The sequence below is a fragment of the Ochotona princeps genome, chromosome 7, assembly GCF_030435755.1.
Source record: "Ochotona princeps isolate mOchPri1 chromosome 7, mOchPri1.hap1, whole genome shotgun sequence".
NCBI classification, from domain to species: domain Eukaryota; kingdom Metazoa; phylum Chordata; class Mammalia; order Lagomorpha; family Ochotonidae; genus Ochotona; species Ochotona princeps.
The window spans coordinates 23,639,846-23,784,024 of NC_080838.1; positions in this window are offsets into that span (position 1 = coordinate 23,639,846).

The window sequence follows — 144,179 nt, forward strand, 5'->3', positions numbered from 1 at the left end:
GTAAGAATATGATTTAAGTGGTTTTGATATATCTGAAAAATTATTGATTTCATTGCTCCAGAGTTGAGAAAAATCTTTCGAAGAATACGGATTGACACAGTACACCTTAGTGTATCCACAGACTTAGCGCATCTGCACCAGCAGCAGGCGATGACCACCTGGTCGGAGGTTGGGAAATAGAACTGGTTGGACAATTCAAGCCAAGCTGTGCAGCACGTTCCTGGGTCTGAGGATGAGCAAAGATTCTGACTTTATATATTCATCTCTAAATGTTTTACTTTTCAAAGCATTGACTTAATCTCTTTCTCATTTTGCTTTTGGGTCAGTTAGAGTTTTTAATATATTTATTTCATCTCTTTTTCAAGCCTATTGGCAAAAGTATTAGATAATACTTTATTTAAAAATTCTATGTAAGTATTTTGATCTTATGTGAACTTAAGAGAGCAAGAATGGGAAACGGACAGATGGGTTCATCAGCTGATTAATTCCCCAAATGCTTGAAGAGACAGGGCCAGGCCTGCCCATAACCACAACGTGGGAACTCAGCCTTGGTTACGGGGTGGTAGAGCCCCCCAAACTAGTCCCTACTACCATCTAACCCCTGGTTGAGCATTAGCTGAAAGTTGAAGCAAAGCTGATGGGTGCTGCAACATACTGTCAGATGTTCCAAGTGGGGCCTCAAACACTGCATTGAATGTCTGCCTCATAATATTCCTATATGTTTATTTTAATGTATCTAAAGCTATCTCTTATTTGTTTGCTAGTAATGTTTCTCACTGTGCTCGTACTGCTTAGTCTTGTGCTTTTATTTTCATCAACTTCCTAATTTATATTTTAATTTTTTTTTTTACTTTCCAACCTACTTTTAAGTAAAATTTCTTACTTTCTTATGTGTAAAAGATAGAGTTAGTGGGCTGATTTTAACTTTTTTTTTAAGAGGAGGAGAGACAGAGAGTAGATCTTCTGTTAGATAGTTCACTCCTCAAGTGATCACAACAGTCGGTGCTACAACAATCCGAAGCCAGGAGCCTGAAACTTCCTGCAGGTCTCCCATGCAAGTGCAGGGTCCCAAGGCATTGGGCTGTCCTTGACTGCTTTCCCAGGCCACAAACAGGGGGCTGCATGGAAAGCAGGGATCCCGGGATTAGACCGGTGCTCACATGGAATCCCAGAACATTCAAGGCAAGGACTTTAGTCACTAGGCCACTGAGCCAGGCCCTAACATTTTTCTAATGTAAGTAGTAACCTGTACATTTTCTCCTAAGTATTATGTTAGCTGCATTTTGTTTAAATTTGGGGATATTTGATTAGCATTATACTTTGATAGTAAAGTTATAATTTCTGTTTTACTTATATTGTATTATTTAATTTCTTATAAGCTCATTGTTTAATTTGCAGATGCTAAATATTTCTGACTTATCCTTCTGTTTTAGACAATACTATTCAAAAGTGTTTTGTAAGTTTTCTGTGTTACAACTTAATGTAAATAATTTATGGGCAAGATTTCTGGACTTTTTTGGTGATTATTTTATATTTATTACAAATTTTACCATACAACCAGTTAATATAGCTTTGTGTGTAAAGATACTGACAAATTTCAAAGGTAATTGTCAACGATCATGATTGATGTACTTTACAAGTCTGTGCTCAAGCATGGAAGACACTGCCGAATTACTTTCCCAGTGGCTGCACCCCTCAGCATTCCTCAGAGAGCTGGCTAGCTAAGTGAAGGGTGTGTACAGGGTAGGGAGTTCCTTTTGCTTCATGCCTTGCTGGCACCCAGCCTTGTCAGTTCTTTTCAGCTGAGCAGCTAAGTGGTAGTATTTTTGGTTTGCTCTATAAATGTCTAATGACAAAGTGTGTTGATCATATTATCATGCTCTTATTACTACTTGTGTAGTCATTGTGCTAAGATGGTAACAATATTTTGTTTACTTTGTTGAATTGCTTTCTTATTGGATTATAAGAGTCCTTTTAATATTTCAAATATGATTGTTTCATAATGATGCTTTTATAAACAGTTTTGCCCACTCTTTTAGCTGTCATTCTCTTTTCAGGAAAGTTGTTCGTTTTGAAGAATTCTAACACATTATTTCACAGATTGTATTTTTGATATAGTGACTAAGACTTCAGAGAAACTCAAATCGTTGTGATTTGTTGTTACATATATTCAAGAAGTTTTAAAATTGTGTAGCCTACTTCTTTAGCTGGGATTTAAATTAGATGTAATGCAGTCATCTTTATTACTTCCTTTGAGAATAGTATTTTATGAATTTCATATTGCCACAGCAGTAACTTTTGAAAAGGCTATATATTTGTTCCATTGAAGCAATTTAAATTTGAGTGGTTATTCTTATTCATATCACTTTATAGTTCCAAGGTTATAACCTTCATTTCTGGTAGAAGGGAAAAAAGTTGACTTAGACATGTTAGTTCTTCTGTGTCTTTGTTATACACTATCTTGTTATTTCATAAAGAATTTCTTATGTTCTTTGAGATTCTCTGCAATGTCACATATCAGTAAAGACTTTATTTATTCTAGCTTGCTTATATCTTGTTCCATTTTGTTATTTTAAAGTGTAAACTAACATTTCTGGTGCACTACTGTTTATGTGGAACAAATATTTTTTGCTTTTATATTTTGCTCCTGATCTTAGGAATGAATTATCAATCTCACCATTAAGTATAATCTTTTGTTTATTTATATTATATTATATATTATATAATATATCATATATCTCATATATAATATTTAATTTTAGTTTATATATATTTTGTTAATATATATAAATATATTTAAAGATTTACTTTTTTTTTTTTAAGATTTTATTCATTTTTATTACAGCCAGATATACACAGAGGAGGAGAGACAGAGAGGAAAAATCTTTCATCCGATGCTTTACTCCCCAAGTGACCACAGTGGCCTGCGCTGCGACAATCCAAAGCCAGGAACCAGGAACCTCCCCCAGGTCTCCCACACAGGTGCAGGGTCCCAAGGCTTGGGGCCGTCCTCGAACGCCCTCCCAGGCCACAAGCAGGGAGCTTGATGGGAAGTGGAGCTGCCAGGACTAGAACCAGTGCCCGTATGGGTTCCTGGTGCATTCAAGGCAAGGATTTCAGCCACTAGGCTACCATGCCAGGCCCAATATATGTTATTAATCAAATTGGAAACTTTTTCCCAGAAGCTTTTTAAAATCTTTCTTCAAGAGTGGATGCTGCCATTTTTTCTATGGCGATTACTTTGAATTTTTTTCCTTGTTTGTATCCTTATATGTAATCACATGGGTTACATTGGTTAATAGAAATGTGCCTTCTATTTCTATCTTTGTAAGCCTTTTGAGGTATCTTATTATTTCTTCCTTATATATTCAGTGAAATTCACTGGTAATGTTAAATTTCTGTGGTGTTTCTTTTCTCAGAAAGTTAACTGATGCAATTATTTATCTAGTCCGTATAAGTGAGGTAATGCTTCTCTTTTTGTATGATTTTGGTGATCTGTGATTTTAATGGAAATGGTCCATTTGTTGCAATAAATTTCTGAACATATATTTGGCCATGATATTCCTTTTCCTCCCATATTAACTTGTATCCATTAAGTCCTACAAATGCTGAATTCTAAATGTTGCTTCCATGCTCCTACGAACATCTTCCTAATGTATGTTACCAATGGGCGTTTACAGAAGGCTCTGAACCATTGTGTTTCCTTGCATGAAAGAAGACTCAGATAAATTAGGGATTCCAATCCTCTCTTCTGTATTCTCCACTACACTCTCTAGTTTTCCAATTAATTTGGATCTCAGAGAGGATGATAAATAGAATTAAAACAAACAAGAACAAAACAAAAACAAACACACAAAACCAACTCTCCAACAACCTGGCTCAGCTCCATGCCACTACCATGGCCTTGACTTGACTCATGCTAAACAAACCCACTCAGTGACTACATTCTTGCTGTATTTGTGTATACCACAGCAAGTAACCACCTCTGCATACTGATTCCCCTTGAATAAATTCACTTTTGGTTGTGGAAAAAAAATAATTTGATTCTATGTATTTTATCAGCATCTGTGCAAGAATTTGAATTTCATTTTGTTACAGAGCTTCTGGATAGTGTGGAGCCATATTCCAAGGTTCTGAAATAGCAGCTCTCAGTGAATTTTGGTTGATGAATAATTGTGGACTACTCATGTTCTTGATTCTACCAGGAAAATAATTAACATTTCTAAAAGAAATATCTTTTTCTTTATGCATAGCAATGAATTTAGCTTTTAAGACTGTAAAAGTATATAAAAATGAATGCTTTCTACCTTAAATATCTAAACAATTGATTTTTAGCCATTATCATCAATATAATTATCTCTTTTTAAATAATTTTAAAAACACAATTTAATAAAACAACTGTAATGTCTTAAATTAGCAATTTTAACGTTATTGCTAATGAAAAATCGTAAGTACTGAATTTATCATTTAATTATATCTTACGATTTCATGAATAGGAAATGTTGCATATGTGATCCTATGAATAGAAACTGCCTACTTTTAATTATATTTAAACCATAAAGCCAAAAATAGCTTGAAGGGGAAAATCATATTATCACCCTTGTAAACAAAATATTGAATCAGATTGACACAATTCTATTTTGCTTCAGAAGCCCAAACATGCTAATGTTTGCCTGTGAAAATATTGTAAAAGATATTGCTAATGAAAATATTTAAAATGCGTACTATCTATTGATATGAGACAAATTTGATTAATAGTGGAAATCTTTTCATAAAAGCAGCATTTCTCCATCATCCTCAATCTAAACCATGGTTGCTGTGCATTAGTATGAATTGCAAACAAACTGAGAAGGCTTAAGGAACCACAAAAGCTGCCAAATTTAAGTAGCAAAAGCTTTCTTGCTTTTTTATTTGTTTCTGTTCTCTCAGCTTCCCTATCGTATATCTTTGACTGCTAAGCTCCCTGAGTTCATAACTACAAAATTAATATACAATTCATGTGACCCTTAGGCGTGATTGAGGTAATCTACTTGAATTCTGAACCTAACGATTGACTTTCAATAGACAAGGTTAACCTTTTGTGACTGATGCCATGGTGTAATTTGTAATGCTTCCACCTGTGATGTAACCACCCTGTTACAGCACAGTTTCAAGCTGTAGGGTCTCCACTTCTGATCCAGGTCTGCTGGAACTCCGGAAGCAGTGCTTGGTCCCCTGCACCCAAATGGGAAACCCAAAAGAAGCTTCTCATTGTAGGCTGTTGCTGCCCCCAACCCTAGCTATTGCAAGCGATTTTGGGTGTGAAACAGAGGATGGAATATTTCTCTCTTTCTTTTTCCTCTCTATCTCCTGCAACTCTAAATTTCAGGTAAATAAATAAATCCTACAAAAACACATCTTCCTCTGGACTAAATTGAAGCTCTCATTTCCTAAATATTCTCAGTCAATTTTCAGGCAGCTAAACCTATAAATTGTTATCCTAGAATATGTAACCTATGCCTGCATAAAACAAACAAGAAACAAAGACAAGATCAGATCTAATCAAGTAAGCACTCATCAAATATATGTGTGTGTGTGTGTGTATATATACATATATATATATGTATATATATATATATTTCTGATTCAAATGTATGAAGTCAGGTATCTTTGTAAGATTAACAATTGTGTGTGTGTGCAAGCATTGAGGTGCAGCAGGTGGACACTTCATTTGGGATGCTATCATCTTATGTTGTGGTTCCGGTTCCAACTTAGACTACTCCTAGAACGTTCTTGCCCAAAGTTGAGGAGAAATTCATATTCTGTATTTACTGCTATGACAGAAGATGTATGAATTGAAGTATTTTCTAAGATGTCTTTGAAATGATATATGTATCTCTTAATCATCTATCTAATTCTGTTTTATTTTACTGGAAATTTAGAGATTTGAAGGGAGAGAGAGAGAGAGAGAGAGACATCATGATATCTTCATCAGCAGGTACAATTCCCAAATGCTCTAAACAACAGCAGGGATTCAGGACAGACACTTTCTTTCATTTTTTTTTTTTAAGATTTGTTTATTTTTATTGGAAAGTCAGATATACAGAGGAGGAGAGACAGTGAGAAAGATCTTCCATCTGATGATTCACTCCCCAAGTAAGCGCAACGGCCGATGCTATGCCGATCCGAAGCCAGGATTCAGGAACTTCTTCCTCCAGGTCTCCCACAGGGATGCAGAGTCCCAAGGCTTTGGGCTGTCCTCGATTGCTTTCCCAGGCCACAAGTAGGGAACTGGATGGGAAGTAAAGCTACCAAGATTAGAACTGGGACCCATATGGGATCCCAGTGCATTCAAGGTGAGGACTTTAGCCGCTAGGCCACGCCACCGGGCCCAGACACTTTCTTAAGGGATGTAGCATTCCACGTAGTCTTTCACTGCTTTGTAAAATGACCAGCACATAACATCAATTTTTGTCATGTTTTTCTCAGAACGTTTTGGTGAGATGCACTAATACATACTTTATCATGTCAGAATGTTCTGAAAGATTTGCTTTCCTTACTATTCCTCAAACTTTGGAATTTAAATTATCTTCTAAATCTCACAGATGCCAACTTTCCTCAATTCTGGATACTAGCATATGTTCAATAATTCAAAAAAATTAAATGGTAGTAGTGATGAGCCTCAGAAAACACACACACATACACATACACACACACACGTCAAAGTACTCACAAATGCGCAGCCATAATGGCTCAAGGAAGTTATGCCACACACCAGGAAGACCTGAACTTTCTGGCTTCCAAACTTGGCCTTGCTCATCTTTTGTTGCAACACGACTTTGCTGAGACAATCCAAAGATGTAATATTCTCACTTTGTCTCTCTCCTCCCTTCTCTGTATCCCTATTTCTGCTATAAAATAAAAATACATAAAATGTTAATGACTCTATATTATCTATACCTCTCAATTGTGTGTCACATAGGAGGAAGTTATTCACATATCCTCTTTATACAATTTCAAAATATTTTGTACTTCAATAAAGTTATGTATGATTTGTTGAGCTGTTTACACATTTTTCATCTGTAATGATCAGTTGATCAATAACAATGTATTCAGGTTTTTTAATAAAACAGTCAAAAATTATGTGGTGAATGATCATTCTACATACTAAAGAATTATTTTTAGAAAATGTAATCAGGCTTTTTATATTATGATATAAAAATAATCTATTGTTCTTTTCTAAGAATTATGAAATCAAATTGTGCCACTGTATCAAGTCATAACATTAGGGTCAATGGATCAAATTCCATTGATAATTGTACACTGATATTATACAATTTGTTAAAATAGCATATAAAAAGGGTATTCATGAACTTTTCTAAAGCATAGTAAGAAGAAACCTTTAAATATCTTATGTTTCTTAAAGCATGATATTAGCAATTTTCTTCCATTCATACATAAATATGAGTTGTGTCCTGCTATCATAATAGTGTTTAAGTAAAATTGGAAAACTACATATTATTATTGAAACTAATGAGATGTTAAATATAACATAAAATGAAGCAAGAAAGATTGTTTTATTATATACATTACATTTCAGTATTTTAGTAAATATATTATTTTTCACATATCGAAAATTAAATAAAATAAAAAGTAAAAATAAAATAAAAACAATATGTAGTCTGAGAGCAATCATTTTATGAACATTAATAAAAATGTAGCGCTAAACTATATTGCACATATCTTATGTCCTTTAGACAATGAGGAAAACTAAAGGTAAAAACTAATTGTCAAATCTCTTGTAAACCTTTGAAAAATACTTTCCAGTTAAACTAAGAAGTGTGTTATGCTTTGATTCTGTACATTCATAAAGTGTATTTTATAATCCTAATAACTTTGAACTTGAGTCACTAGAAAACAATTATAATAATGAATAGCAACGAGCAGATCAAACACATCAAAGTAAAAGCTTTCTCTTTGAGGTGAAAATGAGTGTTCTTTTGGATATACAAAACTGAAAGAAATAGTAGGAAAACATTATTAGAGACTGACTGAAGAACCAGGAAGCATGTAAAAATGGTATTTTTTCAATTAGCAAAAGCATTTGGCAGGCCAACAATCATATGTAACGTGCTACAGATGCATCATTTTAAAATTGGACTTCATTGTATCCAGCTAAGAATAGGTTGGATAAAATAAGTTTTTAGAAAACATTTGAGTGATAGCGAAAGAACAAATGGGAGATAGATCTCACCCTTTGGTTCAGGCTCCAAATGCCTGTGACACCAAGGGCTGGATCTTGCAGAAAGCTGAACCACAAACTCTATCCATGCATCCCACATGGAACAGAGATGCAGCTATTTGAATCATCATCTGTTGTCTTCCAGGATGTGTATTAGCAAGGAGTTGAAATCAGATATTTTTATCAAGTGCCTCCAATATGGAATGTTGTTATCATTATCATCTCCTTAGCTACTATGACAAATAGTAGAATACATTAGGAATATATTTAAATATGCAGAAACAAGATTTATTTTCGACCTAGTTATTAATGAAATACCTCAAGGTTGAAAGTAAAACAGCTGACCCAGTCTAATCCAGCTATTAATCATATAACCTGATCCATAGAATAATGATATTTGCCAGACAGAAAATCTTTATGTATGAAAATCTCATAAAAAGGCATTTAAGGATTAACACAATTACCATAAAAGAAACTTCAAACTGTAGATTTATGACATGATTTTTTGTAACATGCAAAATTTGTTTTGTAATATTCTTTCCTATAAAATGGGAATACTTGGTAACCTGAAAGATTTGCAACTACCACGTAACTTACATGGAATCCATAATTATTATATTCTTAAGAGAGAACAGATGTAATGTGAGAAGGACAAACAAAATACATCAGATAAGACTGTAGATTCTGTTTTCACCATGCTATTCAGTTGCTTGTATACTAGGAATTTTCAGTAAAGCTTGACACTGGCAAAAATCTGTAATCAAATGAGTTGATCTGTTAGTCTAATTCATGACAATATATCAGATTCCCACAGCAAGCAGGAGTTTAAGCTCAGATGTAACTGTCTCTCTGGATTTGGGATGAAGAATCCAAAATATTGAAGCAACTTGTAAGGAGTAAATCACATCAGTGCATTTAGAGTAACCACAAGTATATCCAAATGAACTGCATAAGCAGAAAAGACAGATAAACAAATTAAAATAAACACTCACAAATATATCATGTCCTGCATACTTATAGCAACATCTTGTAAAAAAAATTACATAAAGCAAAGATATTCTCTTCAACAAATAATGTTTGGAAAATTGAACCTACACATACGAATACATAGACCATTATCCCTGTTTCACAATTTATGCAAATATCAACATAGTAAATCAATAACCTATGCGTATGACTTGAACCTTTCAGATTGCTAGAGGGCAATATTAGGGAAACTGTGTAAAACATTGATATAGGCAGATTTATTGGATTAGACCCAAAAATCACAGACAATAAAGGCAAAAATAAGCAATTGAGATAATATGAAGCTAGAAAGCTTCTATAGAGCAAAGAAAATCCTCAAGAAAGTGAAGATGGAATCAATAGAAAGAAGAAAAATATTTGCAATGTATCTACCTGGTGTAGGATTAATATCTTCCATCTGTGAACATTTAAAAAATGGGAAATGGGAAAAGGATGAAACTGGCCACGAAAGAGGAACTGGACTCAGCATCACCAGGTGTAAAATAAGCGAAAATACAAATCACAATGGGTTTTCACCTCACTTAAATTAACTTGTGTATCACCCAAAAATCCAAAAATAATAAAGCCTGGTGATGACATACAGAGAAAATCATTATAATCTATAATTGGTGGGAATGTGACCTAGCATTATCATTACGGAAGACAGTATGAATACTACTCATAAACCTGGTATTACATGTATCATATGACCTCACCATCCCACTCCTGAGAATTTATACAAAAAAAATGAAATCAATATACAAAGAGTTATTTGTACTACAATGTCAACAAGCACCTTAATTCCAAGCATGTAAGACATATCCATCAATTGATACATGAATAAAGGAAATATGATAAGCATGACATAACGCTACTTAACCATAAAAAATAATAAAATCCTTCACACTTCAAATTTTTTAAGTTTTTGTCTCTGTATGTAAATAAAATACTCCATACCATTTTTAGTAGATTTTTGTTTATTTAACTTTAAGAAAGATACGTTAATCTTTTTAAGATAAAAATTTAAGCCTTTATTTTATTTTTTTCTTATTTTTGGAATATATGAGTAAATAATATGATTAATAGAAAAAAGAATTCAAAATAAGCTTATTTGAAAAAATGTTATCCATCAGTTAATTTTGTTGCCAGTCTTTACATGTTAGAAGGAAGGTCACAGAATAAGATTCCACAAATTTTTACAATATAAAAACTTATATGTAGAGGGATGTGAAATATTCTGATTTAGAGAGTACAAATTTAATGAACAAATGAGGAATATGTACTTTTAAATAAAGTCATTTTGAATTTTTTAAATTGAGCAATAATATGTGAAAGAAATCAATCTAAGTTTTATGAAAATTAGAATATTGAGAAAAATCACAAAACCTACAGAATAAGTTTAAAAGCTTTCAATTCCTCATTTTCAATTTGAATTCTTTTAACTTTTAATTTTTAAATTCTTTTGTTGCATAGGCTCTGAGATTTCCCTTACGCCCTCCATAAATCCCATACTTCAGTGAACCTCCCACAACCAGTATTGCAATAGTATAGTCCTTCACAAGCAGCCCTTAAGTCAGTTATTCTTCTGTTTAAGTGTATCCTAACACTGCAGGTATGGACACTGACAGAGAGTCCAGCATCCTATCGCAAAGAATGTTTTAACAGTTTCATGGGTATTCCATCCTTGACTTGGAAGTAAAGGTACAGACTGCATTGTGTCTGCACAACCAATCTTTTTTTGTCATCTAATAAATTAATGAGGATTTGCAATACTGTGGTGAATGATATTACCAAGAGTGGACATCCTCATTTAGTTCTAGATTTTAATGGAGATGTTTTTAATCTTGTCCTGATCAGTAAAATGTTGGCATTGAGGTTTTCATTTATTGCCTTGATTCTGTTGTAATAAAAAATAAATAAATCTTATTATAAAGTCAGATATACAGAGAGGAGGAGAGACAGAAAGGAAACTTTTCTGTCCAATGATTCACTCCCCAAGTGAGCGCAATGGCTGGTACTGCGCCAATCCGAAGCCGGGAACCAGGAACCTCCTCTGGGTCTCCCATGCAGGTGCAGGGTCCCAAAGCTTTGGGCCGTCCTCGACTGCTTTCCCAGGCCACAAGCAGGGAATTGGATGGGACGTGGAGCTGCTGGGATTAGAACTGGCACCCATATGGTATCCCAGCGCGTTCAAGGTGAGGACTTTAGCCTCTAGGCCATGTCGCAGGGCCCAGAATCACTAACAATTTAAACAGAATGAGTAGGATGTGTTTTTTCTATAATAGGGATGACCGGATCATTAATGTGGAACTTGCCATGCAATGATGTGCATTATAAATGTACTTTTTCATGAATTTGATTTAACTAACTAATGACAGCAGTTAGGAAATAACAATACTTTTTAAAAATATATTTTTTCAATATTTAAAATATTACACTGGTACGAAGACAGATCTTTGTCACCCGTTTAGTTTACAAATGACCACAAAAGCAATTCAGCAAATGAGCAGCCCAGTGGACTAGCATCTGTGAAATTGGTTATGGCATTTATAGAAGCATCACCATATGTTGACACAAACAAACACAAAAAGAGTAGCTAAACTGAACTTGAAAACAAATAATAAAACGTCTTGAAAGATCTACCCTCCGAAAGCCAACCATCAGTAGTCCAAAAAGCTTGCTGTCAGCTCTGTCTCTCAGACATCACTATTAGCTTGAATCCCCATTCTTACTCCACAACCATTAGCATTAATGCAGTAGAGCTTAAACAGTTGCTCAACTCTGGGAAGAAAAATTCCACTCGATAAAAAATGGAGAATTATTATTTCACAAAATGATTCTGAAGTGATTTTCATCATTCAATTCTAATGAAACATTGAAAACTGATCAATTTCTCAGAATATTTCCACTTATTTTTTATAATAACAAATAAAATGGGCTCAAAATTTGAGTGAAAAAATATACATAAACTTCAATGTAGAGCAGTGATTGCTTAAAGTTTAGTTTGTGACTTAAATATTCTGACATCAAATTCACTCCAATGCTCTCATTCGTTTTGAACAGTTTGCGTCAGCACTTAGACAGTCTTCCTCAATCTGTAGTTGTCCTCGTTCTGTGGTCATAGGTCCTAATTTAAGCTGTTTTAATGATAATCAACTAGTGTTATGCTTGAATAGATATTAATAATATCATTTTAAAATTATTTCAGTGTCCTCATTTTTTTCCATTTTCTCCCAGTTTTAAAATATTATTACTTTATGATACAGTTCCATAGGCTCTGGGACTTCGCTAAACCCTACCCCAAACCTCCCCTCCACTCACTGATTTCCTTTATAATATTACACTAGCATACTTCTTCCTAAACAGCCATAAGTCCATCATGGTAGGCACGAACAAGGGCAGAGTGTGCAGCATCCTATTGTCAGATAAATCTACCAATTTCATCGGGAGTCCCTCTTTGATATGAAAGTAGATACACATAATGCATTGCATCTTTACATCTGGACATGACAGTCTTCATAACACAGTTACTATAAATCCCCACAAATGAAAAGCCACAAAGCTAATCAGCAAAAGCAAGAAAAATAGATTTTTACAATGAAGTTAAATAACATGGTACTAAATGGCGAATGTTTTGCTGGAGAACTGAAAAAGAAAGTCAAGAACTTTCTTAAAGGAAATGATGCTAGGTATGACCTAGGAGTCAGTGAATAATTTAATATGAGGAAAAACTATTTTGAAGAATAAAAATGAATACTGAAACATCGAAATCTATGAGATATAGTTTCTGTTGATCTTTGTTGGTAAGATGTGTCTTCTGTAGGTAACAAATAGAAGTTTTTTTTTTTTAATACAGTCTGCTAATCTATGACATTTGATTTACAGGATTAAGGCATTTACATTTAGAGTTACATTTAGGGATGCAAATATTGTGAGCCATGTTCTACTGCTTTTCCAATGGTTTTAGCAGGAACTAGATAAACTGTATTTCAGGCAGGACACTAACTGCTGTTTCAATGAGATACTGGCCTTTTAGGTACTTGTTTTACTTGCTAGGCAACAATGTTGGCACTGTTAGATTTTTTTTTTTTACAGAAAAAATTTCATACCCAACATTACATTAAAATGTGATTTTCATTATTTGAAAATCAATGTCATTCTGTAATAGCTCATCTCAAATTATAATTAAATTATATAGGATGACATAACTTAATTGGTTTATGAATTTAGGGAATATATTCCAATGTACAAGTAAAAAGCAGAAGGTTCTAACAGCAATGTAATAACTCTAATAATGTCATATAATTAAATCAAGTGCTTTTTAAGAAATGAGTATTTTTTGTCTTTTTTATAATGAAAATCTTTTTCTTGTAAATTAATGCATTTCCATCTTTCATAAACCATAATGTATCAAACTTACTCTTCTTGCCCTTTTCTGAGTTTTATATTTAATTGAAATATAATTTTTCTGAATAAACATTAAATCATAGAATACATTAACAAAATATCCAGTGAGCAAAATTGATAGCATATCTTTCATATAAAATATTGTTGAGATTAAGAAACACTTGAAAAGAGACTTACTCTGTATAAATTAAACTAAGTTATATAGTACAATAAATATCAAATGACAAAGTGCAGTGAGAATTCAACTACAATTTATTTATTAAATATTGGAGACTATTCTGTTATAATTTGAGTAGCAGATAGTCCCATAATTCTGATTAATGGCCCCAATATGTCACTATAACACTGGTATCAGTTTCTACTACAAGATCAAGGAGGTTTTTTATTTTTATATGTTAAAATACCTTTTTGCCACAGCAATGTATATACTATATATGAAACATTCAATAAGTTAGAGCAATCAAAACTGAGATTTACTGAAGGTACAAAATATAAAAAAAAAACTTGAAATAGTCCATGTCAATTATCCAAATTTTGCTAAATCCCTAACTAAATGAAAATTTCAAAATATCACTAGATTATTAGCGTGTTCACTAAGCTCTAGTGCTGCAGGTCACTTTGCAGGGTGACCATGTCTGTGCTTAGTGTGATTTTTTTTTCCTTTCTACAATGTTTCTTTGCTTTAGAATGCGTTTACAATTTAGCAAACATTACTGTCTTTATTGCACCATCAATGATTGTTTCTTCTTTTTTTTTTTTTTTTATAATCCATTTTATTGTATTGTTGTTGACAATCTTTACATAGTTAACTATAGTTGAAGGAAAATCAAGAAAGAGAAGAAAAAAAAAAAAAAAAAAAGGTTCGGGGGATAGGGAGGTGGGCAATGCTCTTATGTCCATATTGTTTCCATCATGTATCTGAGGTAAAAGGGGATATTGAGGGAGAAGCCCCACCCGGTTTCCCGCCCACCCCAAGTCCCGGACGTGGGGCATGCTCTGAGATATGTGCTCAAGTGGAGTTAATAGTTCTCCAGTTATGAGTCACTGCCAGTTTCGCTCGATGAGGTGGTCCACTGATTGATATGGTCCATCATGAAGTCTCCGATTGTTTCTTCTTAAAAATATACCTATAGCTCCCTTGACTAGTTTTGCTTTCCTGAGGAGATACTCTCACTTTTCTCACAGACTAACACAATTATTCCTTTTCATTACTGGCTTCACCTGGGATTTCTGTCAGCAACTAGAGCTGCTGTTTATATGAGGGAATCTCAAAGTTGTAAAAGTGTGCCATGTTGCTTTTTTATGCATATACTAATTAACTCTCCTTCATGTGATTGCAATGATATCATAATATTTTCCAAATGTCTGTTATATATAAAACAGAAAGATCATCTCTCTCTCTCTCTCTCTTTCTCTATCTCTATCTCACACATACACATACACACACACTCAGAGCTCCTCCCATTATTTGTTCATTCTGAAATAGTCATATTGACCAGGGATAAGTGGGCCAAAACCAGGTGTCCTGAACTTCATCCTAGTCATCCAAGTAGGAGCTAGGTGCTCTCCCACACTTAGGTATACCTTTTACTATACGGTAGTAGGGAGCTGGATCAGATATGGAACAACTGGAACTCAAACCACTGCTCATTTAGAATGTGGGTGTCGCAGTTGGTGACTCATCCTACTGTGTTACAATTCATATATTTGTAAGATACTGGTACATTAAATTTCTTATCTTGATTATAAATACCCCTTTTATGTGATTGCTATTTTGAATCTCTCAACAACTCGCAGCTTAATGCAATCAGCCATGATAAATTGTATTTTTTTTAGTACCATTTTAGCAAATTTATTCAAAGGATGATCTTCTTTGGAACCTATTTAAAATTTCTGTTTGAAAACTTCCCTGGTAATGAGATATTCATTACATGTATATGAAGCCACATTTCATCATTTATTAAGCCATTATTTTCTCACTAGAAATTTTGTTTGAGTTCCAATGTCCTGTGAAGAACTACATAAAGTTACTCTTTTGCTAACTTATTTTAATTAAGGAATCTTTCCTGATGCCATTTTGTTTAAAGAATTCTAGAGATTTTGTGAACAGATGTCTGTAAGTTTCTGCTGTTTGCTAATTCAGTTAGACACATTGTTCTTAGCCTGAGTTTCTCAATATTGGCAGTGCTGAAAACTTAGTCTATATTTTTTATGAAGACTCTCCTGTATATAATAGCCTATTTAGCCATGTCTATGATCTCCAGACAGGAAATGACAGTAGAAAGACCATTGCAACTTCAGATAATCAGAAAGTCTCCCGGAACCGTAGCATGTTTCTGGAGGAACAGTATTATCCTGTCTTGGAAATCACTGCATAGCCAAGTAAATAAAAATCATAGAATCAGATAAAATTTATTATGCAATAATATTGATTTAGGATTTGGAGTTCATGTTCAATGCCAATCACTGTTGCACATTTATAACTTATTACATTATAAAGAATCTTCAGAAATCATTGACAGGCAAAATGGGAAGGACAGAATAACAAAACACCAGGATGGATGCTAACACCAATCAGAGGCAAAAATAACAGCCAAGTAAGAAACTAAAATTGTGTGATAATGACACTCTACACAAGAAAGTGAGGGCACTAAAGGTGTATGCTAATGACATATGCTACAAGAAGCAATCAGGGAAGGGACATTGGAGAAACCTGTTTTGAACAAAATTGTGTAGAACGCATTCTCAGTTTTACTAAGCAATTTGAAGGCTAACCTAAATATGTTTCTTCCATCTCCAGTCTACTCCTGCAGTGCTCTGGAAAGCCACATCCTTTTTTTTTTTCCTTTCCTCTTCAGGAGCCTCTGAAATCCATAGCAAACAAGAGAGGTAATACAAGAAGCAAGGCATACATATTTAAGTCATTTGATTAAGGAAAAAATAAGCGTAAGAAAAATAAAATTAAATCATTAATAAAGTGAGTTGTTTATCCACTTTGTTATAATTCCATTGTTTGAACAAATTATTTAAAAATAGCAGTTTTTACTTGATCACCAGTTGAGGTCCTTAATGTGAAGAAAATGGGAAATCTTGATCTATGCAATTATATTAACAGTTGGGAAACTGGGAAACTAGATAACCTAGACTTTTGAAGCATATTTTCTATTGTGCTGTGAAATTGAAATTGATTAGTTTTCTTGGTGTTATAAAGAAAATAGCATTAGGTAATGTGAACATAAACTGTTACAAACATTTGCTCTTATTAAACTAAGTTTATGTCATCCTTCATTGTGAGAATTTTATTGGTCCCAGGTTGGTATTCTGAAATAGCCAGTTAAGATGCTAATTATGACACCAGTACTTAATGTTGTAATCCTGGTTTGAGTCTTATCTTTAGACTAGAAATGCAGATTCCCAATAATGTGCCTGGGAAGACAGCAGATGATCCCAGTTTGTTCCGGCCAGCAAAGCCAGTAACGTGGAAGCGGCAAGGGTCTGGGGATGAGGCACCGACAAGAGACCAGTGATGGTGGAAGTCTCTCTGAAGTCTGCTTTATTGGCCTTTCACCTCTCCTTGTATACTCTCTCCCCCACACCCTCATTGGCAGAATATTGGGTACAGATGAGTCCAATTAGACCAGGTGCTTTTAGCCCCAAGCCCAATCCTTGTAGTGCTCAGCTTAACAGTGCTAATCAACTCCTTAGCCCACAACAGTTGATGAACCTTGCCATCCACAAAGGAATCAAAGACAGTGTTTCTAGCTCTGGACCCATCACCTAAACTCAACAAATGCAAGATCTGTCTTTCTCGCCTTCCAACACATGTGTGCAACTGCTCATTCTGCTTTTCAGATGCATAACATGCATACATTAATGCTTACATGTATATTTTTACAAATATTGTGGTTCATTGCTGGAAGATTCAAGAAAATTTAGACATTTGGATTATCTACCTAAGGATATAAATAGGGGTGCCCATGGATAGCCAGTTTACATGGGAGATAATAACATGCTGAAGGAAGTAAAGCTTTGAAATTGAAACAAATTAGTGTATTATCCGAAAAAACTGTTAGGTCTGTGTACAGTTCTACACAGTATATCCTGTGTCAGAATGTTTTAAATTGGGATTTGAAGGCAAAACAAAGTAATTCTGAATCAGCTAAACCACATAAAAGATTCAGTGCATGCTCCATCCTGTCCCATAGCCTTCACCTCCATATACAAAATTGCACCTGATTCAGCTCTCGGAGGGCTGTGAAATCTACCCTTTTCTTGCATTGCCTGTCTGGGACATGCTGCTCTGTCTCTGCTCCTGGTCAAATTAAACAGACAATCGAGACTGGCAGTTCTTTGGGTTCACCTTCTTGTGAATGCCTCCTCTCACCTTGTTGCTGGTGGATTTCTTACTGCTGGTGGAGTTCAGATTGCCACTGGATGAATGCCCCTGAAGTATCGGTCCCTGCAACACAAAACTGTTGTGTTTACTGCTTTCCTGTGTCTGTAAGTCTCCAGGTGTCCCTCTGCTATTGTTCGATCCTCTCTTATTTCCAGGAATTTGTCCTCTGTGCTTCACACTGCAAAAGTTTCTCTGTCTATTTAAACATTTCTTTTCTCTTTTTTTAGCATCTGTTTTTAAACATTTCTTTTCTCATTTTTCTCTTACCTTCCTCCACCTTGATTCTTAGGGTTTATATTTTTGAGATAATATATAGCTGAAATCAACATGATTAGTGTACATATATATATATAATACCATAGGATTAATAAATTAAATATATCACCACCTTGCATTTAAAACACAAAATTATGTGATTTAAGATTTGATGTAAATTTTTAAGATTTGATGTAAATTTTAAGATTATACTGTTAAATCATCCTATATATAATAAAACTACTTTTATGACTTGGGATAATAGTTAAACCATAGTGAAAACTAAGGACAACTTTTTAAATTAACTTATAATGCTTATATGTAAATCTTTTGGCTATAATATAATCTCAATGACCCTGATTGATAACTGTCATGTTCTAAAATTTCAACCTTAGTGATGGTGTCATTTTAATTGAAATTGTTTTTCATTACTGTTCGTTATACACTTTTTAAAAATTTTTGATTCAAATGCTTTTGACTTTGTTAAAATGTTTGCAACAGGTGATTTTTGACAAAATTCTGGAAAAAAAAACAAAATCAGAATATATTTTCAAATGATTTCCAGAAAAACTTTCTCAGATAGGAATCAAGTAAATTTAAGGATCTGTTCCATATTAAACTAAACTGCACTTGGAAAAGTGGTTCTTCAAAATTCTGGAATAAACAAAGTCAAAATGCATTTTCATATGACTTCCAGAAAAAGCCACTCCCACTGGAGAGCGTGAGTTGGGATGGGGGCAGATCAGACCAGGCAGGGCTACAACAGCTGTGGGCCTCATGTGAGCTAAATATGGGAAAAGCCAGGCTGGGTTGGTTGTTCCTACTGGTGTAAGCATAAATTAGAGTGACTGAGGGTTGGTTGGGCTTTGCTGCAGCATCAGCTGACGGAGTCTGGCACTGGGAGCTAATTCTGTCATATTAAACTCCAGAACCACCTGGAGAGTGCATAATCCAGGAGTGGGAATGGCCTAGGAAGGAAATAGTGGGTGCCTCCTTCTTGGGTTACCACTCCCACTGGAGAGCTTGAAAACCAGGTTTAGGGTAGGCATAGTTAGACAGAATGACACTCACCAGTATATGTGTGGGATGGATAGTACGGCAGGTTGGGCTGAACTAGGCTTCAATGACCATTGACAAGTACGAGAGCTAAACGGAATTGATTGAACAAGCATGCAGTACATAGTGGCAAGCATGGGAACCAGTGTATGGGGCAGGCTTGGTGGGGGCTATAGGGAGTCGCCCCAACTAGGCTGCAGCTCCCACTGGTCGCAGTTGGAGCAGCGAGATTGGAAGCAATTCAGAACTGTTGAACTATCAAAGCTGCATGAGCAGGATCTTCGGAGCATACCCCATATCGGGGACCTGGGATGGGTGGGAGGCTGGGTGGGGTTTTTCCCTTTATCTCTTCCCTTACCCCGGATACAGGAAAAAGTATATGTATTAATGTGGAAACAATGGTCTTACCCACTTCCCTGTAGCCCTTGACCCTTTGTGCATTATTCAACTATGTAAAGATTACCAAGATAAAATAATTTTAAAAAATGTGTAGTGGTAGTACTGACAATACTTCCTGCTAATTTTCGCTGAAGAAACTACATTTCTTTCTCTCCTCCAAAAGATTGTTTATATATGTGAAAGTTTAGCATTATGTTACATTTGATTATGGAATGCAACATTTTTTTTAATTCTTAGAGAAAAGAACTATAAACCACAGATATTTTATCTAATGAAGGAACTTTCATAAATAAAGGGGGAATAAAGATTTTCCAAAGCAAACAAACTAAGTGAATCAATCATTGGCAGATTGGCCTTAAAAATGATACCAATCGGAATTCTATGCATTTAATGTAAAGAAGGTAATAACCATGCTGAAAACATATGAAAGCGCAAAACTTATAGAAAAAAAGACTGAAAGATGATAAAAATATGCTGAATGTGTTAAATGTAATAATGTTAATTACAATTTTTAATAATAGCCTCAAATATAAAAGGACTTTCTCTGATTAAAAAGAAAACAGAATAGCTAAATGGAGCAAAATGTTGTTGATAAGAATCTCACTTTACCAGTAGACATGCACAAATTGAATGTGAAAGTATGTTCCTGCAAGCAGAAACCAAAGGGTTTCTTATATTATAAAAATATGTTTTAAGAAACTGTGAAAAATAAAAGAAAAAATTTCACAGTATTATGACTATAAGAGCCACAGAAGATATAATTATACACATGTGCATTGTATATACATTTGCATATACATCTATATATATAAACTTCAGTATTTATATATTTATAATTATATATTTTAAAAGGCAGTATCTCCATTAAAATAACAGTGAATAGTTCTATATCTCAATTTCACCACTTCAAGATCTTCCAGACGAAGAGTCATAATTTTGTGTAATTTTCTTTTACTGTTTCTGTCTTAAAATATATTTTTTCTAATATAAGTTTGACTATATTCTTTTTAATGAATATCACCTTATTTTAAACAATGCAAGGTGATGCAAACTACCTTTTTGCATGAATGTGGCTCCTTCATTTCAGCACTTAAGGTTGTGTGCTTTAAAATAAAAGAGTCTGCAGGGACATTGTGTGTAACTGACACCAGTTACCTAATCAGGACTTTCTTTTGCATGTGCAGGATCATTTAGTAGAACAAGGAAGGAAGGACGGCAGGAAGGAAGAAAGGAAGGAAGGAAAAGAAAAAAGAAAGAGCGAAAGGAAAGAGAGAGAGAAAGAAAGAAGGAAAAAGAGAAAGAAAGAAAGAAAAGAAGGAAAGAAGGAAGGAAGGAAGGAAGAAAGGAAGGAAGGAAGGAAGGAAGGCAGGCAGGCAGGCAGAAAGAGAAGAAAGAATGACAGGGCTACGAAGGCTGAGGTCCAAGGCTGACACACCGTGGGTAACAAGACAGCTTGACACTCACCAGTGCTGTGCCATACCTTCAGAACCAAGGGGGAGCCAAAGTCCCACTATTATGAGGCCTGGGCAGAGTGGGAAGTTGAAAAGTCAAGGGGATACCCTGTACCTATTAGCATGAAAGTAACAATAATCTTTACACAGGAAATGACAAAAATCTCTAAATGTTTGCTGCCAAATACACAAGGGAAACATAATGACAGTGAACATTGTATGCCTTTTGTTTATCTGTGCATCTCTACCAATTCAGAAAATACCAGGTTCTTGTTTAACAAAACAGAATGCAGTAGAAGCTGCAAATTAACACTGGAAAGTGGAATTCTAGAAACGTAGAAGGAGGGAAATTTTAAAAATAATTAACTGTGAATCCTCCAGTGAAAATCTATTCCTCAAGAGAATTTCTGTTCTGAAACTGCAGCATTCTCCAGGTTAGCTGTAGGTCGGTTGATGGGATAATGTTGTTCAAACTGGATTTTGGATGTCATTTGAAATGCTCATGAAGACCAGAACATCTCGCTATATGAATTGCGGAACAAAGTCAAAATATTTTAATATAAAAAAACACTATTCCAAGTATTTTACATGTGTACTTAACAAGATTAATACATCATAAAATTTAAGTAATATCATTTTATACTTAATTGCAAATTTTACTGATAGCCTATTATTCTGTGAGTTATTACCTTATGGTTTTAATAATTTATCTCCCATTAAAAGGATAATAAGAAAATGGGCATATTAATAAAGTTTCCCGCATAATCTTTTTCTAAAACTTGAATTTTACTGATGTCAAATTTAGTACTAGTTGATTCATATTACTGATATTCATGTTTTTATTTCAGACTTCTTATCATAACTAACATTTTTATCTTAGTGTACACAGATAACCACATTCAAATGTATCTCGCCGTAAATAGCATCATTTCTTCCACTCTGTAAATGTTAATTTCTTTCTTTTTTTTTTTTTTTTAAGATTTATTTTATTTTCATTACAATGTCAGATATACTGAGAGGAGGAGAGATAGAGAGGAAGTGGAGCTGCCGGGATTAGAACCAGCGGCCATATGGGATCAAGGGGAGGACCTTAGCCACTAGGCCACGCCACCAAGCCCGTATAAATGTTAATTTCTGTGCTTCTGAACACTTCAGAAGAACATGTCATCATGCATTGTTTTTTTGTCTATCTTCTTAAGTCCCCATTATAAATGTTTTGGACTTTCCTACCGTGTCCAATATATTCTATTTTAAACAATTATAATATTACATGTTTTTGCATTTTATTTTGTTTGCAATTCAAAAACGTATTTTCTAAGTTTCTTTTTCTGTAAGAAATATGCTTTGTTTTGTGGTATTAAGTCGTGCTTATCATGATTGATTCACTTTTATCTGTCATTCTATCACGATCTGCACTAGGTCTCACATTTTGTCACTGATTACTGAAGAATTGACATGTTTGGGCTGGTTTTTTTAATCTTTATTTTTGATTAATTATTTTGCATGCTATACATTCTGGTGTGCTATGTGATTCTTATATCTTTTTCTGTTTTTGATTTTTTTTTAAAAATGTACAGGTAGTGATTCATATATTAGCTTCTAAAAGCCACAGCAAATTTATAATTACTACAGAATGGTTCTTATCATATTTCCTTTTTATATTATGTAATATAAGTGCCCCCAAAGAATTATTCCTTCATCATAAATTTTTCAAAGAAGAGATCTTAAAAAAAAAAACAAGGCATAAAATAAAGGAGCAAAACTTAGTCTATGATGGTAAGAAAGGAGACAAAATTTTCTTCTCTCTTTATCTTTTCTTTCCCCAAAGCTGTGTTCTGCTCTGCAGCCATTCCTGGGGGTACCTCTGTGGCCATGATTCCCAGCATTCAGTATGTTCCCCATCAGAAAACTCAGTGAAACCCTGAATGCCCAGTGTTTGTACTTTTGTCTGAGTGGCAATTTACCTTTATTTGTGTTTTTTTCTTCTTCTTCAGCTGGCTATAATTGGTAGCTGCTGTCCTCGTCCTCACGCTGTCACCTGTCCCACCGAGAGCTTGTTTCTTATAAAGAGCTTGTACTGCACATGTTCTCATTGTATTGAGCTGAACTGCTGCCCAAAATGGTCTACAAAAGTGAAAATCTGTGTTATTGACTTACACAAAATTGCACGAGTGCTTAAGACTCTTACAGGCTTAATGCTTTGCTGAGCGTCATGCCTTGACTGGATCCGAATATCATAAATCATTCTTCAATAATGATTCAAGAGTGTCTGGATTCTAATTTGACTTGCAGTTACGTAGTTTGCGTTCAATGCATTTAAAGACATGCACTGGATAGTATGTTATTACGTTCAATGATTTTAAATTGAAAGTTATAAGATTTATTTTATTAAGTTTATTTTTGGCTGAAAGTAGGAGAATTTACCATGGGAAAAGATGTCAAAACATCAAAAGGTATCAAACAGCTCAATATTTGAATATTATAGAATGAGTACTTTACTATTCCATATTTTAAATATACTGCATTGAATATAGTACTTTGCTTTTTGTGTTTCTAAATTTTATTTTATTTTGAATTATAATGAGTTAATGTATTTATGGAGTGCAGCATGGTGTTTTAAATATGCATATTATATAGTAGCTATGTCAGATTAAAAATATCTATTGGTCATGCTTTATGATATAACATTTAAAACAAATTCTAACAATTTTGAAAATGTGTCTGTCATGATAATTAGCAATAGTTGTCATACTGTGATGTAGGTTACTGAAATATATTTTTCCTAGTTGCAACTTTTTATACAGTGAATAATGACTGTCCTAATTTGTTTCCTACCAAAAAGTGTGCAATTTTCTCCCTTTGGTTCCATCTTTGTCTGCACTTTTGTTATTTTTTTTTTAATACTCCACTTTCTGCATCCATTGCTTGATTGACAGATACTTAGACTGATTTCCTATCTTGGAGATTATGAACAGTGCTATAATGAGTGAGATCATACCATTATCTTTTTGATATACTGAGAGGAGGAGACACAGAGAGGAAGATCTTCCATCCGATGATTCACTCCCCAAGTGACCGCAATGGTCGGTGCGTGCCAATCCGAAGCCAGGAACCCGGAACTTCCTCCGGGTCTCCCACGTGGTTGCAGGGTCCCAAAGCATTGGGCCGTCCTCGACTGCTTTCCCAGGCCACAAGCGGGGAGCTGGATGGGAAGTAGAGCTGCCGGGACCAGAACCGCGACCATATGGGATCCTGGCACGTTCAAGGTGAAGACTTTAGCCGCTAGGCCACGCCACAGGGCCCGCATTCTTCTTTCTAATACTAGTTACTGGATTCCTGGCACCTGGCTTTAGATTGACTACGCTCCAATACTTGCAACCATTTGGGGAGTGAAACAGTGGATAGAAGATCTTTTTATTTGTCTCTTCTTCACTCTGTAAATCTGCCTTTCCAATAAAAATAAATGTTATTTTAAAATTATGGTTGTTGAAGAATGTCCTTTTGGGTTCAGACATGTTCTGTCCTGATTAAACATATATCAATGTATCTTCTAGTTCAGTTTGATGATGCTTAGCTTTTCATGTTTTTATTTTTGCTATACATGTGTCCATTTCTCTATTTGGCTCCTTTATAATCAATATTGGTATTTAATGGAGAACTATCACTGAAAGGCCTATTGACATTAAATCTCTTTTACTAGTGGTTTATACAATTTATCTCTCAAGCTTTCCCACATGAGAATATCAATAGTCGGGTCACCTGCCTTGTCCCCAGCCTCACATGTAACCGCTTCTCTTAGATATAGAAAAAAAATTTTTAAGATTTATTTATTTATTACAAAGTCAGATACATAGATAGGAGGAGAGACAGAAAGGAAGATCTTCCGCCCGATGATTCACTTCCCAAGTGAGTGCAACAGCTGGTGCTGCACCGATCCGAAGCCAGGAGCCAGGAACTTCTTCCAGGTCTCCCACCTGGGTGTAGGATCCCAAAGCTTTGGGCCGTCCTTGACTGCTTTCCCAGGCCATAAGCAAGGAGCTGGATGGGAATTGGTTCTGCTGGGATTAGAACCAGTGCCCATATGGGATGCTGGTGCTTTCAAGGCGAGGACTTTAGTCGCTAGGCCATGCCGCTGGGTCCACTGTATAGATACTTTAACAGTTCCTCTTTCTCAGCTTTCTCACTGTTTCTTGAAGCTGTATTAGCAACAAATGTATTAGAATCCTTTATGATGTCCTTGCCAAAGTGATCTCAAACTAATAAATTAATGAATTATTTCTTAAATATGTTTCTACTTTGGTCTCTTTAACTACTCTCAAAATTCAGTGTCGTATGCAGCTTCAGTACTAATGATGGCACTTGGCAGCTAGGTTTTGCATCTGGGCTGTAATGCTTACTTTTCTTATTTCTTACATGTTCCTTACTGCGTAATGTTGTCATTTTATCCTCATTACAGGACAACTGACCAGAAGTAGAGAAAGTCTAAATCCTGTATGGAAACACACATGACCTCACAGAAAAGCAGAAGCCATTCTCTGGCATGCCTTCAAGACATGGGCTTTGGAGCTTCAATAAGGAGAGGCCGGCTACTTAGCTGAGGTAGAGATAAATACAGTTTTAAAGGGAAATACCTCAGACACTTCAACCCAAATTTTTGTCCTTTTATTTTATACCCAGAGCCTGTATGTTGGTAAAGGAGAAGTATCTTTTTTTTTTTTTTTTTTTTTCTTTTTGAGAGCTCTTTGGAACTCAGCTCCTCTGATGATTAAGTCCTGGATCTATTCTTCAGCTTTCCTTGCCCTTCAGCTGTGTGAGATGAAAGCCTCTTTTTAAGTTGTCAAGAGAACTCTTTGGTTCTCACATAGGCTTTCATTTGCTTATTAATCTCTCTCAGCCTTTTGTTATCCTTGCCCAAGTTCAGTAAAGCTTAGCAAGAAATGTTGAATTCCATTTTCCCTGCAATTACTATTCCTCTCTTACTCCTCAAACAACTGAAAAATCCACACCTTCAAGTCTATTCTTTGGCAAAACCTTTCATCACAATCCATAACTACTGAAAATGTTACAATTTACTAACAATGATGTGGTCTTCATTGGCCACTAGCAATGATAACTTCCTCCCAGCTCCTAACATAGCACTTACTTTCTCACATCATTTTGGACACCAACTATCATTAGCTAACTGAAAAAAGAGAGAGAGAGAGAAGAAAGTTCATTATGTGTACATGCTTCAAATTCCACACTCTCAATTACTTAAACCACAGACATGTATCCCATCTAAGTTCTGGTTTGTAAGTGCCTACATGTTTCCAGGGCCAAACATGGACTTTCCTCTGTGCCACAGTTGTTTATGGGACACCCTAACCTCTTCTTACAATGAATATAAGTCATTTTACGGCCTGATTTTAACTCACTGACTGCCATAAACACTGTGTATTTCAATAGAGTCATATTCCTATTGAATTACAACTTCAACATCTGGATTGGGTTTGACACAATTCAGTGGTAGAAAATTTTAAATAATATTCTTGGACTCAACATCTGTATATGTGGGAGGAAAGATGTAGGCTAGGCAGTGGAAATGCATGAGCTGCTGAAACTGAAGCTTCCATAATCTTTGGGTCCCCTCTATTCTCTTCCTGAATGAGTAGTTTTAAATCACTTAATCTCCCTCACCAGGATTTTTCTCTATTGGATACAGGAGTTACAGCCTAAATGAATCAATAACACGTTTCATGAACGTCAGGAAGCAGGTTTCAGCAGGACAGTATTTTGACAGAGCACTGCCTGAAAGGACTAGGCGCTAGAAGTCCTCTGTTGATGCACTCCCAGCAACCGGAACCACATGTCACAATATTGCAATAAAATACGGGTGATGTGCCACATAGCTTATTACAATATTTCTCATCAGATTATATTCACAAGTGTTATTTTTCATGAAAAAATCATATATATGCATTGTGAAACTTCAAAAAAATCTTTCCTAGAATCCTTCATTCTGGGCTGGGCACGATGGCATAGTGGTTAAGGTCCTTGCTTTGCGTGCCCTGGATCCCATATAGGAGCTGGTTCTAATCCTGAAAGCCCCACTTCCCATCCAGCTCCCTGCTTGTGGCCTGGGAAAGCAGTTGAGGACGGCCCAAAGCTTTGGGACCCTGCAACCACGTGGGAGACCCGAAAGAGCTCCTGGCTGCTGGCTTCGGATTGGCTCAGCTCCAGCCGTTGCGGCAACTTGGAGAGTGAATCATCGGAAGGAAGATCTTCCTCTCTGTGTCTCCTTCTCTGTATATCTGCCTTTCCAATAAAATTAAATAATTTTTTTTAAAAAATCCTTCATTCTGTGCTGTGTGTGAAGACCAACAATGAACCTCTCAGACTATTTTATTAGGTAAAGTAATGGAGATATAATTTGCTAGACAACATTCAGTCTAAAACTGAGTTTATATCATTTGTAAAAACATATCATATCAATAATTTAAGTATCAGAGAGAATCAAAATCAAAATTTAATAAAAAGCAGGTGCTTCATCAGCTAGAGATGAAGAATTGCTGTCATTTCATATTACTCACAGATTCTGTAATACAGCTTCAAACAGCATGAAGAGTTTGTTTTCATGTCTCCTTAAATCATTTTGTATTACCTCTTGGCAGTTCTAGCAGGACCAATCAGCACTGAGTTTTTAATTCAGAAAACAGCAAGGACTTTGCTTTGGATTTCCAGCTTACAATTCATGGGTCAGATATGAACACAGAGCTGACTCGGTTTGTGTTATCAAAAGACACTTTAGAATGGCAGGTGTTTTACCACTCTATAGGATTTTTAATCATTCTTGGTTTGACACTTTAGTATCTGAAACTACGTATAATGACAATTTCTGTTGTGAAAATGCCATCAAGTCATTAGAAATCACAGGAATATTTTCAAGGTCAGCGTAAAATTGTGAAAAATACAAGCATGTTTCTAAAAATTCTGCCTAGACTGTGATTTTGCAGTAAGCTGAACAAACAAGGAAGTTAAACATATTGTCTTAAAATTAACCAAGGAAAGAGTTAAATCATTTTTGTCAGAGTGGTAATAATGTACGTTTTGGATTATTCAAGTTTTGAATCATGCTGTTCCATTATATGGATTTGAATATGTCTATTGTTAAGGAATTTTATTCCTGTTCATTAGCAAATATGCTATACACTTGCATGTGCATGTGTTCACACTCTTCAAGCTATTCATGGTTTCTTGTGATTTTTAAAAATTTTCAAATTTAATTTTGACTTACAAATGACCTCTCCAATTTACGGTTTAATCCATTTTGGGTGTTGTGTTGTTGGAAGGCTTATTCTGTTATCCTCTCTTGCCCCAGTTGCAAAACAAACAAAATGCAATAATACAAAACTAAAAAAGATGATAAAAGACTAAAGGCTATAGATAGATAAATGCATGCATACATGTTGTTCTGTATTCAATTAAATATGTTTTTAAGATTGAATTATTTATTTGAAAGAAAGAGACAGAAAGAAGGGGAGAAAAGGAGAGAGAGGAGAGAGAGAGAAAGAGAGAGAAAGGGAGAGAAAGTGAGTAAGTCTTCGGCTCTACTCTCCAGATTGCCACAACGGCCAGTGTAGAGCCAAGCTGAAGCCACGAGCCAGAATCTTCATCTCTGACTGCCATGTGAATAAAAATGGCCCAGGCCACACAGCTAGCTGCCAATACTTTCCCCAGACAATGAACAGTGAGCTGGATTGGACATGGAGCAGCTAGGGAATAAAATGGAATCTGTATGGGATGCCTGAATCACAGTGGGCAGCCTCACACGCTATGCCATGCTTCTGGCTACCATTTGGCAAAAATTAACATTTGTTACTCTAATACTTTAAATGGAGTTTAATTGTTACGTATCAGATAGTTCTCTATTAGAAAGGGAGTTATTTTAAATTAATTTTAATTATTTTTAAGCAGGGAATAATGGTGATTTGAGTCAACTATTCTTTCAAAACCATAATGTAAAATTTAGCGATGGTTGTTACAATAACTGATTAGTTTGTATACACTTTTAGTAGCAATATCATTCAGATAGGCGTGTCATACTGACTTCGCAATGCAAAATATAATAAGCAAAGAAATTCATAAAATAGTAAAGATTACCCCAATGATTTTGTTTATTGTGGGTCAGTAAAACAATAAAAGTCAATCTGAAAATTAAAATACCTCACACTTTTAAGTAGCAGGAAGAAGTTGTTCCAGTTTAAATACCAGACAGTTTAAAAAAATAGAATTTGCTATGAAATAGTTTTTCATGCTAAAAACTGATGTGACCTAGAACTTTGATCCTGATTAAATTATTTTCTACCAACATAAACTGCAGATGAAAACACTAAATCTATATACACATGACATAGTATTCCTTTGCAATGCTATTGTTTACTCCATTATGTCTCTCTGTATGTGGAATTCAAATTTCTTTCATGGTATGTTATCCAGGAGTTAAACAAAAAAAAAGAAAAAAAAAAAAAAAAACTAATCCCCCTCAGTGATCTCCAAGCTTTTAATGATGAGTCTTCTTATTTGTTGAACTTTTTTTGTGAGCACGTTTTAAAGCAACAGTGTTTTGATTTACTGCTCTTCATCTTAACTTAGTAATTTTATTTTGCTAACTGATCAAGCATCCATGACAGAGTGGAAAACGAGACCTTTACTAACTTATAAACAAGTAGTCACAAGTATGGATTTGAGCAGCTGTGAAGAGGTATTGCTTCAGGTATATCTTAGATCCTAAAATTTACTGAAGGAAAAACTCTCATTTGGTTTCTCACTTGTTTGCCTAAGACACTAATTCTCAGCTCTTAAGATTACCTCACACTCCAGTGGCTTTGGTGCCGTCATACAATCATCTGCTGTGAACTTTTTCCACACCTCACAGATACGCTGTAGGGAACAGCACAGCCATAAAGGGTAGAAAGCTATAAAAAGGCTACAGACAGCTTCATCATAATAGCCAATATTTTCTTTTTTGTTGTTGTTGTTGTTGTTTTTTTCTTTTTTTTTTAATCTATTTTATTGTGTTGTTGTTGACAATCTTTACATAGTTAATTACAGTTAAAGAAAGAAAAAGAAAAAAAAAGGTTCAGGGGGATAGGGAAGTGGGTAATACTATTATGTCCATATTGTTTCCATCATGTATCTGAGGTAAAGGGGGATATTGAGGGAGAAGCCCCACCCGGTTTCCCGCCCACCCCGAGTCCCAGATGTGGGGCATGCTCTGAGATATGTGCTCAAGTGGTGTTAATAGTTCTCCAGTTATGAATCGCTGCCAGTTTCGCTCGATGAGGTGGTCCACTGATTGATATGGTCCATCATAAAGTCTCCATTTGCCCCATATTTCGCTGCTAACATATAGCTGAGATGAATGATTGATCTGCTCTGTCTTCTGTCTTTTCTTGATTAGAGTTCTGAGTCCATCAGTTCGATTGGGGAGATCTCCAAAGAAACTTTGAGGTATTCCCAGCCTAGTTTCTTGTATGTTCTAGCAAGCACAGGGCCGGGCACAGTCCATCACCCTGATCAGCTGGTGGTTGCAATTGCTGGGTTGGTTCTGTTTTCAGTCCCTACTTCCACTGGAACCAATGGGTGTTGCAGTCCAGTCTGGTTCTGCCCAGCATGTACTCGGCCCTCACACAAACCAGTGGGAGCTGCAGCCTAGTCGGGGCGACCCACAATAACCCCTACCATGCCCGCCCCCTACCCTGGTTTGCCAGTATGTGTAGCAGAAGACCAGTCTGTCCCCCATCCCATTTGGCTCTGGCACTTGTCATTGGGTATTAAAGCTTAGTTCTATCTAACCAACTCAACCATCCAGCCCTCACGGGTGTTGTTGAGTGCCTCTCTATCTAGCCATCCCAGCCCCCGTCCTAGTTTTCATGCCCTCCCACGGGAATAGTGACCCAAGAAGGGGGAACCCACTTTTTCCCTCTCAGGTCTCTCAGTCCCGGTTTATGTACTCTTTAGGTGGTTCTATGATTTGACTTGACAGAATTAGTCCCCAGTGCCAGCTTCTGCGGCTATGCCCAAACATCCCTCACCCACTCTAATTTATGCTTGCACCAGCAGGAATAATCAGCCCAGCCTGGCTTTTCCCTGATCTAGTCCACATGCAGCGCAAAGGTGTTGTAGCCTTGCATAGTCTAGTCTGTCTCTATCCCAGCCCACGCTCTCCATTAGGATTAGCTGTCCAGCGAGGGAACCAGTCCCTTAATCCCCCCGCCAGTTCTGCCCCTCCCTTCCTTCCTGGATCTCACGTGTGCTGGTTGGATGCTGCATTCATATCTAGTACAGGCAACCATGCCCTGGCATTCCATAATGTGTACTGGTTTTGTCGCAACCAAACCTGGCTCATTCCACACTCTGATCTGGTGATCGGATTTGCCAGTGGGTGACATGAACTGATTCAGCCTGGTCTGCTCCTGACCCATGCTGAATGTGTGCCAGTGGGAAACTTTCCATGGCCTATTCTGGACTGTTTCTTATCATGCTTCTTGCGCTTACCTGCAGGGACTGTGTCCTGCCAGAGGAGTTGCCCAGGCTCCTCCATCAGAACCCCTTCCAATGCCAGATTTTGCGCATGCCAGGGGGTCCTTGAGCCAACCCTACTCAGTTCACCTCCTGTCCTAGCAGGAACAGTGGCTTTTCCTGGCTGGCTTTCACCTCATTCTGGTTCTTGTTGTTGGATGTTTCAGCCCGGCCATGGCTCGTCCATACCCACATACAGCTCACACATGGCTCAGAAGGGGGTTGAGACCCAGCCTAGTCAGTCCCACATCTACCCTCTGGTTCTCCATGACACCAGATGGTGTTGAGGTCTGAACTGGCCTGGTGCATCCAATCCCAGCCCACACTAGTGCCTCGGGTGACTACAACTGTTTCCTAGATAGAACGCAGCCCCAATTCTAGCACATACTCCCCTTGGTGGGAACCTCAACCTAGTTAGGGTGTCCCGTTACCTCCCCGATTGGGCTTGTTCCTAGCTGTAAATCATGCACCTGCCCGTGGTTGCTCTGAGGACCAGTAGGTGCAAGAGCCTAGCTCGGTATGACCTGTGCTCCATGCTGGTTTCTAGTTTTGCTTGTAGACAAAGGTTTGCTCAGCTCTGCCCAGTGCATTGCATTCCATTACCAATTTACACATTTTGGAGCTACTATGCCCTGCTTGTCCGACCCCCAGATCTGGACTATGTGTTCACCAGTGAGAGCTATGACTCGCCAGGGGAGCTTCCCAAGTACCTCCACTTGATCCACTCCCAAACCCAGTTTACATACACGCCATTGGTTTTTAGGCCAGTGCCCGGTGTACTCTGGCCTCCCATTTGGCCTTGTATGAGCTGGTGAATGTTGCAGCCCGGCCCACCCCACAGCCTATTCAGGATGCACATTTGGGTGCTGCTGCCTTGCCCAGTCCAGTCTATGGTGGATCCCTTTACCTGTGATTGATGGCAGGCTCCTTGGTCACACCTAGCTTAGTCCATAACCACCTAAACTTTAGGTTTACAAGTGGGGCTAAACTTTCTACAGGATGTGGCCCACACATCCCGCACAGAGTCCACCCCAGGATAAGGTTCTAGAGTGCTAGTTAAAATTATGGACCTGCCTAATGTGACCAGTCGCCTGAACCAACATAATGTCAGGCAAAAAAATATCCTGCTAGACAAGCCGGGGCTTATCTTTTGCATTATAGGTGTTCAAAGCTCAGCATTATTGAGTGATTAGAAGTTCTCCAAAAGAAGAGTTACTGGCATTGGGAATCTTTAGGATTGACTCAGAACCCAGAAACAGTGGGGTCACCCTAGAGCTATCTAAACAGCGATTCGGACATCCATTACCCCAGAGCTCCCTGGCCGGGCGGCCAGCAGGCACAGCCTGGCACGACATGGTGCACTGGCCGCCCTGGGTGAGACCGAGGACTCATTCACTACCTTGCGGCCGTGTCTTTGGCGTGAGCCCCCACCATTGGGTCTGACCCGGCAGGGGCACCCCCCACAGCCGCCACACTGTGAGGAGCGGCAGTTGCCCCCAAACCCAAGCCCGAACCCCTCCCAAACTCACCTAGCTGCCAGATATTAGCAGCTGGGTGGAGCTAGGAATTTTAAGCCAGGTCCCAAGTTCCCTCATGGCGCACTTACCCTGAGGAAAGAGCTCTCTTGGGTCCTGGGTGAGGCCGAGGACTCGTTCACTGCCTTGCGGCCGTGTCTCTGGCGTGAGCCCCCACCATTGGGTCCGACCCGGCAGGGACACCCCCCACAGCCGCCACACTGTGAGGAGCGGCAGTTGCCCCCAAACCCAAGCCCGAACCCCTCCCAAACTCACCTAGCTGCCAGATCGCCAATATTTTCTATACATTCCAAACAAAGATCTGTATTTTGTTTTAAAAAGAATTTTAAAAGAATGTAGATTTTCTTTCCAACGATTCCTGATTCCGGGTTCTTAGATTTTTATGATGTCAGGGCCCTGCGGTGTGGCCTAGTGGCTAAAGTCTTCTCCTTGAACATGCAGGGATCTCATATGGATGCTGGCTCTAATCCCAGCAGCTCCACTTCCCAGCCAGCTCCCTGCTTGTGGCCTGGGAAAGCAGTTGAGGACAGCCCAAAACCTTGGGAACCTGCACCTATGTGGCCGACCTGGAGGATGCTCCTGGCTCCTGGCTTTTCATCAGCTCAGCTCTGGCCTTGTGGTCACTTAGGGAGAGAATTATTGGATGGAAGATCTTTCTCTTTATCTCTCCTCCTCTCTGTATATCTGACTTTCCAATAAAAATAAAATAAATCTTTGAAAAAAACAAGATTTTTATGCTGTCAAATGTTGTAGGAAAAAAAAATCAAGAAACATCTTGCTTCGATGTTGACAAATAGTTTAATTAAAGTGTTATAATGTTTCTTGAAATTTACATGATAGCATGGTTTAAGAAAATACTTCCACTAAAAATATTCTAAATTAATATGATAAATAAAGACACTAAGTTGCATGCTGGTTTTTTCAAATATCTTTATGTTTAAGTGATATTAGCCAACAAAAAGCCATATAATTGTCATAAGTTTATAAGCTTAATTCATATTTTTGTGAATTAAAAATTTCATGTTTAACTTCATGCTCTTTTGTGCATTTCCATGCTGTAAATTTTATCCTATTTTTACCAACAAGCAGGCTAACAAATTATTTACTGTAGAAAATTCTAAAATTATATCTATAGGAGGTAGAATTAACTGTTAAATCATTAGAACTGATTTAAAACCATATGCATGATAAACATGAAAATGGTTTTAAGAAGTTCATAAGCAGACACTTCAAAAATGTTTTGGACTATAATACACATCTTAAACAATTTTCCAAAATCTTTTTAAAAGTATTCTCACACACATTTTCATGCATACACAGAGAAAATAGCAAAAAAGAAATACATATTTTTTTATTTTTTAGGAATATTCATAAAAATCTCTGAGGAATGTACAAACCTATTTGAAATGCATTTTAAAATTTCACCAAAAGGAATAATAGAAAGCCTGAATGGGTGGAGAGACCCATCGCTTTGCTAGCAGGAAGTACTTAATATTGCAAAATATGTTTCTCTAAAATGTGTCTGATAATCCATACTAAAAAGCACAAATGTTAAAATGAGATTTTAAGGATTGATTTTTAAAAGCCTGTTCAAACATGAATTTTTAATGTCAAAAAATAAGAATGATAAAATAAAAATTGATTTGCTATACAAAATAAAAGCTATTTTGTGAAAACAAAAATACTAAAACACTGTGGGCTGAATGTGTTTATACACAAATATATGTTTGACAATTAAAGCAAATGGCAAAGCTGATTGTTTCTATATGTCTATCAGGTTCCATTCACTAGGGGAATAATGCACCAAACTGCTAGCTATACATAACATTGTATGCTGCTAATACTTAGATAAACAATGATTTCCTGGCGGATTGAAAAAGTGATTCTACAAAAAAATGAAATAAAAAAGGAAAACTTCTAAATTTGAAAGCCTATGGAATTAAAAGGAACTATTGAAACTGTAAAGATTTTAAAATTAAAAAAAATAAAAGAAATTGATAAATGTAGGTAAATATTTATTGATTGTATTATATATATGGAGAAGCAATCCAATTGTAAACTTATTAAAAAATAGAGAACCAAATAACTTAAAATCAAAAGACATATAAATAAGAACCTACAGAAAACTAAATAGAAATTGCTAATAAGGAAATCAACAATACAATCCCTTCAATAGATTTGAGAGTAATATCCATTAAATCCATGAAATATAACTACATTTTCATGAATTGTGTCTAGATTTCTATGGTGTAATTTCTGGAAGGGAGAACATTGCTAATGCATACATACTGCAAGAAACTAAAATCAATTATCACAATCTTTAATATGAATATGGGTAGTGCCTAGGCAATTTTTAAAAGCAATTTTTGCTTTTATTTTGAGGAGGGTTAGATTTACAGAAGAGGTTTTAAGATAGTACCAAGAATTTTCATGTAGTCTCTCATGTTACTTGTGTGGCATTAGGATAACCTGCTTATTTGCAATTAATGGACCACTTTGTCACAATATTATTAGCTAAAGTCAAAGGCTTACTAGCAGTTTTATTATGAAGTTCTCCTATTTTTCTATCATTCAGTATAACTACATTACTTGAATTCAACGCATTTCAGGTTTCTCCAGAGCATGATAGTTACCACATTTAGCTTTTTTGATGTCGTTGACATTTATCACGTAGTTAATAAAATTTTCCTGCATTGGAAATTGCCTGACATGTTTTATGACTCTACTGGGTCTGCAAATGTTTAGGAATACAGAGCCAGGCAGGTGTTCTTACCCTTGATGTCAGCAGTACACACATTACTTAGTGTTGCTAAACTCGATCATCTGGAAGAAGTCCTGTATTTTCAGATTTCTTCAGTGTAGAAATTCCCCTTTTCTCATATACTATAGAGTACAGTTGTAAGTACATTTTAAAAGGAAATTGTTACATATTGTTACATATATTGTTACATATACCCCAAATATAAGGGCCATAATTTATTGCCACTCCTACTGGAGGCAGAGCTCAACAAATAAATGTTTTGGATTTATGCCATGTCTGTGTATTTCATCTTATTTATTTTCTATTAAATAACCCCCCTTTCCCACTGCTACTATCAGTCATTACTTCAGAAACACCTGCTTCATTTCATTGGGAGATCATGTGTGGAAACAAGACTTAGGTTCAAATGCTAGTCGCTTGTATTGTATTCTTGATTCTATAAACCCTAAGCCAACTAAGTAAGAAAACTATTTTGCTCTTTATTTTTTTTTGGTAAGATTTATTTGTTTTTATTGAAAAGGCAGATTTGCAGATAGAAGGAGAAACAGAAAGATCTTCCATTTGCTGCTTCATTCCTCAAAGGGCTGTAATGGTTGAGCTTAGATGATTCAAAATCAGGAGCCAGGGGCCTTCTTAGGTCTCCCACACAGATGAAGGGTTCCAAGGAGTTAGGCCATGTTCCGCTGTTTTACCAGACAACAAGCAAGGAGCTGGATCAGAAGTAGAGTAGCTAACACCTGAACCAGTGCTCATAGTCCCAAATGTACATATTTGTGTACTAAGCATTCATATTCACATAAAGTACATGTACCTATTCTTTTCTACATGTAGACAAAGGTAAACAAAACTTTAATGCCACACAGATAACTGTAATTACCATATCATCACAGTAAATTTGTGCTCAAATAGTGAAAACCAAGCCCCCTCCATTTGCCACATAGTTATTAATTGTTAGGTTTACGTAAAGATGTATAATAATGCTTCCATAACTGTTACCTTGTGAGAACTGAATTTACCATTACAGAACAGTGTTTATTTTTAGCTTTTTTAGCCTTTAAATTTTTTTTAATGATAAGACTTTGTTCAGGACTTTAGTAAAATATGTCACACATGAACACAAACACAACTGCCGAGTTACAGTCAATGCACAAAGTGAGAGAGTCAATGGACAGAAAATTACTGAAACAGAACATTAAGGATAAGAGCGCTGTTGATAAGCTAGCTTGCAGAATTCTTGTGAAATTCAGGTCTTAGACATGAAGAGTGAGAGATTAAGAATAAGCTGCTCAGATAATGAGTGGTCAGATATCAAGAATGGAGGATGAGGGGGCTCACAGGTGATAGTTAAGATGCAGGAGAATTGGGGCATTCAATTTCTAGTTCTGGCTCTTAGCTTTAGCTTCTTTTTTGAAAATTTTCTTTTTATTTCGCTTTATGACATAGTTGTCATAGGCTCTGGGATTCCCCCAACCCCTCCCTATGCCCTCGCCCCATGTTGGATTCCTCCATATTGTTGCAGAATTACATTTCAAATCCAGTCATGATTCCTTCATTGCGAGCATGTACCATGCTAGGAGTCCTGCATCTTACTGTCCAGATAAATTCAACAGCTTCATTGGGAGACCATCTCTGATCTGAAAGCAGAGCTGGCAGAATATCATCCCCTCCAAAGAAAAGCCACAACACAACATTAACAACAATTTACAACATCATGGAGTTAATTGACATGGTATTGAGTGACCAATGTGTTAGAAAATGCAAGTTCTGAACCACATCCTGTGACTACTTCATTGACATCTCCATTTTAGTTTATACACAATCAGCTGCTTTACACCTTAAAATGGCTATAGGGTGCTATTCAGCTGTCTTGTGTCTATTTTCATCTTTATATTTATCAGTTTATAGTATTGAAACATGATATTTACTGTGATTCATGAATTTTACGATAGTCCAAACACACCCATAACTCTAAGAAGCCATATGTTAACGACTGAGAAGCCGAACAGTTTTAGGAGGGGTGTGCAGAGAAATCTTTAATACCTTAGTGAGGAGTAACCAATCTTTTTTTTTATTATTTTTTTTTATTCATTGATTACATTGTATTATGTGATACAGTTTCGTTGGAACTAGGAATCACCCACCCCTCCCCCCCCATGTGGAATGTTCCACCTTGTTGCATATCCACTGATCAAGTACAGTTGAGAGTCCCTCTTTGCAAGCATAAACTAAACATAGAGTCCAACATCTTATAGTCCAATCTAGTTCCTCAGGAGTAACCAATCTTTGTGTCCTACCTAGTAAGTTATATGGTAGTCCAAGCTGACTTTTTCCTGAATGTTCTAAGCTTTGATTATTGATCTCTGATTATCTGATCTAAGCTTCTGGGGGGCTCTGGAGTGACCCTGATGGTCATTGCAAGAGAGGGTGGGGTTCCAAAGTTGGAATGAAGTTAGGACCAGAGAAAGCTCCTCTCCTGAGTCCTGAAGGAAGTTTACTGTTCTTCTATTTCTGAGGACTGCCCAGGGCTCTTGGCTGTTGTTCCGATGACATTAGATTCTGTGAGGAAGGATCTGGGCTTCTTCCATCCTGTGTGGGACATCTAACAGGGAATGGATGACCTCAGAGTTCTTGGCCTACAAGTGCACTACAATTCCTTGTGATCTCCTTTTACCTTTAAATTTTAAATTTCCATTCACATTCCAAATTACTTGATCATTATTTCCTCTAACATCTTGAATGAGATTATTCATATATGACAATTTATGTCATTAAATTATAGGATACCCTGATTCTCTAAAGGGTCTTGCCTTTTTTCCCCTTTGTTTTAAATTATTGCTTTTCATGATACAATTCCATAGGCTCAGGGATTTCCACTTCAACCCTCTCCACCCCGCCACCAATGCTTAACCCAGTATTTTATTTACAATAAAATAGGCCTTTACGAACAGTTGTGAGTACATCATTCTGCCATTTAAGTGCATCACGGCACTGCAGGTATGGTCAATAATAAGAATTCCAGCATCCTATTATCAAGAGATGTTTAACAGTTTCATTTGGATTCCATCTTTTACTCAGAAGTAGAGATGCACTTTGTATATTAATGTATATTCACTTCTCGGTATGTTTGCCTCCACTACTAAGATCCCCCAGCTATGTACATTCATGTATACCTATACAAAAACCCCAACAAAAAGATTCTTTGATCTTGTATTTTACTTAGAATTTGCCATATACAAGAGAGAATATGCAATATGTTTCCTTTTGGGATTGGCTTATTTCACTGAACTAATGGTCTCTAACTGGGAATATTTTCTTGCAAAGGGTTGAATTTTATGCTTTTTTAATGGCTGAGTAGTATTCCATAACATAGATATACCATATACTTATACATTGGTTTGCAACAACCATTAAAGTTGTTTCCATTTCCTGGCAATTGTGGATTGTGCTGCCATAAATACAGGATTGCATGCCACCTTTTTTCTTATGCAACCTTCATCTCCTTCGAGTGTGTTCCTGGATGTGGAATAGGTAAATAATGCAGCAGATCCATTTTCAGGTATCTTAACATTCTTAACACTCTCCCTACTCTCACTATCTTCCATAGTGGCTGCACTAAACTGAAATTGTACCAACACTGAGATAGGGTATCATTCTTCCCACATTCACACCATCAAGGTTACTAAGAGTTCTTAGTATAGGCCAATCTCAAAGGAGTTATATAGGATCTCAATGCAGTTTTTACTTGCATTTTTTCTAATAGCTAGGGAGACTTAGAATGTTTTCTTTCATGTTCAGTTGCTTGTATTCATTTTTTCTGTTGTTGTTTTGTTTTGTTTTTTAATCCCTGCTCATTTACTCTGAATGTTTCTTAACAGGGTTCTTTGTTTTGCTAACACTGAGCTTCCAAAGCTTTTTGTAAATCCTGAATATTAGTCCTCTAATGTTAGTGTACTTTACGAAGGTTTTCTCACATCCTGTGGTTATCTCTTTCATTTGTTGCTTATTTCCTTTGCTAAACAGAAACTTCTCTTTTGATGTAGTCCCATTCGCTTGTACTGACTTTGTCTGTGCTATTGTTGACTATTATATATTAATACCAGAAAGATAAGTGAAAGAGTAGGAAAAGGTTTGGATATTGTTAAGAAAAAGATGTTGATTTTGAAGCTGGAAGCAATGCATTAGTCAGCTGTGCATAACACTTTCCATGTAATTAAATGATCCTGCTCCTATCTCACTAACTTATTTGAAAAAATATAATACTGCATAAATTCTAAAAAGTCACTGTCTTTTTTAACATGAGAGGTCTCTAACATGCATTAACAATAAAAAAGGAAGAGAAGAAGAAATGAATCAGATTTAAAGTGGGAATGTAGCAAAAAATGACAATTTTAATTCCGAAGAATTAGCAGAACCAGAAATGGAAAGCATACTAGCAGTTTTCAGGTGATTGCATGAAAGCACTTACACACAAATGAAGCAGTACAGCTATGACTTATAATTTTCACATCAAAGTTGATCATCCACAAATACGGCATAATTACATGCATCATTTGAAGCAAAAGAAAGCAAAACCTTAGAGACCAAGTATGTCAATAAACATCAACATACCATCAATATGTGTAAATAGTTCTAATTCTTTGAACACAGCATCGTATAATTTCATTTGTATTAATTGTTGTTGCTACTACATGTTCTATAGCTTTAGTTGGACATTTTAATTAAGTATAATTATCATCTCTGCTGTTGTTACCAGTGGATTGTTTACTAAGAATTGTATTGTTATTTAGTTTTGATCTTACAATTATTGATGGTCTTATTTCTTAAATTTTACATGAGTTATGATTTCATAATTAATATGAATTTCTACTAGTTTTACAACTGTCTATTGCTTAGTTTGCAAGTAGCATAAGAGAAATGTAGACAAAAACTATTACGTCATTGCTTTCCTTTACAAGTAACAAAGTGCTTGTCTACCTGATAAAGTAGTTCATAGGCACAAATGATCATTTATCGATGCCCAGTTAATTTTAATTCTGTTTACTTGTAAACTTGGTGTGTGTGTTGGGGGGGACTCTGCTAGAGGCCACCTGGGGTTGAGGACTGGCAGAAACAGCACTGCCTAGGGCTCAAGAAATGTCCTCTTGCCACGACCTGCCCACAATCTGAGCAGTGCCATAGCCTCGTGCCCAAGGTTGGTGCCCCTTCTGCCTACCCTGGGGCTAAGGATCTCTCCCAGCCACAAAAGATGATGCCACTATTCCCATCTGCTGCTGTCTCACCACCTATACTCCCCAGGCCAGTAGGAAAACCTCATCGCTCCGAGGAGGGATTACATAGGGCAGCTGTGCAACAGGGTGTACGGCCAGGCAGGCAGAGTGGGAAGGAGTCTTTGGAGCCTGTCTCATGCAGAGTTTATTGCAGGTGAGTTTTGTTGGGCAGACCCTGGCACCAGCTCTGGAGATGTAGATAGGGGTGTAGGCAGTGGGGAAGGGAGGGCAACGGAACAGGCTTCTGCGAACTCCCTCCCTGGATCCTCCTCCACACTTGTCCTACCCAACACCCATGTTTCCTGGGCACAGCACCTGTGTTCTGTGTTAGAATGGTCTTATACAATTACATATAGATATAAAAATATATGTCATTTGTGGGGCCTTTCTCCTGTACAATTTATAGTTACCTAATTTCCCCATGTGTGTATTAAAGAAAATGCAAATATATGTATAGCAAAAAATGGTTTTTAAAACTTATGTTTCTATTCTTTTCCATTTCATTGGTGTTACATTGGCTTGTAGCACTTAATATAACTAATATGTTGTATTGTATGTATATGTATACTGATTAAAATTTTTATCAGATTTGTACTTTTAAAAATGAAAGTTGCTGGTTCTGCTTGGCCAAGTAGTAAAATCACCATTTTTGAAAAATTGTTATTGATTTTGAGGGATATTCACTAATAAATGTATGATATATACAGAGAAAAAGAGAGAGAAGAACAGGAGAACTCTACAAGCATTCTAACAGTACTATAATAAGTCATCACAAATTTATTGGTTTGAAGCAGTGTAATTTAATTATGATAGAGTCAGGAAATCAAAAGTGCAAGTCTATCATGCTCATATCAGTTCCCCTAGGACCATGATTAGTGTATAGAATTAATCTGCCAACATCTCATGGAATGCCAGTTCCTGTTCCAGCTGCTCCATTTGTAATTCAACTCAAGACTAACACTCTTGGTAAAGCAGCCGAAGATAGTAAAGTGGTTGGTACCTGCCACTCACAGAGGAAATCCAAAAGTAGCTTCTTGCTCTTAACTGTAATGGACATCTGGGGAGTGAGCCTCTGAATGGAAGATGTGCGTGTGTGTGAGTATGTGTGTGTGTGTGTGTCTTTTTTTTCTCTGCAACTCTGCTTTTTAGATAAATGTGTAGATAAATCAGTAGATAGGTGGATAGATGATAGATGGATAATTTTAACAAAATTAATTCATCAACAGACTTGCGCTGCCTCAGGAATCAAGAAGAAAGTTAATTTTATTCCATTTTTTAATTTTAAAGATAACGCCTGCATTCTTTGGCTCTTGGATCCGAATTCTACCTTTGAAGACAGCTGCATAGCACCTCACTAACATTGATGCTTTTCATTTTATTCATGTGTAGATCCTTGAAATGGCACTAGACCCACTCAGATTATCTTAGATAACCTCTCCATCACCATCTACAAATCAATCACATTTGCAAATCCCTTGTGTCTTATGAGGAAACATATCCACTGTGCCTTGAACAGGGATATAGATAGCTTTAGATATAATTTACCCTGCATACTACCAAAAATTAGCTTAGTTAAAATCAATGAAAATGTTTTATTAAACTATCAAATCAATTATTAAAATGCATGCTTATGACAATTATTAAAATTTGCTGTCATTAAAAAACAGGGATGTTGTAACTAAAATAATGCTACATATCTAAATTAAGTATTGAAATATTTTATATAAATAGTATAGTTTATTTGAGAGGAAGAATTACAGAGAAGGAGAGGCATCTTCCATGCACTGCTCACTTCCCAATTAACCACAATGGCCACGCCTGTACCAGCTCTTTCTGGGCAACTGACATGGGCACAAGAGCTTGCATCACTTTGATCTGCCTTTCCCAGGCATGTTAGCATGAAGCTGAATCTCAAGTGGAGCTTCAAGAATCTGAACTTTTGTCCATATGGAATGCTGGTACCATAGGTGGTAACCCACCTTGCTATGGCACATTGTTGACCCTTAAAAATAAATTTTATACTAGGTGAATGTTGCACCACCTAAAATTGTAAAACAGAAGATTTAGTTATTCATGAAATATTGTGTACAAGATGAAACTACTTTTTGTTGTCAATATTATATAGAAGTCAAAAGATCCATACTTAATTTCTATTAAATCAGAAAATCACTATTGCTATTGTTAACACATAAAAACAAATCTCATCAATTCAAATACAATTTGTTGGTCTTGCAGTCCAATTTTAAGTGGTCAATACAAGTTTTAATGGTACTATTCAGTTTTATTATTCAGAATCTAACTACGTATCTAAAAACATAATTCGACATTTTGATTAGTCAACCCTCCTAAGTTCCAGGCGTTTTCATATGATTTTACCAACTTTTCCTTTCCCAGTGACAAAATTAAACTTTAATATGTTTTGGTTGTAAGAATTTTAAGCTAAATATATGACAAGTTCATTTCCTCCGTATATAAGTAAGTACCACTTTAAATAGCACAAGGGCTTAAAATTTTGCTGCAAGGCTCACAGCTTTATAAATATTTGGAAAGTTTGACAGCAACCTGTTTAAGTGCTGGTGTGGTTTGCAAAATTCAAGGAGCTGTGAAAGTCTGAGATTGAAAGCATTTCCTATGAACTGCTGGGGGAAAATTGGGCTGTTTCACACACCTCAAATACAGATAGAAATTGTGAGTTTCTGGTCACAGGCAATATAATTCAGTTGCAAAAGTGCTTTTATTTTTCCACTGAGAGAGCTGTTTTTTCTAGGTGTTTGCTTTTATATTGCTCTCATGAACCATCCAATTCATATATAAAAATTCATACTGCAAGATTAGCAATTGCTAATAAGAACAATAATAACTTTAAAGCTGAATGCTATAGGAAAATATTATTTTCTCTCCTGTTTTTATTTTTTTGGGGGGAAACACTGAGATTCCATTCTGAAATAAGTAATGTGTAATATCACTTATCTCTTCAAATCTGCTCCTGAGCGTGCCTGCACATGCAAAATGTATTTTTCAAGGTGCACTGTGATGCAGGAAGCACATGAAGCTGAATGCTATATAGTAATGCTTACTTTTGTTTTCTGTAAAGAAAGAAATTTATACTATTGTAATTTTAGATGTTTGAAAATGTTTACTATTAAAATGAAAGTCATTAGTAAGTTCCTGTTGAAAATAAAAATACTGACAAATAGTTATTTACAATACCGAATTTTGATGAATATTCTATGTCATCGTCAGAGGCACAAAGCTGCTTGTTTTGTAATCTTAGTGCAAGACTAGATCTATTGCTACTCCGATTATACATAATGAACATGTCTATATTTTTCCTGTAACACCTATCCACCTATAGGAAAAAGTAAAATCTTTTGAACTTAGTGCAAATCATCAAAATTCTCTAACACTGTTTGAATGTGTTGAAAATCTTTTTGTCAATAGGGAACAATAAATAAGATAAATGACAAAAGTAAACAACCAGTAGGTGATGGAGGTAGCTTATATTTTAACAATGATTATTTTACAATTCTGATCTGTTTTATTTTCTTAAGATGTGTATTGCACACTCACACACACAAACACATACGATATTTGAGAGAGGAGGTGAGAGAGAATGAAAGAACTTCCATTCACTTGTTCATTGCTGAAGTGTCCCCAACAGTCAGGGCTGTGTTAGGCTGACGCGGGAACCCTGAGCACTGTCTGAGTGTCACAGGCACTCAAGGAGCTGGCTTCTGACTTTCAATGAGTGAACTAGAAAAAGAGATTTATCCTAAATGGAGTAGCTGGAACTCTAATCGGACACTCAGATGTGTGCGCAGTCTATGTGATCTGGGTATCCCATGCAACAGTATAATGCTCTACAGAAAATGCCTGTCCCTAACCTTTTTAAAACAGATATTGACACACCATGTAACAATGTGAATATTCAAATATTCTAAAGCAAATTATTCATCATTTGTACTTTGGTAGGTCATTTGTCTGAGACATAGCTCTTCATTACAAGCAACAATTTTTAAAGAAAAAATGCTGCAATTATTTGCTTCTCTTCATTTCAAAGAATATAATTTGGGTGAAAGAAGAATTACAAATTCTGAATAAATAGATGCAAACTAGTTTGAATTTGGGGAAACAAAACAAGTAGGCCCAAACAATTTTATCTCTATGTAATTTTCTCATAATATACACTACACACATATTTAAAAATGCAGCAAAATTAGCTCAGGCTTTTACCTTAATCTTTCAAAAAACTTAAATTATCATTATATCAAAATTGACATTTTAGCAAATTGATTAGAATGATAAAATTTGATAAAATTTGGTGATATATATTCAAAATGGAAAAGTTCTTGAACAATAAAACTCTTTTATTTGTTCCCATGCTACATATAGAATGACTTGCATTAAAAGAAAATAAAAAACACAGTCAGGTTTCTATGGCAAACTATGTCTTCAGGTAGAAAATCTGAGAGGAAGAAATGACAGCTGTGGAGACTCAGAGCCCCAGCAAAAAGTCATTCCTAGAGAGGTTGTAACACTGAAGCATGTGTACCATGATACCTATGGCAAACAGATCTACCATGTGAGTGCTGACAGTGCACGCTTCAGTCTGGATGCGTTACATCTCCTACCTATACATGTTTCTCCTTCCACAGTTCCTTCTCAGTTGCTACAAGAGTAGAGAAAAATACCATAGACAGTGATTACAAATCACAAGAATGCATTTCTTACATTTGAAATCTGAAAATTCAATATGAAAGAGTTGCTAGATTCCATGCTTGATGTGAATTCCCCCTCTCCAAGTGGAGCTGACCCCAAAAGTCCATAAACTCTTCAAATCATTGGAAGGGGAGGCAAGTCTTCCAAACTCGTTCTATGAAGCCAACATCACCTTAATAGCCAAACCAGATATAGATGCAACAGAGAAAGAAAACCAAAGACTAATATCTCTGATGAACAAAGATACTAAGATCCTGAACAAAATACAAGCCAACAGAATACAAAAATACATCAGACAGATCAATCATACAGACCAAGTGGGATTCATCCCAGGTATGCAGGGAAGGTTCAGCTTATAAATTTGATACATTACATAAAAAAAAAACCCGAAGAACAAGAATCATATGACAGTTTCAATAGATGCAGAAAAATCATTTTTTTTTTACAAAATCCAACACTAATTGATGCTGAAAACACTAAATAATGTAGGTATAGAAGGAGCAATCCTTAATATAATCAAAGCTATATATGAAAATCCCAATGCCAACATCATCTTGAATGGAGAAAGACTAGAAGCCTTCCTGCTAATATCTGGAATCAGACAATGATGTCCACTATTACCACTGCTATTTAATGTAGTATGAGAAGTACTCACAAACACCATTAGACAAGAAATATAAATCAAAGGAATTCAAATGGGAAAGGAGGAAGTCAAACTATTTATGTTTGCAGATGACATGATTCTATACATAGCAGAACGGAGGCTCAATAAAGAGACTGTTACAAGTAATACGAGAGTTCAGCAAAGTGGCAGGGTTCAAGATAAATGAAAGGAAATCAACACATATAGTGTACATGACCAACCCCAAGGCTGAAAAAGAATTAACCAGAATGGTGTTCTTCAAAATAACAGAACAGAAAATGAAATACCTAGGAATAAGCCTAACAGAGGATGGAGAAGACCTATATAAGATAAACTATAAAACATTAAGACAAGAAATAGAAGAAGACTTCAAAAAGTGGAGAAACATACCATGTTCCTGGATGGGCAGAGTTAACATCTTCAAAATGTCAATTCAAAGCAATCTATGCATTCGACACTGAGCTGGGAGAAATGATGCAAAGTTTCATCTGTAAACACAAAATACCACAAATGACCACGACTATCCTGAAGCATAAGAACCTAGTGGGAGGGAACACAATCCCTAATCTTCGGATATATTATAGGGCATTAGTTATCAAAACAGCCTGGTGTCAGTACAGAAATAGAGAGGTAAGTCAATGAAAATCCGGAAGGGAACCCAAACATGCACAACTATCTATCTTTGAAAAGAAAACAGAAAGCAATATGGGAAAAAAGGCAGGTCTTTTGAAAAGATGCTGTTTGGACAACTGGGTAATAACCTGTAGAAATAAGAAGCAAGAATCACACCTTTCACCATACACAAAGATCAAATCTAAACAAATGAAGGATCTAAACTTACACCCAGAAACCATCAAACTTTTGGAAGAGAAAGTTGGAAATATTCTGCAAGATATAGATGTAATCATAGAATTTCTAGAAAAATCATCAAAAGCAAAGGAAGTCAAGACCCAAATAAGCAATGGGACTACATTAAGCTAAGAAGTTTCTGCACTGCAATGAAACAATAAAGTAAAAAAAGAAACCAACAGAATGTGAGAAAATCTTTGCGCACTACAAAGGAGACAAAGGGGTGATTTCCAGAATATACGAAGAACTCCAGAACAACAATAACATCAAAGCAAACAAATGAGTCAAGAAATGAGCATGGGAGATGGTCAGACACTATACAAAAGAACAAATTCAGGTAGCTAATAGACACATGAAAAAAATGCTCAAGCTCTCTGGCAGTAAGGGAAATTCAAATTAAAAGAACACTGAGGTTCCACTAAATTCCAGAAAGAATTGCCCACATACAGCAAATTACCAATAACACCTGCTGGTGAGGTTGTGGAGAAAAAGTAACCCTAATCCAGTGCTGGTGGGAATGCATGCTGGTGCAACCTCTATGGAATTCAGTATGGAGAATACTTAGGCAATTAAAAACTCACCTACCATATGACCCAGCAATACCACTTCTAGGAATATATCCAAAAGACTTGTTACAAGAGAAAGCAATATGCACCTCAATGTTCATTGCAGCACAATCAACAAACACAAAAACATGGAAACAACCTAAACGCACATTAATAGAGGAATGGATAAAAAAAACTGTTGTTCATCTATACTATGGAATATAACCCAGCGATTTAAAACATGAAATACAATGCTTTGTGGCCAAATGGGCCAAACTAGAGACCACTATGCTAAGGGAAATGAGCCAATCCCAAAAGGTCAGATGTCATATGTTTGCTCTAATATAAGACAATATGATGCCAAATCTAGGGATTTAATATTTGTGAATCTAACTTTATGTCACTTCATACTTATCTGTACCTTCTATAATAAGATCTTATGATGTAATTCATTAATCAACCATCCATAAGAGGCTGATTATTTATCATCATCTGAGATGGTCAATGTCACTTTTGTCACTGTTTTTGGTACTGCCCATAAACAGCAAAGATCCAATCCTCATTTCATCTATATTAGGGCCCTGGGATACAAGAATGAACTCACAACAAAATGATAGCCTCCTATCATTAGAGAGGCATTCCAGCAGCAACATGATGGACTTGGGAAAATTCACGAAAGACACACATTGTGAAACTCGAGGGGAACACACAGGGGCAGGGAGGGAACTTAGAGGAGGAGAAAGGGAGAGTCCAGCACCAACTAAACTATATATAAAAAATAAAACTTAAAAAAATTAGGCTGCAATATATTTATTGAATTTCAAAAAACGTTTCAGGTAATTTGTGTACAATGAAAAATATTTCATTTTTATTACAAAAAATAAAATTAACTTTTAGTTGCATTTTTCAACTATTCCATAGTGCTACACATTGCTAATACAGTTACATAAAAAGCAGCTACAGCAATCCTAATTATGAACTAAGTGACTGCTATCTTTCTAAATTTTCATTTTTCCCTCCACTAAGAGGAGCTGGGCTTAAACAGTGAGATCATAGTGGAGTTAAAACAACATAAACTTGTTTCAGCACAGGCGAAGTTGAGATGTCAGCTGTGCCAGGTTAGGACCTTGCAACACAATTAACTATATACTTTTCTTTCTTTTTCTCCTCCTCCTTCTCCTGCTTCTTCTTCCTCTTCTTCTTGTATCTATTGGAAAGTCAGAATTACGGAAAGAAGGAGAAACAGAAAGATCTTCCAACTGCTGGTTCACATCCCAATGGTCACAAAAATATCACATGAGCCAATCCGGAGCCAGGCATCTCCTCCAGATCTCCCTCAGGGGTGCAGGATCCCAAGGTTTTGGGCTGTTCTCTATTGCTTTCCCAAGTTACAAGCAGGGAGCCAGATGGGAAGCGGGGCTGCAAGGATACCTGGCACCCAGATAGGATCCCAGCACATGCAAGGTGAGGACTTTAAGTGCTAGGCTACCAAGCCAGACACTTAAATACATTTTTAAAACTGGATAATACAACCTGAAAGTCTCAGACTAAATTAAATATTTTTGAAAATTTTTCATATGATTAGTATATAGGAAATTTATAAAAATGAAAAATATTGAATATTTTGAGGCAAGGAAGTCAAGGTATTTAAGCTGCTTTGGATTGTTTTTATTAGAGTCACATTATTCTCATAGCTCTCCAGAAGGTTCAAATGCTTAGCTGCTTGAGATAAACATAAATATGTGATACAGCAAAAAATTTCACATAATGAGTGTAACTATCATTTCAAAGAGGAAATCATAATTGAGCCTGCTCTAATCAAGTCTGCATTGTTGCATAAAGAATGCTAAGTAGCTAAGTATGGGGAAATGTTGTTGAAAGACAACCAGACAGAAATTATTCTGAAATGTTAAAAAAAAAACATTGGAATCCCTAATCATTCATCTAAAAGTAATTATAAATTATAATTCATAATTAACAGAGTCTATATTCTTATTAATATCATTCCAAGATGAATTGAAATAACTAGAACTATATCCACTTTCTATTGAGTTGAATTAAGAAAAATTTCGTTGTCTTAAATTTATAACTGACATTCCAAATATCTGACTTTCCAGTAAAATTTTAAAAATTGACAAGTACTTTATAAATTTAGAATCTACAGTAATATCTTATTTGTATAGCAGAAAATGCAGATAAAGAAATTAAAGTTTACTTTCCTTTAAAAAACAAATTGTCTTGGCAAACACCTTTTTATTTTAAAGTGTATATTGTATCAAGTTAATAACGCAGTGTAGACAACATGCATAAATGAGAGAAAATATTATCTGACTCAAGCAGATAATTAGTTAATTAGTAGTTTATTTATAAATCTGGATAGAATTCAACAATGTGTCTACCAAGGTGGTAGGGGAACAGTCTCCAGAGACTGTATTTCTCCTAAATGTTTTTTTAATATATACAATTCAAACTTTGAAATGTATAGTAATTGGAGAAATATTGACCTTCGTTTTCAAACAATGAGGATGCCTATGTTCAAAGACGTATAACTGAAGCTTCACTTTGAGTATTTCGATTGCACTCATGCTGGTGCCAATCAATTTTTCATGAAAACAGGCATTGCTAACAATCGTCTTGTTAATAGAATAGTTAAATGAGACACAAGCATGTCCCGTTTCATCTTAAATATTTAACAATGTAACTACCAAATCTCTCTTTATTATAAATGAATTAAAAAGAAGAATTTAAGAATAGGACATATAATCAAATCTGAAACATTTGGTGTTATTGAACATCTTGGACCATTGTGAAGAATATAGCACATATGTAGGATCTTCACCCAGGAGGACATTTTTATGCATTGCTTGATGAAAACTTAGTTGCTGAGTCATGCCTTTAATGACAATAAGTCCTTCCTTGTCCCTTCAGGGAAAAGAGATTTTGCAATGTGTCTATTGATGTGTATTTGTACATATGTGAAATTCGTATGCTTCATATTAATACAAAACAACGAAAGGGTATTTTAATCATCTAAATGAAAACTTACAGCAGATTCGACCAAGGTAAAGGGTTATACAGGTAAAGTGCTGGAGACCACCACATGTAGTGAATCACATCGGATTAACACCACTGCACGTCCTATAACTATTAATGCATCATTGTGAATGGATGTGCTATTCTGTTCACTATCTTCCTTTGGATGCTTTCTCAATCTTTTTCCTATATTGTCTGACTTTTCTGTGTTTTCACTTTTCTCCTCTGGTATTATTCTTGTGAAAACACAAAATTGCACCTCTCAATTCTGTGTCTTTCTCATTACCCCATCTGTTTTTGTGCTTTTATATTCATAAGGGATATCAAATTTTGGCCTTTCTATTTTGCCAAATTGTCTCTGTCCCTCTCCCTCTATCTTTTAAGTATTTGCTTATTACTTGAAAGGCATTGTTACAGATAAGCGAGAAAAAGGGGGAGAGATCTTCCTTCAAATAGTTACAACACTGTGGCTAGGCCAAGCCAGAATCAGGTGCCCAATCAGTTCTCCTACACCTGGGTGGCAAAGGTCCACACACTTTGGCCAGTTCCTAATGCTTTCACTGGCTCATTACTGGGGAAATGAGTCAGAAGCAGAGCAGCTGGAAATGTAACCAGTGAAATAGCTGCATTGCACATGCTGGCTTGACTTCCTGTGTCACCATATCAAACCTGATTTTCTTGTTGACGTTCCAGCCAGTATCAAGGGCTATGAGGCCCACTCAATTCTTCTTGCTGTATTTTAAAATAGAAAAGACAGACCTACACGGAATTAAATGTTGTAATAGCATATAGCACTCAAAATTGGAAATTAGGAAATTGAATCTCTCATGGTGTTATTAACAAAAGAGTGAATAGAGGATGAGAAAGCTTGATTTACTTGAGTAATTAAAACTTTGAGTGAAACAAGGTAATGTGTCATCTCTAATTGCCTCAATGAATTCAGAGGTATGGAAGGATCCAGTTGTAATAGATGATGCCAAAATATGGTACTGCATTTGGACCGGTTAGCATCCCTGACGGATAGGTAGTGAAAGAGCAGGTAGCAGTGCAGATTTCATTATGAAATGTGCACCTTCAGATGTCAGTCGAACTACCAGTTAAGAATGAACAGCACGCTCCTGTGTATGGGAAGTGTTGAAGCACTCAGTTATATTGAGATCATAGGATTTGTCATCACACATAAAATAACTAGTTCTTGATAGGACCCAATTAACTCTTTTAAAGCCCTTTTTTTTTTTTTTTTCATTTCTAAAGAGAAAGTAGTAGTCCCTTGGCATGAAAGAAAATGTGAAGTCCAAGCATGAAATTGAACGTAAAGCACTTAGGCAATGCATAAATGTCTGGATTGGTTAAGAATGTAGCCCACAGAAGGTTAATGACTAATGAGTTATCATCATAAAACTGTTGTTTAAAATCAGGAGAGTGAGTTACTTTTTAGAGCCTATGGATTTAACTTCTTGAGAAATCAGACTCAATCTTTTGGTTTGAGCTGAAGAGCACTTTACAAAAGAAACTTAAATGTACAAAAATAGAGTTAGAAGAAAGGAGATTAAGAAGTAAGTGACATGGAGGAGACTATTTCATGAAAAAACATATAATCTTTAAAGTGTCTGATTCTACAAAGCAACCAAGTAATAAGAGTCCTAAAGCGAAGGAATCCAGTGAAAAGAGCTAGGGAGCATTGGTGTCATTTGTCATTGGACAGCTATGAATGGAAAGCAGCTTGCTGTGTGTTAAAGAGAATGGATAAAACAGAATGGATAATCAATGGAGCCCTTTGTGAAAGAACTTGGATATAAAAGGCAGGAAAGACATAAAATGGTGACCGGAGAGAGGCATACATTTGAGATCTATCTGTGTGTATTCACAAGTATGATATAAGATGGAAAGGTTAGAAGTAAAAGAAAGTAAGATGTACTCAGGAAAAAAAGAGTAGATTAGATAAAGATCACAGGTAAAGGTAATACGAAGAAGACAAGCATTAAGAAGGATAGACACATATTTATTATCATGGAAAATTCAGCAGTAATCCCCCAGATATTTTTCCTCTGTTAAAAGTAAGTCATCTGCTGAGAGTGTGTGTGTGATGATCCTGATTGGCTATTACAAAACTTGCCACTCACTGAAAGATATACATTCTTATATGTCAATTCAAAATAAAATTAAATAAAAATTTCAAAAAGATAAAGGAAAAAGTAAATTTGCTAGTGTCACACCAAATATAAAAACTCCTACATAATGTCTGAGATATTTTTACAAGTATGCATTTATGTTACTATGTATTGGTATTACATTATGAATTTGAACATAGTCTCAATTCAATTTCTTAAAATATGTTTTAATTTTATTTATTTGACATTCTGACAAAGAGAAATTATTCATCTGCCAGTTTAATCCCCAGTTACCTAAAGAAATGCTTGTCCAAGTCAGTCCAAAGTCCAGGACCAGGAAGCTTGTCTCATTCTCCAGTTGGGTGGTAGAGACCCAACTACTAAGCCATCCTTTGCCTTCTTTCAGGGTGGCATTAGTAGGAAGTTGGAATTGAAAGCCAATTCATGCTCTCAGGTATGTACTGTATGGAATGTTGGTATTACAAGTGATAAATTTAACTGTTGTATCTAACACTTGCCCTCAATTCAACCTGCAGTGAAGTAATATTAATTTTAAAGGTGGGAGGGCTTTTTGGAGAAGTTGGGGGAATCCCAAAGCCTATGAAACTGTGTCATAAAGTGAAATTTAAAAAATTACAAAAAATGCACATATAATTTTGGTGCAAAATGTTCTATTTCATGTAATAAAAATGCATTTATATACCTGAGTTTTCCAATAAAAGAAATCAAAGTTAGGAAAATTAAAGGAATGCATTAATTAATTGATGAACGTAGCTATCTTGCAGTTATGAGTAAACTTTTATGACTGTTTACCCATGTTTTTAATTCTATGTTCTAATCTCATGTAAAGTTAAACTGTGGAATTGAAAACAAACAAACAAAAAAATAGAAAGGGGAGGAGTAAGAGATACAATGTTGTACTACATGTGCCTATTACTAACTGCTGGGTTTAAATGAGCATTATAATATTGGAATATTCACATCTCAACATTTTCCCACCATAATATAAGTAAATAAACACAAAAATAATTTTACCCAACTAAACAAAATGAAGCATATTTTACACACAAAAATAGAAAAAAAGACACCAAAATATGTTGAAATAATCACTGGGCTTAACATAAGACATCTCACCATGACTTACATCCTTTTACCTCTGTGTACAATAGATTCTATCATGATCTTCCTTAATGTTTCACCAAAACCACTGTGTGCCCGTACACTACTGCTTGTTCATGATTTGCTGTCTAGCAAATGCAGTGGATGTTATTTAAAAAATCATAATTGTTGAATTATTCTCCACCATTAGTCCAGCAGATAATAAGCAAATTTGTGTTGGAATTCTTATTGGGGTAGTAACTTTTGAACTTTAAATTTAAAAAAAGAAAAGGATCTCCATATTTGTACATGTTTGTGTAGCTCTGCCGAGTCAGTTTCTCTCTCTCTCTCTCTCTCACTCCCTCTTTCACTTATTCTCTCGGTTTATTTTATTTTTATTGGAAAGTCAGATACACAAAGAGGAGGAGAGACAGAGAGGAAGATATTCTATCTGATGGTTCACTCCCTAAGTGGCCGCAACAGCCAGAGTAAGCAGATCCAAAGCCAGGTGCCAGGAGCCTCTTCCATGTCCCTCATGCGGGCAAAGTGTCCCCAGGTTTTGGGCCATCCTCAACTGCTTTCCCAGGCTACAAGCAGGGAACTGGATGGGAAGTGGAGCCATTAGGTTTAGAACTGGTGTCCCTGTGGGATTCAAGCACGTTCAAAGTGAGGACTTTAGCCGCTAGGCTACTATGCAGCACCGCCGCTCGTTCTCTCTCTCTCTCTCCTTTTTCTTTTTATGTGTCACACCTAGAATTTTTTTTTTTTGGTTGATGATTTGAAAATTGTTTTGTACTTAATAAATAAGAATATGGGAATATATGCTATTATCTATAACATTTCTTATTTAATAAGCAATGTTTATAATAGTCTAAAAATACTTATTTATTTATTTATTTATTTTTTTGAAGATTTATTGTTATTGGAAAGCCGGATATACAGAGAGGAGGAGAGACAGAGAGGAAGATCTTCCATCCGATGTTTCACTCCCCAAGTGAGCCGCAACGGGCCGGTGCGTGCCAATCCGATGCCGGGAACCAGGAACCTCTTTTGGGTCTCCCACACGGGTACAGGGTCCCAAAGCTTTGGGCCGTCCTCGACTGCTTTCCCAGGCCACAAGCAGGGAACTGGATGGGAAGTGGAGCTGCCAGGATTAGAACCGGCGCCCATATGGGATCCCGGGGCTTTCAAGGCGAGGACTTTAGCCGCTAGGCCACGCCGCCAGGCCCAACAAGTATACACATGCAAATTTTGGCTGAAGTTATTACCAATTTAAATTACTTATGAATTTAGCAAATCTATGCACTCCATGTGCTAAACTGATAAAGCATAAATTTTCTTGTGTTTTTTAAAGTTAATATTGTCACTTTTTAAACACCTTGAAAAGTCTTTTAAATAAACTAAGCAATTACGACATGGCTATACAATGGATTAATTAAAGCTTTTCTGATTCAAAATATCTGGCTGTTGGACTAACTTGTTATAAACTAGGTCCATGGGTCTCACCTTTCTGCTGCCTTTATGACTGTCATTGGCAACTTTTGTGTGTTCAGAGATGGATGCTTAGCAGTCATCTCAGAGAAACAGATATAATAACCCCTGTGGACAGAGCACACATTCCTTTCATGAGCAGTATAATAGATAATGTCTCCTTTGGGGGTAAATTAGAGCACATTTGTTATTATAGACCTTTAAAGACTGATGATTTCCTAACCTTGAACTCATTAGTTAAAGAAAAACCTATTGTATGTGCAAAATTTGCACCTGCTTACTGCCATCATTAATGCTGGACGAGAACAAGCAGGATGAATGTGAACATGAAGCTCATGCTGTCTGTAGTGCTGAGAGAAACACATTTCTTTAAGTAATCCAGTATAACCTACATTCTGCCAACATTGATGTGCCAGAACTTTTGTTCAATGTTTTCCATGCCAAGAAGTGATGATACATTGCAGTATGCATATCTACTCTCAAACAAAAGATGGACACCCAATGAAAATATTCAATTTATCTTGAGAGTACGATGCTGGAGTTTCTACCACGGTCTATAACTTTAGTGTTATTATATACTTAAGTAGCAGGATGATGAACTTGTAACTAATTTAAGGACTGTAATATTGCAATAGAATAGGGGAAAATACTGGGTAGGAGCATGGAAAAGATCAAACAAGAAATTCCTGAGCCTATGGAAGTGTATTACTAAACATAAAATAAAATACATAAATGATTACGTACATACATACAAAGAAGCTGCAGTTAAGAACAGGAAAAAAGAAATAAATGTAGATACTCCAATTTGAAATGCAGATCGCTTTATCCAGTGGGTTAAATGCTAGCCCCATGTCTATAATTCTTGAACTATTAAATATAATTTACTCTCACCCATATTATAGCACCATATATGAGGCTGGAGCTTTTTGTATACAGATTGCATGTTGGAGTGCTCTAGAAGACCTGAATGCATGGCCCCTATTCCAGTTCCCTGATCATACACTTGGGTAGCAAATGGAGGATCATCCAGATGCTTGTGTCCATCACACACTTTGGGAGACCCATATGAAATTCTGGCCTACTGGTTTGGGCCTGACACAAACTTTGCCATTGTGATCATTTCTGAAACAAACTTGCAGATTTTTTTTTCTCTGTTTCCCTTTCTCACTCTTCATCTGCCTTTTAAATTGATGAAAAAAAAATGTTTAAAAAGTCTTCTATTTGCTAAACAGTAGATATTCACAACACCAAAAAGAAATATCTGGATAAGTTAGTAAAATTCTAAAATCTCTTTATATGTAGTAGAAGCTAAATTTCATGTAGTACCCTCTCCAAATCAAATGTTTCATTCACAAATAGGAATATATTATTTTCCATTTTGTTATCACGATTATTTTATGACATAATTCCATAGATTCTGGAATTTCCCTTACCCACTCCTCAAATCCTCTCCCCCCAACACAGATTTCCCCTATTTCATTAAAAATAGTATAGTTTTTTTTTTTTAAAGATTTATTTTTTTATTTTTATTACAAAGTCAGATATACTGAGAGGAGGAGAGATAGAGAGGAAGTGGAGCTGCCGGGATTAGAACCAGCGGCCATATGGGATCAAGGCGAGGACCTTAGCCACTAGGCCACGCTGCCGAGCCCAAAAATAGTATAGTTTTTAATAGTCAGTCATGAGTCCATCATTGTGGGCATCGACAGTGGCAGAGAGTTCAGCATCCTATTGTCCAAATATGTTTTGGAGTTCATCTTTGATCTGGAAGTACAGATGCATGCTGCCTTGTATCCTCGCATCTGGATATGAGAGTCTCCATTACACAGTTACTATACATCACATTCACTGAAAAACAAAAAAATCAAAATCAACAATAGGAAGAAAAATAGAAATTTACAATGCCACTGGGTTTGATAACATGTTGCTGAGTGACTGATGTGTCATAAAGGAATTAAAAACAAAATCAAGAATATTATTGAAGAAAATGATATTACAATATCACCTATGATTCAGTGAAGAATGTAATATGAGAAAAAAACACTGTTTTGAAGAAATGAAAATTAAAAACTTTTTTTTTCATGAGATGTAGTTCCCAGTGATCTCTGTTGCAGAGATGTGTCTCCTGTAGGCAGCAGATAGATGAGTTTTATTTTATAATCCAGTCTACTAATCTATGAAATATGATTGATGGGTTTATGAAATTTACATTCAGGGTTAATATGAATAGGTGCTAACTTGGTCCTGTCATTTTAGCATTGTTTGAATCTTCCGTTGCTATTTCACTGGGATATTCTTTACTTTTACCTTTGTTTTTGGTGGGTGTTAGTTTTATTCTTTGTTGGAATATTTTTTTAGTATAATTTGTAGGGCAGAACTGGAAGAGGCATATTCATTGAGCTTTTCTTTGCTCTGGAAGAATTTTATTTCATTTTCAAAGACAAAGGAAAGCTTTGCAAAGTATGTTATTCCTGGCTGACTTTTTTTTTCTTTTATTATCTGGAACATATCACTCCATCATCTTCTGGCATACAGTTTTTTGTGAGAGGTCAGCTGTGAGTCTGATTGCCATTGCTATATAGGCCAATTTAGTTTTTTCGTGTGCACATTTAACGATTTTTTTTCTTTATGTTGACTGAAGAGAGCATGATTATCACGTGTTGTGGTGAAGATCGCTTTTTGTAAACTGTTTCGGGAGTTCTGTGACCCTCTTGTATGTTGTTTCCCAATTAGTTTTTTTTTTTTTTATTTATTGTATCATTAAGTGCATTTTTAAACCCAGCTTCTCTTTTTGCAACTTCTGAAACTGCCATAAATTATATTGGGCCATTTAATCATTTCTCCTATTGCTTTAATAAATTTTTTAGCTTGACCCAGCTCTGCTTTCAGCTCTTTGATTGTTTCTACATAGTAACAACAAATATTGTTCACTTCTGAGATTTTTCTTCTTTCTCATTCATTTTTTATTAAGACTTTCCACTAATTTTTTTAACTTGCTCTATTGCATCCTTCATTTTCCAATAATTCTACTTCATTTTTCTTCTGTGATACTATTTTCTGTGTGACACATTTGTTACAGTCCTTGAAATCCTGTATGTGTTTCTTGTTGTTGATAAGAAGTATTATAATGAGTTTTCTAATTTCTGTATTCTCCATTCCTCAGTGTATCCCTTTGCTATCTCTGAACTTAGCAATGTTTCCTGCTCCTTTGCACGAGAGTCTTCAGTGATATTTATTCTGCTTCTGTCTGTTCCTTTAGTTTTGGTCAGTGTACTTCTGGTTACCAGATTCTTCTCCTTGGGGCAGGTTTCTAAGCTGTGTCACCAACAGGTCTACATTTCAATTTTACCTATTGCGGCTGGTACCCAATTCTTTGAAGTCACTTGTGCCATTCCCTCCAGAGAGTTTCAGATCTGGACTCTTGTGTTAGTCTTCCACCACTGTTTCATAGTTCCAGCTCCTGGTCACCACTTCCCACCTCCTGTGACTCCATACTGTGTCTGCTCCGTGGTCTGTGCAAGCTTTCTCCCCTTCTAGCAGTTCCCTAGATTAGGGAGACATCAGGTGTGCTAACTAACTAGGTTTTTGCTGTTGCTGATCTTGCTGGAACCTGCTGGTCATTAGGTCTGAGGGCAAAGCAAACCTATTTAGACCTGTAGAATGCCAAGGTCAGACTGCTACTGGAGTGTCTGGTCACTGCAACACCACACCGTTGTCTCCACAGTTGTTTTCCTGTGTCCGTCAGTCTCCAGCTGCCCCTCTGCTGTTGGCCAGTCCTCTCCTATTTTCCATAATGTGCCTTCTCTGCTTCACCCTGGTTGAGAGACACTTTCTTTAAAATTCTACTAGGAATATGTATCTTTAAATGATCAGGAATGAACTCAGAAAGAACATCAGATTCATTTCTTCACTGTCTAGGCTAAATGTATAAGCATTTTTATGTTTATGGAAAATAAATTTTAAAGAAATTTCACACTATTTCTCAATGAATCTGTGATTGATCAAGTTTGGTATTTTTAACAATAGGCAGAAATTTACAATTAGCATATGCAAAAATATGGTGAAGCAATAGTTAATGAATATAAAATTAAGCTGCTTTTAAAAACTAATCATTTAGAACTAGAGCACACCTGCTAACAGTAAATTGATTTTTATTGAACAAAAATTCATGTCTACTTTGATGTAATGTGATTTGGAGATAGGTACTTACCAGATGTAATTAAGCTCAAATCATGTATGGTAAGTGTGGGCTCTTACTCATGAACTGGTGTCCTAACAGGACAAATGCAGACATGACTTTGGGTCCACCTGAACACAGAGAAAGTTTGGGTGATACATATAAAATGCAATACATGACACAGGTTGTAGTCAACCACCAGAATAAAGAAAAAAAGGATATGTTAGAGATTGTAGCTACAGCTCACAGAAGTATAACTCTGTGGAGAGTTGATGTGGATTTCTACCCTCCATAACTGTGAGAGAAAAAAGAAATTCTGTAATTTCAAATCACCAAACTGTGTTCTTGTGGTGATTGGTTATAACAGTCCTAAGAAAATAATATAGCATGGTATCTATAATTTTAAAGTTACTAATGATAATTTATAAGCTATATTCATTTATAAATCTTTATGGGTGTATCTACATTTTTGAGAGAGGTTAAATGAATTCTTTTGGGTTACTTGCCAGGTACACTATGTATATTTTAAATTTTATTTTATATAATTTCTTAGATGTTTATGAATTTCCATGTTTAGGAGATTTCAGAATGAAGTAATTATTCCTAATAATCATTTTCTCAATTGGTTTGCTTTTTTAATCTTTCAAAACTTTAGTTACTTCTTACTTGTTATAGAATCAGCACATCTTTTTCACTTGTACTTTTTAAGTAGTCAAATGGTACAGTAGTCTGCTTATGAAATCTGCTAAAGAGTGGTTGTTAGTTGAAAGAAGTTGGTAGGAGAATTTTTTCTTTTAAGGTTTATTGACTTGAAGCACAGAGTAAGAGAGGAAAAATGTCTTGCATTTGCTTGTTCATTTTGCAAATGTAATAACAAAGATTGCACTGGAGTGAAGTGAGGAGCCTGGAATGCTATCTCTCATATTGTGGACAAGGATTCGAGTACTGGAGTAATTATCCGTTGCCCCCAAGGTACATTAGTGGGGACTGTTATTCCAGTATTGAAGGGCTGGGACTCAGACTAAGGGCTCCACCATGGAATGAGGGGTCCAGTACGGCACTGCTGCCCTCTGAGCCGCACTGCCAATGTCAGGAGAAAAATACTTCAAAATGGATATTTTGTACGTGAGAGGAAATGCACACCATGGAAAAATCTCTTTCATAAACTTACTCAATGAGAACACATCCATATGAACATAACTGCTTCTTTATTTGAATACCACTAATTAGAAGTAGGAAATTAAAAAAAAAATCTTACAGGATTCTTCAAAACAGATAAAAATTACCTTAGTAATATTAACAATGACATAACGTTGATTGCTCAGAATGATTAAACCTAATTATTGGGTTATAACGTGTTCCTTTGTATGTGGTGATTGATGATCTTTGCTCTCTAACAGAGAGCGCTCCAAGGCAGAAGCATTGTCTATTGAAACAAATCTCAATTCTTCCTGTTTTTAATCCTTCCAAGTCTTGTCTTGTCAGCACATTATATCCTTATGGCCAGTATTTATTTCAATAGCAATATTACAGCTCTAGGAGTCTCAATTTTAAAACCATCTGTAATCATCTGAATAAAATTTGTACAGACCATAAAGAGTTTTAATTTTCATAAGAAATTACCTAATTCATTTGTAATTTTGCAGAAGGGATGTGAGTAGTTTACATTGTTTTGCTGTCCCATAAGGTGGAGTGTTGAAGCAGACATTCACCTCTCACAAGTTAAATCCTCATCTTCTGAAGAAAGGACAGATTGATGGTCAAGTACTTTCTTCTCCGTAGCAATTACTTGAAAATGTTGGTTGAAAGTGCCTTTCATATGGAGAGATTATTGCCAATTTATTGAGAGTTCACATAGTCTATTTCAAGCTGAAATGCTAAAGTCTAAAAGTGAAGTAAGATTCATACAGTAATGTGTCAGTAGCAATATATTTTCCTTCATCCAACAGTCTCTAACACTAGAATTATATAATTTCAAATTTTAAAAATGGAAAACTGAACCATAAAACATTTATTGTTTACATCTTTTTTTCAGTTTTGATTTGGAAATAAGCAACGTTGGCGCAGTGAAGTATTAAGGAAGATACAATAAGCAAGCTTCACTGAGATTACCATTTTAGTATGCTAATGGCTGTGATCCTAAACCTTTAAGTATTTCCGAAGGGACTCATAAAGAGCTATGCTGCCATCTATTGACAATTTACATGTCTATTCATGACTATATTGTGTAAGAAAATAAATTATGTTAGATAAAAAAAATAAATATCATCTTTCCAGATCAGATGTTGTCAAAAAAATTACTTTGTGTGGTAAATACATTACATCCAGAAGTACTCATGATATGAACTATTATCATTTCTTATTAACATGCAAAGATTTCCTAATGATATCTTACTACCTTATTCATTAAACATTATAGATAATTCAAAGCTTTAAAAAGAGAGATTTGGGACACATGCTGTTGCATACCAGGTAAATTCTGCACCTGTAGAACCAGTATCCCATCGGGACACCACTTCAAGTGCGGCCTGGCTCACTTCTAATCCACCTCCTTGGTAATGTGCCTAGTAAAGTAAGCAGGAACATTGTTCAAGTCCATTGACTATTGCATCCATGTCAGAGATTAAGACAATGATCCTGGTTCATGACCCCTAACTTTGGCCTTGCATAGAATGGCCATTCAGGTCATTTAGGAAATGAACTAGAAGATAAAATACTCCTCTCTCTCCTGCATCTCCCTCTCTGTAACTATTCCTTTTGAATAAATTAAAAAAAGCTTGAAAAATTAAAAAGGAGCAATTTGCAAAATCATTGTATTAACTGTATCTCTGTTTATGCATCAGGGTATTGTTATGCTAAATTTACTACATTCAATTAAATAGCATTAACACACATTATTAAAAATGCAATTTTTAAAGTTAAATAAGACTAAGAAAATTGGCCACTTAGAGAAATGTTCGAAAGAAGGATGCATAATAAAACAATATAGATGAAAAGCATATTTATCAGTTGCGTTATGGTGGAACTCCTAATGCCCAATGCCTTCTGAAGTAAGTTTTTGAAAGCTAGCAGCATTTAGAATACTAATCATTTTAAATGTAGATTGTATGTAAGTGTAAAATCTGACCCTGATTTCTTTCCTTTTCTCTCATCCTATTGAAATTTTAATGCATTTTTTAAATGACTCAAAGAGATGAAAGCAAAATGTATATAAGCTGGTTCTTTCTATTACTATAAGAAAGACTAGATTATTTTCTCCTCCTGGTGTTCAAATACATGTGTGGTTTCCATTGATTTGAAAAAAAAAAAGGAACAGTGTTGTGATGCAGTAGATAAAATTTCCACACTGTAGCTCCAGCATACCAAGTGGGTGATGGTTCATGTCCCAGCTGCTCCACTTCCAATCCAGTTTCCTACGAACGCACCTGGGAAAGCAAAGAAAGTTAGCACAATAACTTTAGTCTTGCACCCATGTGGGAGACCTTCCAAAAAGCTTCTGGCTTCAGATAGGCCCATCTCTGACTGTGTAATCCTTTAGGGAGCGAAGCAGTGAAAGAAAGATCTATCTCTGCTCTGTGAAACGATGATTTTCAAGTAAGTTATTTTTTTAATGTTTATAGACAGGAAAAATGTGAAAAGTGTTAGAAACTATGTATATTTTTCTTGATGGTCTTTTTCTCCATTATAGTTCTTATTTTAAAATCCTTTATATGGGACTGAGTGATGTGTGTAAAGACTTCTATATATCCTTCGAATCAATGATCGATATCTTTCAATTTGGGACAAATTTGCTTAAGTCTAGGATTTCAAAGTGGAACCCATGAAAGAAAGTAAATTGACTAAGGCAATGTTAACACACATCTGACCCGTGTGCATGTGACATTGAGCTGGTGACTGACTGGAAATCTTTCTGGGATCACAACGTATTCAGTCATGCTTAAGTATGCATTGCAGATGGAAAGAACTTTGATTTAGAAGCCCTGCATCACCAGGAAATAAGAATGTTCCGCAATTTCCCACTCCCAATAGCTGGTAAGCTAGAGTTCAAATGATACAGAACTTATGGTGTATTTTTGTTGTAGTAACTAGAAAAGACATTGCCTTACCAGCCAATGGAATGAAATGAACAAATCCTCAGTGTTTCTAAGCTATTTGCTGAAAAGAAGCCTTGGTTTGAGGTACCACACTATGTAAGCATAATTAGGGCCCAAGTGAGTACATGGAAAAAAAGCTTGAGTATGCATTAAACAAAGCCAAAACAACTCTGTTGACTTAGACTCTATAATGGTGGAAAACATACAAAGAATCAAAGGCAAATAATGAATGATATGTAAAATATATATCAAAAGTAAATTGTGGGCCCGGCGTCATAGCATAGTGGTTAAGGTCATAGCCTTGCATGCCCAGGATCCCATATGGGCACCAGTTCTAATCCCAGCAGTCCTGCTTCCCATCCAGCTCCCTGCTTGTGGCCTGGGAAAGCAGTCGAGGACGGCCCAAAGCTTTGGGACCCTGCACTCTTGTGGGAGACCCGAAAGAAACTCCTGGCTCCTGGCTTCAGATTGGCTGAGCTCCAGCCATTGCAGAGTGAACCATTGGATGGAAGACCTTCCTCTCTGTCTCTCCTCCTCTATGTATTTCTGCCTTTCCAATAAAAAAAAGGTAAATAAATCTTAAAACAAAGGAAATGGGATTCACAGTTTCTTAACAGCATTGTCATAAAATGGTCTAATTACATAATTCCCCAATAATTTTCTTCCTGATATTTTAATAAGCATCACCATGTGCTGGTAATTTCAACTGCCTCAAGACCTATGTTTCATGGAACAGAATAGAAACCCAAGACGGGAACCACAAAGGTATAACTAACTGATCTTTGGCAACAAACTGAAAACAATCTAGAGGAAAAGCCTGGTCTATTCAACAAATGTCGTTGGAACAAGTGGATAGCAGTCTGCAGAGGTAAGAAGCAAGACCCCACCTGTCACCTTATACACCAATCAGCTCTAAATGGATAAAGGACCTAAGTCTACACACAGAAAGCATCACCGTTAGAGGAAAACATAGGAAACACTCTCCAAGATATAGGGATAGGGAGACTTTTTGGAAAAGTCTCCAAAATCACAGGGAGTCAAAGCCAAAATAATCAAATGGGACTACATCAAACTAAAAAAAAAAAAAAAAAAAAAAAAAAGCAAAAGAAACAATTAACAAAGTGCAAAAGCAACCAATGGAATAGGAGAAAAATCTTTACACACTACACAACTAATATATCCAGGATTTACAAAGAGCTTAAAAAAACAGAGACAGCAAAAACAAACAAAAAAATAAGCAAAAAAAATCAAAACCAAGAAAAATAGGCAAAGGAATTGAATGGACATATTTTACAAAAAACAAATGCAAATGGATAACAGACACATGAAAAGATGTCCAGTCTCCTTAGCCAACAGGGAGATAGATACAGATAAAAACTACAATGTAGTTCCACCTACCTTCAGTGAGGATGCCCTAAATCCAAAACTCTATTAGCAACACCTTTTGGCATGGATGTGGGGAGAAAAATATGCTGCTTCACCACTGGTAGGAGTGTAGGCTTGTACAATGTCTATGGAAATCAGTATGGGGAGTGTTTAGAGAATTGTGAATAAATCTGCCATATAACCCAGTTATCCTGCTCCGAGGAATATATCCAAAAAATGTGAAAACTGCACATGAGAAGGGGATCTATAATCCCATATTTACAGAAGCACAATCTAAAACAGCAAAGACAAGGAAGCAGCCCAGATGCCCTTCCAGAGAGAAGTGGTAAAAGAAATTGTGGTATATCAATTCCATAGAATACAACTCATACATTAAAAATGAAATTATTCAATTTTCAAACAATGGCCCCAAATAGAAACCATTATGCTCAGTGAAATAAGTCAATACCAAAAGCACAAATACCATATGTTCTCTCTGCTGTAAGGTAGTCTTCATGCAAATTATAAAATCAATAACCCTGTCCTTGGTGTTTTTGCTGCAATCCATGTGTTTTCGTATTTTTGTTTTTATTTTCATTGCTTCTAAATAGTTTCTTTTCCCTTATCAAATTCTTCACTGAGCCATAGATCACACAGCAGCATTATTTGACCCAAGAAGCTTTTGTGTATTCTTTTTCATTTCTTCATAGATATATTGGTTATTCAGTTGCGTGTTGTTGAAGTACATGGTACTGTCATTTTTTTTTCCTTTAACTTCACTCCTGTTGTTGAATTTTTTTCATGCCTTCTCATTTGAGGGAATTTACAGTGACAGTGTAATAAAGACTATCATATCCAGATGTGAAGATACAATACAGTATGTATCTCTACTTCCCAATCAACAATGGACTCCAGATGAGCTGTTGGTTATATATTGACAATAGAATGCTGGAATATCTGGCATTGTCCATTCCAGCAACATCAGGACATATTTCAATAACAGACTGATGGACATATGACTGCTTATACAAGACTATACTATTGTAGTAATATGGGGAAAACCATCCAGGAGATGGGAATTTGGGCAGGGGACAGGGAATTCATAGACCCTGTGCAACTGTATCATAAAACTTAAAAATGATAATAAAATCAAAAATTAAAAAGCCCAAGTTTCCTAAAATAAAATAATATTTTTATACTCTGCTTTTTAATTTTGTTTACCTCATGCATTATTTAGCCATTTATTTAAGCTGTTTATCTCCTCAAATTAACAGTTTATTATATTCATTTAAAAGATTTACAGACAGAAATGGAGACAGAGATTTTCTCTCTCCTAATTCACTCCACAAATAGCCAAAAAATGAGTCACAAATGGCTAGTTGAGGCCAAAGTCAGGATACACCACTCCCAAGGTAGTCACAAAAACTGAGTTTAACTTATTTGAAAGTTTAAGCATTTGAGTATTTAGATTTTTATCAACAAGAAAATAAATAGTTTAAATTCTTGCCTTGGAATTTATTGCATTTATGTAATTATTGGATTACAAAGGCAGTTGAGCTAAGGGCTCAAACTGTGAACAGCTTCAAATTGTAAAAGCAAAATCATTAATACCCTTGTATTATTCTGTAATTAATTTTCACACACTCTTTTAGTTTACATAATATGAACTGAAGTGTTTGATTTAGGAAAGTACCATTTAATTTTGCATTTCAGGTACAAGAATACTTTAGCACTCCACAAGTCAAAATGTTTAACAATGGGGGAATTTTCCCCTTATATTTAAGAGGAATTATGTGGGGGGGGGTAGCAAAAACATCAAATTCCATTGGATTAGACAAAAATTACCTCTAATCCAATTCCATTGCATTAGATAAAAAATTATCAATATTTATGCAGAATGAAAAATTAAATGTCTTCCTTAGAAATCATTGTCTGAAGAAGAACTTTTAATACAGATATAAACATTTAAAAAATCATGAAGTTACTGTAATTTCTTAGAAGGAACAATTAAAATTTAAATTCAGTTGCAGATATTCCACCAGGTTAATAAACTCAATTGCTCTCATCAGTATTAAGGCATTTTTCCTGGCTCCAGCTCTTGATTCCAACATGCTACCTGTTGTGGGGTGAGAAGTAGATTAGTGCTTATTAGCCTGGGCAGGAACAGTAACTGTGCTTGTAGCTACAAACACTTAGACTTATTGGACTCCTCTGTATTCAATATCCTGCTAAATGAGGATGGGGGTAGTATATAAGGAGAGGTGAAGGAGCAATAAAGCGAGACTTCACAGAGACATCCACCATCAGGGGTCTCCTTGTCGGTGCTTCATCCCCAGACCCTCTCCGTGTCCATGTTACTGGTTGTGCTGACCGGAGCAGCTACCGATGCGGTCACGAAAGATAGTAATGATGTTTAATATTTAGGTTGCTGTCTCTTATGTTGGCCACTGGGTTATGTCCCTGACTCATAATTCCAGTAATTATGGACATTTGGGTGAGGAATGAACAGATAAGAGATTTCTTTGTTTTTATCACTCTGTTTTACTGCTCTAAAATAAAATTATAGAATATTTTAATGTAAGCTCAATTAAATATTAACTATAACTGTAATTGCAAACTATATTAACCTTATAAAGATATCAATATAAACAAAATAGTTGGGAGCCTGGCGGCGTGGCCTAGCGGCTAAAACTCGCCTTGAAAGCCCCGGGACCCCATATGGGCACCGGTTCTAATCCCGGCGGCTCCACTTCCCATCCAGTTCCCTACTTGTGGCCTGGGAAAGCAGTCGAGGACGGCCCAAGGGTTTGGGACTCTGCACCGTGTGGGAGACCCGGAAGAGGTTCCTGGTTCCTGGCTTCGGATTGGCACAGCACCGGCCGTTGCAGCTCACTTGGGGATTGAATCATTGGACGGAATATCTTCCTCTCTGCCTCTCCTCTCTGTATATCTGACTTTGTAATAAAAATAAATGAATCTTTAAAAAAATAAATAAGTAAACAAAATAGTTGGCCAGAATTGTGGCAAAGCAGGTTAAGCTACTGCCTGTGGCACCGACATCTGCTATGGAGATCAGTTTGTGTCCTGGCTACTCCATTTTCTGATCCAGCTCCCGAAAAAATGTGTGTGTGGAAAGCAATGGATGATATCTCAAGTGCTTGGTTCTCTGCATTTGCACAGGTTACCTGGTATTGTACCCCCATGTAGCTGGGGTAAAATAGAAGCATTTTTATATAACCCAATGGAATTTGATATTTTTGCTACCCCCCCACATAATTCCTCTTAAATATAAGGGAAAAATTCCCCCATTGTTAAACATTTTGACTTGTAGAGTGCTAAAGTATTCTTGTACCTGAAATGCAAAATTAAATGGTACTTTCCTAAATCAAACACTTCAGTTCATATTATGTAAACTAAAAGAGTGTGTGAAAATTAATTACAGAATAATACAAGGGTATTAATGATTTTGCTTTTACAATTTGAAGCTGTTCACAGTTTGAGCCCTTAGCTCAACTGCCTTTGTAATCCAATAATTACATAAATGCAATAAATTCCAAGGCAAGAATTTAAACTATTTATTTTCTTGTTGATAAAAATCTAAATACTCAAATGCTTAAACTTTCAAATAAGTTAAACTCAGTTTTTGTGACTACCTTGGAAGAAATCTATTTCAACCTGTGTAGCAAAATAATCCACAAGAGTTCTGCCCAAATTATTGAAGCGGAGTAGGAGAACATCGGATACTAAGAAAAAAATAAATGAATCAATGTATTGACAGATGCAGCATTCCATGAATATCACCTCAAATCCTAGCTGCTCTAGTTCTGAACTGTCTCCCAATTAATATGCCTGTGCAAACAGGGGAAGATAATTCAAATACTTGGGTCTGTGGCCTCAGAGGGGAGACTCAGACGATGTTACTACTTCCTAGCCTTGGAGCAAACTGGGTCTGGCCTTTCTGATCATTTGGAAGGTGATCCAACAGCTGAAAAAGATCTCTCTTCTCTCTCTTACTCACTCTCTGTTGCTCTTGCTCTCTCTCTATAACTGTTTTTCAAATAAATAATGCATTTGTAAACTCTGCTCAGATAAAGTGTTAAGTAGTTACCAACAAATAAAAAGCTAACAGTCAAAATATTCAATATGCAATCATTATATTGTTTTATAATTTTTTGAGTCTATAAAATAAATTAAACATAAAATGTCTTTAAAAGTTAAAATGTTTCTACTCCCAGAAATAAATTTAACAAGAGACACAAAATAATTCTGTAACTAAACATATAAAATACTAATAAACTAAAGATAAGACACATGGAAAACTGGGAAAATCTTCCAGGATTATGGATTAGAAGAAATAATGATATTAAAATGCCCAAATTATCTCCCAAACAATTCAGTGCAGAACTCAATGCTTTCCTTTTCACAGTACTAGAAATATTCTTAATAGAACTGTAAAAGTTAAATCTTAAAATTCATGCAAAGGTACCAATGATCTTTAATAACCAAGACAATCCTAAATTGAACAATCAGCAAATAAAGGGAATAAAACAGAGGTATCACAGTAGCATATTTCGAGAATTAGTGCAGAGCTAATGGCACCAAAATGGTATTGTATTGCGATAAAAATATAGAGATCAATGGAATACAACAAAGACTCCAACAATGAAACCATATACCTGCAGACAAAACAGGCACCCAAGAACAATCACTTAAACAAAATGTGCTGGAAAAACTATTTTACCATGCATTTTTTCACACAAGTTCTATACCTCTGACTCAATACAAAAATAACAGTTTCAAAAGAATAACCATATTTGCTTGTGAGGAGAGTACACATGAATATGAACATTTTGAAGAATGGTATGTACGTTAAAATAAAACAAAATTAAATAATATACGTCTAATATAAGACACAGCAGTTCACTTCAGTGGATTTAGTCAAAGGAATTAAAACCTGTTTATGGATGAGATGTCAGCACTTGCATGTAATGATAGCATCACTGTTCACAATATCCAACATTTGAAATCAATCTATTGTCCAAGGAGAAGAAAGGATAAAAATATGACATAAACACACAATGGGATATTTCTCAGTCATAACAAATAATAAAATTCTGACATTTGCAACTAAATGGATGAAACCAGAAATCAATATATTAAGTAAAATAAGCCAATTGCAGAAAGTTAACGACTAAACGTTCCTCCTGTTCCTCTTCAGATGTGGAAGCAAAGAAAAAAAATGTAGTTGATCTACACATACAATACTTTTTATTACAGACTAGGAAGTGTGGGGAAGTTAGAAAGAAGGAAGGATAGTGGGTAACAAGGCACAGTCAGATGTAAGTAACTGGTTCTACAATACAGTGGAGTGCCCATAGTTCAAAATAATGTACCATAAACTCATAAAAGGGATGCAGAAGAGGACCTGGTAAGTATCCAGTACGGAGAAAGGATAAGCTATGCCATGAAATTTACTTGTATGGCTTCATTTGATTAGGTTGTATATTGAGTATTATACTAGACTGCAGAAATGCATAATTACTTCAGGCTATTCAAAAAATTTAAAAATATAAATAATAAATTTTTCTCCTCTTAGCCAACACAGGTTTAGGACTAGCAGTAACATTTTAATTTACATTTCTATGCTTCTAACTTCTCTTTTTCACTCAATACACTGGATATTTCTTTTTTAGGGGTGGGCAAAGTAGAAAGGTATAGATCTAAACTGATCTTACCACTTGAATGTTACAGAACGTAGCACGGTGTTTCATCACCGCTCAAAATTAGACTAATTAAAGCATATTTTCTTCCCTAACCTCTTTTGGAGTTTTTAGAAATCATAGGGACATTGAAATGCCTATTTTAAATTGGGTTATTGATATTTGTGCTGGCCTCTTAACATTGAATTTCAACTTTAATATCTATTGGGAAAATCAAAATGTTTGTGTGATACATGTATCATTCTCAACACAATCCTGAATATAGCCACCTCTAGGTATCAGCGCTGTAGATGCGATCTTCTGCTCAGGTCCTTAGAATTACATTACCTTAGCTTTTTATTGGAGCAAATATTTGCAAAGGCGATCTAGTTCTTAATTTACTAGATGTTCTAGAATATGTAACACTATTCTCCAGCCTTGAAATGCCAAGAGGTTTCTCACTAATCCAGTGCAATCTAAAAATGCAGGATGCACAGCATTATTTCTCCAACTTCAATAATCTAAATGCTTTTTTATACAATAATTTTGAGTTACATCATAAGTCATCAAATGCCTTAATTTAAATATAGGTCTCGTGTCTGTTATTTCATCTTTTTGAAACAGAACAAAAGTAGCAAAATGAAAAAAAGAAACAATATACCGGGCCCGGCGGCGTGGCCTAGCGGCTAAAGTCCTCGCCTTCAACGCCCCGGGATCCCATATGGGCGCCGGTTCTAATCCCGGCAGCTCCACTTCCCATCCAGCTCCCTGCTTGTGGCCTGGGAAAGCAGTTGAGGACGACCCAATGCATTGGGACACTGCACCCGCGTGGGAGACCCGGAAGAGGTTCCCGGCTTCAGATCAGCGCGTACCGGCCCGTTGAGGCTCACTTGGGGAGTGAATCATCGGACGGAAGATCTTCCTCTCTGTCTCTCCTCCTCTCTGTATATCTGGCTGTAATAAAATGAATAAATCTTTAAAAAAAAAAAAAGAAAGAAACAATATACCAAAAGCAATCATATCTTTTCTGTCAGATGACAGAAGAATATAAAGGTATCAGAGTATACTATAGTGTTCTTCATGAAACATAAAGAAAATGAGCTGAAGACAACTGAGATACAGCAACCCTCAATACACAGACGAGGCATATCGCCAGTGTGCTCACTAAATTCTTGCAGGTTACAATATGCTGCTAGAAAACTGATATTATATTTAGAAATAAAAATTTATACCAAAGTTCTAGAAACACCTGGTATACATACAGAATTTAGCAAGTTATCATTTTTCTGCATTTATGATTTCTGAAATGCTGTGCTTTTTGACATTGTATCAAAGCAATTCTGTAAGACTGTCATTAGTTAAATTCAGTTTAAAAAATGATCATGATCTAAGGAAATTCACCTCTACTACCACGTACATTAAAATATCACTATTAACCAGGGAAGTTGGAATTTGACAGCAAATCTAAGACCTCTGCCATCCCCATATCCTCTAGCTGTGTCACTGCAGTCTTCTTAAGTCTTAGGAACATTGAAAATTAGACATGAATTAAATGAAATGCAGTATGTGAATCATAGATCTTAGAATGGAATTTAAATGATTCACATATTCTGCTAATTGTTGAAATTATGCTATTTAATTGAATTTTCTCAGATTATCAATTCTAGTTTTACTCTTGGAATGAAGATATTGTGTTGGAACAAACAGGCAATAGACGAAGATAGAGTTTTATGCGTGCCTTACTATTGCAAAGCTGGTTAATCGATGACTGGAGTCACAACTAAAAAAAGTTATCTTTAAAATAAAGAAGTAATATGGACAAATAAATAGTAGACATTTAGATAGAAATAGATACAATAGAATCTGGTTACCATATTATTTGGTATTAGGATACTTACAAAAGTTTTATTCATTGATTCATATTAATAAATTAAAATATTATCTTATGCAAAGAAAAACTTCCATCTACTTGGAAGTCACACACTGAAAAAACAATAGTGTAACTGCATAAAGAACAGAGAAGATTGTATGCAGAATCTCGAGTTCACGGACTGTGCCAGATTCAGAGGTAAAATATTATAGGTACATTCCACTAGTAGGTAAAACCCAATATCAAGATCAAGGTTTGGGGGAGAAAGTCTGCAATTGGGCAATAGTCCAAAGCCACAGAACTGAGTGCTTTAAGATATTCTTGAGGACCTGGTGCAGTAGCCTAGTGGCTAAGGACCTTGCCTTGCCCTTATGGGCACCTGGGCACCGACATGTGTCCCAGTAGCCCTGCTTCCCATCCAACTCCCTGCTTGTGGCCTGGGAAAGCAGTCGAGGATGGCCCAAAGCCTTGATACTCTGCACCCCTGAATGAAACTCCTGGCTTCTGGTTTCGCTCAGTTTAGTTCTGACCATTGTGCTCACTTGGGATGTGAATCATCCGACAGAAAATCGACCTTTGTTTCTCCTCCTATCTAAATATCTGACTTACCAATTAAAAAACATGCATCTTTAAAAAACTGATGTTCTTGGGACAGTAACTGACTTCTGTACCCAGGCCACTCTGTTGCTTTTTAATCATCAAGTGCTGGTTAGCATCAATAGGAGACATAGCTATCAATATTTGTGGCATATCAGTTCTGCAATTTGACTCCTTGAGCAGTTCACTAAACAGTTGGGGCAGAGAATTTTCTAAATCAACCTCCTTCCTCAGAAAAGGGGCTTTCCTCTTGCCACCCATTTCTGTCGTAGATATCCTGTCTGTCTGATTTCTTTTATTCTCAGTTTTACACCAACTGCTTCACCAGACTTGTCCATGCTGGGCTGAATGCAGTAGGAAGTAAAACTAACCTGAACTCAAATAATCCGTGATTGTTTCTCTGTGGAACCTTATTGTAAGAATAAATTTATATTATTTTAAATTTTTATTTTTCATGATACAGTATACATATTGAAAGGCAGGCTTTACAGAGAATGGAGGAGAGATAGAGAAGGTCTTTGTCCACTGTTTCGCTCCCCAAATGGCTACCGTGGTCAGATCTAAACTGATCGAAAACTGCAAACCAAGAGTTTCTTCCCCATCTCCTATGTGAGTGCAAGGTCTCAATGGATTGGGTCATCTTCCACTGTTTTCCCAGGTGGCAATTAGAGAGTTGATTGGAAGTGGAAGCAGCTAGGACATTAACTGCCGCCCATCTGGGATTTTGGTACCAAAAGGTAGAGGATTAGCTTGCGGCACCGTCAAGGGGTTCCCTGTTTTGTTGATTTTTAAATATGAATTTGGTGGATGGAATTCAAATGATAGAAATAATTTGGTGTAATTCGACAATGCTTGGACACCCATTCGTCTAATTATTGGCAATTGTACTGGAAGACTGTAAATTCTCTTACAGCATACAGATTAAAACTGTAAAGCCTTCATCTAAAAAAAACCCGACTGAAAAAACATAGTGACAGTGATCAGTTAGTTTGAAGCATGTTTAAACAAGCAAAATCTTAAAGATTCATATTTTATTTGTCTAATTGCACCTAACATAAAAACATAGAAAATATTTTAAATACTAAATTCAAATATTTTTAATGTTAAATGTGTTGAGAGGAGAAATTGTAACAAAGTGTAAGAAATTGCAGATGATGGGTTTATGAACCTAACACTGAGAGGGGTCAGGTGGAAGTGGCAGGAGTGTAATCTGCATTCCCATAATTAATATTATATTCACTGGTTTGACTTTTTTGTTATTAAATATGACTTAGGTCAAATTAATACACTTTAAGAAGTTTTAAGTCAGTTTAACAGGCTCTCCAAAATACTGCCAAAAGCAATTTGTCTTAGTGGAAAAATCACAAACTTTGGAATAAGCTGCAAATTGATCCAAATCCCAGTACACCCATTTACTAGTTGAATGATTTTCATCAAGTTCAGAATCCCTGAAATTCAACTTTCTCATCTCTTTAATTCTCTTGAGAGTTAAAGATAATTTATATGACCTGAATTGTTGTGGAGGGTCAATAACTGAAAGCTGTGGTTTTTTTGAGTGTAAAATGACTCAATATTATTCTTTATTCAAAAATCACTGTTGTGGGGCACTGAACGTTGACAATGACAATTATTTTCCTCCTAACGCTGTGTAATGATTCACAGACTCTAAGAATCTCTGCAGAGCTGGAGAAAGAGAATTCTATTCAGAGCCTTCAGTAAAACTTTAAAAAGCTTTTGAGCCGTATATTACTTCCATACCTGCCAGGCCAAGCAATAATACCTTTTTTTAGTAAAAACACAATGGAAACTGAAGACGGTAGGATAATCATTGCTTTCTTATTTTATTGTATTGTATTTTATTTGTCATTATTTTTAAAAATTCATGTATTTATTTTATTATTTCATGATATAGTTCTATAGGCTCCGGAATGTCCCTTCCTTCTCCCCAATTCTATATCTCTCCATTAATTTCCTCAATATCATTGTAATAATATAGTTCTTTACAATCAGTCATAATTCCATCATTCTGCTATCTGAGTGTATCGCATGCGTGGACACTGTCAAAGTCCAGCATACTTTTTCAAAATACATTCATCGGTTTCATTAAGAGTCCACTCTTGATTTGCAAGTAGAGATGCATACTGCATTGTATCTTCACATCTGTATATGATAGTCTCCACTACGCAGTTACTATACATCCACTTATATGAAAAGTTATAAAACAAAATCAATAACAGTGTTAAAAATAGAAAAGTTAGAACAACATGAAGTTAAATGACATGCCACTGAATGATCAATGTGTCACTGAATAAATGAGAAAAAAAATCAAAGATCTTTCTGAAGTGAATAATGCTTTTGTGTAACATAATTCTGTGAATAAATTGTAAGAAAAATGTAAACTTTGTAAATGAATAAAAATAAAAAACAAAAATATGAAACCTCCTCTGATATAGCAAATACAGTATTTTAAATCCTATTGGTCTCATACTTTGCATGAAGGTTCCTTATATATATAACCACAGGTTACCATTTAGGTTCCTTGAATGTTATGTAACTTACTGCATTTCACATTATTTTCCTTGACAAAATAAGGTATTCCCCATATTCTCATTAGAATATCTAAAAATAAAATGTCTTTTTTGTATTACATCCAAAAGTAAGGAGTTAATAAATCCAAATATAAAAAAAGATAAGGAAATTTAAATAGTGTTGATCTGACTTCATCATTCATTTTATGATCATATGCTGAAACATTGTGTTCTATCCAATTAAAATTCATAATTTCTCTTATTAATTAAACATAAAATGGCCAAGAGAGCTTAAGATCTCTCCAGTGTATGATGGCATTTATCTAAGTTCTTCATCATGTTTAAAACACTTGATTGTAGCGGCAAGTCCTTTAGAAAGGTATTCATATGCTTTCCCTTCCACTCCTAAGTGTACCCACAAGGGAACCAACATTGTAGCACAGTGGATGAGGCTGGTGTCTGGGACATTGGCATTCCACAGGATGGCTAGTTTGAGTCCCATCTGCTTCATTTCTGGTCCAGCTTCCTGTTACTGAACCTTGGAAAATAGTAGAATATGGCCTAGGTTGTTGGGCAACTGACACTCACATGGAACACTAAATGAAGTTCTAAAAATCTGGTTGCTACGTGGTCAACTCCAGGACATTGTGACCATTTCAGGAGTGCATTAGTTGATGCACAATTTTTCCTTCTCTGCCCCTCCACCTCTTTTTCTGTAACTCTGTTTTTCAAGTAGATAAAATAATTTAAAGAGATACAGATCCATAAGTGTTTTAGGAACACACTCAAAGTCATATAGGTGAAAGGTACTGCAGTAAAGACTTGGAGCTCAGGACTCTGGTGGCCATGCTGTTAGCTCCCACAGTTTTGTCCCAATGGTGTAATTATAATTGTAGAAAATAAACTATTTGTGTATTTTTCATATGCAATGCAATTAGAAGGGGACACTAGCTTGATTATTACAGGAAAAATCAAAACACTCTGCTTCTTTTCTTATTGTTTAAAAAAGCCTAGTGAAATTTTAATGTCTTAATTAAGTTAGGTCTCACAGGCACAATAACAAGTGATTTTCACCATTTATTAGAAAAATTAGAGGTTCTTCTTAGGTTGAATTCCCTTTGAAGCAAATGGTAGGTTTGTATTTTTAAAAGGTTTATGCTGTTTGAGTCCCTATAATCACTCTGAATAGTATTATAACTAAAGAGGGCATGGTGAAGCAGATACCTGTCAGAGTTGAAATACATGATTACTTATTTATTTGTTAAAAGAGAGAGAAAAGAAAAGTCCTTCTGCACTCACAATCAATTAAAAGATTAGCCAAATCACTCATCATTCCTTTCTGGTCCTTTAGGTGAGGTGACAACCAAGAAACTAATATTGCAAAAGCCAATCATAGAAGGATGTGTATAAAAGTTCAGTAATATGTAGGAATAAGATAATCTATTCTTGAAACAGTGAGGAAAAGCTTTTTTAATGCCATTTTTTGTCCTTTAAAGTGTTCACATTGTGTCTTAACTACATTATTGTTAGGCAAGTTAGGGGAAACTCATTTGACTCACTTCATTGTATTTCATATTAACATTCAGGGACTCTGAGGCTTTTAATGCATAGAAATGTAGCAGCATTTACATCTTCTACTTCAGTGATCAGGCATGTTACTGTCCGTTACCCTTTGCTGATTTCAATGTCAGGAACAATACTTCTGTCTGTCTCAGACAGAATTCATGTATGACTTAGGTTACAGACAGAATTTTGCACAATCTTATCTCAGTAGGTAAAAAAGAAATAGAACCCAACCAGGAATACAATTAATTGAATATAATGTGATGACTCCAGCAATGCTTATTTCCAAAATGTTGATAAATATTTTACTATTGGAAAGTATTTATATAAACATGTGTGACCATTCTAGCAAATAGGATGCACACTTCTTTTAAAAAAAAGCTTTATGTTTTTGTAAGTTCTCATTCCCAGGGGAAAATCTGAACAGCTTTATTATAAGTTTCTGGGAATTTGTATGGCAAAAACGATGTAGTGATGTATAGTTCCAGAAATCTATCCTTGGAACTAAATCAATAGTGATATATCAAAATCTCTTAGAACTGGATAAGGACCTTCAAACAGGTTCCTCCGAGGAATCACACATTGACAAGGTAAATCTTTTATTTTTATAGAATGAATATTTTAAACATGATATGACTTTTATGTATTTTAAAAATTACCTTCTAGATTCTTCTGTAAAACATAACTGGGAAATACTAACAGTGATTATGTATTGCATACTATTTCAAACTTCCTTGAGTAAACAAAAACCACTACTGTGTTGCTGAGTAGATAGAAGATTATACCATGACAAAATAATCCAAAATAGACATACATTAAAAACTTGGCTTTGACCATGTGATGTTTCAGATACTGACAAAAATCAATGCATTAACAAGGAAATAAGACTATCAATAATGAACCAACGAGGAAAAGATAAAAAGGGATGATCATTTAGTCTGGCAATTAAGATGTCAGTTCAGACACTGTGGTTCTGTGTCACAATACCTTTATTTGTTACCCACCCCAGCTGCTGATGGGGAGTCTGGAAACAGCAGCTAAAATTCTATCAGTTGGATTCATCCTGTTCACATGAGACTTGTATTGAGATCTTGGCTTGGTTTTGTCCTTGGCCAGCTAGGTCATCTTGGGCACTTGTAGAGTGAACCACAATGTTAAGGTGTCAATGGGCTGGTTTGTCTGTCTCTCACTCTCAAATAAATTTTAAAATTATTTTGAAGACTATGAACCGAAATGTGGAACTTTGAAACCACACATGTAGTTAAATAATTAGTGCCATAATACTTGGAAAATAAAGCTCCATTTCCTCTGAGACACGCAAATATTTAAAGATTGCTATTACTTACAGTGGAAAAAGGTTTTAAAAACACTATTATTATAATTACAGGATTGATAAGTAGAATGGATGAACACAACTGCTTTTTAGGCATTGGTATACACCTTTTTGTAATTTTTTAAATGGTAAACTCAGAAAAGAACTATTTTTGAATAGAATTAGTACATTTGCTCAAATGAAAATATGAAAAACAGATTACTATATTTCTGCAGTGATCATATTGTCTATCAGAAAGGAAAATTACTTAAGTTTTTCATAGTAATGATACAAAAGCCTATATATTGAGTTCAAACCAACCTGTCTTGGATGACAGCAAGATAGCCGAGTAGGATGAGGACAATTAAAATTCACAGAGAAGGAGTAACTAAGGAGAAGCAGAGATGGCAGAATCCTGGGAAGTAGGAGAGGACAGGCCAATAAAAGAGTGACACCTTGGGCCTGGTGCCGTGACCTATTGGCTAAAGTCCTCGCCTTGAACGTGCTGGGATCCCACATGGCATCGGTTCTAATCCCGGCAGCTCCACTTCACATCCAGCTCCCTGCTTGTGGCCTGGGAAAGCAGTCGAGGACGGCCCAAAGCCTTGGGATTCTGCACCTATGTGGGAGACCCGGAAGAAGCTCCTGGCTCCTGGCTCCTGGCTTCGGAGCAGCACAGCTCTGGCTGTGTGTGTACAGCTGCTTGGGGAGTGAATCAATTGACAGATCTTTCTCTTTGTTTCTTCTCCTCCATATATATATCTGACTTTCCAATAAAAATAAATAAATCTTAAAAAAAAGAGTGATACCTTAAGGCCTGTGGAGACTGGAAAACAACAGAATTAGCAGAATGTTGCAGCAGTAAACAGAACCTCTGTAGCAATGAGAGCTCCGTGACTGGACATGTGTGAAGGAGGGATCACTGAGAACTCAGGAGGTGAATCCAGCCGTAGAAGTGTGGGTCCAACTGACACACTCTCTATATATACATCTACACATATATATTATATATAGAAAATATGTAATTATATATAAGCATATAATTATGTATAACTATACATAGTTACATATATACATACATACATATGTATTTTAGATATATATAATTACATATATAACTATGTAAAATGATATAGTATGTTTGTATATATATGCATACATATAATCTGATATATATTTATTTATAGATATTTATATAAAGAAAGCAGAGTGAAGGAGCCCTGGCATGATGGTAGTTGGAATGGGATGGACTTCCTGGCCCAAAACTCAGATTAATGTTACATCAGGCACCATTTTGATGTCTGTGCAAAGATCTTGGGGTATTACAGCAATCTGCACATGTGCTAAGACAGTACAGAACTCAATTCCAGCTCCAATTTATTGAACTGGTCCCCAAAGAAAATAATACTGACTTGGCATCACATGGATTCTGTAAAGCAAGCTCAGGTTGCCCACAGACCTAATTTCCAGCAGGTTCTGTCAAGTAAAGGAACAGAAGAATAAATAAATGAATAAATAAAATCCATGCAAGGACACCACTGATACGCTGATAGTCCTATGAACTGGTTGAAATTCATAGTTGGTGTCTCCCTAAGTTGAGGTACTGCTGGAATTGTGAGCATGATATACAAGCTGGTGTGGCAACAGCAAAGAATCACAGAGGGTATGCAGTGGTTACGTGGGAACTGTGGCTTAGGAGGCCATGTCACAAGTGCAGCATGGGAACCAGGGACTGAAACTCTCTGGAGGGAGTGGTGCAAGTGAAAGCAAATGTAAAACCAGGCATTAAATGGGATCAATAAGTTGACCTGTGCACCTGTGGAGAACACAGCTTAAAAATTGATCCCAAGGAGAAGAATCTGCTAATCAAAGTTGCAACAGTCACACATGTAAGAATAAATACAGAATTAAATCACTGATGACTCCCCTGCAAAAGAGCAAAAGATCATGTTAATCTCTGAGTTAACTGAGAAAGACTTCAACGGGCAGCTCGATGAATGATTCTGAATACATTCTTTTAATATTTATTTATTTTTATTGAAAAGTCAGATCCACAAAGAGAAGGAGGAACAGAGAGCAAGATCCTCCATCCACTGATACACTCCAAAAGTGGCCGCAACTGCTGGAGCTGAACCAATCCAAAGCCAGGAGCTAGCAGCATCTGCTGGGACTCCCATGTGGGTGCCAGGATCCCAAGGTTTTGGGCCATCCTCTACTGCTTTCCCAGGCCTCAAACAGGGAGGTGGATAGGAAGTAGAGAAGCTGTGTGTGATATGAACCAGCACCCACACGGGATCTCAGCACATGCAACGCAAGGAGTTTAATCACTAGGCTATTGCTTCAGACCCTGGATGAAAATAAAAATCATTATAAAGCTTCTTAAAAATGACCAGCAGCCCATACAGGAGTTCAAGAAATTTAAGGAATATGTTGCACAGGAAATAACAACTTCCAATGTATTTAAAAAAAAAAGAAACAAAAGCAAACTGAATAATTAGAAGGAAAGAATAAAATACAGCAAATTATAAATTAAATAGAAATCCTCAGTAATGGAACAGTGAGGCACAAGTATGTCAGAACTGGAAAACACCCCCTACAATAATATTGAAACAGTCAGAAAGCTGGAAGAGGAATTGTCTAAGGCTAAGTAAGAAACCATCCAAGACTCATGAAGTAACATCAAGCTGAACAGAAGAATTATGGTAGTTACTTAAGTAGTAGAAAGAAAAGCTGGGTTAAAATATGTACTCAAGGAAATAATAATTGAGAATTTTCCTCACAAGGAGGAAGAACTGGGGAAAGAAAATACAGGGAGGGCACAAATACTAAGTAGAATTGACAAGAACAATTCTCACCACAAAACCAAATAATCAAGCTCTCTTCAGTTGAACATAAAGAAAAAAAATACTTAAGTATGCACGTGAGAAAAGTACATCATTGAGAAAGGATTTGTAAATACAGTCTCCTTCGAAATAATGGAGGAGAAACTTAGATAACCTCAATGGAGAAGAATCTTGGAATAACCCTAAACAAAGATTGGAAGACCTCTACAATGAAATAACATCAATGTGATCCTAATGAAAATCCTACCAACGTTCTTCCCAGAAATGAAAAAGGTGATATAAAATTCATCAAAAACATGAGACCTTAAATGGCCAAAGCTATGCTGAAGAATAAAAATAAAAATAAAGCTAGATGAAATCACAATTCCAGATCTCAGGCATACTACAAGGCAGTGGTCATCAAAACAATTTTGTCTTGGTACGGAATGACAGATCAATGGAATAGTATAGAAACCTGAGAAGTGAGCTTTTATTCAGATTCATTGTTCCTGGATAAGGGAAAAAAGCATGTAATCTTTTGCCCTTTGTTCTAACAATAAAATCTGTATCTTCTACCATTGATCCAGCAATGTACCCATCATGTCACAGAAACATGCTTTCATTCTAGAATGTGACTGTTGTATTCTAAATAACAGAGAAGTAGAGACCTGGAGAACAGCTGGAAAATCAGTTGAAAATAGATGAAATGGATTAAATAAAATATTCACTTGGTCATGATGATATTTAGAATTTGAAAGTAATAATATTCTCAAACTGACACTATGAGTTCTTCAGTATGAAGAATCAGGCAACATTCTTTTTTTTTTAATTGTTAGGTGTGATTTACAGAAAGGAGAGACAGAGGAAAGTTCTTCTATCTGCTGTTTCACTTCCCAAGTGGCTGCAATAGCTGGAGATGAGCTGATCTGAATCCAGGTGCCAAGAGCTTTTTCCGGGTTGCCCATGTGGGTCCAGGGTCACTGGACTCTGTGCTGCCCTCCACTGCTTTCTCAGGCCACAAACAGTAAGCTGGAAGGGAAGTAGAGCAGCCAGGATACTAACCAGAACCCAGATTGGATTTCTGGCAGTGCAAGACAAGTATTTAACCACTATACTACTGTACTGGCTCCAACTGGCAATATTCTTAACTTAGTTATTAATGTGCAAATAAATAAAATAACTCCTTTATTTGAAGCAAAATAAATATTTTTGAGAGTTTAAATACTGCAAATTTTAGAAGCTTAATTTCTGGAAACTCCAAAAGTGAAAAATTTTGGTTACATAGGAAAATTAAGATGTGGAATTTGTGCTACCCTGCTGTAATGGTGTGCTGCAGCTATTAACTCTATTGTAATGTCTCAGTCATCAAGCTAGAGGTGACTTCTTGGAAGTGGTCAGTTTCTAACTTATGAGTTCTGAATTTCTATGAAAAAACTTATAAATTAAACAAAATTGCATCTGGAATTCAAACCACTAGTAACGACCAATCAAAAATAAATTCTATAGTACTTTTCCCTACAGCGGCTCTTGTTTTTTTAAATTTATTATATTTAGGCTATGATCAATATTAACATGCTTATCATGCTAATTATCTCAATCTAATTCCTGAGCATTAAATTAAAATAGGCAAGTGAACTACTCAGACGTTAGTAAAGTGCCTTTTGTTGTATTTAATATCTGATAGTCCTATATGCTATGCCAAGATGGAAGCAATACACAGGCCAAAAGAAAACAAATTATCGGGGAAAGAAGAAACTGAAAGGAAAGGTAGGAAAAAAATATGAGAATCAGAAAGAATTTGGAAACTAAGAAAACTGCTTAGATTAACATTAAATAAATAATGTGTTAGGAGAGCTACGAAAGACCTAAGTTGATACTAAAGGTGGCTGAAAATCCCAACATACAGAAAAGACACAGTACTTAGAGGCAAAAAATTCATGTTTTGTAATGCTATCACTTTCACATGGTTTTATTATTGAATGCAAAGAGATATTTAAAATATTTCTACTCTAAAGATGTTTTAAATTAGGAAATAGATGATCCTGTGTAAGAGGAAAACATCTATGTATATATATGATAAAGACATATATGTGATAGTATTAAAGATAGTAAAAGATATATTAAAGATAGTAAAGCTTGGGGCAAGCATTTCTTGCTCTTGTTGAGAAACTATTTTGGACGCCTGCACCTTATTTTGCTATGCCTGTCCCGTAGCGAGGGATTTGGTACATAGGACTTAAACTCACACACAGGGACGGGAACTGGTAAAGACTGAGTGTCACACAGGCATAAGGAAGGAAGGTGTAACATAGGATGTGGTTTACTTGGTGGATTGCCAGGGGTGTCAGTGGACACTATGTTTTTCTACCAGGCTACTGATAAGGAAATATTGCACTCTAGAAAAGAATAGGAAAAATATACCTCTCTTTGTTCTGTTCGTTTGCCCACATTTTCCCATTCTTACTGCTGCAGGAATTTGGCCTGAATTCCTGGAGCTTTCTCACACAATTAAAGATGATTATAGTTTTACAGCAACAAGTTTCCATATTATCCTCCAGTATAAGTCCTGACTGCTTGATTTTTGATCCACTTTCCTGCCAGTGCATGCCCAAGGAAACGACAGGTGTGGTGGCTCCAGTACTTGATTCCCTGACTCATATGTTGGAGACAAAAACAGATATCCAGTCAGCTGTAGGCTGTACTGTTTAAGCCATGAGAAAGGTTTATGCTTCCTAATGATGCATTTTATTCTCTAATATGTTGTTTACTCCATGAGAAAAAAAGATTAGAATTACTGCGTTCAATATTTCTTTTCAGTTCCTAACATAGACGTATTAAAAAAAATTTGCTCTATTGTTGAGCAAATAATTTTTCATTTCATGTTTCTATTAGTATGAGTGTACTCCGTGAGTGTTTTACAACCATTAACATTTTAAATATTTTAATTACTCTGTGGTCTTTTTATGTATACATATGTGTTAACACAAATATAGTGGAAATGCACATCACAGATCTTTGTGAGAAAAGCCTCTCATTTTATAGAATTATTAGATTTAATTAAGTTGTTTTTCAAACAATTTTATTGATCCTTCAGTAATTTTACCTGTCACAGCTATGTGACATAAACATCCTAATTAAACAGCTACAAGTTATTAATTTATATCTGATTTAGAGAATCATATATACACATGTAAGATTCTGATATGTCTCATTAAGCTGTCCTCAGAACTGTATAATATTTCTCATTCACATATACATAATTGTATCAATGGAATTTTTTCCATATTCTTCAAACCTTAATTACAGTTGTGTTAGTGATTGAAATTGTTAGGTAATTACCTATGTTGAAATAAATATGATTGATGTATTCATCCATGCTCTATGTTTATAATTTATTTTATTTTGTAAAATGAATTTTATCAATTCTTCTAATTTTTCATTTTTGCTTTTTCTTATGTTTTAAGAAAAACATTAAAGTTAAATTATTTGTATCATGTTATCTGACATATTTTATCCACTTTATCAATAATTTTTGAGTTTTTAGTAGTTTTTTATTTATCAAGAATGAAATGATATATTTCTCATTTTATGCTATTACATCTTTGTACATTATTTTGCACAAATTTTCACCAGTATATCCAGATCTTATTCTTGCTCCACAAATGATCTCCCTTTTGACTCATTATATTCTATTGCGATTTATTCAAGCGGACGAGTCTTTTTGTGCTCAAGTATAGCAAATGTCTTATCACAATGAATAGAACTCACATGTCTTTTTTTAACATCTGTGGTTAGAAACCTAGGACACAATGGCAATTGGAAGGTAAAAATTGCAAAAGACACATTATAAGTAAAACGAAATTTCCTCCATAACAAAAGGAGCTAATGATTCTGTTTTGTTGGTGCAGTGAGTTTGGTAGGAGATGTGATAAATATTTATTTATCTTAAAAAATAGCAAGAACAGAAAAGGAATAACTTTTAGAATGATAGGTCCTGTAAGACAGGAATTCAAGGTGAGTAGCTACAAGTGAGGCTCACTAACTTAGAGTAACATGCGTTCTGGTTCCTGAAGGTGACACTCTGTAATCATATACTTGGCTTAAAAATACATTCTTCTAAAATACAATGAGGACAAGGCTGTCTTTCCAAAGTTTAATGCATGAGTTCAGCATTATACTAACACCCAAACAATAAGGACATACCAAAGAAAAACTCATGCTCATTCCCCTAATGTATAAAGATGCAGAAACATTGAACGGATTGTGGGTGAGCTGAATATAGCATGATCTAAAAAATTATATACCATGATCAAACAATTTTATTTTATATATGTAAGAATGTGTCAACATGAAAACACAGAAGTGTATGAGAGTACATTAGCAATTTCACCAAAAAACAATTATTCAAATCATTATTGAAAAATTATTAATTTCTTAAGATGTTTTTTCAGGAGGATTCATTCCAGTGTCGCACAATTTATGTGAGAATATTTCTGCTGTTTTTATTTTTAGAATTTTGCTCCAATATCTCCTAATGTCATTTTCAATAAACTAGACCTACTGGTGCTACCTACTGAAGTTTGATATATTATGAATTTTGAAAGACAAATTCATGACAGTTTTTCATATCGTGGACAGTTAACTATTAGCCTACATAACAGTGATTGCTTCATAAAATGTTCTACATAATTGTCTTATATTCTAGGCTATCCGCACTTCCGACTGTTCCAAATCACACTGCATATGTCACTTACATGAAGTTTTGTTTGGCTCACTGTTGTTGCTAATAAGGCTTAACTTGTGTTTTTCTTTTTCAAGTAAATAATGTTTTAAGTTTTAACCTTTAATTTTAATTAATGTTTAATAAATCTGGAACACTTCTGAAAACACAATGACATTCTCAAGCCCTCTCCTTTCTTCACTCATCCCTCCTCCTCCCTTTGTCTGTGTTTCTGTTACCTTTTGTGATAACGTACTCTAGACTTATCCCACAGTGAGAGGTTTTCTACTTCATGTGATAAGAAGCTTAGCAAGTAAGAAACAAGACAACCTTGTTGTAGTGGAAACACGAACAGTGGCTATAAACAAGATCTCACTTAGCTTTAGGTGGAGGCTTGTTTCTTTTTTCTGACTATACTTACTCCAGAAGATTTTCTGGAATGTTTTTGGAATTGGCACATAGAACTCCGAATAAAATACAAGGAATGAAATAAAGGGAAAGAAGAGAAAACAGATAGAATTTAAAATATGCAACAATAGATAAATCAAGTTGAAGGGCAATTTAAAGCATGCTGTAGATCTTAGCATTAAGAAAACGTATTTTAATCCCTGACTGCATAACTTAGGCCTCTGGACTAAATAAATCAAATCATTATTGGGTACCCTTCTGTTGGGTCTGGGAATGCAATCTACTGTCTGTGGTTGGATAACCAAAAGGGGCAAATAAAACAGCCATTTTAAAAGAATTGTAGTTAAATAATTATGTGAAATATTTATTTCCAGATAAATAATGCTGTGCAGTACAGTGTGATTTGAGTCTCCACTATGTGCTTTCAGATTCTATTTTATGTTCTCTTCAAGGAAGGATGTGAAAAATACTGCACTGAGATCTGTAATGATCCTGAATATGATTTTCTGGATAGTTTCAGTGATCCCTCTAGGCACATTCTCTGCACCATCTTTGCCCAGATAGTAGGTTTGTTTCTCATTAGTTAGGAGAGACAAGGGTGTTTTTCATCATGCTGTGGAACTCTCATCTCAAAAAGACAAGCCAGGGAATTGCAGAGCTGTAGGTTAACCCTCGATGTTCATTAAAAGCACCAGGTTTTTTCTGTAGTGAGTAGAGATCACACACTTCATAGTAGGCTCTGGGGAAGAATCTCTGTTTAAGAGCAGGTTATGGTTGTTCATTAACAGCATACCTGTCCAAAACAAACAAGAAACTCTGAAACAGAAAGTTGTTTTTTTAACTCATCTAAGTTCAAAGAGAAAGAATGGGAGTTTTCTCAGTTCCACAAAGAAAATGGAAGGCAAAGAGATTATGAAATTTTCTAAAATGGCTTCTCAACCACAGATTGTATGAATCATTGTAACTGAAGCTTTCACAATTGTATTAGATGTGACTTTATAAAATGGCTCACAAAATACGCTGCTATGCAATACATATTTTTTAATGCAATCATTTTGAATAAATCTAACATATAGATAGAATTTTGTTATGGATGAAGGAAAAGCAGACTTGCCTTCCATGGTATAAATCAAGGTTTCCTGACAGGCTGTGTCAAAGCAAAAGAAAAAAAAAAGGATAAAATTGGAATGTCAGAATAATGGAGAGAGATGACAGAAAAATCTATCTTTTGGGATTAACTGACTATATCCACTGGTGCAAGCATGAGCTAGAATAAATGTAGTGGCTGGGCTTTGTTGCAGCATCAGCTAGCAAGTGCTAGGACTGGGGGAAAATCTTGTCAATCCAGATGGTAGAACCACCTGGGGAGTGCAAGATCTAGGACTGGGAGTGAGCCTGGTAAGGAAACTATAGGTATATTTCTGCCAGGGCGAGGCTTCCAATGGAGGGCATGAGAAACAGGGCTACAGAAGGACCAGAGTAGATAGTTGGTGGCACCTGCTGCCATGATCGATGGCCTGATAGTGGTGTCAGTTGGCTTGAACTAGTCTCCAATGACCATTGATGTGCATGAGAGATGAATGTGATATTGGGCAGACTGGATCAGTCTGCTGTACATACTGACACACACAGGACCAAAGCTGTAGACAGGCCTAGCAGGGTAACTGGGGGTCACTCAGACCAAGCTTCTGTTCTTGCTGGTGTACCTGAGGGCCAAGTGTGAAGTGGGCTGTATTGGCCTGGGCTGCAACATCCATTGGTTTGCACAAGAAATGGGACTGGAGACAGAACTGACCCAGCAATTACAAGTGTGTGCGTAGGCTGATGTGGGTAATGAACTGAACCATATCTGTACTGGCAAGCACACAAAATAGTCAGTTCTGGGATCACCTCATACAAGGTCTTTGAGAGGATCCCAACCAACAACAACAAATAAACCACTAGACTCAGAACTCCAACTCTAAGGAGAACTGCAGGATCTGTGGACTGAGTGTATAGTGCATGTGTCAGAACTGGGCCTCCCCAGTGAAAAAGATGGACCAGTGGACAGCATGCCCAGATGCACACAGAATATATGATGACCCATTGGGGTCTGCTGAGGATATCCAGTACCAATGCAGAGGAAGGAAGACAGAATAAATTGGACAACCACACCAGCCAAGCAATGACAGCAATTACCAGTGCAAATGGACACTCTAAGGTGGACTATGTCAGCCAGCAGACCTTGGAACGATTTCTTTATCATTGGATCGGTGAGATCAACAACATCTCAGAAACATCAAAACCACTTCAGCAGATCCCTCGGAGTATGTTCCACATTGGGTAATATGGGATGACATTGGGTGGCCTTTCCAAGTCTAGTGGGGCTGTTGCGAGACTGTCTGCGACTTATCCACTTGTCCCTTCAGCTTTCCCAGAGTATGGGAGGAAGAAAAATAAATTTTGGAAACAATGGTCCCACCATCTTCCTATGATCCAGGATCCTTCCAACCCAGATCAACTATATATCTATATATAATTACATTTTAAATAAATAAACATATAAGAAAGAAAAAGACATTTTTCATACTCAGATTCACTTTTCAAATTGTCACAATAGCTAGAACTGGTAAATATGGAATCCAGGGGCCAAAGACTTCATTAAGGAGATATCTCCCACACAGGTGGCAGTGACTCAGGTACTTAGGTCATCTCTCTGTGCTTTCTCAGGCACATTAGCAGTGAGAGGACTCAAAGGCTGAGTTATTGGAACTTGAAACAAAATGAAGACCTTTGAAGTAACACATTTTCCTCCTCTGTGATTTTTTTTAAAAAATGCAAAGAAAGAGAGAGAGAGAGAGAGAGAGAGAGATTGATTCATTTCCCAAATACCAGCAGGTTCTGTGACTAGGTCATATTAAAATATTAAAGCACTTAACCAGGAGCCAGGATCTTTCTCTGCATCTCCAAGTTGGGTGTGGGAGCCTAAGCAGAAGGACCACTCTCCACTGGTTTCCCACACACATTAGTAGGGTGCAGAATATGAAATAGAACACCCAACATTTAAACTGAACCCATATTGGATAACTGGCAGTGTAGGAGGTGGCTTACCTTGCTACATTATACTATTTGCCCCTAGAAGTGGAATCTTAATCTGTTGCACCACAATGTTGGTTTCTGGCATTTGTTCAAATTTTATTAATGTATAATTGATCTTTATGTTTGCCAGTATTTTCATGGAGCCATGCAAATAACATTCTTGTTTTTTCTCCTTTAATAGACTTTTTCAAAAATTCTTTCTCCCCATGTGATCCATCACATCCATTTATTTGAAGTAGTTCTCCGTTGCTATCAGGAAAAAATGATTATAGTAATATCAACTAAATTATAATGACTTTTTGCTTTGTATTTTTTAAATATTTTTGGATACAGTACATTTTTAAGTTGCAATATGGTCAAGGACTTAATACTCCAATAAAGAGCTAAACAAATAAAAAGTAAAAACATCACAGTTCACAGGGAAATAGGCAAGGGCTATTTAGTGTTTAAAACATGCTGAGCACTGTGCCATGTGTAAGTCATGTTATTTAATCAATCAAGCCTATCCAAGATGATGTTAATAATGTTGTGCCAGTTTCTTATTTGAATGGATACTCAAGTACAGAGGTGCCCAATATCATGAAGGTGGTGACTGACGGAGTCAGGTTTTCAAAACCAGCTATTTAGATCCCTTAATTTTAAGTAAATGAATGAGATATATTTATCTTCCATTTTGAAGATACGAATAATTATAGACTCCACCAAGGAAAATTATATACTTGGTAATTTTCCTTAGCAAGTGCATATTCACGATTCATAATGAACTTAATTTGGATTGGTTTTCAATACACTGTAACCTTAGATCTGTTACAAATGAATTTATGCTAACCAAACTGCTTAGCTTAGGCAGAGACCAACACATAATTTTGCTTTTCAAAAAGCATTTGGAAAATTATTAATGGTATCTAAACTCAGTATTTTTTTTCTCATGAAATAAAAATCAGAGCCTACAAACTATGTCCTTATAACTATGATCTGATAAAGGTTTATACATCTAATAGTAATAGGTATATATGGAAAATGGGTATTTGGAGCAGCAAACAAGTGAATATAAATAGAAAAATTTTAATGAAGATAGCATTGTTTAGGATGAAGTTTATTAAAAGTATAAAGTAGAAAATGAAATGTGCTTTAATGTATGTATGTAGAATGTTTCTATTAGAAAAATATAAAAAGTAGCAAGGTCAACGTCCTCGGATCATCTTGTGTTGCTTCCCCAAGTGTACTGGCAGAAAGCTGAATCTAAAACAGCAGTTAAGATGAAGTAGCACTCCAGTTAGTCCACTGTTTCAAAGCTAATCTGAATATTTCAAATACTGGACATTTATTACAATAAATCAGCCTGAAAAGTTAACCAAGAGCTGAGCGTATAAGATCACAAAACCAAGTCAAAGAAACATCATGGTGGTGTACACCAGACATTAATTTCCTGGAATTGAATCCCATTCAGTCTTACTTGCTAAAATGTGATTGTAAATGCTTTTGCAAAGGAGCACTTAAAAAAAAAGTAAAATAAAATGGAACAAAAAGTAGAATGAAATGGAAAGTTAAGAATATTTAAATATTAGCAAATATTTTGAAATTCATGTACAGGTTTTCCAGCATACACATTTTCCGTGAGATATGTAGATTCCCCACTCCATTTCCATTTTGTAGTAACAGCAGCTATCATGGCAAAGACTACCTCTCTCCAGGCTGCTGGATTCACAAATCATTCCATCCCACAACTCTTCATTTAATCTTTGTGATGAATGCCATGTCTTGGTGTTATTTACTTATTTTCCTCTTGCCCTTCCACATTCTGATCTTTTCCCAGGTCTCCTACTGGAAGAACCTAACTTGAACTCAGCAAAAGAACCAAGGAAATATTGTTTGGCATTCTAACAATACACATTAATATTTATAATTGACTGTTGGGTTGAGAGGTGAACATATTAATAATCAGCATGGCATGCTATGGAAAAAGTCACAGGCATGATTTTTATGTCCAAAGTCCAGAGAGCTTTTTTTTTTTTTTTTTTTTTAACTATACTCGATGTATCCTTGCCCGTTAGGGCATGAGATTTAGAATACAATCACTGTGCTCTGTTGAAAAACATGAAACCTGGGTTTGTTCTTCATTCTTATATATCTGATTTTGGGACATTTTGCAAATTCTTTTTGCATTTAGTCAGCAGTAGAAAAAAAATCAGCCTTGAGAATTTTAATAGGAATGAGAAGTAAACATTGCTGTGAAGATTTAACATGCAATGTAAGATATTGACTTAACTGATGCAAATGGTTTGCTTGTCTCAAAGAACCCTTGAAATTACAATCTATCCATGTCAATTACATTTACCTGAATTTATTTATGTATGCTCTACTGCACTGATCTATAATCTCCTTAAGCAAATACCTTTCTAAATATCATTTTAGCAGATTTTCTGTGTGACTTATCAAGTCTTTACAGGTATGCAAAAGCAGATTTAAAAGCTTTGGTTTATTTAATGAAATGATACCAAACACACAGTATAGCTTCTTTATTTTAGTGATCAGTGAAAACAACTAAATATTTATTTTTTTAATAATAGAAACTAATAGAAAACTGGAGACTGTTTAAGTATTGCTTTCAATGGGACCTAAAACTTGTAGATTTTATGGGATATATTAAATAATGAAATTCTTTATTCCAATTTATTCTATTTACAACTTTCAACAAATTATTGTAAAATCAAACTTTAAACTTTATGCACTGAGAAGTGTGCTCCTGCTTGTAAAATATCTGAGAGTAACAGTAAATGTCACTTTGACCACCACCACTCTTTTGGCAAGACCTCAGTTATGAAAAAAAAAAGTTAGATTTGAAGGTGTAGTAATTAGTCTACTTTGAATATGTTTTTCTTTTTGATTCCAGGTGTTGATGTTTCATAAAATTGTATATAATAGAAATGCAACTATCTCATCTTTTGAAGTACTCAGTGTTTTCTGATTTTGTACTGTCTAAACTATTCATGATTTTATTTTAAGTACTTAAAATTGACAGTTCTGAACCTCAATATTTCCTTCAAATATAGTTTTTCAAGACGTTTAGAAATACCCTGCTGCTTTGCTGTGGTAAGACCTGTGTTTGTGGTTCCTGAGAAGTCTCAGTGCTATGTCACATGACTTCTTGTTTGAGCACCTTTAATTGAGAAATTAATTCCTCAATCTAAAAGAGTTGTTTTATTCTGGTTTTACTACTTACCACCTATGTGATCTTGAACATGATATTTATCATTTTTATTATCTCCAAAACAGAAAGATTATTAAATGCAAATAGGTCTTATTAGGGAATAATTTCAATACACAAATTTAAAAACGGTAGTAACAAACAATATACATTCTATCCTGTGTAATGAATATTTGATCAGGTCAGATTCTACATGATACTCATAAATAAGTAGCAGTATAATAACCTAGAAGAGGGTTACAAAGTTGCAATACAGTTATATAGGGTCAAATGTGTACACATATACACCCACTTCCTTACAAATTTATAAACAAAAATAATGATTACTGCAAACTCTGAGATAAAACTGCAATTTTTCAAAGTATTCGTTGTTTAGGAGGTTATGGTCTATAGGCACAGAAGCTGAAGCATGTAAAAACTGATGTCCTGTGTCTCTGGCCGCCAGTAAACTCAGGCAAGTTTTCCGTCTTACAATAGAGAAAACATATTTTTCAAAATACTTGTTTATTTTCATCTGAAAATCAGATATACTTAGACAAGGAGAGATGGAGAGAGAAAGTCTTCTATCTGCTTTCCACTTACCAAGTGATCACAATGGCTAGAGCTCAGCTGATTCAAAGCTGAGAGCTTAAAGCCTCTACTGGGTCTCCCATGTGGGTTCTGGGTCCCAAGCACTTGAACTATCCTCTACTCTTTTCTCAGGCCATAAACAGAGGGCTGTTTTGGAAGCAGAGCAGCTGAGACATGAACCGATGCAAATATCAGAGGTAGGTGCCATGTGGAGGAATAGCCTCTTGAGCCGTAGAACTGACTCCACAATATTTAAGGAGATAATGACATGTAACCAGATGTAAATAGTAAGACACTAGAGTTGAGCTCTTAAAGACCAGTTTTAAGAGGTTACATGGTGAGATTTTGCTAAAATTCCAACCACAGTTGAGTTCTCAAGTTTTAATTACACTATATTAAATGTATTATTTATATAGCTATTAGTGTTTTTCTGTTTTTACAAACACAAGTCCCCATCACTCAGAAATTTATGAGCACAGGTCTTCTCCTGCTAGCATGGCCAGATTTTGTAATCTACCTAATCTATGACAGCTCTTGGGTTTACCTCCATAAATAAATCAATTTGCATATGTGACAGGTAAATCAACTGAGATAAAGTGTGACTTGAGAAAAACAATGCATTTTAACTTGTGAGATTTATAGAATTTGTTTAAGGAAATATGAATATATCAGATGGAAATGATGTTTCTCTAGGAGCATTAACAGTTTTAGGATGAGAATATGTTAGCAATATTTCAATTACATTCTGATGATTTCAAGGGACTTATCAAAAAGCATGCTTTGTGTTTAAGTAATGTTTGTGTGTGTGTCCGATATTGTTTGTTTGTGATTGCTTTTATTATTATTATTGTTATGACTTTATTTTCACGTTATTGAATTAAGTTTTTAGATTATTGCTGTATCTCCAGGTTACATATTCCATCAACAATGTATTCTCTTGGGCACTGATCTTATGACATTACATAATTTTTATGTTATTGTCCTTATGCACATGTAAAAACGTAGTAATTTCATTTGAAATTGAGACTAAAAACTTTTGGAAAGCTATACAATCGTTTATACAATTTTGTCAGTCTTTCCTTATTACAAATGAATATAAAACGTTTTGACTCAAATAAGCCATTATTACTATAACTTTTGATTTCCACACAATCAAAATTATTTAAATTTTAAAATAATTTTACTTCATAAAAATCAACAACTTTTTCCTACCTTATGTTCAAGGGTTAAGGCTGCTTATTCTCACTACTTATTTTTTCAATTTGTTCTTTTACTTGTTTTCACATTTCACATTTCTCTTCTATCTTATTCTATGGATTCAAGGACTGTCAGTGTTGATATTCAAATCCAGCTAGTATTCAAATTCTTGTTTTAATATCATTTTATCTCTCCAATTGTGGTCTTAATCCTCCCTTGAAATCTCATTAAACTTCAAGAAATCTGAGGTCCTTGTTCACTTTTTCTGTATTCTGTCATGTCGTTGTAAAGACACACAGACTGTTCATATGTAAGCATGGTGGGACATGCGCTTGTATTACATGTATATATTTGGAAACAAAGGCTCTGTTTTTACACTTGATATTAGCCAAATGGCCCAGAAACAATGAAATCTCTTTTTGAAAAAAAGTGTTTAAAAGGATCCATATGTTACTTTTGTGTTGTTCTAAGTAACTACCGCAGAAATATAACAAAATGCTAAATGTGACATTGATTGATGTTCTGTATCTATCAAGTACAATTGTAAGGATGTAATTATTCCAAAAAGAATATAATACTGGGTCAGTGTTGAGGCATAGAGGGTAATGTCCCACATGACACATTGAAAACCCTTGCAAAAATCAGTGCAAATCTGGGAGCTCCAGTACAGATTCCAGTCCTGGGTGGCGACCCAGGAAAAGCAATAGATAACGGGCCCATGTACAGAAATGGGAGACTCACATGTAGCTCCTGACTCCAGCATCTGGCCTGGCCAAATCCTCGTCATTGTACATATCTGAAAACAAGGTGTCTCTTTCTCTCTTTCAAAACAAAATTAAATGTTACCAAAAAAAAAAAAAGGAAATAATATACTACATTCTGTATTAGAGAATAGCAATTTAATGTTTTAATACATTTATTGAAAAACTAGAGGGGAATATAATTGTTTTTACATAATTCGTTAAAGTAGAAGTTGTATAACAGCATTTCCTCTGTCCAGTGAATATGACTATATTAGCCAAAAAGGATTGTAACAAATAAAGTAGGCTCAGATAAGTATTCTCCCCAGGAACCAGGATCTGTTCTTCTCATCCGCTTGTTCCATGATTGTGAACATTCATTGTGCTTTTTATTTCAAAAAGTCAGCTTGAAACTTTCTAAATAACCCAAGCAATATTGAGCTGAGAAGTATTTTTAAACTTATTTTCCCTTAAACTTTATTTTTGCCACTAAATCTATTTTCCATTTAAGCATGGTTCTAGAATACTATCACTATATTCCATGTATCACAGAAAAGCAACACCTTTTCTCTATTTTTTCCCCTTTATTTAAATCCAAACTTAAGCTGCCTTTTCCTTCACTATTTCCCTACACAGCTCAACTTCTGTGTCCGCTTCACCACTCACAGCTGAAGTCTCGGGTCAAGTGGACGGTCACTTTCTGTGTTCTAAGCATTAGATGATTGCAGTTGGGATTGCTCGTTATAGTAAATGGTTGGAAACAGGCCTTTAGGGATCAGAAGATCTATTAGCTGCATAATGAGGCAGGACCAGGGAATGGCTGCTGCAGACCGTGGCCCACTGCCGCCAGCTCCCTCGCTGCAGACCGTGGCCCACTGCCGCCAGCTCCCTCGCTGCAGACCGTGGCCCACTGCCGCCAGCTCCCTCGCTGCAGACCGTGGCCCACTGCCGGCAGCTCCCTCGCTCACTCTCTTGGGCATGGCTGCTCCTTTCTTTACTATTCCAGTGTTCTTGCTGCATTATTCTTACCCAACGTAATCCTCACTTCATTTATTGTGGGAAAATGATTTTGCCACATAATTCTCCCTCCTGTTTGTTTTGTTTTGACACAGCCACTGCTTCTGCTCCTTGAGTCTAAAAACATCATTCAGTTTCACAGTCAGAGGTGGAGTGATGAAGACTCAGCCACCGCTCTTTTTGTGTCTGTGACATTAACTTGATTCTTCTATAAAAACCACTTTTTTTGTCCTCATGTAAAGTGGAGCGTGCTGGAGGAGATATAGAATGAAATTTGAAGAGCAGCTGGATCTCCATTTCTGTCTGTGATTGAGACAGGGCTGAATGAGGAGAGACCGATTCCTTTCCCTAACCCTCAGTGCAGCAACTCTCTAATCTCTTCTCCAGTCCTTTCTTTTTTTTTTTTTGTTTGACCATTGGTTAATTATTACTTAAAATTCTAATGATTCTCTATCATTACAACAAAATTTAAGTTTCCCAAGAGGTACTGCATTGATTGTCTTTTGCTTCTGCATTTCATGGAACCTATATTGCACATTTGAATGTCTTTTTTTGCTTGTTTCTTTTCCTGTACATAATGATGGTAATATTACAATTGACATCTATTCTTATTTAGGAAACTGACTACATTGTTGTCACTTTCATAGATCTTTAATGCAGAACATAAATTGTGCCTGACAATGAGGGCTGCTACCGTAATTTAGACTGTTGAAAGCCATATCAGAGATTTCACTAAAAGCTGTGAGTGATAGGAAAGCATTCCAGGTTTTGTTCAGTAAATCTCTAGACAGATACAACACATCCGCAATTGAAAGTTGATCGTAGGGTGGGTATTCTTTTTTTTTTTTTTAAAGATTTATTATTATTGGAAAGCCAGATACACAGAGAGGAGGAAAGACAGAGAGGAAGATCTTCCATCCGATGTTTCACTCCCCAAGTGAGCCACAACGGGCCGGTGCTGCACCGATCCGAAGCCGGGAACCAGGAACCCCCTCCAGGTCTCCCACACTGGTGCAGGGTCCCAAAGCTTTGGGCCGTCCTCCACTGCCTTCCTAGGCCACAAGCAGGGAGCTGGATGGGAAGTGGAGCTTCCGGGATTAGAACCGGCGCCCATATGGGATCCCGGGGGGCGTTCAAGGCGAGGACTTTAGCCGCTAGGCCACGCCGCCAGGCCCATGGGGTGGGTATTCTTTTTGGTGCAAGAACACATATTTCTATCTTTAAATGGGACATAGATATGATATGTATAACAAATTTTAAACTTGTGTTTGATTAGTCTAACTTTTGAAGAAATGAATTGACTAGAGCAGGTTTAAGTACAAGTGAGTGCAGTGAATGCAATTACAACTGAGGAGTCACTTAGACACTTGTTTTTAATAACTTCTGGATAAAGACAGTACAGGTGGCACGTGTTTATAGGCTATTCCGCTATCAATGAGTGAAAAAGAAAGAAGGGTGGCACAAGATAGTGCATTGGTGGAAGCTGTACAACAGTCATTGAATTCTTCAAGTCAAAAGGGTGAAAGTTACATATTTTTATACACATAGAAGAAAAAATTGAATTTCAAGAGCACACAGAATGGGTGAAAAATTATTTGATGGGAGAAAGTAAGCCACATTTTACTTAGATTTTGAAATCTAAATAATATTGTCAGCTGTAACTGTAACTCTGACATGATATTGAACAAATGTCCTAACTTGAAGAGCAGCTGAATACCTAACTTCTGGTATCTTTATTCTTCAACAGTAACATGAAAGTTCCCTGTAGCTCGACATGTCAAAGTGTAGATAAGACCATTAGTTCAAGATTTTTTATAGAAACACAAAAACTATAAAAATCACAAGTGGGAAGTGAGAATAAAGAAGTGAGGAGAATCTTCTTGGATCCAAAGGAAATTCTCTTTGAGTTGCTTGAAATGAAGAAAAAGCAGTATGCACACTAGAGAAAGAGGAAACTCTTAACTGATGGCCATATGTACAACGAATAAGAACAAGTGTTAAGAGAATAAACACACATGCAGCTTTATATTGGCCCACAAAGGTAAACATATATATGACGTGTGGTATGAATTCAAATATATATTCAAACACAATGTATACCTATACATTTTGTATGATGAAATAACGATATGTATATATTTTATATCTTTGTATCAAGAGATAAAGAAAAGTGACATATAAATATGTGTATAGTATCCAAGTAAAAAAAAGAAGGAAATCCTGTCATTTGGAACAACATGAATGAAACTTGGAGGACATTATTCTAAGCAAAATATTCCAGATATGGAAAGGTAAATGCCTATGATCTTATATGGTAGAACCTAAAACAAGTTTAATTACTTATAGTTACATTTATAAACATATAATACAAATACTATACATTTCATAAATATATTAAAATGTATATATACATTATATAAAATGTATATAGAATATATCTATTAATGAATAGAAATTTTTAAATTTCGTTGTTAGTAAATCAGCAAATTTCAGCATATTCCAGGTAATTTATTTGAAGAAAAATGCAAATAAATAAGATTTAACCTAAAGTAGACTAGGTGTTATAATAAGGTGTCATAAAGGAAGTTTTCACAGAAAAAGCTTTTCTGATAGATATTTGAGAAAAATCTTAAAGCCAGGAATACTTTGATTTATATTTTAATGTATGGAGTAGGGCATCAGGGATATTATACGTAAGTGAAATAATCTAAAGGGGAAATAAAAGATCAAAAGCATTTAAAATATAGATTTATTCTTCTCTATAGGAAAATTCCAGCAGTTTAAATTTGGAAGTCATTTGTATTACTGTATAATTGAAATTATTATAGTTAGATATCATTGTGTTGGCTGCTATAGTCTCAGTGGTTTGGTTTAGAAGCATGCTGAGTCTCACTTTGGGGATCTCAAACCCACAGCAGAAAGCATTGAAGTCCACTTGGCTGTCATACACATGCCTTACTTACTATGGCATCGATGACAAACCAAGAACTTCACATGATCTAAACTTAGATACCGTCTATGTAGCTACAGTAACACCAAAATACCCTGGTGAACTCACTGGAGGCTTTCCTGTGGCCTTTACTCTTAACTCTACTGTCTTCTCTTTTTTTTTCTTTTTTAGGATTTATTTTTTTATTGTAAAGGCGGATATGCAGAGAGGAGGGGAGACAGAGAGGAAGATCTTCTGCCCGATGGTTCACTCCCCAAGTGGCCGCAATGGCTGGAGCTAAGCCAATCCGGAGCCAAGAGCCAGGAGCTCTTCCAGGTTTCCCATGCGGGTGCAGGGTCCCGAAGCTTTCGGCCATCCTCAACTGCTTTCCCAGGCCACAAGCAGGGAGCTGGATGGGAAGTGTAGCTGCCAGGATTAGAACCGGCACTCATATGGGATCCCAGCGAGTGCAAGGCAAGGAGTTGAACCACTATACTATCGTGCAGGGCCTTTTTTGTTTTGTTTTCTTTTTAGACATTTATTTCTATTGGAAAGTGAGATATACAGAGAGGAGGAGATAGAGACGAAGATCTTTCATCCCCTGGTTCACTCCCAAAGTGGCCATAATGGCTGAAGCAGAGCTGATCTAAAGTCAGAATCAAGGAGCTTCTCCCAGTCTTTCACATCGGTGCAGGATTCCGAGTCTTTGTGTTGTCCTTGACTGCTTTCCCAGGCCACAAGCAGGGAGCTGTATGTAAGGCAGGGCCACTAGGACACAAACCAGTGCCCATGTGAGCTCCTGCCACATGCAAGTCAAGGACTTTAGCCACTAGGCTACCACACCTGAGTCTTTACTTCCTTGCAGCTTCCCTGAAAATACCAAACCACTCTTATTCAACAACAAGGCAGCAGTCCAGGCAACCCCAAGCCCTGCATGATGATGGGTTGAGGATTCCTTCTTTCCTTTATCATCAAGCCTTTTCTTCTTTCTGTTGGTTTGGCACCAGGGCCAAGGATCAAGCTGCAGTAATACTACAAGATTCTCCCACTTCTTTCCCTATTCTTTTTCTTTCTTTCTTTCTTTCTTTTTTTTTTGCTATCAAATAAATATTGCTTTCCAGTTTCCAGCTTACTATTAGCTGTGCCTTGTAGTAAACAAGAAAACTGGACCAAGGCTAGCAGGTGTCTTCCTGAAATGAAGCTTTTCATACAGAAAAACTATGTAAATTTAAGTTTAACCCGAGGGAATCCTCAAATTGTCTGTGCTTTCTATAAAGACATGCAGAAATACACTGCAGAAAGTAAACCATGGTGTAGCAGAATGTTATATAATAAGTTACGTTATTTTGTGTCAAGATTCATGATATAATCTACAAGATTTTGAGTTTCATTTGTACACATTGCATAGATGCACATTTAGTTATTGTGGCTCTTTATGTCACTGCCCACACCACTTGTTTGCAGCTACCTAATTAGAAAATGATAAAAGACTTGCCTATTGGGGGGATGCAGCTGAGAAAATACTGCCCTTTCCACATTTTAGCTTTATTAATAGGCATGCATATATCCAATAGTAAAAAGTGTATTTTCTAGGTCTTCTTACCTAATTAACAAAAATGATCTGTCATTACTGCAGTTACAGGTAGAAGATGAAAACAGTAGACTGGAAGAAATTTACGATCACTGGTCTCTGCCAAGGTTGTTATCAAAGAAGGCTCAACCCAAGTGGCATTAGCAGCCCTAGAAACATGACAGCAAATCCTCTTCCACACATATTATCTCATCTTAAAACTCCTCCTGAGAATTCTCAGTGAAAAAGAGCATATTTGGGATCAAAGGAGTTCCTCTTTGAGATTGCCAGCTTCTCAAAATTCGCAGTCTAAAATTCCTTGAGAACATAAGCTACTTTGGAATAGCTACTATGATGATTTTTAAGGGGTTGTATAATTATGTATCGTTAACTGAAGTTATGATCAAAGCATAAGAAGTAGCTTTCTGCTTTTTTCAACATCATTTTTCATCTTGTCAATGAGAGAGAAGACCAAATCACAAAGCTATGACAAATCAACTAGTTCTTTTTCATAAAACCGGGCTTCCTAGCAGAGCTAAGATCTGAATTACTCAAAAAAAATTGGAAATACTTAAAAGTAAAAAAAAAAAGAGGAAGGTAAGTAAGATGGGTAAACTGAATGTGTTTGGATGGTTACTTAAATGTGGCACATAGAAGAGAATGATTTAGTTGTCTGAAGAAGTGATAATGGATTGTTCTGGGACTAGGTGATCAGGCTGTTCCAACAGATCCTCATGTGAAAAAACAGAAACTAGTTTACTCATATGAGCTGCATATGATGAACTTAAAATCTGATGTTGGTATTAAAAGAGAGCGTAAAGTCTCATCAGAATCAAGATTGAACAAAATGTATGTAGACAAAGAGGTAATTGCTAAGTCTGAGAGTCCTGGTGGTTAAAATCCAATGTTTTTGGTTGGTTGGTTGGTTGGTTGTTTTGCTTCAGTGGAGGTAAAATATCCTGAAGGCTGAAGTAATAGCAATGAGATTAGATACAAATGCTTAGCACACATTGAAATCTAAAAGTTCAAACCTGAGTCTCAAGGATAATGTGTTAGGTTCATGAGGTATAATGAGGCTACTCTATAAGGCCCAGAATTGAAAGCTTGGCTTATTCGTCACAAATGAAAAATCATGTGTGAGGGTACTTCAAAAGATTGAGAGGAGCAGGATATTGATGCAGAGGTCAAGGTGCTGTTTAGTAGCACATAGAGAAATCTTTCAAAATCCAACTGCTCAAGTTCTCACTATGAACCTGATCCCTCTTCTTACTACAAAGGCTCAAGAACTCTGTATCTCATTCAGTTGGGAGTCCTGGGTTGAATACGCCAGTACTGCATTCAGCCTGGCTCAGGCCTGTTTGGCACAGTCACTAGGGAGAGTTAATCAAAACGGATGTTTGGAAGATTGTTTTCTCTTCAAAATAAAATAAAAACAAGTAATTACATTTCTAAAGGTGTCCGATGTGACGTCGGCATTTGTGGCAGTGCTGGTGAATTGATAATGGAGATCTCTACATCTTGTATCTGCATGTCTGATTCACGTCCTCACTCCTCTGCTTTTGATTCAGATCTAAATTCAGATCCTTGCTAAGGCTTAGCTTGGAAACCTAAACACAACTCACGTGTCCAGGTGCCGACCTCCCACATGGTAGACCCAAATTCAGTTCTGAGCTCCTGATTTCAGTCTGGCCTCACATAGGTTGCTGTAGGCGATCAGTGAGTGAACCAGTAGATGGGATATCTCTGTTTACCTGACTTTCTAATAATTTATAATAATAGTAATAATGGAATAATAATAGCATTTCTTGAAGTATGCAAAAATGCACTGTACCAACATTGTGAGAAAATCCATATGTTCATATTTTCTCATGTCTGCTTCTGATCCTACTGTGTGATGTTCCCGCTAGTTTCAATTTTTTCTAAGATTTATTTATTTTTATTACAAAGACAGATGTCCAATGATTCACTCTCCAAGTGACTGCAATGGCTGGTGCTGCACCGATCCGGAGCCAGATCTCTGACGCGGGTGCAGGGTCCCAAGACTTTGGGCCATCCTCAACTGCCTTCCCAGGCCACAAGCAGGGAGCTGGATGGGAAGTGGGGCTGCCGGGATTAGAACCGGCATCCATATGGCATCCCGACACGTTCAAGGCAGGACTTTAGCCGCTAGGCCACTGCTCCGGGCCCTGTTGCCACTTTTTCTTCACAGGGAAGTTGTGATTTGATGTTAGTCACCACAGATTAAACTGTATTTTCAAATTTTCACATTTATTTTTAACACAACTTTATTATACATGGCACATATTCTGATCATGTTAATTATTCTAATCCATATACATGTAAATCTGCATGTGTGTCTTTCTCTTAATTTTTTCATTAATGTTTTATTGTTTTCATTCTTTGGATCTATGACATTTGTGACAAATTTATCTCATGTTTACGGCTCCATTTTGGGACAGTTTGCTAAGCTACCACCTAGATGCTGGTATCCCATATGTATATTAGTCTATTATGTTTCCAAATTAGCTTCCTAAAAGGTGCGGAGAAAGGCAGCAAAGAATAGACAAGTGCTTGAACTTCCGTAACTCACATGGAAGGATCAATGTGGAGTTCCAGGCCCCTGGCTTCCACCTGGCTCCACTCTGATAGCTGATGACTGAGTCCATTCAGAAAATCTGTGGATAGAAGATTCTGTGTGTATGTGTGTGTGTGAGAGAGAAACTCTCTTTCAAATAAATGAATAATGAATAAATATTGCTGGTTTTAAAAATATTTCTTTATTATCATTATTTATTACTGTAAAGGTAGATTTACAGAGAGGAGAAACAAAGAGAAGAATCTTCTGGCCCTTGATTCACTCTGCACGTGACCACAAAGCCCTGAGCTGAATAAATTCAAAGCCAGGAGCTAGGAGCTTCTTGCATGTCTCCCACATGGGTGCAGAATCCCAAGGCTATGGGCCATCCTGTACTGCTTCCCCAAGCTACAAGCAGGGAGCTCAATGAGAAAAGGAGCAACGGGACAAGAATTGGCCCCACATGGAACCCCAACACAGGTAAGGCCGTGATTTAGCCAATGAGGCATTGCACCAGGTCCGTAAATATTGATTTAAAAAGAGGTATTTAAATTTTACAATTACTATTGTAAAAACAACTGCTCTTTTCATTCCTTTTCAGAATGAACACTGAAAGTTACTGCTTTTTGTGTGTTGATCTTATATCTTGAAATATTGATAAATTTCTTATGACTTCTCATAATATTTTAGTGGTATATATTGTTTCCCCTAATAAAGGATTGTGTCATATTCAATCATGGATAGTTTAGATTTTTCCTTTCCTACTTTTATCCATTTGATACATTTTTCATGCTTAATGGATCCTGCAGAAATTATAAGAAATAGATTAAATGTTAGTGGTGAGAGAAGGGAGGATGTTTGTCTGATTCCACATTTAGTGGGAAAATGCTATCTTTTTCTAAATTATTATTCTCAATTCAGTTTGTTGTTGACTGTGAATTTATCATGCATTGCCTTCATTGTGCTTATCTGTAATTTCTATACTTTACTTATTTTTAATCAAGAGTTTTGTGTTTTATCAAATTCTGTCCCTGTATCTTTTTTAACTATCATATGATTTGCTTTTTATCTTTCATTTTATCAATGAAATGTATTACATTTATTGGTTTGTATATGTTCAACCAATGCTACCTTCCTGAGTTGTTCCAAGCAATGGTTTGCTTTCCAAATAACCATGAGAGTAAAATCTGAGCCAAGCAAAAGCAAGACAAAGGAATGCTGTGGGAATTTACTATGGGGTTGTAAGGTCACAAGTACTTGGGACTTTATATACTATTTTCTAAGGTACTTTATCAGGTAATAGAAACATAGTGGCTTGTATTCAAGATTGACACAAAGATGAGGGATGCTCCGGTTACAGTGGACGATGGCTTAATAACTGTGCCACCATACCAGTCCCTGGTGCTCATTCATCCTTAATGTTTGGTGAATTTCAACATTAAAGACATCTGGTCCTTAACTTTTCTTTGCTGGTTGATTTTTGATTACTGGAGCAGCATCACTACTTGTGTGTGATCTGTTTATGCTTCTCTGCCCTTGTGATTCAACTTAACCTTGTTAACATGTCAAGAAGTTTCTTCCAAGTCTTCAAATCTGTTGGCACACAGTTCTTCCAAAATAATCCTTATTTTTGGAGTTTCTGTATAATTTCCACATTCTTCTATTACTTTTACAGTATTTCCAGTTGCATTTATAATTTTATCTCCCCTATTTTTTTTCCTTAGTCTATGTAAAGTTTTAACAATCTTGCTTGAACCTAATTTTTATTCATCCTTTGTACTATTTTCTAAGTTTCTAATTCACTTGTTTCTTCTGTGATCTTTATGTTTATCTCTTTCTGTGTTTTCTTTTATTTTATATTTCTAGGACTTGTTACACATATTAGGTAGTTTTATATCTACTTTTTGCAGCTATTGTTCCTTTGAACTTTTCTAGTATTAGTCTTTGCTGTATTCTCTAAGTTTAGATGTTTTGTGTTTCCATATTCATAGGTTTCAAGATAACTTTCAATTTTCTTTTTAATTTTTCTTACTATAAAAAATAAACATTTTATGTTGTGTACTTGTGTAATTTTTAGTTTTTTTTTTACCTGTGGATTTCTAATTTTGTTGTCCTAGAGGATATGTGATATAGTTTAAAAGTTTAGACTTGCTTTGCTGTCTAATATATATTCTAAAGAATATTCCATGTGCAGATGAAAGTAACATTTATTCTGCAATTGCTGGATGGGAGGCTATGCCTATTTGTTAGACAGTAAAGTTTGATTATGATAATACTTTACTGGTTTTCTTCCTACATAATATCTGCAGGATCACAATTTATTGCATCTGTAGAACAACTGATTAAAGAGAGGACTTAGGGATGCCTTGCCAGTGTGGAGCCAGGGCTAGTTGCAATCCTGTTGGGAGAGCTCCAGGAGAAGTTGATTTAGAAACTACAATGCCATGATACAATAATAGAGGAATGTAACTTGCGACTGTTGTTGAAGCACTATACTATTGTAGGAGAGGAGTAGGGGAGGATACAAGGCTGAATTCCTATGCCTATTGAACTGTATCATGAAAAATAGTAATAAAAAAGAGACATCTAGAAAAAATGAGCTCTGTATTTAATGCTATCTTAATTATTTTGCATAGGAAGAAGGCTTTTTTTTCCCGTACTTTACATACAACCCAATCTCTGCCTTAAGAACATCATGGGGCCCGGCAGCGTGGCCTAGTGGCTAAAGTCCTCACCTTGAACATGCCGGGATCCTATATGAACGCGGGTTCTAATCCCGGCAGCTGCACTTCCCATCCAGCTCCCTGCTTGTGGCCTGGGAAAGCAGTCGAGGACGGCCCGAAGCTTTGGGACCCTGCACCCACGTGGGAGACCCGGAAGAGGTTTCAGGTTCTCAGCTTCAGATCGGCACAGCATAGGCCATTGTGGTTACTTGGGGAGTGAATCATCGGACGGAAGATCTTCCTCTCTGTCTCTCCTCTCTGTATATCTGACTTAGTAATAAAATGAATAAATCTTATAAAAAAAAGAACATCAGTACTATTGGTTTATCAATTAATATTAGCTATAAGAGTTATACAGAAATAATTAAGGGTAACTTATTGTATGAACATAAAACTTGTCAAAGGTAGTCACAATGGAAAGAATAGACAAAATAAATTTAATACCTATTAGACGCTAAATGCTACATTGATAATATTATAAGCTATACACAAAGAATGCCTTGAGACAGTAAAAGAGAAAGGCTAGTTAGTTGACACAGTTCATTGTCTTCCATCAGCTAGACCCAAAATTCACCTACCTTATTGATTTTGTTTCAAGAATGCATGTCTTGTCCTCAGTCTTGATTAAAGTAGCATGTCCATTTCACCAAGATTTTAATACAATTGTAATGTCAAATATTATTGATTTATCTATCCTATTAATTTTCTTGGAATCCTATACAGTATTATCAACTTTATTTTCCTGTAATCCTTCTACAAATTAGTCATTAAGCTAAAAAAAAAGCTTGATTCATTGGCAATTAGCTAACAATAAGTTCTGACCATGAATTTTTTTAACTTTTCCATATTTTTTATCTAAAAATTCAGCTAATAAATAGAACAGAGAGCTTTGTCAAATGTTCAGATAGTTTTCTGTTTGCTTTAAAAGTGTTCTTATCATACATTTAAAAATCATGAATTTCAATGTTTCATAATGCTCATACTTGTTTATATTATCCTAAAAGAGAATGCAGTATTTTTGGATCAAACAAATGAGCAACAAATAAAGCAAAGGCAGTCTAAATTTCATATACTTGTTCTCCCTACTTCAGATTAATTTTCAGAAGAGTTTTTGAGCACAAGAGAAGTCACAAAATTGTGAATGTCAGAATTCATATGCAACACATTCTACCCTCACCTTCTGAGAACGGAGAGAAATATTTGCTAATGTTTCATAATCCTTTGCAATGTGAGCAACAAGCTCAATGGTCCCGGTTTTCATTCTGATGTGAATGTAAATACTTCCTAAGACAAACCTCTTTATCTCTCTGGAGGTCTTTTTCATTATCTCTCTTCAGTAATCATTTGGCTTTCTGGGTTTGCTCTTTAGCCTAAGTTCCAGGATGTTGCTTTTGCTTAGGAAATTGTATTTGGTCCAAAAGAGGAATATATTCACTTTTTGATAATGATGAATTGAAATTGAAATGCATAATTATGAAGACTAAAAGTTTGTCATAAACATTAGCATTAATAAACAGTTTTTATGTGTCTAACAATAATACAACAAACCCATATTCCTCAGAGAATTTTTCTTATATAACTTCAACAAGCCAAACCATTTCTAAACGAAAATTAAATGGAACATGCTGTTTTCATCTATGTAATTGTCACTAACATGGGATAGGAAGAAACAATTGTGTTCCAAATAATTGCATATTATTCTATGTTTCTGTAGAGACTCAGTCTACACGCACTGTTTTTGGAAAGAGTCAAAGCTTTAATAAGAGAAAGTCAATGAACCTCATGTACCTTTTATAAAACATGACATAAAGCAATATAATTAAAACTAAACTTATTTCCTGTGGTGAAATTAACTTACAGAAATGAAGGTGTTTATTTATTAAATGGGATCTCTGGGGTTGGAGCCTTATTTTTTCCCCTCCTGGGAATGTTCTGATTGTTTGTTTGCTTTCTATTGCCTGCTTGCTGTGTAATTTAAAACTGGTGCCATCCTTTGGGAAACAAAATTTGATCGAAGAACAGCCTGCACCACCAGCTAAACAAATTACCAATGTTTTACTCACTTTTCTTCCTGTATTCCCCTTTCAATTTTTTTTAAAGATCAAAAGAATTGCGTGCAAGGGTTTACAAGTGATGTTGTAGAGTTCAGATTTAATTTGCCATACTAAGAGGGACGTATGGGTCCTTTCAGTGACACACAGCTAAGCTATGGAAGTGAGCTTTGAGGCACAAAGGTTATTATTCTCTCTCCATGAACTGCAGTCTGTCTTCCGTGGACAAACTTTTGGTACAAATTGAACAAGATTGTTATGATAACTGATCACTTTACAAATGTATAATAAATAAACAGAAAAAGATTTTTACTTTTTTCTTTTATATCAACTAAAAGACATATTGTTTCAATGAGTTCAAATAATATCAGTTATATAAACACTACTCAATTACTCATTAAATTAAAAAAATTCTTCAGAAAAATAACTTTGTCTTAAATTCTGTGAAAATGATTGCAAATACCAACACAAATAGGAATACCATTCCATTGATACTAGAGGTATTTTATGCCACATTCTTTTTGACTTTACAAAGAAAGACATGTAAATACATTTAATCAGAATGTTCCCAGATAGTATCAGACTGATTTATGATCCACACCTGATTATGATTCAAAAATTGTTTTGGAATGTGAGAAGACAAAGTCAGTGGAATACTTTCAAATTCTAAAACATTTTCAAGTAAATGGAGTGCTGAAATAGAAAATATTGGGTTTCTGGGGATATGTACATTTATTAAAAATTATTTAAATTCTGGAAATTAGAGATTATTTTATAGCTCTGTCATATAAATATAGTAGATCAGATAGAGCCACATTTATAAACAAGTACAAACGTGTCTTAATGTAATAGAAACTCTAATAACATTAGATTATTATTGAGGACCATTGAGGTCTGGATTGCAATATGTGTTTACAAATATGATAAGAAATTTAGATTTTTGCCAAGTGCAATGAAAATAATGCAATTATTTGAAGCAGGAAATCAACACAGTGCATTCCTTCACATTCTACCTTTGGAGATTTACTGTAGAACTATATAAGTCTGGACAAAAGTTGATAATCACAGTTGCCGACATAAGAATATTCAGTAAGTGGGCCAGTATGTTAAGATGAGCAAATTTAAGAAGGAGTATTCTTTGTAGACTGGGGAAATTAGCATTTGGATGTGATAAAATTGAAATGTCTGTGAGAATGCTCCCAAAATGAAATGCAAAGTGCGGTGTTATGAAAAACTTCAAATGTCAGGGAAAAAAAAACTATATATTTGAGGCATGATATTGAACTGATATGAAACCCCCAAAATCAAAAAATGAAGGTGTGCAAGAAATTCAACCACAGAAAGAACTAAAAGGGTTCACACAAAGTATATGATGTTAGAGGTCAGAGAGAAGAGCAATAGAAGACCATTTCAGAAACACTAATGAAGGAGGTCTAAATTAATAATAGCTGATAATTGAATGCTATACTAAGATAAACATGGTATGTATATCATTTACGTCTTTACTAGGAAAACTCGAAGTAGTAAAATCTCCACAATAAAATGAAAAGGCACAGGAGATATGAAAGGAAGCAAAATGTGACCAAGAAAGTTCGATCTTTGTGGGAAGAAAATGGAACTCGGGTGCAGAGTGTTTTCTTAGATTTCTTATCAGCTTTTATTTGTCTCTTTTTTCAGTTTTTTTAAAATTAGTATTAAGTTTCTTTTGGAGAATGTAAGCAGATTTAAGATTTTCCTCACTTCCTTCTCTCTCTCTGTCTGATTTTTCCTGTATCACCAATCTATCTAGCTATCTACAGATCTGTCCCTACCTTTCTCCTCATGTTGTTACTATAAAGTTGAAGCTTGTGTCACACTTACATTGCTTTCACTTGTTTGGCTTATTTTTAAGGAAGGACAAGTTCCCTCGTATGGCTCAATCTTAAATATCTATTATTTTTAAAAAATGTTCTTTGGCTTAAATGCCTTGATGCTGTGTTCCAAATAAAGTTGGTTTCTTTATAAAGAGCAACCGGAGCAACTGTGACCTTGCAGTCTATCTGTTCCCTTAGAAAAGCATCAGGTCAATAGTTGCAGTGTAGACCATTGGATGATTTGTTGCAGTGTCAACCGAAACTTTGACTCAGTGATGGGCAGGAAGAATGAACTCCGATTACTTTCTTGCCGTGGTGTGGAATCACACTCTTATGTGTGTGAATGCAATTTTAATGCTGTTTTTGGCCTGCTACACTTGTAGCAAAAATTTTTTCTTTAGAGATTGAGAATGGGTAGAATAAAATGTTCCCTGATATTTCACTCATGTTTGACTCCGAAAGAGTCCCTGCTTCAAATGCGAGTTGCTGTTGTCTCCTAGGAAACCCTAACCATACACTGAGGACCCTGGGGGAAAAAAAAAAACACATATTTATGATGATCACATTTACCCAGAGTTTCTATCACACTTAGTCTAGGAAAAGAAACAGTTCATTGCTCATATTTCTGACTAACATTTGAACCAAGATGCACTTGTTCATTCTGACAGGCGTTCTTTCACATTTTCATCTAGATAATTTCTACTCATATTTCAGAGACCTATTCTGCTCATTCCTGCTTGTATCATTCAGATACTATCGAAAATATATTAACTATTCATTAAATAAACATTAATTGAGGGGATAAGAGCCAAACAAATGCAGAAAGTTTACACAAACACAAAAAAAATGTGCTGTTGGGACAAAGTATTTGAAAACGAAATTGAGAACTTTTAATGCACAAAGTTTTAAATGCACCTCATTTTTCCTGAAAATAAAAGTTAGATGCAATTTTTAGAGAAACTCTGATTAGAGTTCATCTTTCCTAGATGAACAAAATGCCTGATATTTCAATTTGTTATTTTCTGTCAGTATATTGCCATGCTGTTTCATGCTTTCTGGCCTCAGCTGTTAGAACCATATCTATTGTGGTAAATGTCAAAGCATTCTTTTCATGTCATTCATTCTAAAATGGAGAAGATCTGCAATAGACAAACTCACATGGGAAGAAAAAACTCCATACGGATCCTAGAAACATAGTTTTTATTTTTTAATAAAAAACCTGTCAGTCTTTAAAAAGTGAAATTTCCAATTTTATTTTATCAGATTCGTATCTGTTAAGTTATATATAAAGAAATTGGGAACTATCAGGGTTAAATTCTACTCTTTACATGTATTAATTGGGGCACAGCACAGTACCCTAATGGCTAAAGTCCTCGCCTTGCACGCCCGGGATGCCACATGGACTCCAGTTCTAATCTCGGCAGTCCCGCTTCCCATCCAGCTCCTTGCGTGTGGTCTGAGAAAGCAGTGTTGGATGGCCCAAGGCCTTGGGACCCTGTACCTGCGTGAGAAATTCGGAAGAGACTGTGCTGTCCGCTTTGGATCAGCACAGTTCCAGCTGAGGACTCTGCTTGGGGAGTGAACCAACGGATGGATGATCTTTCTCTCAGCCTCTCCTCCTTTCTGATATCTGACTTTCCAATAAAAATAAAATAAATCATTAAAAAATGTACTAATTGCTGAAGTTAAAGTCATTTTTTTTCACTAAGAGGATATTATTTCTGTTGAATGAAAAATTTTTAATATTCTCCAATTCAAGTATTCATCTTGTTATTACTTTTATTTTTGAATATTTGCTTTAAATTAAAATGTTATTCTTTCAATGGTAATAAGAATTTAATTTTACCACAGCCTTTTTTTAGTTCATTTACTCATAAATATTCATGCACTCTTTTTTTTCTAAGAATGATACATTCACTACTTAGATGTTTACAATTGAATTGGGTTATAGTTTCCTAAATCTGGTGCATTTTATTTATGATACTAATACTCAATCTGCAAACTTTAAAAATCTGTGAAATGACTTGTGACTTTGTATGTTTTTATAATTTGCTGCTCTTTCTTACCCATGCCATTTAATTCTACCAAGATAACTTCTGTGTTTATATTAGTGGTAGGAAGATTTATGCTATAATTTATATTAAGAAAATGTGTAGCTAATTTAAAAAAAGAGAAACATCTTTTCAGTTGGGTGGAAACTTGATGCTTTCTTTAGTATTTTTATCCTGTAGTTGGGTAGAAAGTTGAGATTTTAAAGAGATTATTTAATAACAAAAAATATTTTGAATGTAGATTAGAAACCAACACTAATGTTATTTATAGTGTAGGTTGCAGTATGATAAGATCGTCTGGTGCAGGAATGCAATAGGGGAAAATCATCTGGAAATTTAGATTTCGGCTCCATACAATGTGGTTGTCTTGAGCAATGTCCAAAAAAAAAAAAAGTTTAAAGGCAGACAACTTGTTGCAGACACATATAATTTTTGACAATAGTTAAAACATTTCATAATGATCCATAGAAAACAGGTATTTTAATGCCTTAAACAAAACAGATTACTTAGAGATTTGTAAGATCAAAAGATCATTGGCAAGGTGAATCATGAGATAAAATGTTTTTATTAAGGTTTTTAAAGGAGAAATCAAAGACATGTATAGACGAGAAAATTCATGAATGACCAAGTTCACATAGCAAAGCAGAAACAATATAAGTCCTCACTTATTATATTGAAAAATGAACAGACTAGAATCAGGGACCCTAAGGTTTTCTTACAGACTAACATTTCTAAAGGTGAGAAAATTATTACATATTACATTCATTTATAAATTATTTCTTTCAAACTTTAAAATGGAATCAAATGTTTACTGCGTAATGGAAAAAAGGCATGCTTATTTAAAAGCTCAGTTACTGTTTAAAATCTTACATATATTGCAAAACAAAGCAGAAAACTACAAAATGCATAAACATTCATATTAAGTAAAAAGAAAAAAGTTGCATGTCCAATGGCTTTGCATTTTATATTGTTGATTTTACATTGTAGATTTCTGTATGCATTCAGTGAAAACACTTTCTCCATTAAAGCATTAACTGTTCACAGGCTTCTTTCAAATTCTTCCTTAGATTTAGTGTAGACTCCCTTCATTCACGCACTCGTAAGTCTGCATTATATTTTTGTTTTCCTGTAACAGTTTCCCTGCTGTATAGGTGATTCCTGATAGCAGTAGAATTCCATATTAGCAATCAGAACAGGTCAGAATGATTGGAATAAATTGGGCAGAAACAAATATAGAATGTATTTGCACAAAATTAGTAGCACATCTTTTTGTTTGTTTGAAGTATTGTTTTTTTTTTTAAGATTTATTTATTTTTATTGGAAAGGCAGATATACAGAGAGGAGGAGAGACAGAGAGGAAGATCTTCGGTCCAATGGTTCACTCCCCAAGTGACCACAATGGCTGGAGCTGTGCCAGTCCAAAGCCAGGAGCCAGGAGCTCTTCCGGGTCTCCCACACGGGTGCAGGAACCCAAGGCTTTGGGCCGTCCTCAACTGCTCTCCCAGGCCACAAGCAGGGAGCTGGATGAGAAGTGGGGCTGCTGGGATTAGAACCAGTGCCCAAATGGGATCCCGGGCATGCTATTCCACCAGGCCCAGTATTCTGTATTTTCAACAATCAAGGTTGTGGAAGAGAAAAGAACCTAAAGCAAAAGATTTACATTTGACTAATTTTTCTGCTTGAAATGTAAGATCCACACTATGTAATAAAATTTTCCAAATACTGTGAGTTACATAAATTGAGCTTAATCTTGTATTACTTAGAAACAGAGGTAATGTGTGACTTCTGTGCCTGAAAAGTCAAAGGAAGGAACTGGGACTCCCAGAAACCTGTATCCAGAGATGGACAAACACACTTAACTGGAGAGTTCAAAAGCAGATATTCCATTTCAAACCCATTTCCCCCCTATTTTTTCTTCTCTCTTTTTCTTTCAATTATCCACCCAATTATTCTGATGGAGCCTTTCTAATTTTTCTTTAATTTAATATTCTACAGTGTTCCAACTGTTTTAATGTACTTGATCTTCAAAAAATTGATAAAATACCAACTATGCCTTCAAATTCCTAGTGATACTGCCTAAAACAAATTAACTTGATCTGCATATCTGTTGTTGCAATTTTTTGGAAAATTTGAATTCAATTACTGTTGAAATTTATACAAAAATGTGCACTTTTTTACATTTTAATAAGTGTTGAGACATGGAATTCATTTTTCTGAATGTTGTTGTCGATACATTGAAAGAAATATTTAAAATATATGATAGTCATTATTTCAATCTTCATTTTTCCTGCTTGAACCTCTATTTTTAGCATTTATAGCCTTTTTTATTGTCCTAATTTCTTTTTTATCATTTTGATGCTTCTTTTCTGATTCCATGGGCAAAACAGCATGCTCCTTTTCTATTTTCATAAATGTCCACAAAAGACCCTCCACATGATGACGTCTATTTTGCTATCAAAACCCTTATATGAAACTTCGATGTATAGTGCTGGAACAGAGCCATTACATACATTCTGTTTGTGAACAGAATAGTTGATTATTGCTAGAAACCCTTTGGTTCTTTGAGGTAAAATAAAAACCTTAATGGTACATGTATAAAATGTTACCCATCAAAGTTAAATTTGCATATAAAATTGAAAGTATTGATCTCCTATAAAGGTAACATAGCAATTCATTTCCTTTGATTTTTAAGTTGAAATTAAGTGTCAAATCTGTGTTCTATCTTAAAAGCTAATTATCACTCTTTCAAAAATTTTATCAGCAAAGGAACTGATAACAGTTAAGAATCTTGTCAATGTAAGAATATGGTTAGATGGTAAGTCACTGGCTTATTTGGAAGAAGCATAGCTAGATTTAAATTGTCATTTATTCATTAAGTAAGTAAAAATTACAAATAGCTTTTACTTAATAAATTCATTTTATTTTCTATAATGCTTACGTAGTTGAGAATGGTGAATGTCAATGTGGACTGAGAATTAGAGTTGGAAGGGTAAAGAAATAGGAAAATGGGGACGGGACAACTACTGCTGATCTGCTTTTTTTTTTTTTTTTTTTTTTTTTTTATATCTGGGGAAAGTGCAGAGAGAAGGGGAGATGGCAACACCCAGCAGCCCAATGGCATCAGCACCCAGGAATTGGGAAAGGCTACTCAGTGTCATCCCAGAGTCTCCAATGTAGAATATGTTCCAAGGATACTGCTTAAGTGATTTGATAGTTCTGAGATGCTTTTGATTTCATTGCTCCAAGGCTGAGGAAATGCTTCCAAAGTCCATTGGCTGACAAAGCCCACCTTAGAGTCTGAATTTGTCCAGAAATTTTTCCAGGAGAGCTGTCCAATGTGTTCTATTCTCCATTGTACTAGATGTCCTCTGCAGGTCTCAATCAACTCTGCCATTATGCACACCAACAGGAAATGCAACCAAGTTAGAGAATCCTCATAAGTTCCATCAGGCTGAGGCCCAGCCATCCTGTACCCTATCCTGTCTCTCGATTCTTCCAGTCTCTGCTGTGAATTGCCAAGTCTGACCTGCTCCCAGACCTGACCCATGCATATGCCAATGGGTAGTGTAAGCTGGTCTGGTCTGGGCTGCTCCTAGCCTTGGTTCTGGAATTCAACTGTAAAGACTGAATCTGACATAGGAGTTCTCCAAGCTTCTCTGAAAAGTCATCTCCCAGTCACAAATATTGTGCCCAAAGTGGGTTTTTGACCTGACCTGATTTGACCCACTCCCTGTGCTGTCATGTATAGGAACCTCACCAGACTGAATATGCATTCCAGCTCTTACTATTGGATACTACAATCAGCCTTGCCTAGCCCATTCCCAGATCTAGTTCTCATGTGATCAGCAGGTGTCAAAACCTAGGCCAGCCTGGCCTACAGCCAGTGTGGCTCTTGTGAGCACCGGCGTATACTTGAGACTAGCCTAGTGTGGCACGTACCAGAACCAGTTGACACCCATGCTGAAGGAAGCTGTAACCATCTCCAGCCAGTTTTCCACACCATCTTCGGGCATCAAACTCACTATTGTGAACCACAGCCCAGCCGGGGCATTCCCTTAGCTCTCTGAGCAGGCCCACTCCCAGCCACCGATCTTGTGCTGCCAGTGGTTGGTCTGACGCAGACCAACATAACACATGTCCTTCTTGGCATCAATGCTGCAGTCTGACCTGGCCTGGGCTGTCCCAAACAGTAACAGCTTGTGCTAGTGATTGCTGCAGTGTAGCCCTTCCCAGCTTGCCCGCATATTTGGTTTTCATGAAAGCCAGTAGGTATGGCAGCTTAGGCTATCCTAGAATGGCCCACACCCAGTCATGACTCTTGCGCATGCCAAAGTTCTACAGTTTTGATATGTTCTGTTTATGCCTTCATTAATTTTTAGGAATTTTCTCATTTCCTCTTTGATTTTTTATATAAGCTATTGTGCATTTCATCCTAAAAGTTTAAGCAAGATTAGCATAGAGGAACATGGTACAACACAAGTGTGTGTATATATATATATATATACATACATACAGACATATATACATATATACATATATATGTATATATATATTCTACAAAATTGTATCATGGAAAATAATGAAAATAAATTTAAAAAGAACATATAGAGAAATTACTACCACTCAACAGCAAAGGGAAAAGTATTTAACTTCCAGAAATTCATTACTTAATTCTGATGTCATTTGGAATGGTCGGTGAAATAATGAGAAATTTAATTATTATTAAAATATGTGTCATTTCAAGTCATGAAGGAAAACTGAGATTAGTTTTTGCCAGACCCTGAAGACATCGACAAGACTGTAAAGTATCTTCTATGTCTTTGTGAGTTTACATGACTACTCTAGAAATTACCAAAGAGGATTAGTGCCCATTTTGTTGACATTACCTTAATTTGATTGGATTTTGCAGACACTACTTGTAAATTACTGAAGCAAATTAATGCAGTATACCTTTGGTTGTGGGATTTCTTATTCTTAATGGAAAAAAATGTAAACTACAATGCTCTTGAATGGGTAAGCACCTGATTTACTTTTTCAGGGATAAACCATTGTATTACAAAACCACGAAAGGTGATAGCAGCAGCCTATATCCATCAAAATTGGGGCAGCAAGGTATTCCAATCTTCACCCTGAGAGGTTAGCTGTGCATACCCGTGATCACCGTGTGATCTTTCTTAGGCCTCCAGCTGATCCTAGACCTCATGTTTTCATGTTGTCTTTGCTTCACTTGTGAGGTGAACAAGGTCTTGGGTGAGGTAGTGGGGTCGATACAATTGGCCTTAAAGCAAATCACAAAATTTTCTTTATTAGATACGAAGGGGTGGGCCTTGAGATCCGGAATTTGTCTGGCTGTACCACATCAGCAAAGACCACATCCAGAATTGCAATGAGCATGCTAGGCATTCAATCACAGGAATATTGGCCCTCTTTTTGGCCATGTTATTGAGGTCGCTACTGTAGTGATGGGAAAAGACAAATGCATAGAGCAGATCATGTGGGCCTACGGGGTCACAGACATGAGTCAAGATGGGGCTGGTGGTAGAGCTCTGCACCATGGCCCTTCATGGCATGTCGATCTGTTTCACCCAGCCCAACTTCTCAGATGTAATTGCAAAAGAAAGGTCCCTTAGGTATTGAATTTCGTCATCTCCATCCGCAGTAGAGACCCTTCTTTCCATAAACTGATTTTCTGGAGCCCAGACTCTCGGTCACCAGAGCGTACTCATTGCCTGGACAAATAACGACACCTTCATACCAGTAAGGCTCTATCATCACATTCTTCCCAAAGGGTTTCCAAAATCTTATTCTCACACCCACAATCCAGAAAGTCTTGTCAGGGAAAACAGTTAAAGGCGCCTCCTCCTCCACTGACACCTGTTAGGACATAGCCCTAGAATGCACCACCTGGATCCTGGTCCCATCCACAACCACCAAGACAGGCATAGTCTCTAGAGCCACTTAAGCCTCCTCAGCTACCCTCATGGAACCTCAGATCTGACTTCTTGGTGGGGAACTCAGCTTTGCTGTCCATGCAGTCTCCCACTGATTAATTTTTAAATCTCAAACTTTCCATATACACATATATACATTATTAGCTTTTGAACAATTAAAATCATTTTGTCATCATTATTCTGTATTTCACTGATAACTACAAAGTCAATGCTTCTGTTTTCTGACAACAATTTTTTAGTGTAGCCTTAGTAAAACAACCTAACCTCAACTAAGGCAATACTTAATATAACTGAGAGCTCAAATGTGCATGCTTAAAGAGTGTTGCTGAAGGACTGAAATAGAACTTATAATACAAGTAATCATATTCAGTAAAATCATGACAGTAAAATAGATAAAAATGAAGATGACCCATCATTTATTTTAAACACTCAAAAAGTAGCTTTCTTAAAGGTCATATCATTGTAAAGTACTACATTAATTATATTCTTCAAATAGGACATCTATGTGCTAAAAATTGACCTGGCTCTTGTATAATGTTGTAGAAATTTTCTTTCATTTGTTTTTAGCACTGCAGTAAATTGTTAAAATGGTTCGTTCAAAACTCCGCTGTGATCAGATACACATAATTCAAAAATACACATCAGACATAAATATTAAACTTAGCCAACTTCCTGCATAAATAAAATCAGATTGTCAGCTTGTCAAATTTGAGTGTAGTAAAAGCAGATTTATGCATTAAAATAGCCAAGTTTCAATATACACAGTAAACGTAAAGAATAAGCACTATTTTTAAAGATTCATTTATTCAGAAGGCAGAGGGCAAGAGACAGAATGCCTGTCTGCTTTTTGACTCCCTAATTCTCCCCATCATAGCTTGGGTTGGACAGGAGGAATGCAGATGTCAGGAACACCACTGAGGTCTCCTATAAAATTGGAAGAACCAGAAAACCTTGACCTGTCTTCTGATACTTCCAAGGTTAGGAGTTGGATCATAGTAGCCAGGATTTGCATCCAGATACTCCATTAAAATGTGATATCCCCATTGATGCCTTAACCTGGCACAACACCTGCCGTTAGTTCTTCATGTAAGATTATTTAAAAAAAGAAGTTCCCAATTTAATAACTTAGTTATTATGCATCCAAAGATCTTTTTAAAATTGATATCAATTTGTGACCACATGCTATAAAGGGCAAATGTAGAAGGAAGTTAGGACAGAATATGGGTCTCATATGAGGGTGGATTGTACATAGACACCTTTGATCATGTCAATACAATTAGACAAAATTGGACAAAACAGAGACTATAATATGAAAATATTTCAAAACTTTTCTGAAAAACAAAATCAAGAAACCAATAGCTTTTCAAAAGCTCTCAGAATAAAGCTGGGAAAATATTTCAAAAGCCTGTGAATGATTCGGGAAGTAATTGAAAATCTAAGAATGAATGTATGTTGTAATATACCAAATACATTATTTAGAAAAAAAGAAAGTTTGGTTTTGTTATTTTTTAATTTAAAAGTTGATATAGAAGAAAAATTTCCACTTAAAGCTATAGATGGAGAAGACATCACTGTATTTTGGATTACAAGCACTCCATATTTGATGAATCTAAATATTATCAAACTATACATACCTCTAATTTATATGTATGTCATTTACTTAAAGTATATGAATGACAATGATTTTAATGAGTTACAGTTGTAAATATATTGGTGTTATTTTCTGTCCACTTTATAATTTGAATTGCTGTGTGATTTGTCAATATACAATATTTACACAGGTTTTTATTACTCTGAATCAGATGCAATAGTTTTATATACATTAAAAATTAAATGGAAACAGAAATAATTTTGGTTATATTTGGACATGAAACAGAACATGGTGATGTTTTTATTCATTTGTTAAATATTTCATTAATTTGTTAAATATTAGACAACAAAAATAATGAGTTACAAGTTTGGGTTAAGTAGGGAACAGTGGTACATAAGATTCAGCTTCAACTTGGTGCACCTACAACTCAGATAATGCTTGATTCAAGTGTAAGTCTCTCTACAGTTATTAATGTTTCAGGGAAGCACTAACTGATGATCCTAATCCTTGAGTCCCTGACACACTCTGAGTACCAAAACTGGAAATTATGGCTCTAGATTTCCATCTAGTCCATCTTTGATTATAAGTGAGGATTTTGGAATTGAATCAACACATGGAAGTTGTCTCTCCATTTATTACAATCTCTGTCTTTTAAAAGAAGAATTTATATGTGGTCTTATTTATTTGTTTTGTGATATTGATTGAGATCTCAATGGGATGTGAGACAAACCAGATGAATCCCCTGCAAATGACTTCAAGCAAAGGAACCACAACTGTGGACTGTTCGAGTGGGGGCTACTGGGGATTGCTCTGGCTGGGTCCCAGCTCCCCTATGGTATATGAGGGCCAAGAGTGTGTTGGCCAGTACCAGGGCTGGACTGAAGCACACATTATGTTCCGGAAGATGGCCGAAACAAACTGATCAACTACTCCAGTGAAGTTTGACAACACATTTCTGGCCCAATGGAGACTCACAGGTAGACTATGAGGTCAACCCAACTCGGAAAGATTTCTTAATCCATGGAGTGGAGATATCAGCAGAATCTCAGTAATATGGAAACACTTGAGCAGAACCCTCAGGGAATTCTGCATTATGAGGATCCTGAGATGATACTGGGTGGTAGTTCCCCTTCCCCTAGGTAACGTGACACTGAGGTGGTTGGGCGTGGTTTCTCCTCTTGTATCCCTTTTCCTCATATATGCAAAGAAGAAAATGTGTAAACAAGATTGCCATCCATGATCTCCTGATACTAGACCCTTCCCACCCTGATCAACTCTGTAAACGTTATCAAAAATAAAATTTTAAAAATAATAAAAAATAAAATAATATATGATAACCATGAAATAGCAGTATTAATCTGTGTTGACATGTGTTAAGCAATTAAACAGATTCTCCATTTTGACTTGGTTGTGGAATCTACATTTTTGCTTAGATGAAAAACTATGTCAGCTGCAGAGACAATGTGATTTAACAGACTTATGCTCTACCGACTGAGCTAACTGGGCCACAGAGAAAATGTGATTTAATTGAGAAACACTAAAAATGGGTTGACAAGCACTGAAGTTACTATAAAAAGGTATTGGACAAGATGGCAGGACCTAACTGGAACTTACCTGCATAGCTAAGTCATCCACTATGACTTTTGAGATTAGGCTTTATCCCAATAAGTGAATGATGAAAATATTTTCCAAATCCTAAATGCTGAATTATTTGAGTTTCAAAATTACTTTAAACTGTACATTTAAGTAATTGTGTCTAGGAGGCAGTGCTTAGTAGACTGTTGAAGATTGTGCTTTGGTAGGTAGGTTCAAGTCGTGAGGGCTTCTGACTCCAACTTCCTACTCACATGCAGCCAAAGGATCAACAGCAATAGCTGGCTCCTGCTTCCTGAGCAGCTTAGCATCAGCTGTTGCAAGCATCTGGAGAGAGCCAGTAGATGAACGTATATGGAAGGAAGAGCCATATACTGTGTCTACACAAACCCCTCTGTCTCTTTCTGCCATTCACATAAACAAATGAATATTAGAATAATAGCTGAGTAGAGAAGTCATGAAGATTTATACTTGAACATACAAGCTTTTCATTTTTTGAGCAAATGAATTTATTTGCATCAATAAAACACTAGGAGAAAAAAAAAAGAAACAGAACAAGAGGTAGTCTGTGATTAAGCACTGAGTCACAGGAACTTTCAAAGTCCAGTCAATGAAAGAATTCACACAAAATATCACTAACATAGCAATGAAGTACAGAAAAATGCAAAGCTTCAAAACAAAAGGGAGACATTTTAATTATCAAGTATCAGTAAAAAAAAAATCTGATAGTTTGATACTTTGAAAGTTATTAGAGTCATGATGACAACTTTGTGTAATGGGAATGTTTGAATCAAAAATAGATTTCACTGATATGAGAAGAAAATAATGACTTCGAAAGTGAAGACATACCCTTCTAGATGTTTGCTTAGAAAAGAGAGTAAGAAATAACTTACTGAAGTTCTAAGGGTGGGTTTTCTTTTTAAAACTTTTTGAATAAAGCTTAAGAATATTAAACTGAAGGATTAAAAGATCGAGTTTTCAGAGAATGCCTGACTGGATGAGTAAAATAAGATAATTGGAAGGATGGAAAGATAGATGAGGGAGGATGTGGAAAAGTGAGGGAGGAGAGAGTCAAAGAAAGAGGGAAATTCCTGAAAAGTTATGAAATATTGAGATCCAATTGATGGATACAACTGCATTTTAAAAATAGAACTGGAGGAGCCCAGCACAGCAGCCTAGTGGCTAAAGTCCTTACCTTGCATGTAGCAGAATTCAATGTGGGCACTGATTCAAATCCTGGCTGCTCCACTTCCATTCCAGCTCCGTACCTGGGGCCTGGGAAAGCAGTTGAGGATGAACCAAAGCTTTGGGACCCTGCACCTGTGTGGGAGACCTGGAAGAAACTTCTGGTTCCTGGTTTTGGGTCAGCTCAGCTCCAACCATTGAAACCACTTGGGGAGTGAACCAGCAGATGGAAGACCTTTCCATCTTTTTCCTCTCTGTGAATCTGACTTTCCAAAAAAAAAAAAAAAAAAAAAAAACCACCAAATCTTTAATAATAATAATATATTTATAAAGTGATGTCAGTGTTTCTCCTGCAATTTAATATCAAACTTAAGAACTTGTGAGATATATTTTAATAAAACTAATTATTTAAACTTATAAAGAACTATTTCATTATTATAATCTTAAAATGATAGATATAAGCCTATGTAGAAGCCTGAGGAAAGTTTAAATATAACGGATTACTGATTTATGTGTAGGGAAATATAAAACACTAAATAAGAGTGCTTTTGGTGAAATATTTAGCCTGTACTAAAAGTTTTTCATTGTAAACTAGAAAATTGTATTCATTTGAATTCAGTAGTTACTGTTCACTAAGTCAGAGGAAAGAAATCGGATTTATTACTTTAGTAAACCTAATAGTAATTTCCAGGTTTTCCTCCACTATTTTAAGTAAGTTTATTTATTTATTTATTTATTTTTTAAAAGATTTTATTATTATTGGAAAGCCGGATATACAGAGAGGAGGAGAGACAGACAGGAAGATCTTCCATCCGATGTTTCACTCCCCAAGTGAGCCGCAACGAGCCGGTACGCGCCGATCCGATGCCGAGACCAGGAACTTCTTCCTGGTCTCCCACGCGGGTGCAGGGTCCCAAAGCTTTGGGCCGTCCTCAACTGCTTTCCCAGGCCACAAGCAGGGAGCTGGATGGGAAGTGGAGCTGCCGGGATTAGAACCGGCGCCCATATGGGATCCCGGGGCTTTCAAGCCGAGGACTTTTTAGCCGCTAGGCCACGCCGCCGGGCCCAAGTAAGTTGATTTATATGCAGAAACTTAGGAAGGAATGATGACTGCATCCAGAATCAAATTATATTGTTAAGGAAGTAAATAAACAAACTTAATATACCCTAGTCATCCATTGTCAATAGATGTGCATGTTAGATCTTCTTCACTCACATTAATATTGCAACCAGCGATTTGTAACTAAGCCTAAATTAAAAATTTGAATGTGTTATTATCTCACTTCATTGGACATTTCCTTTCTGTTATACATCGCATTCTGAGTTTTTGAACTAGTTTTGTGCTATATGTATGGAGAGCATTAGGAAGAATCACGTATATCCCTGCCGCTTTCATTCATTTGATGTTATGAATTATTTGAATTTGATACTTTAAAAAGGTACATTAGAAAATAAACTAACAGAGTGGATACTGCTGAGTGCTTGTTCAAAACCTGGCTACACCAATGGGAAAGAGTGAATGCTAGCTGAAATGGCTGGACTTGTGCTGCCTAGGCAGAACACCTGGATGCTAACTTCACCGTGGCACAGCCCCAGCTGTTGTGGCCATTTGTGGAGTGAATTAGTGAGTGGATTTCTCTGTCTGTCTATGTCATTCTGTCATTTAAATAAGCACACCTTTACAAAATCCATTAGTGCTAAAATGTTTCTGTTAAAAAAAAATCAAGAAAATATGCAAAATATTTTCAGTAAATTGAAATTGAAATTTAAGCTTCAACATCTAGAATTCTAATCTACAGAATTTTGCTGATAAAAATGCTGGCATTTCATATTTATTATGAATACACATCCAACTTGTTATTTATAACAATTTTGGGAGTTTTTTTTTAAGTGTTTTTATAATCAAGCTGACTCTCTTAGCGTTTGAGCAACCTTTGGAAGGAGAAAAAATTTCAACTTATGTTTTCTCAGATAAGAAAAATGCTTTCTTAAAAAAACTCATTAATGAAGGAATTTTCAATACATACACTTTCTTTTTTGCTGTTTTTCAGTGGATGCATTTCTTACTGAAATATTTAAATGCCATAATTTTGAGCAGTAAGAGGCATCAACTGTTTTAGCCATTCAGCATCCATTGATTTCTTGCTGTGGTGCGTCCTATAATGTGCAATTTTCAGGAATTTGAATATTATCCTATTCCAGAAGCTGATATTTCACCAACAGATACTACGTAGTATACACAACCTTGCTTAACTTTGAAGTTGCAGTTAAAGTAGCAAACATGCTAGAATCTGGGAATGTTTTTCCACAAGAAGGTATGGTGATAGCAAAAGAAAAACCCTTAGAGCAGCAATCATATCAAAGACAATGTGTTATGAAAGATCCATCAACATATGATCAGAAGAGAAGAGCCAGTTTCTCTCTAGATAAATTCTATGACAGGGTTTTTTATTGGTAGTTCAGTACATGGAGCAGATTTTAACTGTGGTTTTCACTGTTAAGCCCTTGCCTTTCTGAAGACTCTTCAAGTTTGAATATCCAAACATTTTCATTAATTCAGTTATCCAGTCAATAAAATTGGATTATTAAGTACTTTGGCTTTAAATAGCCATTGTTGGTTTTTAACATCTGAAGCGAAGAAAGAATATTTAAGAAATTTTTACCAGAAATGAATAAGAAAAGTATTAGGGAAAGCAGTTGGTGAATTGAAGCTAAGTTAATAAAGACTTGGGGGTTTAAAAATCTACCTGTCACTGACAAGTAGAAATTTAATATCCATGGAATGCTGTGAAAATTAAGAACTTGGACCCAATGTGGTAGCATAGAGGCTAATGGCTTCACTTTGCACTCGCTGGAATCCAATATAGGCATTGGTTCTGATCCCGGCAGCTCTGCTTTCCATCCAGCTTCCCGCTTGTGGCCTGGGAAAGCAGTTGAGGACAGCCCAAAGCCTTGAGACCCTGCACCCGTGTGGGAGACTCAGAAGCTCCTTCCTGGATTCTGGCTATGTATGACGCAGCTCCAGCCATTGCGGCTGCTTGGGGAGTGAATCAACGGTTGGAAGATCTTTTTCTCTGTCTCTACTCCTCTCTGGATGTCTGGCTTTCCAATAAATCTTAAATATATATAGAAATAAAATTTAAAAAAATATAAAAACCCCCTTTTCTTCCATAATCATCTGAAATGAATTTCTTGCTAAAGTGAAGCTCACTTTCCAGTTGAAACCATGTCTTCTCTCGTTCAAAGCAAGTTAGTTTTTTGATTGTAAGGCTAACCAAAGCTCAACTGGAAACGAACAGTGGAAGGAGCTAATCCTTGCTGGGACCGTCTTCTCACACTGACTGCCCTCAGTATGCCCAACCTAGCAAGATGAATCATTCTTCAACAAATGCATTATATCTGGGTAGAAGGACAGACGTAAGACAATTACAAGAAAATAAAGCTAGGAAGATGACCACACAAAACTATGCAAAAATTAGCTTATAAACATAAATCATTTGGGAGATACAGGAGCAGCAGGATGCTCTTAATTCTGGTATTATGGAGGAAAGAGCATGTTTATTAAACTCGCTGTATCTTAAATAAGCAGTGGACCAAACTCTGTATTCTCCATTGCCACAATTTGGGAAGTAAACCAATTGATTAAAATTGTTTTTACTCTCTTCCCCTCTCTCTCCCTTTGGAACTCTGATTTTCAACTAAAAGAAGTAAAAACAATTTTAAATATGTATTTCATTTTTATTGCAAAGTCAGAAATATCTAGAGAGAAGGAGAGACAGAAAGGAAGATCCTCCGTCAGATGATTCATTCCCCAAGCAGCCACAAGAGCTGGAGCTGGGCTGATCAGAAGCCAGGGGTCAGTAGCTCTTCCGAGTCTCCCACACGGATGCAGGGTCCCAAGGCTTTAGGTCTTCCTCAGCTGTTTTCCCAGGGTACCAGCACGGAGCTGGATGTGAAGTGGGGTGCTGGGACCGGATCCGGCACCCACCTGGGATCCTTCAGCCTGCGAAATGAGGACTTCAGTCACTGGGTCACTGCGCCGGACCATAAAATAAGTGAATATTCTAAAAAGCCTGTGATTGTACAGTACAAATTGAAAAGTTCTGCAAAATTTACAGAAAACAAGAAAGGCAGGTAAGAGGGTAATGAGAGAAGAGGATGGGGAGGTAAAAAGAGTTTGGTTATATTACTAGAATTATACTCGCCAAATACATGAAATCTTTTCTCTTTATATTAGTCAAAATTTTAAAAGAAATTTAAGTGAGCATTTCAATGAACAAATATAATTTGCATACTGGAACGAAAATAAAATTCAAATATGAAAATAACAACAACATACAAAATCTCATTGGTTGTCCAAGTATAACATGCTAAGTTTCTGTAAATGCAATTTGTCTTCAATCCAGGCAAGTGCATTCTTATGTAATGCCATGGATACTTTCAAAATAGTATGCATGAATTATCTAGAATTACGGAGACCCAGTGGCCCACAAGCCTAAAGTATGTACCAATTGGACCCTGACAAAAGCAAAAAGTCACTCTCCAAAATTGTTTCTGAAAGAATCAGTACTGTTTTACATATGCTTAAACATGTTTTTTTTTTCAAAAAAGTGATTAGAGTCATGTGCTTTTCATTCATTTTTCATCTCTATCATGTCAATATCTCTTTCCCTTTTAAATATATACTTGTCTATTCTGTGCTTAGACTCATTTACAGTATTTCAGTTGTTCATTCTTCAACAAATGCATTATATGTGGGGAGAAGGATAGACAAGCAGTTTACCTGGATAGCCCTTAATAGTTTCAGCGCCTCTCATGCAATAATTTTAATAGCTAGTGTTTTGAAAAGTTAGCTAATATTTGACAAGCCCTATGCCAATTTATTTTTATATGGATTTCTTTTTCTCATACATTTGACTCTGCATTGATGTAAAATTAATGCATTTGGGTGAGGTATGTAATAAAAAGTTCACAGAACCATGTGGTTAAAGTCAGACTCAGAATTGCAAGCACAGTCAGATTTTGGAGCATAAACACCAGTTGAATTTCTAAGGCATTTCTAAGCACCTGTTATTTAAATTAGATTCACAATGAAATTTTTTTCTGTGTTTAATTGAAAAATTATGTTAGAAACAACTCAAATGTGGAATCATCATAAGCATTGTAAGTTTGATAAATACCTATCCAACTGTCTATTGCATCCATGCATCATGCATTTCCACATATTATTGTGACTGAGTTGCATTTTATTTTGACCTGAAACATCTTAATATGCTCTTTTACTTCATTATGAAAATTAGATTTTTTTTTCTCCTCTCAGATAAACCAACACCAAGGGCATTTTCAAAGCATGTACTGTTCAAATGTTTTTATTACATAAGCATATCTGCAATGCCTAAGGAATAACAAGTCTATGAAGAAACCTTAAAATCAGGACAGAGGTAACTTCTGGAGATTTTTCTAGGAAGTGAAGACTTTTGTAAAGCATGTGATTTTTCTGAGCTGAGCAGCTAGAAATTAAATTTCAGAAAGGCTATAGGAGATTGAATTTGAAGGACAGTCAGAGAGGAAACATGTGCAATTTTGATGGTTATATCTTTATATGATGTGACTGTATCATGTCAAACTTATTTATGTTTGAAAATTATGACAAACTGCACAGGTAGCCGAAATTTTGTTTTTAAATTGTAGTGTGCGGCATGTACAAACAGTTGTAATAAGACTTTCAATAAAAGTTAAAATTGAAGAAATGTGTTCAATGTAGCTAGATACATTAATGAGAAACTTAAATGCATCATTTGTCAGCATGGAAAAGTAACACATATGTAATATAAGCATCTCTTCAGCTCCTTTCCCAACTTCTGGAATTGGTTTTAAATACAGGTTTCTATGAATAAGATGATGCTTTCCATGAAAAATTTCAAACACATGAAAAGAATTGGATTTTAAATGTTTATCTAATTGATGCTCAGAAAGTGTTCTATTATCAAAATTTCAAGTTTGGGGCCTAGTGTGGCAACCTAGTGGCCAAAGTCCTCAGCTCAAGTGCCTGGATCCATATGGGCACCAGTTTGTATCCTGTCAGTCCCGCTTCCCATCCAGCTCTCTGTGGCCTGGGAAGGTAGTTGAGCACAGCCCAAAGCCTTGGAACCCTGCACCCATGTGGGAGACCTGGAGAAAGTTTCTGGCTCCTGGATCAACTCTGGCCGTTGAGGCTGCTTGAGAAGTGAATCAATGGATGGATGATCTTCCTCTCTGTATACCTACGTTCCTATAAAAATAAAATAAATCTTCTTGAAAACATTTCAAGTTTGCATTCAAATATAAATCCTTATGGCTATATATTTAATGCTTGAAACATTTTGTAAATTGATATGCCTCTGCTGCCTCTGTTTGCTTCTTTATTCACATCTGTGGAACAACTTCACATGGAAATGTGCTCTAGAGATCCTAGAATTGGACATTTAGATAGGTGCATGATGAGAAAGCACACTGTTATTATATTCAGTACTGAGATCAAACTTACGATTGTGTATTACCTTGAAAGCTTCGGTATGGAGTGATTAAAATAAATATGTTTTGACCTTCATGTAACAAATGTCTTGAGAAACAGAAAAAGGAATGGCTCCCATTTGCTAGTTTATTCCCTAAATGTCCAACAGACAAGGCTCAGTGAGGCGGGTATCATGAGCTGGGCCAGAGAGGTAGGTTTTCCTTCTGGGTGGTCCCAGCTGAACTCCACACGCCATCACTCTATCTCCGATTTTGCACTTGCACAGAAAATGCAGTTAGGAGCCAAAGCGGAATTCTAACGCAACCACTTTGATGTGACACTTCGATGTGGGATGCAGATATCTCAACCACTAACTACCTGTTTTCAGGCAGCTGACATTTATTTAGAAGAAATTCATTCTTTTATGTCTATCAAAGAGATAAAAGAAAAGAAAAGAAATTGTATTACGTTCTTTTTAATGATGTTGTATAACCCAGAATGATTTGATTATCAATATCAATATTGCAATAGGTCCATAAATGTCAGGTAGTTATCATAAGTGATGAAACTCATTTCTCACATTTTTACATTTTTTTCCTCCATAGCATGCACTTATGTTAAGCAGACAAAAGCAGAAATTCTCCTCCATTGTTATTTTCCAGATTTCATCATTTCTTGATTTTATTATTTCTATGGAATTAATGAACCTCTTTGTGTTTTACTAATTATCATTTGTGTCTCTTCTTTCCAAATCTTTTTGTACTTCAAGGCTTTAATTTTACACTAACTTGTTGTAGTATGTAGGCGTAGTATTGCATGTACTTCACAGAATAATGAACTCCAACCACTTCATTTTTATGAGACAATGATGAACCTGTCAACTGTGTTAAATAGAAGCATTTTTTTGTGTGCAATTATTTGCATAACACAAAAGTTATGGTATTCATATAAAGGAAAACAGACACTGTGGAAGAAAATTTCTCATTTTGAAAAAACCTTTTTCCTATAATATACATTTTAACACCTGATTCCTCTGTTTGTTTTTCAATATAAATGAGTTTTAGTATGTAAAAATAAAACAGGCTTTCATCTAGCCTAGGAACACTGAGTAGAAGAACCAGTCCTGGATGGGCATCAGTTCTAATCCAGACAGCCCCACTTCCCATCCAGCTCCCTGCTTGTGGCCTAGGAAAGCAGTCGAGGATGGCCCAAAGCCTTGGGACCCTGCACCCGCGTGGGAGACCCAGAAGAAGCTCATTGCTCCTGGCTTCAGATTGGCTCAACCCTAACTTTTGCAGCCGCTTAGGGAATGAACCATTTGACATAAGATCTTCCTCTCTGTGTATCTGCCTTTCCAATAAAAATAAATAATATCGTAAATAAATAAATAAATAAATAAAAAATAAATAGTGAAAGAAGAGAAAATATTTACTAGCATTTTCAGTGGGCAGAATTCACAATCTTCATGTGTTAGTTTTAAACGTGTCTTAATCGACTATCTCTTCAAATATGTTCAAATTTATTGCAATTCATGCATTAAGATTTAATGTGGATATTTTTATGAGTAACAGCCACAGGAATGGTATTATGCAAAGATGCTTCTTAAGATATTTCACTTATAGGGCCCGGCGGCGTGGCCTAGCGGCTAAAGTCCTCGCCTTGAAAGCCCCGGGATCCCATATGGGCGCCGGTTCTAATCCCGGCAGCTCCACTTCCCATCCAGCTCCCTGCTTGTGGCCTGGGAAAGCAGTTGAGGACGGCCCAATGCATTGGGACCCTGCACCCGCGTGGGAGACCCGGAAGAGGTTCCAGGTTCCCGGCATCGGATCGGCGCGCATCGGTCCGTTGCGGCTCACTTGGGGAGTGAAACATCGGATGGAAGATCTTCCTCTCTGTCTCTCCTCCTCTATGTATATCTGCCTGTAATAAAATGAATAAATCTTAAAAAAAAAAAAAAAAAAAAGATATTTCACTTATAAACATAAAATTGTATTTCCTGTATAACCAATCATTTATATTGTGAATATACAATATAAAACATTGAGAAATATAGTAAAGCAGTCACAAAACATTAAAAATAATCACTTATGGGCCTCGGCACGATAGCGTAGTCGCTGAAGTCCTCATCTTGAACACACTGGGATCCCATATGGGCACCGGTTCTAATCCTGGCGGCTCCACTTCCCATCAAGCTCCCTGCCTGTGGCCTGGGAAAGCAGTTGAGGATAGCCCAAAGTCTTGGAATCCTGCACATATGTGGGAGACCTGGAAGAAGCTCCCGGCTCCTGGCTTCAGATTGGGTCAGCTCTAGCCATTGTGGTTGCTTGCGGAGTGAACCATCGGACGGAAGATCTGCTCTGTCTTTCCTCCTCTCTGTATTTCTGCCTTTTCAACAAAAATAAATGAATCTTCCAAAAATAAATAAATAAACAAGTACACAAAAACTCAAAATACAATAACACATGGAAATCATAATCACTAAAAAAATTTTCAACTTCGATGACTAAGTATAGAAAAAACATTTTGAAAATCAAAATTTTATTAGGTATGAGTTAAGAAAATAATTTGCCACCCAGTTACATATACTCAAAATCAATGAAAAGAGATTTTACATCAATATTTAATTTCTTATCAAAATAAAGCGCTAGTTTTAAAGATGGAGATTTTTGTTTGCCAATACTTATTTGTAGCAGTTACAGAAGCCACATTATTTGGCAATGCTTTTTCTTTCTCCAGTGAAATATATCTCTATTATAATAACTCTAAACGAATTATTGCAACTTCTAATCAAGGAAAAAATAAAATTCCATGAGCCTTTAAAAGAAATAATCACATATGGCAATACAAATTTACACGGGTCTGGTGTTGGGGTAAAATGGGCTAAGCCACCATGGGTGAGGTTGCCTCCTATGAGCTGGCATCTCTTATGAGCCCCAGTCCAAATCTCAGCCTCTCCACTTTCTATCCCGCTGTCTGTTCATATGGCTGAGGAAGCTGCAGACGATGGCAGAAGTGCTTGGGGCCCTGTGACCCATACTGTAGACCTCCATGGACTTCCAGAACCCTAGCTATAGGCTGGCCCAGTCACTTCATTCCAAGCTTTCAGTGAGTGAGATAGTCAGTGCAAGATCGCTCTCTTTCCTTGTTTCCTATTTATTCTGTCTCTAGCTCCTTGGCTTTTATCTCTCTCACTTTCTCTCTCTACATTTTATTTTTAGATAGATAGATAGATAGATAGATAGATAGATAGATAGATAGATAAAAGAAAGAAAAGAAAGAATAAGAAACTGTAGATGTAATTCTTAAGGGCTACTGAATGGTAAATAAATCATGTCACTGTTCTGAGGAAGAAATTTTTCTTCTTTGTGCGAGTTTTGACAACACATAGACCTTTTAAGCGATATTGTTTGTATCAAGTGAAAGTGGGCATGAAGTGATCAGTAAAGAGTAATGTTTGAAGCAAAGCCCTGGGAGTTCTCACACATATTGGTACGTGAAATCAAGTCTGTTATAATTTGATTTTCCATGTCTCTTCCATGTAAAGGTACTTCAGGACACATTAATTACAAAACTCTTCATAAAAATTAAAAATATGGGTTAGGCTTGAGTCTAAAGAAACCTGTAGTTTTTGCATGGGAAGAAGCTGGTATGTAGATTTAAATAAAATCTGGTAGATTTAAATAAAATCTGGATGCAAGGCATTAGTAATTAAGATCTTTTTAAATGTAAAATACTTAAGTAATCACTGAAAAAATAATGTTTTGAAGGCCAAAAAAATGTTTATGATACAACTCTAATAAAATTTTAACTCACTTTTGACATAAAACTACAGTGAATTCAAATTAATTTTAAAAGTTTAAGCAGAGCATTGAATAAATTAGTAAATATTTCACAACAACCCAGCAAGTTATTCTTTGCAAAAATTAGTTTGAGCTATAGGGAAGAGAAAATGATGCTTTTGATTATTCGCTTCATTCTTATTTTAATATTGATTACATGGTTAAGTGAGTTGCGGGCACATGTGGATTCAGTTGTCATACAGCGTGTCAGAATGGGAGTAAGGAGGGTGGAAGAGACAAATGTTTCAGTCTTTTGTTTATATTAATTATTTTTATTTTTGATGATTTTTACATAGTTGATTCACTTCGTAAGGGTCAAGGGCAAATGGAAGGTGAGTGAAATTACCATCTCCACATTCTCTTTTAGTCCTTTCTGTATCTTGGAAAAGGGGAGAGACAAGGAGAGAAGCCACATCCAGCCTCCAAAACGCCTCTGCCCCTGGGATGGAGAACCATGCGACAACACACCAGGGTCCCTGATATGAGGCATGAGTGTCCTGTGCATGAGGTTTCAATAGTTCAACAGTTGTGAATTATTTCTGATCTTGCCATTCCAAGCACGATGAAATCACTTCAGAATCCACTGGTTCACATAGTCTACCTTAGTCTCCATTGGCCCAAATATTCACTGCCAACACTTGACTGAAGTAGTTATCAATTTATTCTGTTCTCTGTTGCGGTACCAGGTGTCCTCTGCTGACTTCAACAGACTGCCATATCCTCCATTTGCACCTGGATATGCTGTTCAATGCTCCATCTAAACCACTGAGAAGTCTCAGCTTGACACATGCACTCCACGGTCAGACCATGGAACCTGCAATTCTATTGATGGTTGGGGTTCTGACTCCAGATGTTCAGTTGAGGGGATCCACAAAGAAACATCATCTGAGGTGATCCAAGATCTGATTCTTATTTGTGCATGGCAATACAGGGTCCAGCACAGTCTGTTGCCCAAATCATCCTATGCACATACTGGTGTTTTCACTTGCTGGATCAGTTCTCACTCCAACCCTTTCTGCCATGCAAATCAATTGGTGTTGCAGCCCAGCCCAGCCTTGCCCACCACACACTCAGCCTTAACACAAACTAATTGGAGCTGCAGTCTAGTCAAAGCAACCTGCAATGACCCCCACCAGACCTGCTCACTGACCTGGTTCTCATGCTTCCCATTATGTAGAGCATACCTGTGCTGTCTGTCCCACATCCCATTCAGCTCTCATACATGTCAATGGTCATTGAAGTGTAGTTCAACCCAACCTGCCCCATTTTCCAACCCACACATGTGCCAGCGGGTGCCACTCTCTGTCTAGCCATACTTGACCTAGTTCTGGTTCTCATGTTCACCAGTGGGAATGGAAACCCAAGAGGGATGTGCCCACTGTTTCGCTAATGGGCTCACTCTCACTCCCAGAACCTGCACTCTCCAGGTGGTTTTGCAGTTTAAGTTGACAGAATTTGCCTCCCGTACCAGCATCTGCCAGTCAGTGCTATAGCACAGCCTGACCAACCACTAGTAAGAACAGTCATCCCAGCCTGGTTTTTTTCTGATCCAGCTCACATGAGGTCAACAAGTGCAGCCCTGCCCAATCTAGTCTGCCCCATCCAAACTCATGCTTTCCAGTGGGAGTGGTGGCCCAGCAGGGGATCCACCCACAACCTCCCTACTGGCATCGCTCCCTCCCTCCCAGGTCTCATGTGTGCTGGTTGATTGTTCTGGGGCTGTCTGTCATGGCCCACCTTGCATCTGCATTTGTCCGTGGTGCTGTACCTGGCTAGGCTGACCCACCCTCAGTTCCGTCTCATGCTGGTGGGGAGTATAGACTAGCTCAGCCCATCCAACCCAAAGTCTTGGCCCTTGTGTGAACTGGATTGTGTTGTGACCCAACCTGGCTCAGCCCACCCACCCACACTCCATTCTGGTGCTTTGATTCACTGGTGGGTGATATGAACTGGCTCAGCCTGGTTTGTCCTTGACCTGTGCCAAATGTATGCCAGTGGGCACCATTCTCTAGCCTGGTTTGGGCTGCTCCCTATTGTGGTTCTTGCACTCACATGCAGGGACTGTGTCTCAGCAGGGGAGTTCCCTGAGCTCCTCCAGCAGAACTTCTCCCAATACCAGATCTTATGCCCATCGCTGGGTCCCTGGGCCAGCCCTACTTAACCCATCTTCTGTCCTAGCAGGAACAGTGACCTTTCCTGACTTGCCTTCACTCATTCCAGTTTTTACTGTTGGGTATAACAGCCCAGCCAAGCCTGTAATAAAATCTGTAAGTTATAATTCTTTGCTTTGATAGTAAAACATACATCTTACTTATTCTTCCTTCATTACTAAATTATTTATTTTCCCACTTTATTTCATGCACTTTTTATTTTATGGAAACCTAATATCATCATTGAATATCTGTTTAGATAAGGGAATTAGTGCACTACATTGACACCAATGTTTCATAGGTTAAAATCTGCAATCACTCAAAATTTACCAAAGTATTAGATTTGCATGAAATGTATTAAGCATTACACATCTTATGAGCCCTTTCTTTTAAAAGATTATCCTTTTTCCATTGCAAAGGCAGAGCAAAGTAAAAGTGAGATAAGGGGAGAAAGATCTTCCATCCACTGGTTCACTCCCCAAGTGGCAGCCATGGTCAGAGCCAAGTTGTCCAAACCAGGAGCTAGGTGCTTCTTCTGAATTTCCCACATGGGTGTAGAGTCCCAAAGCTTTGGGCTGTCCTCTACTACTTTCTCAGGCCACAAGGAGGGGCTGGATGGGAAGTGGAGAAGCTGGGACATGAACCGGCACCTATATGGGATCTGGGCACATGCAAGGCAAGAATCTAGCAACTTGGCTATTGTGCTGGGCCCAAACTTGTTTATTTTAGCAAATAATAAATTTCCTGTTTTCTCTTTATAAGATAAAACTTTTGTTGAAGCTACACAGATATTTAAGAATTAGACTATATTATTTAATATATCTTACTCCATTTTTATTTTAGTATGATTATTAGAGAAATTAACAGATATTAAAATAGTAAAGCAACATTTAGCCCTGTTCACACTATTACCATAGTGCTGAGTTATAAAGCATAATTTAATTTAATTCAGTTTGCAAAGGGTTACAAAAAGGAATGAATTAAAATGCAGCACTCACTACAGAACAGCAAATTCAAATTGGAACTAAACATGAATTGCAATGTTAAGTGTGTTATCTGGGATCCAAGATATCAATTTATTTATCTCACAAGAAAAAGATCTCATTTTAAATTTTCATATTATGGGTCCCGGGGGGAAATGATTATAAACTGAAGATGAGATCAGTCACCATGATTGAGTTCTGTTTAGGCAAGATCACATAGACAAATGCAGATACGGGCGAGGCAGAAAGTTTAGTCTTGGTTTGAAACTTTTTCTTTAAAAGATTGAATTTATATTTATTGGAAAGTCAGATATACAGAGAGAAAGAGCCATAGAGAGGAAGATCTGTCTGTTGATTCCCCAAGTAGCTGCAATGACAAGAGCTGAACCAATCCGAAGCCAGGAGACAGGAGCTTCTTCAGGTCTCCCACTCCCACACGGGTGCAGTGTCCCAAGGCTTTGGGCTGTCCTTGACTGCTTTCTCAGGCCACAAAGCAGGGAGCTGGGTGGGAAGCAAGGTTACCAGAATTAGAATATGTGGGGAGTGGTCAACCCCACGTGTATGATAGGCGGTTGCAAACATGTTTGCCTTAATTTAAGATGATATGATGTTATGTATAACATGTTATGGTATGAACGTTATATGTTGTGTATAAACTAAAATTGAAATGTAAGTGAGGTGGTCACAGAAGGTGGCTAGGAACTCGCATTTACTTTTAACATATTGGTTACTCATTACTATGTCAATTAATTCCATAATGATGTAAATTTTTGCTGATGGTATGTTGGAGCTTTCAATTGACTGAGATGATACTCTGCTGGCTCTGTCTTCAGACCAGAAAGGGTATACCTAAGAAGCCGTTGAACTTGACTGGACAATAAGATGCTGGACTCTATGTTTGGTATACGCTTGCAATGGGGGACTCTCAACTGAACTTGAACTGTGGTTATGCAACAAGGTGGAGGAATCCACCATGGTGGGAGGGTTTGGGGAGGGGTGGGGAGAACCCAAGTACCTTTGAAACTGTGTCACATAATACAATGTAATTAATGAATTAAAAATAATAAATAATAATAAAAAAAAAAGATGGAGGCTGGCTGAGGGCCAGGAGGCGGGCTTGGTCCCACCAGTAGGCCAACAGGAAGTCACGGGGATAGGCTGATGCTCTCACTGAGATTATGTCATTGCTACCGGCCTATCAGGTAACACCCAGTGGACCCGCGGGGTGAAGTGATTGGCGGAGAACTGTATATAAGCAGCCCGCTTTCGGCAATAAGCTCTTTCATTTGGCTTTTTGTTCGCTCGCTCGTTCCTTCCTTCCTTTGTGTGTGTGTTCATGCGTTCATTCGGTGTGTGTGTGTTCTGATTGTGATGGTGGTTCCTGTTTTTCCAGGCCCTCAAGAGTGCTCCCCATCATTTTAGTGTCACTGCAGGACGGCAGCAAGAACTGGCACTCATGTGGAATCCCAGTGCGTTCAAGCAAGGACTTCAGCTGCTAGGCGATTGCTCCGGGCCCCTGCTTTGGAACTTTTACTATTTATGTCCATTAAATCAGAAAAGGGTAAATACTCTTTTGCAGTTTGAAAAGCCAATCTTTTCATGATGAATAAAGAAATTTAAGATTGGTAACTTGAGAAGTAACACATAATGTTAATATAGTATGGAAGATTCAAAGGTTTGCAATAGACTATCTGAAGGTTTACTTTTTCCAGGAAAAAAATGTATAAAGTAAAAGTACTCTTGAAATATAACAATAAGAAAGTGTACAACCTGATTAATATGTGAAAATAAATCTGAACAGTCACCTAACCCAGGCAAATATTCACATAGCAATAAGTGGCATGTGAAAAATTCTTGATACCACATGTCATTAGGATAACATGATTTGCAACAATGAAACTACAGATTGATATAAATTACTCAAATAAAAATATGACTAGCTAACTATTAGTAATTATCAAAACTAGAAACTGTTCTCTGCAGGTAAAAAGAACAATACAGTCAATTAGACTTACATTTGAGCAGCTTCTTGGAAAAGTAAACATATTCTTATGTAATGAAGCAATGTCATTCCTTACTCGTTCAAATAACAAGAAAATATACATGAGCATACAACTTTCGCTTATAGAAACTACTCATCATGGAGACACTTGAAGATGATATTTCTATCCACAAGTGAAGACATAAACTGATGTATTCACACAGTATAAGCTCATTCAAAGCCGCAAAAGCTCTCAAGCTCCATAGAGACATTAGAAAACTTTAAATGCAATATTACTAAGTGAAGGAAACCAATATGAAATGATTATGTGTGCTTATAACAAAATGATAGTCTATGAAAATTAAAATAAAATCTAAATTAATATTAGGTTTTTGAAAAATTATAATAATGATAACATGAAAAATTATAATAATTATAACATGATGTAAACCATGTTATAGATTACAAAAAGCAACTATGGGTGAAATTCAATGACATATGTAAAAGACCATATAGAAAGGGCAGAATACCCTTTCTGTATTATGCATCCAGAAAAGGTAACATTCAATTCTAATACATAAATTTTAGATTAGTATCAACATCAGAAAAATTGAATTATTTCACAAATTATAATAAAGTCATTAGAACTTATATAGATAATAGAATAAATGATTTAAAATTTGTTAAGGTAAAAACAAAACTTCATAGCAAATTTGGCCCAAAAATACACAATGAAATTATAGACATAAATGGAATGAACAGCTTCAAAGATAAGTATAAATTAAAAAAAGCCATTAATGAGTACATAGTATTTAAAAAATTATTTAGTTGTAATATACCTATAAAGTCCAATTACTTTAATCATGTAGGGTAATTTTGATATATTAAAATATTACTTGTTTTTGAGATAAAATTTTTTATTTACATTGTAGTAAAAGTCTCATTAGCTCCACTAAATTAAATCATTGACACATAAGAACTAAAACTATAATGTTGCAGGAAAACATGTAAGGAATAGATATGCAATCAAGAGAAAAGATGCTGTACTGTGTTAACATACAGTCTATTTGAAAATAGTCACAAATCATAAAACTATTGCAGTGTATAACCCATCAAGTTGATGGAGAAGTACATAAAAGCATTTTTAAATTATTTATTTATGACTGAAAGTCATAGACGGAGACAGGGAAAGATACAAAGAGACATATCTTCTACCTCATCTTTCACACCTCAGATAGCTTCAATGCTGAGGTCAGGTCCAGGTAAAAGCCAACAGCTCCAACTGGGTCTCCCACTCCAAGACCGAATACATGAACCATTCAGCTGTGTTTCTCGAGCCATTGGTAGGTAGCTGGATTGTAAATGCAGCAACCAGACATAAAAGGATATCCCTAAGGAATGCTAACAACATAAATAACATCTTTACCTGCTATGTCAGAATCCCAGCCCCTAAAATACATTCTGAAAAGACATTATTAAGTAAATGTGATATTTTCAGGTCTGCCTGCCTTTAGTCAGTCCTTTCCTCTGCTCACCCTCCTCTTTCCCTCCCAACTTCCTTCCTTTCTTCCCTTCCTGTCCCATCTCTTCCCTTCCCTTCCCTCTTTTTCTCTTTTCTTCTTCCTTCCTTCCACTTCTCCCTTCTCCATCCTTCCCGAACTGTCACCCTTCTTCTATTCATCTCTTCCATCTTCTCCTTTTATTCCACTTTTTTCTTCTTTTTGTGCTTCTGCCTCCTACTACACTCCTCCTTCTCCTTCATTTCAACATTATCTTCCACATACAAGGAAAAGCATCTGGTATTTGTCCATCTGTGTCTGATATGTGTCACTCAACATGATGTCTTCCAGTACCAATCATTTTTTCCTCAAACATGAATGCTGACAATCAACACAACCTGATGTCATTATATCTCACTATGTAGTTTACTTAGGTTTCACTGTTTATCGACATTCTGCGGATATGATTGCACACTACAGCATCATACAAAATGAAACCATCCAAGCCTGCTTTAATGTTGGCCATGCCTTCAAGCAGGCAGCAAAACAATTGTGCAGCCATTTCCTAACTGGTTGAGAGAATAACAATGGGCAATGTCTTCCAGCAGATTCCCACCCAGAAAAGGAGGCATCAAGGAATGCTTAAATCCAAAAACCCTTCCAAAATTCTCTGGTTTCTCTTTCCATCTCCTTTCAAGAGGCACCCCATCTCCGACCTTCTTCTGGGAAGTTCTTTCTCTATTTTTTTTTTTTCGACATTCACCTGGCCACGTCACAAATAAAGCTCAGTCTGCAGACAATTCCTGGCTTAAAAAGCAAAGCAAAACAAAACAAAACAAAACAACAACAACAAAAACCCCACTAATTATGTCTGGTGAAACAACGATTCAATGCCACAAAAACCCAATGTAGGGCTGGGCGTGGTGGCCTAGCAGCTAAAGTCCTCTCCTTGAACACACCGGGATCCCATATGGATGCTGTTTCCAATCCTAGCAGCCCTGCTTTCCATCCAGCAGCTCCTGATCCAGCTCCCTGCTGTGCCCTGGGAAAGCAGTCAAGAATGGCCCAAAGCCTTGGGACCCTGCACCTGTGTGGGAGACCCGAAGAGCTTCTGGCTCCTGGCTTCAGATCAGCACAGCTCCGGCCTTGGCGGTCACTTGTGGAGTGAATAATTGGATGGAAGATCTTCCTTTATGTCTCTCCTCCTCTCTCTCTCTCTCTATATATATATATCTGACTTTGTAATAAAAATAAGTAAATCTTTTTTAAAAAATGTATTTTGTTTGTGTACTCTCTCCTCACTGGGCATCTGGAATCTGCGCACCATTTTTTTTATGAAATTATTATTTGCTGGCTTCTTTTCATCTTCTTTGTATAGTTTGATAAATATTTCAAAAATACTCAACTGCAAATTTTTGTTCGCCTTAAATTATAATTAAATTATGATGAACAATTCGAGATTATTAAACGTATACTTTTGTAGCTGCAATTAAAGATCCTAGAAGGGCAAACTGTCCAATTCACTTTTTCATATCTTCATTTTTGTAGCAATAATATTCTGCCATTCAAATGTTAATAATTTTCCAATTCAAATCATAACATTCCTTGTAGCTTTTAAATTTCTATATTTTTTAAATTATTTATCTATACCTTCTCAATTCTGGTACCTTTTAAAAATTTTGGGCATGGGCCTGGAGCGATAATGTAGTAGCAAAGGTCCTCACCTTGCACTTGCCAAGATTCCAAATGGGCACCAGCTCTAATCCCAGCAGCCCTGCTTCCCATCCAGCTCCCTGCCTGTGGTCTGGGAAAGTAGTAGAGGACAGTCTAAAGCTTTGGGACCCTGCACCCGCATGGGAGACCTGGAAGAGGCTCCTGGCTCCTGGCTTCGGATCGGCGCAGCACCGGCCGTTGCGGCTCACTTGGGGAGTGAATAATCAGATGGAAGATCTTCCTTTCTGTCTCTCCTCCTCTCTGTATATCCAGCTTTCCAATAAGAATGAATAAATCTTAAAAAAAATGATTTACTTTTATTTGAAATACAGATTATAGAGAAGAGACAAATGTTTTCCATTCTGGGTCACTCCCTAAATGATGACAATGATCACAGTTAATCCATTCCAAAGCCAGGAGCCAGAGGTATTTGTTGGGTTTCCCAGATGGATTCAGGGTTTCAAGGCTTTGAGTCAGCCTCTACTGCTTCCTCAGGTCATAGGCAAGAAGCTAGATGAGAAGTGGGGCAGCCAGGGCAAGAATCAGTAACCATATGCTATCCTGGTGCTTGCAATGCAAAGATTAGCCAGTTGAGCCATTACAATGGGCCCTTGTGATACATACATACATGCATACATATATATGTATGTATGTATTTGTGTGTATTATATATGTAATATATAATTATTAAATATAATTAAATAATATATATTTAATATTTTGAAGATAGTCTTTTTATGTATGCCCTGAGCATTTGTATATATATATATACACACACACATATAATATAAAGAGGATTTAATACTATGTGAGAGAGAAGAAAGAGAGTTTTTTTCCCTGACCTCCATGCCCATAAAGACTGGACATGTGCCAAAATTAAAGCCAAGCATTGAAAACTCAACACATGCCCCATGTGGATATCATGGACAGAATTACCCGAGTTGCCACAGCCGCCTCTCATGGTCGGAGTTAATAATTACATTTATAATACCAGTGTTTCATTTTTACAAATAATTTAGCTTTGCTTATCCAGTTCAGAATAATTAAGTTTTCCCTCTGTAAATGAAAGTACTTTCGTCATCTCAATATAATTCTAAATAAACTTTAGACATTTTTCAGAACTTAATTTTTCTTTGCTAAGCGCTATTTAGATAGCTGTGTTTTTGTTGTTGTTGCTGCTACTCCTGAAAGTTCTTTATATTTTTATGGGTTTGTAGGTTTATAGTGAATGTTGTGTGTGTGGTGTCTGTGTGTAGTAATTTTCCTTGTGGGTGATGTGTGTTGTGTGTGTGTAGTATATTTCCTTGATTCCATAAAAGGTTTATTCTCCTCAATGAAACTTATAAGCCGAGTTAGAATTTGTTCTCAGTTCTTTATTGTTGATTCTGCACACTTCTACTTTTTTGTAGAAATTGTGTTTTTCAAAAAGAGCCCAAACTAAGCATATAATGGGACTGTGATCATGCGATGTATTGCAGTCAGTAAGGCTAGTGTGATTGCATTTAATGATCTATCATACAAACTGATGTTAGTAGTCTATTTCCTAACATAATGACTCACCTCTTACTTTAGAATGCCTTCCCTCTTTTGTTAATGGACGCGCACATACATTTCGATGCACGTTTCCACCTTTTCACATTTCGCATACCACAAAAAAAAAAATGCATAGGTCAAGATGGTTTAGAGAAGCAAAAAAAAAAAAAAAAAAAAAAAAGACTTCATTGTTGTAAACAATATACATTTTAAGAAGAATAGGACACAAATGTTATAATGGAGAAAGCAAATATGAACTACAGAATGAACAAAAGAACAAGAAACTTGAGAAAGTAAAGAGACAGTTTAAAAGGTTTCTAATGGTACTAATACATACTTAGTCCCTTTCTTGATGTTGTGGGTGTATACAGAGCGCACTTATGCTGCGTCAGCCAAACAGTGGCCTGCGGTAATGATGTTGTGAAGGTGAACTGAATGTGCTTGTGACAACTTATTGTCCAAAGCACTCTTCAGCTCCATGTTCACTGATTGAAATTGCTTATGTCAGACGAATTCATACCACAGGGATTGGCAAAATAAGCTAATGTAAATATTTCTGCATTTGGCCAAATAGTGTTTACTTATTTAGGCAATTTTATAAAAAAAAAAAAAACTTAAGCGAAACTGCATAAAATATCTTTGCAAAAGTCTAAGCTTACAACCTTGAAAATTCACAAAAATGTAATTGTTATTCCATAAGTCACTGGTTTTATTTGCACATATTTGTTGAGCTCAAGTGAATTGTAGATTTTCTTTGTAAGAGGCTATTTTACCTTTTTGTCTAAAACAAACAAACAAAAACCAAAAAAAGATCTGTCTCTCACATCTAAAGATTAAATATGATACTACAGACTCTTGAAAAAAAGGATAAGTATTCTAATCTATTAATATTTTCCCAACATTAAAGCTATTATATTTTTGCCTTTCCAATCCACTACAATTTTAAATGCCCTCTTTTATTTAAGTTGTGTTTGTTTAACAAAAATATCAGTCTTATAATTAAACTAAAGACAACAAATAAAAGGCTAAACATTTATGAAATTTCCATGAATTGTGTTGAAAATATGTTCTCAACCATTGAGTAACTGTGAATTACCCTAACCTAGGCATGAAAAGTGGATATCCTTGTGAAAAACAAAACAAAACAAA